General features: G+C 48.8%; 4 protein-coding genes and 1 pseudogene across 6 annotated transcripts; 4 read left to right on the plus strand and 1 right to left on the minus strand.

Annotated features, from left to right (window-relative positions):
* The first annotated feature begins 22,289 nt into the window (after positions 1 to 22,289).
* SLC18A3 (solute carrier family 18 member A3) lies at positions 22,290 to 23,843 on the plus strand. Its single transcript, XM_032432305.1, has one exon. The coding sequence runs from the start codon at positions 22,290 to 22,292 to the stop codon at positions 23,841 to 23,843; it is 1,554 nt and encodes a 517-aa protein (XP_032288196.1).
* A 4,213-nt stretch (positions 23,844 to 28,056) lies between these two features.
* On the plus strand, positions 28,057 to 74,185 carry CHAT (choline O-acetyltransferase). Its single transcript, XM_032432578.1, has 14 exons — positions 28,057 to 28,136; positions 30,400 to 30,592; positions 31,429 to 31,547; positions 32,938 to 32,991; positions 34,354 to 34,534; positions 36,543 to 36,720; positions 56,105 to 56,274; positions 58,684 to 58,784; positions 59,672 to 59,800; positions 62,417 to 62,539; positions 65,394 to 65,535; positions 65,682 to 65,744; positions 71,804 to 71,941; positions 73,916 to 74,185. Exons 1-14 carry the CDS (start codon positions 28,075 to 28,077, stop codon positions 74,183 to 74,185), a joined length of 1,923 nt encoding a protein of 640 aa, XP_032288469.1. The 5' UTR covers positions 28,057 to 28,074.
* Positions 74,186 to 78,591: 4,406 nt separating this feature from the next.
* Positions 78,592 to 80,527, plus strand: LOC116649476 (annotated as a pseudogene).
* A 4,230-nt stretch (positions 80,528 to 84,757) lies between these two features.
* CUNH10orf53 (chromosome unknown C10orf53 homolog) lies at positions 84,758 to 95,177 on the plus strand. Its single transcript, XM_032432379.1, has 3 exons — positions 84,758 to 84,854; positions 94,120 to 94,239; positions 94,928 to 95,177. Exons 1-3 carry the CDS (start codon positions 84,758 to 84,760, stop codon positions 94,990 to 94,992), a joined length of 282 nt encoding a protein of 93 aa, XP_032288270.1. The 3' UTR covers positions 94,993 to 95,177.
* A 19,332-nt stretch (positions 95,178 to 114,509) lies between these two features.
* Positions 114,510 to 141,821, minus strand: OGDHL (oxoglutarate dehydrogenase like). 3 transcript variants are annotated; one of them, XM_032432528.1, is made up of 24 exons: positions 141,780 to 141,821; positions 139,353 to 139,424; positions 137,638 to 137,842; positions 135,548 to 135,706; positions 131,849 to 131,951; positions 131,341 to 131,456; positions 131,052 to 131,206; positions 130,174 to 130,320; positions 128,265 to 128,355; positions 125,708 to 125,887; positions 125,142 to 125,270; positions 123,888 to 124,067; positions 123,436 to 123,588; positions 122,785 to 122,887; positions 122,137 to 122,265; positions 120,929 to 121,079; positions 120,304 to 120,431; positions 119,512 to 119,690; positions 117,970 to 118,041; positions 117,762 to 117,887; positions 117,602 to 117,674; positions 116,053 to 116,216; positions 115,707 to 115,861; positions 114,510 to 115,272 (listed from the first exon to the last, which is right to left on the minus strand). In XM_032432528.1, the coding sequence occupies exons 3-24, from the start codon at positions 137,839 to 137,841 to the stop codon at positions 115,149 to 115,151; spliced, it is 3,021 nt and encodes a 1,006-aa protein (XP_032288419.1). In that variant the 5' UTR covers position 137,842; positions 139,353 to 139,424; positions 141,780 to 141,821; the 3' UTR covers positions 114,510 to 115,148. The 3 variants fall into 3 exon arrangements, with proteins under 3 accessions (XP_032288419.1, XP_032288418.1, XP_032288420.1); XM_032432527.1 differs by lacking the exon at positions 141,780 to 141,821 and adding an exon at positions 141,696 to 141,775; XM_032432529.1 differs by lacking the exons at positions 139,353 to 139,424; positions 141,780 to 141,821 and adding an exon at positions 141,696 to 141,772.
* Positions 141,822 to 142,240: the final 419 nt, after the last annotated feature.

The following is a 142,240-nucleotide window of genomic DNA, read 5'->3' on the forward strand; positions in this document are numbered from 1 at the left end:
ATCTCTATTGTTTCTCCATGTCTTGAACAAACCACAAGAAAAGGCTCACAACAACAACCATGAGCTTTAAGTACTTGACTCGTGTGTGTGTGTGTGTGTGTGTGTGTGTGTGTGTGTGTGTGAGAGAGAGAGAGAGAGAGAGGGAAATGCACAAAAGAGAGTCAAATTAGGGAGTAAATTAATATTTTTTTTAAAAGATTATTTATTTATTTATTTGAGAGAGAGAGAGCAGAGCGTGTGAGAACACGAGTCAGGGAGGCAGAGGGAGAGGGAGAAGCAGGCTTCCCGCTGAGCAGGGAGCCCGACATGGGGCTCAATCCTAAGACCCTGGGATCATGACCTGAGCCGAAGGCAGACACTTAACTGACTGAGCCACCCAGATGCCCCTAACTTAACCTTTTGAAAATCATATTTCTATGTGAAATACTGTGTAAGATGTTTCTCTTTAAATCTTTCTCCTCTCTTTCACCATCTCTCTCTCTCCCTCTCTCTCCTGCTCCTTCTCTCTCTTTCTCAAAGTACTATTGGCTTTTAAAATTTGACATTACAGATACAATTCTGTCTAGCTAAACAAGGTCCTACATTGTATTCCCTGTACTAAGTAAAAAGAAAACACAAATACATTGTGCAGATTATTTTGGATTCTCATAGACCCCCAGATGGCCCCAGTATCTGATCTATTTAAAAGAGCCAAGGCCAGGGATGCCTGGCTGGCTCAGTCAGAGAAGCATGTGACTCTTGATCTCGGGGTGATGAGTTTGAGCTCCACGTTGGTTGTAGAGATTACTAAAAAAAATAAATAAAACTTAAAAAAATAAAATAAATAAAAGAGTCAAGGCCAAAGACGAGAATTCGTAGCTGGTTTCTACCTCTTGCTGATGCTAACCTATCTACCACCCTGGGAGGAAGCACAGAGGTGCCCATAGAGCAGTCCCACCATGTCAGAACTTCACACAGACCTTACACTCTCAGGGCTTTGCTCCTTTGCCTTGCTTCTTTGTTAAATACCACAGAGCTGCCAACTCTCTGACTGGGTCTGGGTCGGCTTTTTCTCTGCCATTACACCAGACTCTAGTGACTGTCCAGTGTCCTCTGGCCTCTCCCCAGTCTTTGATTCTCAGCTTTGTCACCCTGTGCTGGTCCTCAGCTCAGTTAGACCATGTTCTGCTTTTAGTCAACCAATTATTCACTAACCTATACACAACACTGCATCCTTCCACCCCCCTGACCATCCGGTGAGCATTTATTGATCACCTTCTCTGTTTCAGATCCTATACTTGATGCTGAGAAGTCAGATATAATGAAAAAATAATAATACAACAAAACTAGATTTTGAGAGGGAGTAATAAGGACCATATTTACGCCTCCACATGGAACAACCAAAAATCCAGTCAAAATACATGAAACAATGGATTTCAACACATTGGACACCAGGCAATGAAATACAGAGGTGGCAAAAAATCAAGATGAGCCCTAAAATTGCCTCAGCTTTCCACCTTGAGAACAATTCCAGGTTGTAATACAAATAGGAGGAACTGAAACAGGGCCAGAAAACTGATTTGAGAACATGGAGCTGGGAGTCTAGGACAATCAAGGTAGCTAAAGTTTAGAGGGCAGAATACCAGGAAGGAGTGAGGACTACAGAGACTTACAGACTCACAGAGAGTCTCCCTTGAGTATTTAGCAGAGTATTGACCAGCATGTTTATGTAAGGAAATTGCCCAGGTCGGGGAACAATGCCTATGTTCACACAATGACTGGAATATGCCTGTTCCTACCAGACAGACTGGAAAACCTCATAATTCACAACAGAAGTACTCAGGAAAGTCTTGTCTCATAATGCCAAATAATTAACCCGAGACTGGGTACTGCTCCAGACCCACCAAACAAATTATAAATTAAACTTAAAGAATCAAACTGTCTCCAAGTAAATTATACTGCATCCCAGGACAAAGCTCAGGAAGATTTATAATAATAAAACACATTCAGCAACCAGAAAGGCAAACTCATAACATCTGACATTCAAAGATTGCCAGGCATTCAAAGAAGCAGGAAAATATGATCCATAATGAGGATAAGGAACTTATTAAAAAAAACCCAAGTTAAATTCCTGAGATGAAAACTACAATATAAAAAATGAAAAATATAATGGATAAGATTAATGGCAGAATATAAATTGCAGGAAAAAAGATTAGTGAACTTGTAAATGAAAGCTATCCAAAATGAAATAGAGAAAAATGAATTTTAAAAATGAACAGAGCATCAGTGAATTATAGGACAACTTTAAGCAAACTAATCTGTGTGTGACTGGAGTCCCTGAAAGAGGGAGGGAACAGAAAACATTTGAAAAATAATGGCTGAAAAGTTTCCAAACTTGATGAAAACAATGAACCCACAGATCCATGAAGCTTACCAAACCCCAAGCATAAGAAATATGAAGAAAACTACACCAAGTATATCATAATCAAATTGCTCAAAACCAGTGCGAAAGAGAGAATCTTAAAATTGTTCAAAGGGAAAAAAACATGTTATGTACAGAGGAACAAAGATAAAGAAGACTGAAAATTTCTCTTTGGAAACAATGCAGACAGGAGCACAGTAGAGCAATATCTTTAAAGTACTGATAGGAAAAAAGTCCGTCTAGATTTTTATACCCAAAACAAACATCTTTCAAAGACAAAGGTGAAATAAAGACTTTTTCTGACATAGGGAAGCTTAAAGAATATATCATGAGGGCACCTGGGTGGCTCAGTTGGTTAAGCGACTGCCTTCAGCTCAGGTATGATCCTGGAGTCCCGGGATCGAGTCCCACATCAGGCTCCCTGCTCAGCAGGGAGTCTGCTTCTCCCTCTGACCCTCCTCCCTCTCATGCTCTCTTTCTCTCATTCTCTCTCTCACAAATAAATAAAATCTTTAAAAAAAAAATTAAAAAAAAAAAGAATATATCATAAGTAGACCTGCAATATAAGAAATGTTAAAAGAAATCCTTCAAACAGAAATAAAATAATACCAGATAGAAATCTGAATCTATCCGGGAGCCTGGGTGGCTCAGTCAGCTAAGCAGCTGACTCTGGATTTTGGCTCAGGTCATGATCTCAGAGTCATGAAATCAAGCCCTGACTTGGGGGCTCTGTACCAGGCATGAGCCTGCTTGGGATTCTCTCTCTCCCTCTGTTTCTGCCCCTCCCCCCCCCATGCTCTCACTCTCTCTCTAAAATAAATAAATAAATAAATAAATAAATAAATAAATAAATAATTTTTAAAAATTTAAAATTTTTAAAAAAGAAGTCTGGATCTATTCAAAGAAACAATGTCATAAAAGGTAACTATATCGGTAAGTATGTAAGACTTTTTTATTATTTAAGTTGATTTAAAAGATAACACAGTTTAAACAAAAATGATGATAATGTATTATAGTAATTATTTGTAAAATAAAGTATATGACAATAGCACAAAGGCTAGGAGAGAGAGTAAGTACACTGTTATAAAGTTCTTTATCCTATATGTCAGGGCTTCTCAATCACTCCAATAATGACATTTTGGACCAGGTAATTTTTCACTGTGAGGTACTGTCATGTGCACTGAAGGATTTTTAGCAGCATCCCTGTCTTCCACCCACTAAAGGCCCCTATTGTCTAGACATTGCAAACTGTCCTCTCAAGCACAGAATTGCCCCCAGTTTAAAACCCGTGTTCTATCTGTAATGCTTTAATATCACTTGAAGGTAGACCATGATGATTTAAAGACACATACTCTAAACCCTAGAACAACTGCTAAAATCACAAAACAAAGAGTTAGTAGGCCAACAGAGAATATATAATTGAATATTAGAAAACATGAAAATGGAACAAAGATAGGATACACAGAAAACAAATCATAAGATGATAGACTTGAACTTAACCATATAAAAGAATCACATAAAATGTACATGGTTTAAACATCCAATTAGAAAACAGAAATTATCAGACTGGATGAAAAAGCAATACCAAAACTACATGCTAAAAGAAAACCACTTTAAGTATAAAGACAGAAATAGATTAAACATCAAGGTGGAAAAAAACATATGACAAGATAACACTAGTCAAAAGAAAGCTTCAGTGGCTATATCAACATCAGACAAAGGAGACTTCAGAGCAAATAATGTCAGGGATGGAGAAGGTCATTTCCTAAAGATAAAGGGGCCAATTTATCAAGAGACCAAAACAATCATAAACATTCATGACCCTAATAAGAGAGCTTCCAAATATATGGAATAAAACCAATAGAACTTTATTGAGAAATAGATAAATCCACATTATACTCAGAAATTTCAATACTCCTCCTTCAATAATTATAGAACAGGGGCACCTGGATGGCTCAGTTGGTTAAGTGTCTGACTTCGGTTCAGGTCATGATCTTAGGATCCTGTGATGGAGCCTTGCATCAGGTTCCCCACTCAGTAGGGAGTCTGCTTGTCCCTCTCCCTCTGTCCCTTCCCCGACTCATGCTCTCTCTCTCTTTCTCTCAGATAAATAAATAAAATCTTTAAAAAATAATTATACAACAAGCAGACAGAAAACCAGCAATGATACAGTAGACTTAAACATTCTCAACCAACTTGACCTAGTTGATATTTATAGAATGCTCCACAGCAAAGTATTCATTCTTCTCAAGTGCTTACGGAACATTTATCAAGACATTCTCGTCTATAAAATAAGTCTCAATATTTTATTTCATTCCAGCGTAATAATCATATTTCTGAAATCATCCAATTTAAAACTACCTTCTACCTTAGTCCCTACCTGTTCCAGACTGGAAACTTCCAGGAAGCCTGGAAGATGAGGTAAGTATAAAGAACATATCTTCAATATCTCCTAGTTCTGCACCCACTACCACCAATGGCTAGACTGTGTTGAACCAAGAGGGACAGATAATTAACAGAAGGCACAAAAATCTCTGGTCATCTAGTAAATGTGGCCCCTGGATACCAGATGTATAATTGCCAATGTATTCTCTCACTGGGGGATTGTGTAGGATCATTGGTGGTCCCTTTTTGGGGAGAATCACCTCTTAGGAGCCCAACAGGGGTGTGGAGAATAATGGCAAAAAAAAGAAAAGAAAAGAAAAAGACTGGAGCCTTGGATTCAGGGAAGGCATCTCACTTTTACCTTCCTACAGACCGTACTCCAGATGGGACAGGGACCCAGCTTCAATTACGAAACTAGGGCATTCATTCTCAAAGTGGGGTCCCAGACCAGCAGCTTCAGCATCACCTGGGAATTTGTTAGAAATTAAATTTCGGAGTGCAGAACAGACAGAACTAGAAACTCTGAGAGTGGGGCTCAAGTCTGGACTTAGGGAAACCGTCCATGATTCTCTCATACTGCAATAGCTGCCCCTGCCTGGATGCTCAAAGAACAACCCATGCTCCCCGCATCTGAGCACCTACCCCACAGCTTCTGAGTGGCATACCAGATCTGGACCATGGTAGATCCAACATGAGACTAAAGGCTCTTGGTCAATAAGTAACAGTGTTTCCTGTCATACCTCCAAGGACCCACAGAGAGTTGGGGTTAGCACCTCCCACCACAGCCATTCTGCTTACAAACAACCCAGCTCAGCAGCTTACATCAAAAAGCATTTATTTCTTCCTTCAGATGGTGGGCATCTGTGACTTATCTAGGATTGGCTACGATTGGCTCCAGACTAGGATCAACACCACTGGGGCACAATCTTCTCAAGGAAGAAGGCAGAAGCAGAAGATTGTAAGCTACATCACGCAAGCACACGAAAGCCTCTGATCACAGTTCCACTGGCCAAACCTCACCCCAGAGGAGCAGAGAAGTACACTCCTACAGGGAGCCATGTCATGGATGGGGGAAGGGGTGCCTGGGTGGCTCAGTCGTTAGGTGTCTGCCTTCCGCTCAGGTCATGATCCCAGGGTCCTGATGTTGAGCCCCGCATTAGGATCCTTGCTCCGCAGGAAGCTTGCTTCTCCATCCCCCACTCCCCCTGTTTGTGTTCCCTCTCTCAGTGTGTCTCTCTCTGTCAAATAAATAAAATCTTAAAAAAAAAAAAAGAATGGATGGGGAAGATGGTACATAAATATCACCATGTAACACAGAATTCAACAAAGAGTTAGTCTTATTAATCCCACTAAATGGTGGGACTATGTGAAGAGACTGTGTATGACATACTTTAATGGACCTTCACCTCACCCCCAGCACCTAACTCAGTGCTCTGCTCTTGATGTGTTAGTGAAGGTAAAAGATACTTGCAGACAAAGGCAAATGAAATCCTCCTTCCTTATTTGGGACACTCACTTCCTCATGGGCCATCAAGTACATCTGTCCTCTGAAGCCCAACCTCTGACCTTCTCCCATAGCATTAGGCCCTCCTTAGGACCTCATGGTGTGGGCTGGGGATGGCCTATGAATGGTCATGGATCAAAGTGGAAACCTCAGAACACAGAAGGGTCCCAGAACAACAATCCCTAAGTCACTTTTTAAACATATCAACGCTTATCCAACATTTAATCCCTTAAAATGATCGTCAAGAAAAATAGAAGGGCTTAGTAGTCAAATAATTTGAGAAGACAGTAGATTAGCTCATTAAGGTTTCCAAGAAGTTCTGCAATAAAATACAGCACAACAATAATAATAAGACTTTCAAATCCAAACTTGTTTAACGTTGTGTAATGTAGCACAGGACCATGTCCCTCACTCTCGATCTGAAGTATCTTCAGAAAATGATGCACCCACTGCCAGAAATTGAAGAATTTAGGGAATTAGAAATTAGGCAAACCAAAGTCAAATTTCAATCATTAAATAGTTGGGCATTTAGCATCAGCATTTCCCCAAGCCTGAGTAAAATAATGATACTTCTTGCTATGAGAGGCCCTGGGAGAATGCCGTGGGTGGGGCTAAGCACACCTGGGAAGTGATTCTCCCTCTTTTGGAGACAGATGGACAGTAGACTGTCCCTTGTCCCTAAGCAAGGCATGCCAAGACCTCTATCTGTCTTCTGAAAGGGAAGTGGTCTATGAATCTGCTCTGAGGGAGGAGGACATGTATCTTCTGTTTCAAGCAGATGTTTGAAAGCCCCTTTCTTTAACAAACCTACTTGTTTAAAACCCAGTTTGAATGAGTTATATATCATAAAGACATAATTCATTTTTTAAAACCTGCTTGCTTACTCTTTTGATATATATCTTAAATAAACTGGGGAAAAGAACTTGTTTCTTTATGCCCAAATAGAACCAAGGAGATGTTTTATAGCTGTCTCTGTGGACCTATAATTTTGCCCCAGAGACGGTGATGTTGGTCAGAACAATCCCCACCTTTTGTTGAAACAGCTGCCCAATTGTCCTTAGAGGGGATTGACTAGGTGACAGGAAAAGCCAATGAGTCCCTCCACCCTATCCTATTGTCAAGCAAACCCCACCAGCTCCATAGACCAGGGCCATGTGTGTGGATTGTCTCTAAATCCCAGCCATCCCAGCAGATAATGCATGGATGTTACATGGTGCTGTGTACATCTGGGCACATAGGAGTGAAAACCTCAGATGACACTTGGTGTCCAGGTGGTCTGCTGTTTCCAATTTAGGGAGAATGAAGCATCAGAGTATAGCCTAGCCTGGATAGGGACAGACACAGCCCACGTCTTTGCAGATCCTAAAATACCTATTATGTGCCGGGGCTTTACAGACCTTATCTCACTAAATCCTCAGGAAATGGAATATCAGTAACCTGCCCAAGATCACAACAGCAAGTGGCGGATCCTAAGTTCAAATCTAGGTCTTCCAACTCTGATGATTTCAGATTTCTTGGTTCATCTTAGAAAGAGGTCATTTCATAATCCTGAAATAACGCAGACAAAGCAGAACATTTTTGACCCTGCCCATTTAACTTCAGCCACATTTTGACCAAATTTCCTGGGAGGGGCGGATTTGTTAAAAATAGTCAACCCAAAATATAATAGGTAAAAAAGCATAGACAAAAAATTTAATTAAGTAACTGATTAACCCTCTCTTAAAGAAAATTCACGGAGATACAAGTTATATTGGGGAAATTTGATATGGATTATTAAAGCCCAATGGATAAGTCAAATCTTCATTGAGGAATTTACAAGGAGAAGAATTTATCCCCACGAAGATACTTTCAGTGAAACATTAAAACCAAGAGGCAGATGAATGGATGCATGACTGAACATCAGAGGAAGAGCATGTCATTCTCAAGAGTGACCAGACAGTGGCAGCAAAGACCAGTAATGGAATCAAACTGGCTAGTGGTTCTCTAAGTATGGTCTCAGAACCAGCAGCCCATTCAGGAAAGGTGTAAGATAATTTCAGGCAACGACAAACAAAGCCCTGCTGAGAATTTGTTAAAAATACAGATTCTCAGACCCACTGAATCCGAAACTGGTGGGGCCCAGTACCCTGTGTGTTAACAAACCCTCCAGGTAACGCTGATGTCCACTCAGGAAACTGTGCAGCCAAACACGAGGCAGTTTTCCCCTTTTCATGTGACCTCCTGGGGCATCCATTCCAGGGAGGGGAGACAGACAATAAACATAATCTGTAAACTATGTATATGAGGATTCACACTGGAAAAGAAGAAAAGCAGCCGGGGATAAGAAGTGCGGAGAGCAATTTTAGGCAAGGTTGTCTGGAAAAGCTTCATTAATAAATGCAGATCAGAGGGAGATGAGGAAATGAGATATGCAGATGGATTACTTTCCAAGCAGAGGGCCGAACTCATGCAAAGAGTGGAACAGCCATGCAGAGGACCTGCCGAGTGGCAGTGAGGGTGGGATCTAGACCATAGGGCCTGGAGGCCACTGGGAGGACATGGTGCTGATGTCTGATCTTCAGAGGGCAGTAATTAAACAGATGATGTGGTTCCTCTATTAGATTATTGGTTTTCAAAGATAATAACTCTGGTTGCTGTCAGGTTGGAAAGAGGCACCCTATCATGGGAATGGAATCAGGCATCATGCTTTCAGAAAGCCATTTGACTTTATGTATTAGGAGATGCAAAAATGGTCCTACCATTTGGACCAGTCATTCCATATCCGGAAGCGTATCCTTAAAAAAAAAATAGGGATTCTTATTTTGTTCCTGTCAATTAGCCACAGAAAGCGAGTTGGCTCCCAGAGCCTTGACACAGAGCCCCTCCAACCCCAGTGCTTTGCACTCCAGTATGTCACCCCCACACCCAGCCCCCACACAGGACCCCCCACCTGCAGTACCGGCCTCCGGGTGTAGCCTCCGTCTTCTCTTCCCTGGACAGCAATGGTCAGGGTGTGCCTCTCTCCCCTGCCTTCTGGCCTGGGGCAGCCCATTCACACTCCATGCCTTGCTCAGAAAAGAGTTCTCTTCCTCTCTCTTTCCAAAATATCCAGATCCCGATCCTGCAACAGGTGCCTCTCTCCATCCCTCCTACAAGGGTCTGAAGCTGGGCTGGTTGGACAGGGGCAGAGGGGACAACTTGGGCATCTCTCACTCCCACCACAAGTAGAAGGTCTTATCTGGTGGTCCTCCATGTGGGGTACAGCCTGGACCCTTCCTGAGCCCCTTGGGAGTGCTCATTGGGTCCCACGTCTCACTAGGGAGGGCTGAGGAGGGCTATTCAGGGCAATGGCTGGCCCTGCTGTTCTCTCTCTTTCAGGCCACTAGAGGGCGAACAGAGGCTGTCTGAGCCCATCAACCCCGCAGACTAACTCACAAGGGAGGCTGGAATTGGCTCAGCATCTGAGGTCAGACAAGAAGTACATTCAAAAAAAAAGAAAAGAAAAAAAGAAGAAGAAGTACATTCCAGGTCAAGTGATCTGCTATCAGATGGCATCCAAGAAGTTCAAGTGAGGAAATGGCACCTGTCTTCCTGTCACTTGTTCATTTACAAACCCACAGACTGTCCACTCTGTTAGTTTGGCCAGGCCTGGAGCCTGATGATAGTCAAACCCTCTGCTCGGGCCTCATAGCCCATGGGAGACAGGCACAGTCCTTATGAGGGATGCGTGCATGTGTCATCAAGAATTAGTTTGAAATGGGGCGCCTGGGTGGTGCAGTCAGTTGGGCATCTGACTCTTGGTTTTGGCTCAGGTCATGATCTCAGGGTCGTGGGATGGAGCCCCCTGTCGGGCTCCCTGCCCAGCGTGGAGTCTGCTTGGGATTCTCTCTCCCTCTCCCTCTGCCCCTCCCACTAATGCTCTCTCTATCTCTCTCTCACTTAAATAAATAAATCTTTTTTAGAAAAGAATTAGTTTGAAACTAACTTTAAACTAGCATCTTAATTATCTGAGGAAACAATGTTCTGGCTAGTCTTCCTGATACTCGGAGTTTATCATGTTCTCCACCGAGAGTGCCCCCAATGATCTCCCCACTATTGCCAGCCCAGCTGCCCAGTTCCCCACACACCTGTGGAGAGAGGGAAGCCACCTCTACATTCACACCTGCAGCTACAAAGTCTCTGCATCCCTGCCCATGTCACCAGCTGGAGCTGCAGGACTAGTCAGGGGATCCATCTCCTGCTCAGGCAATCCCGAGTCAGACCTCGATGCAGAATTGGACACCTGTAGCCAGTATGGTCAGGGGTGTCCCTGGCCACCTGCCCACGCCCCCATGGGATCGTTTCTTTCCATCAAGATATAGGGTTTTTTTCCTCCAGAACCTCCCATGACCTCACCAGGAGTTTGAGGGTTGAAATACCCAACTTTCCATCCCTGACTTGTTCTCTCACAGAGACCTCCTCTCGGGGCCTTGTCTTGCCACATGGCCACAGAGCAGGCCTCCGAGTTTCTTCAGATGTGTCTTAACATCTTCGTACCTCAACAAGAAGGGGTCACAACTCTGGTCACTTTCCTCCCTGCAAACACCTCCAGAGAAAGCCCCTTTTTATTCATTTTTCCACATGTGCCAGACATGGTGTCAGCTCCTGGGGGCACAGTGGTGACAGAGCTGAGGGAGGTATAGCTCACATTTATGAAGCATTGGCCATCATCAATCTTCCCCAGCATCCCTTCCCTGCTCTACCTGGTCCCAGCCTCTCTCCCTGAGCACGGACCACAGGCGAGGAGAGGATCCCACTACCACCCATTTGGCACAAGCTAACTGTCCTCTTTCACTCCTGGAGGTGCAAGACAGCACTCTGGGCAGCGTCACCTGTAGCTGCAGCTCAACCCAAGGGGGGAGGTGATGCTCCAGCTCTTTTTTTCCTGTTGGCCATTTCCCAAGGGTGTGCAGGGAGCTGGAAGCCACCCTTGCAGTGGGCTCAGTACCAAATCACCCAGCCCCACAAGCCCTGATCCATCAGCAAAGCCACATTTGTGCAAGTTGTGAGCATGGGCTCTGGGGTCACCTGCCTAGGTTCAAACCCCAGTTCTTGGTTCCTAGCTGTGTGATGTGTCTTTTTGTGTCTCTGTTTCATCAAATATAAAATGGAAGAGAATAGTAGCATCAACATGATAAGGTTGTTGCGAGGAATAAGGGAGGCAGTGGAAGCTTTTCAATCCACAGGTCACCAACCATTTGCTAATTATAAACCCAAGTTATTGGGTTGTGACCAGCATCTAACATAACTATAGTAGAAGCAAGAGTATGCCTCACTTGGGATAGGTCAGTATACACATCTATATGTGTATGTGGCAGAAACCATTCCCAGATGTTTTTCTTGCTGTGAGGTCCCACTGTAGGCTTGGGAGATGTTAGATGGATTAAATACAGACCAACGTGGGGAGAAGACATGCAATCAAACCTTAGAATCCTTCCTGGCAGTGCTAGGGTAAAGGTATGTGCATGTGGGCCAGGATGCTCCCCATGGTTAGTAACCCATTCTGTTGGGAAAAAAACATAGCCAACAGTGGGACCGGGCATGGCAGGACCCAGGTGTCCTGGGCAGGCAACCATGTGCATGTGACAGGGAGTGCTAGTAGAAGCAGCATGGGAAGGAGCTAGGGACATACACCAAAGGCCTTGAAAGCCATGAACTTGGCCCTAAGGGCACTGGGATGGCTCAGTCGGTTAAGCATCTGACTCTTGATTTTGGCTCAGGTCATGATCTCAGGGTCATGAGATCAAGCCCCACATCAGGCTCCACGTTCAGTGCAGAGTCTGCTTGAGGTTCTCTCTCTCCTTCTGCCCCTCCCCCCGGCTCATGTTCTCTCTAAAATAAATAAATAAAATATTTTTTTTTAAATAAAATAAAGCTGAGCTTGTGAACTTGACCTTAGACAATGGGGATTTAAAGCAGGAGGATAAACTATTTAATAAATATCTATTCAATGTCTACTGTGGGGAAGATTTATGTTTTAAAAAGTTGACTGTGGGGAGTCAAGAACTGGTGGTAACACCAGAAGCAGGGGGATCTACCAAGAGGCTACTGCGATAGTCCTAGCAAGAGATAATAAGGACAGAGGTCAGAATATCTAAAGAAGGAGGAAACAGGTATAGCCTCTGTGCCTCGGGCTGGATGGTCCCCAACACCTGGAGGAGGATGGCAGCCATGACCCTGCACACAGGTTGTGGGGGAGAGCAGTGCTTTGAAGGCCACAGAGAAATTGCACAGGCCTCCAGGGGACAGTAGCCACATGGCTAAATGGATAAACCCATGGACATGAATCAGACAGCCAGGTGACCTTGACACATTACTCAACCCCCCACACTGCCAATTTACAAAATGAGGCCCAGAAGAGGACTTAGCTCATAGGAATTTTATGAGATTGAAAGCTAATAATGGTAAAAGCCTGTCACGGCATCTGGCCCAGAACCAGGGCTCACACTGGGGCTGCTTGCTGACCTCTCTCTTACATCATAGACATGCCCGGAGAAGGTCCTGGCAGGCAGCCTGGGAAAGGACAAACTTCTGGCCCCTCAGACAAAAATCAGGGGAACTCAGCTGACTTTATAGTGTCCCTGCTCCCTCCAGGCCCATGTTTGAAACTTAGACCCATCCATCCTCAGTGAGGCTCAGGGTGGTAAGCAGTAGGTGGGCCCTGCAGGGCCAGCCTTCTTACCAGATGGGGCCAGCTCCTTGCAACTCCACCATCTACACCTGGGGCCCCTCTGAGAAGGAATCTATTTTCAGAGGCTTCAAGATAGATGATCTTGAACCCATGTCTACACTATCCAAGCACAGAGGATTTCCATAGTTCTCGGTGAAGACGGTCACTACATACCCATTCAGAACAATTCACTCTCAAACAAGCATCTCCCTTGGATTTTCACTGAGCCCTTCTAAGTGCAGAGATTGTGCTAGGTGCTGGGGATGTACCGATACAATCAAGCATGCTCCAGCCCTGTGCAGCACGCATCTATAAAGGACATCCTTCTAGAATAGTCCTCTGCCCTCCCTCTTTGCAGGGCTCTGAGATTTCCCTGCCCCAAACTTACACTTTTCAAGTCTGAAAATGGGATGACTCTGACTGATCAGTGCTTGCTTTTCTGATCAAAACAAGCCTCTAAAAACGAAAAGGGATGGCTGGCAGCCTTCATCTATCTTCTTGATTTTCCTTACCTAGCCAACTCTGACTGTAAAATGTAGAGTTTCCTTTAAATATCTTTTTGCCTACCCAACTAGTCAATCAGGGGAGATTTTTCAGCTACGCTGCGGTGTCAAGGTGCCTTAAGGCAAATCTGTTTTCTGGCTCTCTCCAGGGTACATCTAGGGCTTTTTTTTTTTTTTTTTTTTTTTTCAGGTATACTTTAGCTTTCCTCTAAGTGTCCCTCTGTCTGTTCCAGGTTCAACAAAATTTTGGCAAAATAAGAAAGTCCTATTCTTTTCAAAAGTGACACACAGGCTAATTCTTCCATTGCACTGTCATCTCCTGGGGTGTTGTATACCAGGAGCTAAGTGCAACCCACTCTCCTCAGACCCTACCCTCTGGTAGAGGAAAGAGACACGTGAACACACCTTCATAACACAGTGGGACAAATACAGTGATAGACACATGGTCTTGGCACAAAGGAGAGACAAATCAGTTTTATTTGGGGAGTAGGACAAAGAGACTTGATTTGACCACAAAAGATGTGTAGGAGTCATCTAGGCAGACAGAAGGAGGAATAATTAACAGCAGTAACAATTACTTCACAAGGAATCTCATTCCAAACCGTTGGAGGCATTGTCAATGCACCCATTTTATAGATATATTAGTAAGGTTTGGGAAGGTTAAGTAACTTGTACAAGGTCAGAGAGTTAGAAACTTGCAAAGAAGGGACAGCTGTATGCTTTTTTAAATAACAGAAGCTATATCCAGAGCATTTAAGTAAATGTGCTCAAAGTTAGACAGGTAGAAAGTGATGGAATCAGCAATCAAATCTAGGTATCATATTGAGGCCATAGAGGTAGATGGATTATAGAGACCTTGTTACATCAAGCTAAAGAATTTGGAGTCTCTCCATTGATGATGAAGAGGCTCTGAAGGGTTTTAATTGATGTTGCAACTTCACGTCTACTCCAATCTATCCTGCCCAATATGTATAAACCATAAATTCTAGTACTGAAGAAGTAGCAATGATTTTTAGCCACAATTGACATGCCCAAGGAAAATATATTTGATGAAGTTATTCTATTTAATAATGATAGTCTATATAATAAACATTCCTGCAACTCAGGAAGAAAAGAACAAACAACCTCATAGAAAAATGGGGGAAGAAAGTAACAGGCAATTTATGAAAAAGGAAACACAAATGGCCAATAAACATAAGAAAAGGTACTCAGCCAATTAAAATATCTAATTAAAATAATATTGAATGCCATTTTTCTCCCATCAGATTGACAAAAGGAAAAAAAGCAGAAGAGAACAAATGTTGCTAGGGTGTTGGAAATTGTGTATTCTTATATACTACTTGCAGGGGTATACATTTATGCAGCCACTTTGGAGGGCAATTTGGAAATTTCTTTCAAAATTCAAAATTGCTGGGATCAACCAAGGTGCTGGTGTCTCTTCTGGGAAAGCACCTCCACACAAGCACAAGGAGATCCATTGCAACATCATCATGCCTAAACATTAGAAATAACACCAATGTCTATCATAGGGAACTAACTGTGAACACTGGGGTATGTTCATAACAAAAAATACTATGCAGCAGCTAAGAAAATTGAGCTTTTTATGGATTAAAGTGGATATATCCTTGAGTGGAAAAGGAGAGAACTGCAGAATGATACATATGTAACAAACTTTATGTTAAAATATATATATTTAGGGACACCTGGGTGGCTCGGTCGTTAAGTGTCTGCCTTCGGCTCAGGTCATGATCCCAGGGTCCTGGGATTGAAGCCTGCATCGGGCTCCCTGCTCGGCGGGAAGACTGCTTCTCCCTCTCCCACTCCCCCTGCTTGTGTTCCCTCTCTCGCTGTGTCTCTCTCTGTCAAATAAATTTTTAAAAAATCTCAAAATATATATATATATTTATTTAAACATAAAGGCTGCTTAATGTACATTTTATATGGGTTCATAGATACGTCTGGAAAAGGGTTTAGAAAGAACCTGGGAAATACATGTAAAAAGAGTAGCAGTGGTAGCTGTTGAGAGGGGCAGAGAGGACCAGGGCTGGGGACCATGAACAAATATTCATAATGTTCTAATTTCTATGAGCATCTCTATAAGCAATTTCTATTCATGTATACTTCCATGGTTTTCATTTTAATAAATGTAGAGATAGATTTAAAAACCACTGACATATCCATTCCTATGCAAAGTACTTTGACCGGTGCTCTGAATGCATGACAAGCAAATCTTGTTATTAGACACACTAGGCAGATCTTGCCTTCAAGGGGCTCTCAGGCTGGCAGGGGAGAACAGGTCCAACACAGTGTGAGATAAATTCCTGAAGAGGAATAGAAAAATACAGTAGGAGTCATGGTTAGGTGAAGGGGAGGGCGTTCACAATACTTTAGGAATCAGGGAAGCATTTATGGCAACCAAGGGAAGGCAAAGCCCGGCATGGGCTGAGAGAACTTCAGGTTCAAAAGTGCAGAGGTGGGAGCTCCAGGGGTCTGTTAGGGAAGACAAGGAAGACAGGAAGGGTTGGGGACTTGTTGTGGAAAGCCACAATGCTGGAAGAAGAAGCTGGACAGCAGCAGGGTGCCCTGGGAGCTCTTTAATCACATGGGAACTTGCCTGAAACTTTACAGAAAAGAAGTTTGGCATCCATGCAGAGGTAGATTGGCCAGGTCAGGAGGCAAGGGACAAGTTTGGGAGGTGATTGACTCCCCAGTGTGAGGGAAGATTACGTTTAAGGGATGATTAGGGGTCTGGGTGGGGATGGTCTCAATGGAGGAGGGAGATGAACCTGAGAAACTCATTGAATTGGGATGAGGAGAACGGAGGGAGCATAAACCAAGTGATTTTTGAGGCCCTGCTTCTACTTCATGAGAAGTGTCAGGAGTCAGAAGAAAAGCAGGTAAGAACAGCTTCTTCTCTGAGCTGTAGAGGTGTTCCAAGGCCTGTCCACAGTAGGAACTTCAGTCCCCTTATTCCTCCACTGGAGCCCAGCTATGCAGGGTGCAAGACAGGTCTGAGTCCTAAGGATGCACTAGCCAAGGGCAGGCAGGCAGGCACGTAGTCCTTCTGGCTTCCAGCCACCAGACTTACAGGCTTCCAGGAAAAGCTGACAGGGGCTGCTCTCTTCCTTTGGATCTGAGAATATGTGACTGAGGAAGCCTAAATTAATTAAGTGATTCTGAGGCCCTGAGGCCTTCCTGAGGAAGCACACAGGGTGAGTAGTGAGACCAAGGTAAATGGCACCCCCTCCCCCAGTACTGGAATCCAAAGAGGCTTCTGAGCTTCATTGGAATTAAGCCTGCACTTAAGTGCTTCCAGGGAGACAAAGAAATCATAAATCAGGAGCAGGTGCCCCACCCACACGCTGCCACCATCACTGCTATCAACCTGCTTCTCTACAGAGACATGGTCATTTTGAGTCTCTGAGACCAGATGTCTCAGTGAAGCAACAAATGGCATGGCCCCGGAATTAATGTGGCCCACAACCTTCTAGAAAAGAGTCCATGATGGGCTGATGCCTTCCTCCAAAGCAGCACCCACATACTATACAACTCCCTCCAGATCCACCCTGGCATACAGACACCATACCTCACCCAGGCACAGGCGCAGGAAGGCTATCCTTCCACACCTTCCTCAAGCTCCCATATACTAGGACTCCCCAGGTCCACAGCAAGCAACACTTGACACCAGTCCAAGCTCGAGGAAAGGACTTTGTTCTAGCAGATGGAGGCCACAGCTGTATCCAATGGATAAAATGAGAAAAGTCAGCAGGGAATCACCAAGCTGTCCCTGTCCATACAAAACAATAATAATTAAGCTCCTATTAAGTACCAGGTATTGAGCTAGATACTTTCAAGTAAGTCGACTCATAATCTTCAGCCATCCTGGAGCAGGACTGCATGGTGGTTGAGAGCTGGGTGCTGGGGCTAGATAGTCTGCATTTGAATCCTCTCTCCACCACCTATGAGCTCTCTGACCGTGGATAAATTACTGTCCCTCGGTGTCCTTGCCTGTAAAAAGGTAATATGAAAGTTGGTAAGAGGATTAAATGAGTTAATGTTTGTAAGATACTTAGAACAGTGCCTAGAACATCATAAGCACTTCTATGTGCCTAAAAAATAAATTCCTTCCTTTACCATTTGACTTACCTTGAGTAGCAGATATGTAATCTGTAGCAACAGTTCCTGTATCTAATTGAGAAAGCAGAGAAGAAAATGTTACCATTTTCTCCAACATGGTTGGACTGGAAGTTCTCTTCTTCCTGTAAGTTATGGTCAGATAGAGAAGTCTCTGGAAAGGAATTTACCAAGAGTTCTGTTGAAGAGGAAGCCACAGACACAGGAAACAGGAGCGGCAGGGCTCTTGGGTAAGGCTAGTTAGCCAGCTGCGAAGCTGGGGCCAGCACCCTGGACAGCTCCCAACAGGACAGCGCAGGAACTGGGAATTCTCCAGTTCTGCCAAGGCTCAGTCTCTAGCCTTTTGCTGAGGCAGGGGGTCCTCAATTCCCTGAGACTCCTGCATCTTAGTCCTTGGGGCTGCCGATTGATGGGGCAGAGGATTGCCTTCTGACTTGGAAGTTGGAGGGTGAGGGAGTTTAGTGTCCCAGAAGCTTCCTTAGGGAGGCAGCCAAGAACCTTCCTCCTCCCACCAATCTTCATCTGTCCCTCTCCCTTACACTGCCAAGGTGTGGCCACCTTGTAAATGGAGTAGCAGAGGCACAATGAAGCACAGGGAATAGGGAAGTATCGTGAGAACCACAAAACAGGTTCCGAAGCCTTGGTTTAAATCCAGGCTCTACTGTTGGGATCTCAGGCAAGTGACCCAGCTTCCTCATCAGTAAGATAAGGGAAAGAACACCTACACTGCACCAGGATTGAGTGAGATTAAATGAAACAGCACACATAACACCCTTGGCATAGAGTGCTTAATAAATGAGTCTGTTTCCTGCCATTGGTGAATGGAGGACTGAAGAGTTGAGCATGATCTCAGAGATAACTTGGCTCCATATTCAAGAACAGTCATGAATTATGAAGGCTAACAGGCTGGGAGAGATGTCTGCACCTTGAAGTCCCTGGGAAAGTTTCTTTTCTCTAAGATTCCACTAAGTTCTAAATTCTTCAGCCACTAGACAGAAAAACACCTGCTTTAAATCCCCCCCTCTTTTAAAATCAGACAGGGCAAACAATATATGCATAAATAACAATTGCTCTATAGGCTGGAAGACTGCCTCTCTAAAAGTCTCACAACGGGAGAGTCAGAAGAGGCCAGAGGTCTTCGTTAAGAAGCCTTAGGAAGCTGGAGCTGGTGTACTGAATTAAGAATATGCAGATTATAATGTGCTGAAAGAGGAAGAGAAAACCACCCACATGGGGGGGGGGTGTGCGCGCGTGGCAGTAGTCCCCCGCCCTGAGCATCTGAGCATCTGAGCTCCCATTCTGGGAAAGTGAAACCCATGGGGTCACCTCAATTGAAGATGCAGTTTCAATACAACCATACAAAGGAAGTAGAGTCACAGATTTACTTGTTACAGATCCAAGAAGTGCAGGGAGGGGTGGGACAGTGAGGGGAGGTGTGTGGCTGCAATGAGCAGGGGGAAGGGCAGTCCTCTGTCCAAGGTCACCAGCGAGCAGTAGACAGCAGGGTAGCAAACACTTACAAGGTGGTGGGGATCACTAACATTCTGTGGGCTTAACTCTAAGTGGTTATTTTTAAAGGTGCCCTGGGAAAAGCAAAATGGGAACTTAAGTCAGAAATCCTAAACTCAGGGTACCTGGGTGGCTCAATCGGTTAAGCGTCTGCTTTCGGCTCAGGTCATCATCTCAGGGTCCTGGGATCAAGCCCCCCATTGGGCTCCCAGCTTGGGGGGGAGTCTACTTCTTCTCCCTCTGCCCCTCACCCCCTCATGCTCTCTCTTTCTCTCAAAAAAATAAATAAATAAAATCTTTTTAAAAAATCCTAAACTCAGGTCCTTATCTAAATGTCCAGAGTCTGGGTGTGAGTAGGGCTATCAAACTGCAAAATGCCTAGGCAGCAACTTAGAAAAACAAAAGTTGTTTTTCTCGAAAGTTGTTTTCCTCATCACAAGGTTTAAAACTCAAATGACTGAAAAGCCAGGCAGGTGACATAAATATGCAAAGTCAGTTGGAGGGACACTGTGATAAGCTGAAGAGTGTGTGCTGACTCAAGGCATTTGAATAAAATTTAAAATAATTCTGTCACCCTGAAGAGCCCTTCTCTGGTACCCACTTCCCTGGGGAATGCAGTGAGTGGGCTCCTCCCTCACCCCCTTACTTAACAGAGACAAAGGCTGGAGACCGAGAGAGACTGTGACTTGCCAAAGGTCAGTCAGAGCCAGATCTGTCCCCATACTGGGCTCTTTCCCTCTCTCAGACAGAGGGCAGTTTGGTCAGTGGAGAGCACGTGCTGGGAACTCCTTAAGTGGAAGGGTTTCTCCTCCTCCTCCCTGGGGTGCCTGGGACGGGGTGGTGGGGGGAGATTAAGCAACAGGTACCAAAGCCGCTGTCTCTCACCCTGACACTCTGGTCTCCATCACCTCATCCCACAGCCATCTCAAAGACAGAAGCCAACTTGCCATTGCCCTTGGGCCTCCCACCAGCGAAGACAGAGCCTGGAATCACAATGCCCACCTAACCATAAGGATTAGCCAGGAAGCCAAGATGCCCCTGTACCTTTTACCTGCCCTTCAGAAGACCCACTACTGTGAAAGAAAGATAAAAGAACACACTTTACAGATAGTAACGACAATAGCAAGCACTTATATCACTCTTACTACGTTATGTGTCAGGCACCCTAAGCACTAGGTACTCTTACTACCCTATTTTACAAATAAAGAAATTGGAGGACAAAGAGGTGAAGTAATTCCCTGGCACCCATACTAGTAAGTGGCAGAACTGGGAGCCACCTCAGTCATCTGTCTCTAAAGCCCAAGCTCCATGCATTGCATCACCCCTGTCTCGCTTGAGGTGGGGAGCACAGTAGAGAAAGAAGCTGGATCTAATGCTAGTGTGCTCTTGAGACCAGAAGAATGGGAAAATTCCTCTCTGACTCTGGAAAAGGCAAACTGTAATCTCAACAACACATGTCTCCCAGTCTCAGCTGCCTCAGAGCCTTTCTCCTGCCAGCTTTGGACTGGAACACGGACTCGATGTGCCATCTAGGGTCATGGTTCTTTGGGGGACTCAGGCCCAGCGCGCAGCCAGGGCGGCTCAGCCAGTCTGCAGAGAATGCGGCGTCTGGGCGGTGCGGCCCTCTGAGAAGGTGAGCCTCCCTTGAGCCTCGGATGAGAGCAAAGCTGCTGGGTCCTGCCGTGGGAGTGGGCTCGCCGCCCACTCGGGCTTTCTTACAGCTGCAAGAGAGACCCCCGGCCATGTCACTCCCACCTGGGACTTGGAGGCAGCTTTGGAGATTCGGGGGGAGGGGTATGCAGGGGATGGGGTATGGAAAGGGGCGGGACCTCGCTGAAGAGGCTGGAGGGCTTGTTCTAGTGCTAGGAGCACCTAGGAGGAGTTACAGTGGGGAGGGGGTCAGGAGGAGGGAAAGGAGAAGAGGCGGAGCTGGGGGACCCGGACAGCTAAAGCTGAAAGGGGGAGTACCGGCTGGGAGAAAGTGGCGAAGCAATACCGGAGGGTGGGAGGGGCAGGGCTGATATTCGGGGCCCTTGGTGGAAGCGAGGCGACTTCTCCCCTCTATCCCCAGAAGCTCATAGTTAGGAATTCTCTGCTGTGACATTCTCCCGAAGGGCCGGTCTGTCGGAACCGGGCCCAGCAGTCTCTGCGTCTCCCCCTCCCTTCCCGGGGGTGGAAGGGGCCAGGGGGTGGGGCCAGAGAAAGGGTTGGGGTATCCCAGCCGGTCCCCCACCAATCGCCGCCCCACATTTCAGCTGCGAGAACTGATGGACGCAGCCACCGCTCACCTCGGGGGCTCTTTGCCGGCTATACGCCGAGATCCAGGCTGAGGCGGAGATCTGGAGCCCTCGGCACCCTCCTCTCCAGCGGGGCCGGTGGGGAGCGGCCGCTGCGCGACCCTCTGGGGAGGGGGAAAGAGCGGGCCCAAACCCCGCGGGTCCTAGAACTAGGCGGGGGCGGGGGGGAACAGACAGCCCGCTCCTCGCGCGGCGCATCCATCCTCAGAGGCTTGGCCAGAACTCTTTTCTTACCAAGCCCCCTTTCTAGGGTTTCCAGTCCTGGCGCATCTGGGAAGGGGACCCCTGCCCGGCCGCGCCCCGCCCCCCGGCCCCCGCCCCGCCGACGTCGCATTAGCATGAGCGACGCAAGTGGCCGGGGCACCACTCGGGGGCCGAGACTCGCCGCGTCACAGCCCCGAGTGGAAAGGAAAAAAAGAGGAGGCGGCGGAGGAGGAGGCAAGAGCCGACGCGAGGGGAGGGGAGAGCGGCGGCTGGGCGAGCGAGCGGGTGGGCGGGCGGCAGCAGCATGCCCCTCGGTCCGCGCGGGCGACTTTTCAACGCTTCGGGGACGGCGCCCGGGGAGCCGGAGGCGCAGCGTGCTCAGTCTCTGGCCCTGGCCCCTCGGCGCGCCAGTCTTCCCTGACCGCCCCTGAGCCCAGCAGCGGCGGGTCCGGGCTCGGCTCCGAACAGCCGCGGCGTCTCGAGGGACAGGGTCTTTGCCTTTCCCGGGACACAGGGCCATGAGCCCTGCAGCCACCTGAGACACAGGGGGCGCTGCGCCGCGCGGACCGCGCCCGCGAAGTTCGGTGCCCCGGTCTCTGCACTGCAGGGCGCCCGCGCCCGGCCCCGGCGGAGGCGTCCTCGGAAAAGCGGCGGAGTAGAGGCAATGGAACCCGCGGCGCCCGTGGGTTCGGCCCGGGCGGCAGCCATCAAGCTGTCGGAGGCGATGGGCGCCGTGCTGCAGGATCCCCGGCGGCAGCGGCGCCTGGTGCTGGTCATCGTGTGCGTGGCGCTGTTCCTGGACAACATGCTGTACATGGTCATCGTGCCCATCGTGCCCGACTACATTGCCCACATGCATAAGGCCGGCAGGCCCAGCCCGAACACCGAAGTGACCACCCTGCAGCCGTCCACTCCAGCCACTGGCAGTGCCAACATGGGCAACACTTCGGAATCCCCGAAGACAGCGACGGAGAGTGAGGACGTGAAGATCGGGGTGCTGTTTGCCTCCAAAGCCATCCTGCAGCTGTTGGTGAACCCCCTGAGCGGGCCCTTCATTGACCGCATGAGCTACGACGTGCCGCTGCTTATCGGCCTGGGCGTCTTGTTCGCCTCCACCGTGCTGTTCGCGTTCGCGGAAGACTATGCTACGCTCTTCGCTGCGCGCAGCCTGCAGGGTCTGGGCTCGGCCTTTGCGGACACGTCCGGCATTGCCATGATCGCCGACAAGTATCCGGAGGAGCCCGAGCGCAGTCGCGCGTTGGGCGTGGCGCTGGCCTTCATCAGCTTTGGAAGTCTAGTGGCGCCACCCTTCGGGGGCTTTCTCTACCAGTTCGCGGGCAAGCACGTGCCCTTTTTGGTGCTCGCCGCTGTTTCGCTGCTCGACGCGCTGTTGCTGCTGGTGGTGGCCAAGCCCTTCTCGGCCGTGACGCGGGCGCGGGCCAACCTGCCGGTGGGCACACCCATCCACCGCCTCATGCTGGACCCTTACATCGCCGTGGTGGCTGGGGCGCTCACCACCTGCAACATCCCCCTTGCCTTCCTCGAGCCTACCATCGCCACGTGGATGGAGCACACGATGGCGGCGTCTGAATGGGAGAGGGGCATGGCCTGGCTGCCAGCCTTTGTGCCGCACGTGCTAGGCGTCTACCTCACCGTGCGCCTGGCGGCGCGCTACCCACACCTGCAGTGGCTGTACGGAGCCGTCGGGCTGGCAGTGATCGGAGCCAGCTCCTGCGTGGTGCCTGCCTGCCGCTCCTTCGCACCGCTGGTGGTCTCGCTCTGCGGCCTCTGCTTCGGCATTGCGCTGGTTGACACGGCACTGCTGCCCACGCTCGCCTTTCTCGTGGACGTGCGCCACGTCTCAGTCTACGGCAGCGTCTATGCCATCGCCGACATCTCCTATTCCGTGGCCTATGCGCTCGGGCCCATAGTGGCGGGCCACATAGTGCACTCGCTCGGTTTTGCGCAACTTAGCCTTGGCATGGGCCTGGCCAACCTGCTCTACGCGCCCGTCCTGCTGCTGCTGCGCAACGTGGGCCTCCTGAGGCGCTCCCGCTCGGAACGCGATGTGCTCTTGGATGAGCCACCGCAGGGTCTGTATGATGCTGTGCGTCTGCGTGAGCGCCCGGTGTCTGACCCGGACGGCGCTCCTCGGAGCCCTTCCGGCCCGTTTGACGAGTGCGAGGACGTCTACAACAATTACTACGCCCGCAGCTAGCAGCCCCGCTACTCCTCCAGGCCACCCACCCACTCCCCACCCCCTGGGTCAAGGTGGCTACTTTGTGAGAGCACTGGCCATCTCCGGCGCAGGGCCCGCCCCTTCCGACGAGTATTCCACAGCCTCGCCCGTCTTGACTTCCCTGTCGGGATCCCCTCTCTATGACCCTTTCTGTGCCTCCCTCCCTCTCGTCCAGTGGGGCGTAGAGCACGGAGGCACACGATGCGATACGGTCCTGCAGAGATAAAGAGGTGCGCGAGGCGCCACCTCGGGGCTCCCCTGTGTAGAACCGTGCGTTTGTCTGTCTTTCCTTCCGTTTCTCTCAGTGCCAAGTTGGCCCCCTCCACCGCGGTGCTTCTGGCCCGAATCAATAAACTATATCTGTTCGAGACCGAGTCTCTTTACTGATGAGGGTGGGCGGCCGGGCAGAGGGCCAGGGCAGAGGGGAGGGTGAACGGTGTCTAGCCCTAATCCAGGTCTGAGCCTGGCAAGCACCCGGAAAGCCCGTGGCTCTTTTGCTACCTGGTAGAGGAGATACGAAAAAAAGCAAACCCAGCAAAGGCTCCCACCCTCGGACACCCTGTAGTACACGGCTTCCTTCAGCTCGCGACAGCCCCTCCCTCCCAGCCCCAGCGCAGCGCCCCAGGGCGCCGCCCGGGGGAGCCTGAGGACCCGCTCCCTCCGCGGGCGCTAGGCCCCGCCCCTTGAGAACATTCCGGGTGTCAGCCTCTGAGCTCTGAAGGCCGGGGGTGGGCTTCCCTTCGAGCCCGGCATCCGGGTCTGTCCAGGCTCCGGTGAGGAGTATGGGCCGAGCTGTTCCGGACAGAGGTCCGCCCTCAGTCTCGTCTGTTCGTTGGAGAGCTAGGCTCTGTCCTTCGAGGAGTGGGGTAACAGTTGGTGTGCTTGCTGTGTCCTGGCTGTGCGGGTCTGAGTCGTGACTGAAGACGGTGCCAACCCCCACCCTCTTACCCCCACCCTTACCCCGGCCTTGGTGGATGCAGCTGGCCAAGGCTGTCAGAAGTCTCCCCACCTTGAGTGCGGGTCTCCGGAGCTGCAGACCCCCGTTTGCAGACCACTCCCAGTCCTGGAGCCTGCGGCCTGATGAAGGCCGAAGAGTCCTCCAATTCTGGCATGGAGAGGCAGCAGAGTTGGGGTACGCCTGTGTATTAAACAATGCCTGTGAGAGTCTTCACTGCTGGTGTGTGCACGTCTGTCCTCGGTCTGCGTGTTGGGCTGTTGTGTGTGTTTGTCTGGGCAGGGTCTGTCTTTGTGGGTCTGTCTGTGTGTGTTGGTGTGTAAGGATCTATATGGGGGGGGGGGGGGGGGGGAGGAGTGCTTTGTCTGGGAGGAGTGTCTGCCTCTGGCTGCATTTCTGTAAGCATCCTCAGGTCTGTATCTCCACTCCCCCCCACCCCCACCCCGCCCCATAGTGCCAGCAAGGATGGGGTGGGAATAGAAAAGGAAGGAGAACCTGCAGTGATCAACAAACAGGATGATGATGATGATTATCATTTTGAAAGGAGTTGTATGATTTGAGCCTGGCCTAGACGGCGGGGAGGGCACAGATTTCCCCAGACCCAACCCTCCCCCGGGTTGTGCAGACGCAGCCGGGGCTAGGATAATGGAGTTGGGAGAGCGCCGGGACTGGGGAAAGCTGGGCAGCGGGCAATGGGCCTGGGCGGGGCAATGCTCTGCACCCCCTTCTCGGGCCTGGATTCCGCTGCCCTTACACAAACTCGTCCGGAAAGCTGTCCGAGCCGGAGCAGGGGGCCGGGAGGTGGGATCGCTGCAGGCGGCGGCGGGGGTGGGGGAGAGGACTGAGAGCGAGAGAGACGGGGTGGGGCTGAGGGAGGGAGGAAAAAGGAGAGAGGGGAGGAGGAGGAACAGGAGGAAGGCGATCACAGGCGCGGCCGGTCCGCGGGCAGCCAGTAGGGAGGCCGCGGGGACCCGGCGACGTCGGAGCCGCTACCGCGGACAGAGGCCCCCACCCCCGTACTGCTTACGCGCCCCTGGATCCCTTCCGGCTCACACTCCCGCCCCCAGTCTTGCTCGGTGCGGTGGAGCTGCGGCCAACGCGGCAGAGCCGAGGGCAGGTGAGAGGGGCTGGAGAAGCGCGGCGCGGGGAGCAGAGCGCAGGGAGCCGAGGGCGGTGGAGGAAGGCTCCGTCTAGGGAACGCGCCGGGATCCAGAGGCCCCAGGATCCGCGGGATTTTCCGAGTCCTGAACCGAAGCGGCCGTCGGGGAACCGCCGGGAGACTGTGGGATTCCGCGGCTCTGGCGCTTCCCCACCGAGAGTGGAGGCTGGGGGTCCGGGGGCAGGACGGTGAGAAGTTAGGGGGAAAGGGCTTGGAGAGGCTTGACCATCAGGCTCCGCGACTCCACGTGCGTATCCTTACTTCTCTATTCTCCTGGATCCCCAACTGATCAGTGCCGAGGTCTGCACTTTCTGTGCCCAGTCAGGGCGTTGGCAGGTCTCACCCGGACCCCTTTGAATTGCGGTTGCGCACCCGACTGTCGCGGAGGGCTGGAGGTATGGAGCAGCCTCAGGTGGCAAGTGTGAGCTGGGTCCCAGGGAGTCCCTAGAGAGCAGGGACTGCCAGTGTTGCGGGGGCGGAGCTGGGATTGGGCCTCCAGGGCAGAGCAGAGACCCCTCCTGGCTGCCTTCGGAAGCCAGGCTGGTGGCAGCATGGATCAGAGGGCACCAAACAGAGACAGACAGAAAGATACACTTACCTACAGACATACACCTCCTAATTGCCGGCCCATGGGCCAAAGAGGAAAAGCAAGGGGCTGCCCCACAGGGACCAGTCCCTCGCATTTGGTCCCCAGGGTGTTACCCCTCTCCAATCTCACACCTCTCCAAGATATTGGGGTCTCCAGTCGCACTAGGGCCTTTACCAACTTGACCTTGCCTTCACCAACCTTTCAAAGCTCTGCAGCCCTACCAGGGACCCTAACTTGGATGCCGCTGCTTCCATTTTGCAGGGTGTCGGGGCAGCTACTATGCTGTTCAGCAGCTTGGGGGACCACTTAGTCGGTGGTGGCATCCTGGCACAGAGTTAGTGTGGGTTCTGTATTTTCTGCCTAGTCCTGCCCAGCAGCCCCAGGCTCCTCCATTCCTGATCCTGCTTCATCCATCTTCCTGGATGCTCTGTCCTTGGGTCAACTGTGCCTGGAGCCTAGCCCCCCACCTGGGCTGTGCTTGCCTGGGGTGGGGGGTGGGGGATAAAAATGGGCTAAACATCAGCTTTAGGCTCTTGGGGGTGAATCGGGGATGGGTGAGTGGAAATCACAGGTGTGTGGCTCTTAGGCTCTGCTTAGGGGGTTCGCTGAGGGTAGAGGGTAGCCTTAAAAATAGGCCTTTGCCTTCTTGTCCTAGGTCACTTCTACTGCAAATAAAAAATTAATCCATTTCTGGCCAGGCTGAGTCAGGTGGCCCCCAGGGGCCGGACTGCCCAGCTGCCCTGTACTGTCCCTCAGCATTTCCATGCTACACTAGGAGCCTGCAAACCAGAGATTGCCTAAGTCACAGTCCATCCAGCAGGCCCCAGGGTCCTCCACCACAACCCCTGCCTTGGCCACAGGCCAGGCTCCCAGTCAGCCCAGAGTGTGTCCTGGAGCCCACAGCCTTAGAGGACCTATATGCATTCAGGCATGTGTGCATTCCTTTTATTCAGCTACCCAGCCCTGATCCTACTCCATGCTCATCACCCGGCTAGGTCCCAGAGATGAAGCACTGAACACAACAGGAGAAGCTCACAGTCCTAGTAGGAGAGATTTTAATCAGCAAAACATGTATCTGTTGGGTCCCAGGCAGGAACAAAGCAAGTGCTCTGCCAAGGACCCCTCATGATTTGGAGTGAGCCAGCTCAACTCTCTCTTTCCCACTCTGGCCTGGGGCGGTCAATTGAGCCTGGGTGACAATCTTACGGAACAGGTGTCAGCTAAAGGCTTGCTTCAGACCCCACTCTATCCTATTTGGGAATTCAGAAAGGACACTGTGGTCAGGGGCCTGGTCTGGGGGTTGGGAGATTGGGGAGCAGGTCTAAAATGAAGCCCTGTGTAATTGGGGCCCATATGCAGCTCTGGCTTCCTCACGGTGTAGGGGTGGAGTGTCAGGCTCTGGGAGGTGAAGGGTCCGTGGCAGTTCTATGTGGCTATTGTACTGATGCCTCTCTGCTTCTCGGCCCCCAGGTCTGCACCTCTGCTTCCCCAGCCAGGAGTCACCAAGATGCCCATACTGGAAAAAGCTCCCCAAAAGATGGCAGCAAAAACTCCCAGCAGTGAGGAGGAGCCTGTGAGTGACTTTTGGAGTCCTGTTTCTTATCCCTGCTCTCCCCACTCACCTACCCTTGCTTCCAGAATAGTCCTGTATAGGACTGGCCCCCAGCACTTGCCTGTCCACCAGCCCTGCCCTCGGCTGGGTATGAAGTCCAGGCTGCAGTCCTGCCCTGAGCTAGCTGAGGAGTCTGGGAGAGCCTGGAGGGGCGGGGAGTGGCTTCAGGGGATGTTGAAGAATTGCTGACTACCATGCTTCCTAACTCCCAAGGCCAGGAACAGTCCTTGACCTGGGCCAGGTACTCTTCTTCCAAGGCTTTTCCGTCTCCCCAAGTTTCACTTCCAAAGGCTTTGAGCCCAGTGGAGTTGCCTTAGGGTAAGACTGAACTCTCTAAGCCTTGTCATATCCCAGCTCCAGCTGCTGTCCCTAGTTCAGTCTTGGGGCCTTAGGCACCATCTTCCCCACTGGCTTAAGACAATGCCACCCCTCCTTAGGCAGGCGTCCTCCCTCCCCATCTTCCTAAGTGATGGAGCAGCACATCTGATCTCCAGGTTGTCGAAGTGTTGGCCCCTCTGCTATGTTTGTCTTCTTGCCACCTCTACCCAGGGCTTCATTTGAAACCCTAATCAGAACTTTTGGGCTTCTCCCCATGAAATTGCTCACCACATTGTCCTGACTATTACAGCTGACAGACATTTCTGTTGTTGAGTCTGGTCTATGGCATGTCCCTCCCATTGGACTGGGGCTTCCTTGAGAGCAGGCCTTCTTTCTCCATTGTCCCTGAGTCTAGTCCAGGGCCTGGCTCACATGAACTGCCCATGAAATGTGTACTGACCTGAGACCTTAGTGTCCAAAGACCCTTATTAGTACATGTCCCTGTCTCCAGCCCCAGGCATGGACCAGCAGCCCAGGAGAGTCTGGGGAGGAGCCCCAGGGGGCTGAGACATGTGAGCCGAGATTTCCTGCCTCATTCCATTTTACCCATCACAGATTCCCCATCACTGAGTCCCAGCACACTGTCAGAGCCCTGAGGAAGGGTGGCCTGTTTCTAGCAGGGGCTCCAACCAGGCCTGCTGACACTCTTGGCAAAGCCACCAGCTGGGCTGGGCTTTCTGCAGGTGCTTGCCCACTTGCCCTCCACACAGACCCCCAGACCACAAGAGAAGGAAGAGGGAACCAGAGCGGCTGGGTGGGGGGCCTGGACCTGGCTCTCTTGAAGTGGGCTGAGCACCCTAGAATGCTGCCCAGACCACCCTCATCCTTGAGCATTCCTTGGGGCATGAGCAGCTTATAGCTGGCACGGACACCCTCTTCCCTCCCCCTAGGGCAGTGAGCTCTAAACACAGGACCAGGCAGGCAAGGACTCCCATTCCCTCCCCCTAGGGCAGTGAGCTCTAAACACAGGACCAGGCAGGCAAGGACTCCCATTCATTCATCAGCACAGGCTCCCAAGCTTGGTCCCTGTCTGCCCAGGGTGCCAGTGGGGAGGGCTCCAGCCCATGCAGCAGCAGGAACAGAGCAGAGGCAAGCTTTCAATGGGTCCCTTTACTCCACAGCCTACCCCCACCACCCCAAAGGGAAAAAACCCCTGAAAGAAGGTGGCCCCCTACCACCAACTTTGTAAACTTGAATCAGTACTATGAAAAGTCGTGGTTTCTGACTGAGACTAGCTCAGTGAGGAAGAAGGAAAAGGAGGGGATGGAAGAAGGAGCCAATCTCTCCATCAGTGTTACACCCTTTGGGTCCAGAGATAAACTAGCTTCTGAAGCCCCAGCTGGGAACAACTCCTAAATTAAGAGTGACCAGCTGCCAATATCAATAACAGATCTCTTTCACCTTAGACCCATTCTTTGTGGTTTAAAAGCACTTTCACAAAGGATCTGTTTGATCCTATGAGAGGTAGAGGCTATTACCCCCATTTTACAGGGGAGGACACTGAGGTACAGAGGTGAGGTGGTTTGCTTAAGATCACATGGCTTGTCAGCATCATGGTCAGTGCATGAACCCAGGTCTGTCTGGTGCCAATATCAAGGTCTTTTCCTCTACACTTTATCCCCTCCTGGGGGCAGGCCTGGGGTATCAGAAAAAAACAAACAGAAGCTTCCTCAGGTCATAATTCTGCTGAGCCAAGTCCTGGAATTAGGCAAGACCCAAGACGGGGAACAAGGATAAAGACAAATGGAGACATACTCTGGAGACCAACTTGGGGACCGGCATAGTCTTATGGACCCCACATAAGAACAGGCATAGCAAGTGCCTGTGAACTCTCTCTTCTAGGAGTTGCCCAAACTTCCAGTGCCCCCCCCTGCAGCAGACCCTGGCCACTTATCTGCGATGCATGCAGCACCTAGTACCTGAGGAACAGTTCAGGAGGAGCCGGGCCATTGTGCAGCGGTTTGGGGCCCCCGGTGGCCTTGGTGAGACCCTGCAGCAGAAGCTCCTGGAACGACAGGAGAAAACAGCCAATTGGGTAAGAGTTGTTGAGAGGGGGCAGACCGCCAAGAGGGGGCAGTGCAGACAAGGGACCCACAGGGTGGGGGCGGGGAGCAGACATGGAGACAGGGATTTGGATGAGGGGCAGGTAGGTAACAAAGATGGGACAGATGGGGGGATAGGGAAGAGAGGAGAAACAAGGGGATAGCAAGGGGCAAAAATGTGGGATAGACAGGATGTGGGATGGGAGATAGGAATGGGGACCAAGAGGGGACAGATGGGAATAGAGATGAGGTGATGGGGAGAGACAGGGTATAGAGATGGAAAACAGTGGTGGTCAGGGAAGGGGGACAGACAGGGACAAGGATGGAGGACAGATGGGGACAGATGGGGGACAGATGGGGGGCACAGGAGATAGAAACTGGGCAATAAGGAAAGACAGGGTACAGAGATGGAGACAGATGAGGGACAGGGATGGCAGACAGGGATGGGGCAGCAGAAGGTAGGGATAAGTTCAGGGAAGCAAAAAAAGGGGGAAAAGCAGGAACAGGACACACATAAGGATGGGTAGGGGACAGGGATGAAGTACCAAACACCTAGAATAGGAAACCTGGATGGAAGAGAGGGATGGCATGGGGCAAAGATGAAGGTCAGTCACGGTGGACTGGATGGCCCACAGGTCCTAGCACGTAAGTGGGGCTCAGTGTGTATTTGTGGAATGAATGAATGAAGTGCATGATCCAACAAAGTGTCCCAATCGTCCCTTGGGGCTGCCAGGATGGGACTGGTGCTCTCCACAGGCAAGGTGACCCTGTTCAGAGGGGTGTGTATGGCCACCGGGGGTAATGGCACCCCTCCCGTGCTCCCCAACAGGTGTCTGAGTACTGGCTGAATGACATGTATCTCAATAACCGCCTGGCCCTGCCTGTTAACTCCAGCCCGGCTGTGATCTTTGCCCGGCAGCACTTCCAAGATACAAACGACCAGCTGAGGTGAGGCCACCATGCTCCTGGGTTCACAGCTTGAGAGTCTGCCTGGAGCCTGGTCCCAGGACCTGGAAGGAAAGGTCAAGGCTTGTGCCTTGGCTGAGCTTTCTGAGGACAAACGCCCCCCGAGACAGAGGCCGTCCAGGCCATGGGTCCGGGAAGTAGGTTAGATGAGGTTGCTATGTGAGTGACAAACACAAGGTCTTCCTCAGAACATATTTATTCGGGGTGGGGTGGGCAGTAGTGGAGGCCACGGGCCCCGGCTCTTCCCATGGCATTCTTGACCTGGCTGAGGCCCCTGAAGGAGGTGTGTACCCTCTGACCCCACAGGACCTGAGGCTTGGACTTGTCACTGGGACACACTGCCCCAGGCTGTCTGAGAGGACCTCCGCCGAGCCCCCACTAGCCCCTGGCTCTAAACAGAGGCTCCAAGGGAGTGGAAACGGTTCCTTGCCGCAGCTGCTGCCACCAGAGCCTCTGCCATCTGCTGTAATTTCAGGGCTCACTGAGCCACTGGAACGGCCTCTGGGCCCACTGATGTTGATGGGGGGGTGCAGTGGGTGAGCATTTATGCAGGGATGTGGCAGGGAGGAAGGGTCTCCCTACAGGAGTCTTTTAGAGCCACACCCAATGTGCCACAGCATGGGGACAGTTCAGAGAGGAAAAACAAAAACAAACAAAAGAAGCAGGGCCTACCTGGGCCTATGGGCAGGGCTCAGCGATGCTGGGAAGACCCCCATCCTCTCTTTCCTCACTGGGACTAGCCCAGTGGAGCTGCTGGGCAGCCTGCAGTCCCGACCTCCCATGGGCAGAAGGAAGTGTGCAGATAGACGGATGAACAGCCTCTGAAAACAGTTCTCAAACTGCATCCAAGGGGGCATTTTCCTTCTGATGCAATTAAGCCAGGGTCATCATCCGTGGACAGTTAAGATGACACAGTCCTGTGGTACGGTTCTCTGGTAACTTCCCCCCGCCCCCCAGCACCCACTTCCATTTTCATTAGCACTAAGGGGACCAAATTATTGACTTTTCCCAGGAGACCGGATTTCCCCAAACCTGAGTTCCTGGCCCAGTCCAGCCCCAGCACAGTCCTTCCCTAGGGAGAACCCCACCCCTGACCGTCCAGCCTTCTCCTGCCTGCTCTTCGGCCTCTCCCAACTTCCTCTCCCTCCTCCTCCTCATTCACCTTCCAGTGTCCTCTCCTCCCAGGTATCTCCACAGGACCATTTTAATCCAAGGCTTGTGAAGTTCCCAGCAGCATGATGGCAGCAGTGGGGGGAGGGGTGGTTGTTGGGCTTGGGAGGGGTGGTGTGGAGTGGAGGGAGAGGAAGGTTGGAGAGAGGGAAGGAGCCTGGGCCCCTAAGAGGAGAACCTCAGGCCTGATCTCTCTCTGCAGGTTTGCAGCCAACCTTATTTCTGGTGTGCTCCATTACAAGACCCTGCTGGACAGGTAGGATGGGGCCAGCCTGGGGAGGGTAGTGCCCTGATTTGGCACAGCCTGTGGACTCATCTGTCTCCCTGCCACACTAGCCAAGGAGCTTCAGAGGGCAGAGACCTGGTCTTTTTCCAGCTCTGTGCTCCCGGCTCCTGTCATAGAGAAGGTGGACTACCGCCCCCCCCGCACCCCCCACCCTGTCCCAACTCCTCCAGCATCAGGATAACTTTTACCCCAGCTGACCTGACCGTTAATGGGTCCTTTTCCTAGGGTGAGCACTGTCCTTCCATGATCTCTTTAAAATGCACCCCCCCACACACACACATATACACACTGTTATGTGCATCAGGAATTTAGGGAATGCACAGGAAGGCAGAGAAGGAGTCATGGGAGTGAGGTGATGGTGGGTTCAGCCTTGCTAGTTGCCAACTGAGGGGAATGGTCTCCCCACGCTGAGCCTGTGTACCTGGCTGCAACCTCACTGGTTCCCTCTCCAGCTTGGACAGGTACTCCTCAAATGACCTGTGCTGAAGGACCAATGTATTTTTTAATTTCATAAAATGTAAAACACTACAAAAACGAATTCTCAGAAAAATGGTACAAAGGTACAAAATACACAGGCACATATTTTGTTTTTATTTTAGACTCAACATCCATAAAATTCCGCTGTCAAATTGCTATACAATTTTCTGAGAGCTCCCTCTGATTCCCACAGGTCAGTGCGGCACCCGCTGTTTGAGCAGCAGAGCCATGGGACACCCTACCCTCCCTCTGCCCCAGTTAATCTCAGGGCTGCCTCTTACCCTCCGGGCTCAGCTCACACGGCCTGTCCTTGTCACCCTGTCTCATTACCCGAAACCTTCCCATTTCTCAGCTTGCTGCTTGTTGTCTCTGCTCTACCTACACATCCCAGGACCTGTGCCCCATTAGAACAGGACACTCGTGTTTTGTTTGCTACTATCACCCCAGATCCCAGAAAGGTGCCTGGCACGGAGGAGTGCTCCATAACATTTGTTGCCTGAAAGGGAGGAGGGAAGGAGAGGGAGAGGGAGAAGGAGGAGGAGGAGAGGGAGAGAGGGATGGACAAAGGACAAAGGAAAGAGATAGAGGGAGAGAGAAAGAAGAGGAGGATGGGAAGGAAGTGGAGGAGGGAGGAAGGAAGGAAAGATAGAAGAGAAGGAAGGAAAGACAGAGAAAGAAGGGGGAGAGGGGAGAGAAGAATGGAGGAAGGAAGGAGAGAGATGGGGGGAGGAAGTGGTGGAGGAGAGGTGTGGGGAATCCAGCCATCCTAATGCAGTTCTGGGTTTTGTGCCCCGCTTTGCCGAATCAAGTCAAGTAGAACCAATTCCCATCCCTGCCTCCCTCCCCGCTCTCCAGCCACTCCATCCCTACCGACTGGGCCAAGGGCCAGTTGTCAGGGCAGCCGCTCTGTATGAAGCAGTACTATGGGCTCTTCTCCTCCTACCGGCTCCCCGGCCACACCCAGGACACACTGGTGGCCCAGAAGAACAGTGTCATGCCAGAGCCAGAGCACGTCATCGTGGCCTGCTGCAACCAGGTAAGCGGCCCCTCTCTGCGGCAGCCTCTGTGGCTTGGGGAGGGCGCATGAGTACGTATCCGTCCTGATTTCACCAAAGATGCTCAACCTCCTCTTGGAGATACACAGTGAGCTAGGACAGAGTGGGGTCTCTCGACTCCTAGTCAGTCCCATTTCTCTCCCATGAGTTGGATTTTAAGAACGAGGAGAGCCATCAATTGAGAATGACTTCCATGGGCTCCCATTTTGGCCCTGACCCGCCAGGTCAGCTGGTCTGGATGGATGGTGGGCCGTTCATGAGACCCAGCATGGCCTCAGCGACTCCTCATGAATCACCCAGACAGTGGTCTTCCTGGAGACCACACACAGACAGATGGACAGCTTTACGGACTGACTGTCTGGACCTCCATGTCCAGGCCGTAGGCTCGGCACTTCCATGTGTTCATCCCGCCTGATTCTACAGTGACTTGCAGAGGAGCTTGGAATCCCATCTGACAGAAGAGGAAACAAGGAAGTTGAGCGGCCTGGCCAAGGCTGAGGAGGCCTAGCAGACCTGGCCAGTGCCCCCTGCTCACACCCCACCCCCTGCAGCTCAGGACTTCACACTGACTTCCAGGAGCCCACCAGGGCCCATGCGGACCAAGGGGACAGGTTGAGCATAAGGCCTCCTGACCACATACCAGTCCCACAGGCTACAGACTCTATATTGAGCCTCCACCTAATTATTTCATCTGACAAAAAGCTGTTTTAGGGCTTTTGTTTGTTTGTTTGTTTTTTGTTTGTTTGTTTGGTTTGGTTTGCTTTTTGGGTTTTGGTGGGTTTTTTGTTTGGTGTTGTTGGTTTTTTGGGGTTTTGGATTTTGCTTGTTTGTTTTTGTTTTTGCTAAAACCCAGGTTTGACACCTACCCCAGAGAGTCTCCTGCTATTTGTGCTACAATGTTTTCTTCTTGAGCTCACCTGACATTTGCAGTCTAAGATAGGAGCTCAGTGAAAGTCTGCCATCCTAGGTTGGCTGTTCCCACCAGAAGCCCATCTGACAGTTTGGCCACAAACAAGAATTTTTCTCTATCTTCATTAAAAAGTCAAACTCAACATTTCCCAGCCCCCACATGCGGCAGTATTCATCCATTCCAGAAATGCTCTCAGGGCTCCTGCTCTGGACCAGGCCACGAGTATGCTGCTCAGGACATGAGACAAGGTACTCATATCAACCGGCAGAAAAGGGAGCTTGACTTGGGGCTAGAAATAAGACCTTTCACGAAGCCCATGACTTTGGCTTCAATGCTACTGACTGATAGCTCACAGACCTCACTTTGAACACACTCGTACACATGTATATGTGCACACATAGGGATAGAACATTTTGCATGTTGTTTTCAATTTTAATCTTCTTCTGCATATTATTGGCTGACTTGCTTTATTTTCTCCACTCACTATTACGTTTGAGATTTATCCCTGTACTGTATCTAGAGCGAGTTCATTCCTATTAACTGCTGAGTGGATGTGCACTAGATGAATACACTACATTTAACTTAGCTGTTCCCCTACTGAAAAACACTTAGGCTCTCTCTACCATGTTGCTATTGCAAATACAGCTTATCTGCACACTCCTTCACATATCTTCTGGGCACAAGAGTATATGTTTCTCCAAGCCTTAGGCTAAAGTATGCATTTAGAAGAGTAATTGCTGAATCATAAGGAATGCACATTTTTAGTTTGGATGGACACTGCCCTCTAACAGCAGTTGTACCAATTTATACTTAATTCTCCACATGAACTAAGAACCACAGAAGCTAGTTTTATTTTAGCTAAGTTTAATCTGGCCTTCTTTGATTTGGGGAAGCTTGGAGTCCAGCACAGTTGACAGCATTGGTAGGTCCCCAACTAGTGACTGTTCAGAGCCATCTCATACCTTGAGATCCCTGGGCCTGAGTATCCCCCATCTGCGCTCACATGTGAAGGTTCAGTGAAGGCCCTTTGCCTTGGGCTGGCTGCCATGAGTGATGTGTTTGACCTGTTTCCCCCACAGTTCTTTGTCTTGGATGTTGTCATTAATTTCCGCCGTCTCAGTGAGGGGGATCTGTTCACTCAGTTGAGAAAGATAGTCAAAATGGCTTCCAACGAGGATGAACGCTTGCCTCCAATCGGCCTGCTGACGTCAGAAGGGAGGAGCGAGTGGGCTGAGGCCAGGACGGTCCTCGTGAAAGGTTAGCAGCAGTGCCCAGCACGTCTCCACGCTCATCTCATCCTCATGCCCATTGGCTTTCCTTCCTCCAGGGTCGGGCACCATGCCTCATCCCCATTTGCCATAGCATGGGGAGCTCAGGCCTCCCTCCAACTCAGGACCCGACAGCAAGTCGGCTGAGGCACCTGGAAACTGACAGCACCTTTTGTACCCTCATATTTCATCCGGCAATATTCTAGCTTCCTGGATGAGGCTGACTAGCACTGGAATCCTGGAATGCCTGGGAATATTGCGGGAGAGAAGGTTTTGAGCTGGAGGAAGGCTGGCTGCAATTAAGCAGTTGTGCTTTACTGGTGGGCAAGGGCGGTACCCATTTGGAGGGTTTGAGTCATTGGGAGGGCTGTCACATGGAGATACGGGATAGAGCCCAGCTCTGGGAGGGTGGTTCCCTGCTTCCTTCACGTGATTTCTCGGTCCCAGCACTTTTCATCTTCAGGTTGACTATCCTTCTGGCTGGCTACTGCTCTTACGAAAGTTTCTAAGCATTCCCATAAGAAAGCTGGTGATAGTCTTAACATTTTTAAATCATCCTTCTGGAAACTCATTTTCAAATCCAAAGCCAGTCCTGGTCCCAGGAATTGGATGGAGTGCTTTCCTTTCTTGCATACATTAGAGATTCGAGGATAAGAGACGAGGCTTCCATGCACCTCCATCTGCGTCTCAGGCTCTCATTTGGCCAGGTGTCCATCCAGACTCCCCCGAGTGTCTGTCAGCTGAGGACCTGGGTGAGGCTTGGGAAATGTAGGAGGCAGAGGCAGAGAGGATGAAGACACTGCCCCTGAGCAGCCCACTGGACAGGGGAAGGGAAAGCATGGGGGGGGGGGGGCAGATTCAAGTACACAGTAATGCAGCATCCACCATGTAAAGCAATAGAGATGGCAGGTACCAAATACGTGCTCCAGGACTTCAGCAAGAGAGGGAGCCCTTCCACTTGGGAGGCTTTGGAAAGGCTTCATTGGAAGAGGTGGGAACTGAGCAAAGCTCTGGGACATGAGTGAGAGGGGCAGGAGGGAGGGATAGCATCCAGGCAGGCAGGCAGTCTGTGGGCAAAGCCAGCTGCCCAGCAGGAACACGCCTGCCCGGCCTGGTTCCACAAGGAGAGCAACCAGCAGGCGAAAATGGCCACGCTGGAGGTATTGAGAGAATGAAAATGTGGTGGAGCCCAGTTCTCTGGCAACAGGCACTTGCATTTTCTGATCCCTCTCCCTAGAAAGTTATTTGGCCAGGGTTAACCAGCTCCTTGCACTATCCAGAGCTCAGCTTAAGTGTCACTGCCTCAGGCCCCCTAGAGCATCCCCCACTCAACACCCTCTGTCACCTTGTCCTGTTGTCTTATACTAATTGCATTTGTCACTCTCTGAAGTCAGCCTCTCATTTGTTTATGCATGCTGATTATCTGCCTCCCTTCCCTAGTATCTAAGTTCTAGGAGAACAGAGGCCTTATCTGTTTGGACTAACTTTTTAATCTGCTGTGCCAAACACAGTGGGGCCCCAGTTATATTTGTTAAATAAAAGAATGGAGGGTTACTAATGATAGTGGGCCCCAGACTTATTGCCTGCCTACCAGTTAATTATTTTTCATTTGATCATGGGGCACCTGCAGAATGCTCAGTCCTAAATTGGGGGTTGCCCGGGCCACAGGAGGGTGTGAGAGCTGATCCTGTCCTCATAGACCTAACCACCAAGTTGGGGAATTAATAACTTATCATTGGAAAGTGAGTTAATTCCCTCAGGAGACCATGGTGTAATCAAATCCCACTCCTCTCCCCTCCAGGGACAGAGACAAGGCATCACACAGTTGCCTCTGCTTCCAATACAGTTTCCACTTTATTAGCAGGCCAAGCTATCTCCCTGCAGGACTGGACGGGATTGCCTTGAGGTTTAAGTGCTTGGGCTGTGCTAATCGGAATTAATTTGTTAATGGCACTTGATCTGGCTTTCTGAATGGGAGTGCTGTTTCAGAGGGAAGCGTGACAGAGAAGAGGGGCCCACGCGCCTTCCTTCAGAGATCTGATTATTCTGGTTGGCACTGACTGTGTCATCTGCACAGCAGGAAACCAATCCTTCACAGACCCCTCCTCCCTGGAGCAGCCCCTGCCCGCAGAAGGGAAACCATTTAGGAAAAGATTTCAGTATAGATGTGAAAGATAATGGCAACTTGGACTAGGGTGGAGAGTAAAGATGAAAGACATGTGTGGGCTCCAGATATATTGCAAAGGAGAAGTGACAAGGAGGAAAAGAAAAGTGAGAAAGATTCCTAGATTTTTGATTCGAGCAACCTAGATGGCGGTAGCATTCACTGTGATGGGAACCAGGTTGGTGAAGTGGCTGCAGGATGAAGTCCTTTCTAAGTATGTCAGGTTTGAGATGCCTTGAGTCATCTAAGTAGAGATGTCAAATTAGATCTATGTGTCTGGAGCTCAAGAGACAGGTCAGTACGGAGACATAAATTTGAGAGCCATCAGCACATAAGTGATATTTAAAGTCATGGACCTGGGTGAGATCATCTAGAAACAGCAGAATGGGTCCTTGGAGGTCAGGTAGAGAAAGATGCAAAGAGGATTGAGAAAGAGCAGCCTGTGAAGTCAAAAGCAAACCAGGAGATGAGTCATGGAGATCCAAAGGGAAAGAGGAAGTGGCCAACCACTTGGAATGCTGCTGAGAGCTCAAGGAAGAGCTGGACAGAGAGGAGACTCAGAGCTTGGCAACCCTAAGTCATCAGTGACCTTCGCCAAGATCAGACTGGGGAGTAGGAAGAATGAATGATTGTATGCTAATGAGTGTGATCCAACAGCAGGAAGAAATTGTTGATGACACAGTCAATGAGTAGAATCAGTTAAGCGTAGATGACTCTTTTCAGGTATTTTGGTATTAAAAGAGCAGAAAAATGGGGCAGTTGCTGGGAGAAGATGGGAGTCAAGGGAATACCAATACCTAAGAATAGGACTGTACTCGGAGATGGGGTCTTTGTTGAGGTAATTAAGATAAAATGAGGTCCTAATCCAACATAACTGGTGTCCTTGTAAGAAGAGATTAGGACAATACCATGCACAGAGGGGAGACCATGGGAAGACACAGGGAGAAGACAGCCATCTACAAGCCAGGGGGAGAAGCCTCAGAAGAAGCCAACCATGTCCACACCTTGATCTCAGACTTCTAGCCTTCAGAACTGTGAGAAAATAAATGTCTGCTGTTTAAGCCACTCAGTCTGTGGTACTTTGTTATGGTGGCCCAAGCAGACTACTACACCTCCTTACTCATTTCAGATTCCCACATTATAACCATTCCCTTGCCATACCTTCCCCGTGTCTCCCTCGGTTTTATTCTCCAACCAAGGTTGAACGTGGTGACCCACCTTGAGGGTCACCTGAACCTGAGGCAAAAAATTGCAAAACAATGCTAATTAATTTCTCCTAAAATGTATGACCCCCAAGCCCTTAAATATGAGCTCAACAGAGTCCATAAATCTCATCAAGTTTTCCAAGAGGCTATTTCATGTGTTCCCTTTTGTCTTCAGAATCCCACCGCCACCTCTCTCAGCTCATGGCCATGGCTCTCCTGATCTGAGACCAGAAGCCACCAGTCAGGAACCTCCTCACGTTCCCACTAGCACGGCCACAGGCCCAGGTTTCAGTTTTCCCTGTACCAACCAAAGGCCTCTTATTCTCTGGGTTCCATTTCCATTTCCATTTCCTTTGCCTTTGCAAGAATCTCATGCCTCTAATGTCCTCATTAATAATTTTTCTTACTGGAGTACTTCCATATACTTGTCTATATACAACCCCACACTTGCCTCTCCTACTAAAGACACTTCCCTTGACTCCCAACCTCTCCCAGCAACTGCCCCATTTTTCTGCTCTTTTAATACCAAAATACCTGAAAAGAGGTTAGGACTTCAACTTGGGGACTTTGAGAGGACACAATTCAGCCCATAACAGGAGGGAGGTAAAGAACAGAAGTGGATGATGGATAGGAGAAATAGGTAGTGGGGTTGATGGTTTTGAGGTGTCAGTGAGATGAGACATGTTGCAGAGGAGGGATAACAGAGTGTGTGAATCAGAAAGTCAAGAGTGAGCTCAGAATATGGGATGCTTGAATCTGAGACTTCAAAGGGGGTCAGTTCCTGGTAGTGATGAGTTCTGATAGTGATGACTGTGGGAGTGAGGTTAGACTGTCAAAGGTGGGAGATCAAGGGGCTGAGAGAGGAGGGTGGTGTGGGCTGGGTTCTCCACACAGTCGTTCAGGCTGCAGGAGTGATGACTGGAGTGGTGATGGGGAGGAGGAAGGTGAACTGGGAGCCCAGATCTGCATGATGGGGAGTTGTGAGGACATCAGGGGAATGCAGCAACAGGGGGGACAATGATGATGGGGGTGGGAAGGTAGAAGTCTAATAGCTGCAGCTCCAAAGGGAAAGCTGGGAGGAGCTGCACAGGTGCAGGAACAGGGAGGAGAATACCACCTACGCCTCCTGGCCCTGGGGTGCATGAGTGTGAAGGAAAATAGTCTCCTGGAGAGAGCACAGGGAAGTGTGTCCCTCAGGGGGTGCCACCCTCCTGTTGAGGCAGAAGGTGTACAGAACACTCTCAGAAGAGATCAACAGTGCAAGGGGACCTGCCATCCCTACTCAGATGTCATGAAGGGTTCGCGGAAGGGGAAAGGTGGGGGGTGAGGGATAAGTCCATGCAGGGGACACTAGAGCAGCAGGGCATGGGAGTGCCAGCCAGAGACCCAAGGATGGTGGTCATCATTGCAAACAATGCTCCCAAATCCTCAGCCTCTGGGAAGGTACTCTCCTGGCTCCAGGTGTGGTTGTGGGGGCTAGGGTAGGGGTCTGACTGGCCCCGGCAGGTGTTGTCCAGCAGGAGGCTTTGACCAAGCTGAGCTCCTATTGTCCTGGCGGAGGTCTGGACCGAGGCACCTGAGCTCAGACAAAATCTGAACTCTCATAGGGTCCACTGAGAACCAGCAGGGCAATTGATTTTATCAACCCTATCTCCTTAGAGAGACCGTCCCTGATCCTTCACTCTGCTCCCCAACCCAACAGCTCCCTCAGTCGGCCCACAGGCTCCCCAGCCTGACCCTCTGCTGTGGCATTGAGAGGGTGGAGCTCACCGGACAGTGGGCCGGCTGTCTGCCATAAAGCCCAGGCTCCCCCTCTGCCCCCGGTGTTCCCCACACACCCTAGAGCCCCTCACACAGCACTGCTCACACGGAGCTTTCTGAGAATGTGGTGCAGGACAGGTGAGTGTATCGTCATCTCTATCTGCAGCCTAATCATCCACAGCCAACACAGAATAGACTCCTGGGGGTCCAAGGGCTGAGAGACCCAGCAGGACCATCACTGCCCCCCAGAAGCCTGTGGTCCTACTGGGGAGACCAGAATAAGCAAGATTGTTAGGACAAGAGTGGACAGGATAAAACCAAAGGAGTGTTTCCCACAGGCGTCCTGAGGAAATTTGGGGACCTTACTCCTGAGTAGCTTAGGAGGGCTTCCTGTGCCCAGTGCAACATGAGGCTAAGCCCAGGTGGGTTGAGGTGGTGGGTGTGACTGGGGCTGGCTGACAACATCAGGATCATCTAGAGAGCCCCTTAAAATAAAGATTCTGGGGTCCCAGGGATTTTCCAGTGGGACAGGAATAAGGCCAAGAAATCTGTATTTTTAAAGCACCTTCACGTGCAGCCCAGGTTGGGACCAACTTAAGCAGGTATTAGCAGCTACTGTGCATGGAGGTCCCCCTGATGCTGGCCTTATCCTGGGCCTTTCTGTGCCTTGTTGCTTTGAGTCCTCAGTAGAGCCTGTGAGGTAGGGATTTCATCCCCACAGAACAGAGGAGGCTGTGTCTCCAACAGGTTGAGCTAGTCTTCCCCCTTGGAAGTGGGCAGTGGTGGAATCAGGGCATCTGTCTCCCAAGCCTGAGATCCTCAGGGCCCGGCAGGCAGGGTGGGATTTGAGGCCCCAGGAAGGGCACCTGTAACCTCGCAGGACCTCCTTCCCTGCAGAGCCTTGAAGCTGTGGCTTTCCTGAACCCAGGAGGGCCAACACTCTTATCCTGGTCTGGAAATTTAATTAGATATTCGGCCCTGAGTCTGGAAGACTACAGCGCTTGTCAATTTGTAGGAAAAGGATAGCCAGCTCAGAGAGCCCGCACCCCCACCCTGGAGCCCGCTGGCTTTCCTGGGTGCTGCGTGGAGAATCCTGCGAGCAGACTTGGGGCAGATGCTTCTGTTTACACAGCACCGTAAATATTTATCCCCAGCAGCCAATTAGAGCTGAGCCACTACTTTCAAGGAGGGAACTGACAGAAGGCGGCTGCGTCTGGAGGAGGCCTCGGTCATGGTTTACAAGAACCGCTCGGGATGGGCATTTTGCTACTTAAATATCGTCATCCAGAGATAGGCAGGCCTGCTGATTTTAAAACCAATTACACATTAGCAAGAACAGCCTCTCTGATTTAATTGGCCTAGAAATACCTCCCGGGCTCCCTAGGCTGAAGGCTGTTTTCTTTCCTCGGGGGTGGGAGGATGGGAGGCATTGCTGGGGCCTCCCACAGTGGAAGCATGAAGGCTTCTGCGCATGAGGGCATCCAGACAGGGAGTGGTGTGGGGCCTGGGCAAGAGACCCGGGCTTGACCTGGCCCTCCTTGCTGGCCTGGAGCTGGCTTCTAGGCTAGGACATGGAGGTGGCGGCCCTCTCTTGTAGCTAGGTCAAGGGGGTGCGGAGGGGCTGCAAAGCAGGTGGGCTGGTGCCTGGGGCACAGAGGCTGTTCGCTAAATGATAACTCTTAATTAGATTTGGGGAAACACTGTGGGGATGGTTTGTCCAAGGCTCATGGCGTCTCTAGAAAAATCTGGTGAACTGCAAATGGGCACCTGTTGAATGTCTGTTCCGTCAGTGATGGTGATCTGTGGCTCAGACTGAATGGCCTGTACTCCTTGCCTTGGAACCCTAACCCTTATTAACTCTGAGCTGCTCCTTTGCTTCCCCTGGTCTCCCTCCATACCGCATGCTCCGAGTGTATACACTCTTTTCTTTCATTTCTCCCCAGTGGCCCTCTCTCTGGCCCTCACTTTCCACTTTATATTTGGGGTACAAAATGAGTGGGAGGTGGTGTATTTTTTTTTAATTTCCTGCCCTTCTCCACTTACCACCCCTCCCCTAATTCTGGAAGTATGAGAGCTCTTTAAATTTGCCTTTGTGGGCAGGGTGTTTCAAACCCAGAAGAAAGAGCAATGCTTGGTTCTTGAAGGTTGTTTTTTTTTTTAAATTAACTTAAACTGATTTGGGGATAATTGTAGATGCACATGCACTTATAAGATGTAATCTCACCTGTACCCTTTTCCTCTGAGTGCTAACATCTTATAAAACTCTAGGACAATATCGCAACAATATTGACATTGGTACAGTCAAGATACAGAACATTCCCATCCTCCCAAGGATCCCTCCTGTTGCCTTGTATAGCCACACCCACTTCCCTTCCAATCCCATCCCCCTTAACCCCTGGCAACCAAGAATCTGTCTTCATTTCTATAATGTTATTGCTTCAAGAATGCTGTATAAATAGAATCATACAGTATGTAACCTTCTGAGACTGGCTTTCTTTTTTTTTCACTTGACATAATTCTCTGGAGATTCATCCACATTGTCCCATGTGTCAATAGTTCATTTCTTTTTATTTATTCCTTGGTATGAGTGTATTACAATGGGTGGTATCATTCATCCATTGAAGGACACCTGAGTTGTTCCTACTTTTCGGCTATTACAAATAAAGCTACTATAAACATTATCTATATTTTTTGCTTTTGTGTGATCGTAAGTTTTCATTTTAGGAAAAATTCCAGGAATAAAATTGATATCTCCATGTTCAGTTTTTAAAGAAACTGCAAAAATGTTTTCCAGATTGGCTGTACAACTTTACATTCCCATCAGCAATGTATGAGTGATCCAGTTTCTCTGCATCCTTGCCAGCATTTGGTGTTGTCACTATTTCTTATTTTAGCCTTTCTAATCAGTGTGTAGTGGTATCTTACTGTAGTTTTAATTTACATTTTTTTTTTAGTGACTAATGATGTTGAGTATCTTTTCATATGCTAATTTCCATCTTTATATCCTCTTTGATGAAATGTCATTTCCTATCTTTTGCTCATTTTGTAATTAGATTGTTTGGGTTTGGGTTTTTTTGTTTGTGTGTGTGCATGTGTTTTTTTTACTGTGAATTCTGAGGGTTGTTTATATATTCTTTCCTAGCCCTTTCTTGGCTGTGTGGTTCTATATTTTCTCCCTATCTGTAACTTATGGTTTCATCTTCTTAACATGGTGTTTCACTGAGTAAATGTTTTCAGTTTTGGTGAAGTCCAATTTGTCAATTTTTCCGTTAATGGACCATGCATTTGATGTCAAGTCTAAGAATTCTTTGCCTAGCCCTAGATCCCAAAGATTTTCTCCTATATTTTTTCTAGAAGTTGATTATTACATTGGTACATTTAAGTTTATGATCCATTTTGAATTAAAATTTTTGTAAGGTGTGAGGATTTATAGCGAGGTTTTCTTTTTTATTTATTTTTAATTTTAATTTTAATTTTAATTTTATTTATTTATTTATTTATTTTGCCTATAGGTGTCCAATTGCTCCAGCAACATTTGTTGAAAAGGCCATCCTTTCTCCACTGAATTACTTTCATGCCTTTGTCAAAATCAGGCATTTTTATGTGAGTCCATTTTGGGGTTTTCGATTCTCTTCCACTGATCTCTGTGCTCATCTCTCTGCCAATACCACATATTCTTGGTTATGTAGCTATATTATAAGTCTTGGAATTGGATGTACTGGTTCCTTCAATTTTATTCCTTTTCAAAATTATTTTAGCTATCCTAGTTCCTTTGCCTTTCATATAAATTAGAATAATCTTGTCTATATCTACAAAGTCTTGCTGGGATTTTGATGGTAAACCTGTATATCAGTTTGGGGAGAATTGACATCTGCACCATGTTGAGTCTTCCTATGCATGAACACAGCACGTCTCTCCATTTACTTAGATCTTCTTTGATTTCTTTTATTAGTGTTCTGTAGTTTCAGCATACAAGTCCTGTACATTTTTGTTAGATACACTGAAGTGTTTCAGTGTTTTGCATCATTGTAAGTGGCATTATATTTTTAATTTTAGTGTTCATGTGCTTGTCACTGGTGTACAGAAATACAATTGATTTTTGTATGTTTATCTTGTATCTTGCAAACTTGATGAACTCATTTATTAGTTCTAAGATGTTTGGGGTGGGGTTGTTTTTTTGTTTTTGTTTTTGTTTGTTTGGTGTTTTTTTTTGGTATATTCCTCAGAATTTCTACACACACAATCATGTCATGTGAAAATATGGATTTTTTTTTCCTTCTGATCTGTATCCTTTTTACTCCCTTTTATTGCCTTATTGCACTGGGCAGAACTTCTGGTACTGAATAACAGTGGTAAGAGTGGGTATCCTTTCTTTTTCCTGATCGTAGGGGAAAGGCATGCAATCTTTCACCTTTAAAATGATGTTAACTATAAACTTTTTTGTAGATATTCTTTATGAAGTTGAGGAAGTTCCCCTCTGTTTTTATTTTTCTGAGATTTTATTGTGAATAGATATTGAATTTTAAAAGTATTGTCAAATATTTTTACTGCATCAATTGATATAATCATGATTTTTCTATAACCTGTTAATATGGTGGATTACATAGATTGATTTTCAGATATTTAACCAGCCTTGCGTTCCTGTAATAAGCCCTACTTCGTATATAATTCTTTTTATATGTTGCTTAATTCTATTTGATTATATATTGTTCAATATTTTTGTATCCATATTCGTGAGGATTATTGGTCTGTAGTTGGCTGGGTGTTGTGGCTTCTTTTCTTCTTTGTGTACTATTTTCATCTTGTTTTGGTATAAGGATAACACTGGATTCATAAAATGAATTGGGAAGTGTTCTTTCCTCTTACATTATCTGGAAGAAATTGTATAGATGATTTTTAATTCTTCCTTAAATATTTGTTACAATTCTCCAGTGAAAACTTCTGGGCCTAGAGATTTCTTTTTCTGGAGTTTAAAACTTATAAATTCAATTTTCTTAATAGTTATAGGGCTATCCAAATTATTTCTTTCATATATGGTGCATTGTGGGTAGTTTATACTCCTCAAGAGATCGCTCCATTTCGTCTAAGTTGTCAAATTTATGTCAGTAGAGTTGTTCATAGTATTTCTTTACAATCTTTTTGATGTCTGCAGGGTCTGTAAGTGCTATCCCTATTTCATCCCTGATAGTGTTCTCTCTCTCTCTCTCTCTCTCTCTCTCTCTCTCCCTCTCTCTCGCAAGCCTTGCTAGAGATTTGATTGATCTTCTAAAGGAACTAGATTTCTTTTCATTGTTTTTGTTGTTTTGTTTTCAATTCTGTTGGTTTCTGATTCTTGTTATTTCCTACCTCCTGATTGCTTTTGGTTTATTTTACTCTTCTTTTTCTAGGTTCTTCAGGTAAGAGCTTATAGAATTCTTTTAAGACTTTTCTTCTTATCTATGTCAGCATTTGTGCTATACATTTCCTTCTCAACAGTGCTTTAGCTGTGACTCACAAATCTGGATAAGGTATATTTTTATTTTCACTCATTGCAATGTTTTTTTCTTAATTTCCCTTGAGACTTTCCCTTTCACTCATGACTTATTTGGAAGAGTATTATTTGGTTTCCAAATGTTTGGAACTTTTCTTGTTTTTTATTTTTCTTTGATTTCATACATCAGAAAATACATTTTGTATGATTTCAGTTATTTTCAATTCATTTGAGGGTGTTTTATAGCCTAGAATATGGTCTACTTTGGCATATATATTCCATGGGCACTTGAAAAGAATGTGCATTCTGCTGTTGTTGGGTGGAGTGTTCTATAAATGTCAATTAGATTGATTGATGGTGTTGTTGAGTTTTTCTATATGCTTGCTGACTTTCTAGTTGTTCTACCAATTATCGAGAAAGGGGTGTTTAAGTCCCCAAGTATAATTGTGGATTTGTCTATTCTCCCTTCAGTTCTGTCAGTTTTTCCTTCACAAATTTTGTGGTATGTTTGTTACATACACATATAGGATGGCTATGTCTTCCTGGTAGACTGACCATTTTATTTTATGTAATGCCTTCAATGTCTCTGGTAATTTTCTTTGCTCTGAAGCTTACTTAATCTGATATTAACAAGGCAACCCCTGCTTTCTTTTGATTAATGTTTGCTTTATATATTTTTTCTTTTTTTTACTTTCAACCAATCTATATCATTATATTTGATGTGAGTTTCTTATAGACAGAATATAACTAGGATGTGTTTTTTTAATCTACTTTGTCAATTTCTATCGCTGAAATTATTGATATGCTGGGATTTAATGCTGCCATTTTGTTTTTTGTCACCTCTGTTTTTCAATTCTTGCTTTCTTTTTCTTGCCTTCCTATGGGTTACTTGAACATTTTTTAGAATTCCATTTTGATTTATCGTAATGTTTTTAGTGTATCTGTTTGTATAGCTTCTCTAGTGGTTTCTATAGGTATTACTCTATATATACATCAATCATGGATGTATACACCATAATTTGAATTGTTTTTTCCTCTATAGATAAAACATCATTTCTCTCTCTCTGCTTTCAAGATTTTTTTCTTTGTCTTTAGTTGTCAGAAGTTTGACTATGAAAATGTCTTGATGTGGATTTCTTTGAATTTATCCTATGTGGAATTAACTGAATCTTGAATCTTTAGGTTTATGCTTTTTGCCAAATTTAGGAAGTTTTTGGCCATTATTTCTCTGAGTACTTTCCTGCTCTGCTCTTTTTCCTCTCCTTCTGGGACTTCAATGGCACGCTTGTTAGATCTTTTGTCCCACAGATTTTTCAGTTTTATGATGATTAATTTCAAAATATTTGTCACATAATTCTAACATTCCTGTCATATCAGTGTTGGGCATCTACTGATTGTCTTTTTTTCATTCAAGTTGAGATTTCTCTGGTTTTTGATGTGATAAGTGATTTTCTATTGAAACCTGGATGTGTTATATTATGAGACTCTGGATGTTATTTATTTTTTTTTTTAAAGATTTTATTTATTTATTTGACAGAGAGAGAGACAGCGAGAGAGGGAACACATGCAGGGGGAATGGGAGAGGGAGAAGCAGGCTTCCCGCGGAGCAGGGAGCCCGATGTGGGGCTCGATCCCAGGACCTTGGGATCATGACCTGAGCCGAAGGCAGACACTTAATGACTGAGCCACCCAGGCGCCCCTGGATGTTATTTAAACCTTCTGTTTTAGCTGGCTCTCTGACACCACTCCAGCAGGAGCAGGGGATGGGTGCTACCTTGCCATAGCCAGGTGGAAGTAGAAGTCCAGGTTTCTCGTGAGGCCTATATTGACACCCCGGAGGAGGACGATCCTTATTACTGCTAATGGGAGTGGGAATTCAAGGTCCCCACATGTTCTCTACTGATGCTGTCTACGGAGCAATTGAGGTGGTGGTTACTACCCAGTGGAGATGGATGTCCCAGCTTCTGTCTGAGACTGTGCCTTCTCTGACACCACCAGAGGCTGAGATGCTTCATTACAGACTGGTTATGGTAGAAGTCTGGGCTCCCCACTCTGCCTTTGCTGGCATGGAGGAAGGTTATTATCTAAAAGTTTCCTGCCTTGCTAGTCTTTGTCTTCCCTGGTCCTTTGGCTAAAGAAAGCAGGCTTTTGCTGGATTTTTTTGTTTGTTCGTTTACATTTACTTGTGTTTTATGTTACTGGTTATTTGAACTCCATGTCTGGGAGATTTTACAGAAAACAGAAAACCCAGTGTATTCATTTCTTAGGGCTACCATAACAAAATACCACAGACTGAGTGGCTTAAACAACAGAAATTTATTTCTCACCATTCTGGCAGCTAGAAGTCCAAGGTCAAGGTGTTGGCAGGGTTAGTTTCTCCTGAGGCCTTTCTCTGTGGCTTGCAGATGACCACCATCTTACTGCATCCTCCCATGGTCTTTTCTCTGGGCACACACATCCTTGGTGTCTCGCCGTCTTCTTATAAGGATAATGGTCATATTGGTTTAGAGCCCCACCCTTATCACCTCATTTAACCTTAATTACCTCTTTAAATGCCTCATTTTTAAATACAGTCATATTGAGGGTTAAAGCTTCAACATATGAATTTCAGAGTGGAGGGGATACAATTCAGTCCAGAACACCACGGAATTCCTGAGGTCTCTTTCCATCTTTCAGAGTCTCTTGGTGTTTGCTTTAAATATATGTCAAAGATTTTTAGTGGAAGGAACAGGGAAAAGTCCACTTGATGTTCCTGGAAGCAGAAGTCCCTCCCTCTTGAGCTTTTTAAAGAGGATTTTGTAACTCAAGTAAACACAGTTCTGATTTGCAAGAGGCAGGTTTCACTGGGCAAGAAATACTTCTGTTGAAATTTCCATAGCCTCTGGGGACTGGGAGCATAAAGATTATTCCATAAGCCATAGAGTAGAGAAGAACATGGGATGTGTGATGGCAGATTTCCATCCCCAAAGGAGATACAATCCCTTCATCTGGGCAAGAAAAATCCTCAGATGGAATTGACAAAGGTTTAAAAGCTCTTAGCCTCGGAAAAGGAGCCTAGTGCCTCCACTTCCCTAGACCATGTGAGGCAGGACAGTAGGAATCTGAGTGAGCCAACTTCCCAGCTAGACCAGAGAAGGCAAGTGTCCAAGATAGAGCTCTGAGCGTGTGCATGTGTGCGCGCTCACACACACGTGCAGCACACATGTGCACCCACACACACGCAGGTAGAGGTGTTGGGGAGCAGCACCTGATTTCTACAACCCTCCGAAGACAGAGGTACTGTGTTCCTTTCATCTTTGCTCACCTTAGTCACAGTCTGTAAGCTTTCAGTCTCTAACAGAAGCTCCAGGGTCCTCCAAGGCTTTGTGGCCTCTGGAATTTCCACATCACCGAGGCTGTTGACTCCCCAGGCGTGGGCAGCAGAGCAAGCTCCTCCTATTACTCAGCTCCGACTTCTCACTATTAAGCAGGGGCTCCTTGAGGAAGATTGATTGACCACATTAAACGAGCCTCCATGTGCTCGATGAGAAAGTCACAAGACAAACGGCTCCTGCTGCATGCCTCCAGCCCACCACCCCCTGTTTCTGTTACATTTGGGCCAGAGTCATGGTGGATGAGTTTGGGTGTAGTTCATTTTCTGCCTTACATGATAAACTTGTCAGCCTTTGACCGATCAGCTACCCGTATGCAGGGAGTTCATTTGCAAGGCCACCCGGCATCCCAGCTCTGCTGTCCTGCTCCCATTTCACCCTGTCTAATGAGCCAGGACCTGGTTACTGTTGGTTGGCACTGAGCTCTGGGGCCCTGCACAACCTGCCCGTGATGGTGATGGCTCAGTCCCTCCTCAGGGGTCCCTCGCTCCTGCCTGGAGGTGGCTGGGGCACTGATGCCTGGGGAGCTGTCCTTGTTTGCTGTCAGCTTTGAGTTGTCCAGCTGGGAAGGAGTGTGCCAAGCCTCCACTCTCCTGCCCAGATTATGTGTTAGCTCCCCAGCATCCTGGCTAGACAGGCCTGCCCACTCCACATTGGCCTTGGGGCTATTTCTAAGGAAATTTTGGTATAGGCAGCTACCCAGCCTGGGCTCTCAGAGCTCACTGAGACATGGCCAATAGGGCCTAGATGAGAAGCATTGGAGCTGCCCACAGTCCCTTAACTGGCCTCCAGGCCCACACCCTCCCCAGGCTGCTAGGCCTCCTAGACTCTGCTTTGACCACATCAACCCCGGCCCAAGATCCTTTGGTGGCTCCTCATTGTTACTACATGGAGCCCATATTCCCGATTCTGCCATTCACAGCCCTTGATGATCTGTTTGCAGCCTGGGCATTGGGGTTGTTTGCCTGGGATCAAGTCTAGCTCCCTCAATTTACTGGGTGACTTTAGGCAAGACATTTAGCTTCTCTGTGAATGGGGATGATAAAAATGCCTATCTCATGTTCATCAATATGAAGACTTAGATTTATGCCTGGCACATATTAGGTGCTCAACAAAGACTAGCTAATAGCATCACTTCACTGCATTCTTCAACCTCACCTAAATCCGGCATGCCTTCACCTACAATCTGGGGGTGAACTGCAGCCTGGGGTGGTCTGCTCACCCACACGTTCCACCCACAAGCTTGGTTGTCTACAGCCCAGCGCTCAGAACCTTTTCTAGCACTGTTATCTCCCTCCTGACATGCTTCTCCCTTCCTCTCTGCCTATTTGAATCTGACCCCAGCCTGGCCAAGACCTTCCTATGCTCTGAAGTCTCCAGCCAGCCTGGAATCCCAAAGGAAACACCAGAAGAGCACACAGGGCAGGGCCAGGCACCAGGGCCATTGGCAGGGACTTCTATTAGAGCAGAGAAGGGCAGGGCTAGGAGCCTTGCAAAGGGTAAGGAATCCCTTCCATATCTCCATCCCCTCCCAACCTCTCACTATCCCCCCCCATCCCACAAGGCTCCATGCCCCAAAGGTAGTGGTTTTCTGACCCTCAAACCAGCTGGGCTTCTCCAGGTTCCCTCTCTGACCTGCATACACAGATCTCAGCCTCACCTGTCCGTGTACACTACGCTTGAGTCCACTGCCAGCCATGGACACTTTCCTGTACTCATCTGGGCTGGGGACCCACCCCCACCCTCTGCAAGCTCACAGACATGGGGGAGGATGTCAGGGCTTCTGGGGCTGGACTGGCAGTGACTTCTTGAAGCATGGGGAGGTCTGAGGTCAGCAGCAGGGTCACGTGCTGTAGGGGCATGCACAGTGTGGTAAGAGACAAGGGGTATAGAGGGGACTAGTCCAGCCCTGGACCCAGGTGCTATACGAGGCCAGCCTGGTGGACAGAGCAGAGGTTCTTTGTCTGTACTGAGCAAGCAGCCAGTGTGTTCTGGGTGTGAGGAGTTCTAGAGGGCAGGAGCTCTGTCTGGGCTGCTCCTACCCACGCCAAGCATAGGGCCAGCCCCATTAAAGGATCAGGGAGCTTGGGAAGAATTTATGAGTGAAACTGTGATAGGCAGAGTAGGAGAAGGACCCCTATCTAGGAGACATCCTGTGCTATGGTGAAGAGATGAATGAGCCCAAGTGTCCAGAGAGAGGCAGGAGACAAGAGGTCCGTGCCAGGATTCGGGGGAGGTGACCCAGAGGGGCAGCATGGTGAGCCATGGAGCCCAAAGGGCCATGTTTAGACTCAACCTCATGGGCAATAGAAGTCATTTCAGGTTGAAGACGGCAACACAGTGAATGCACCATCCTTGAAGAGCAGAGGGAAGGGGAATTTCCGCAGAGCTTCAACTGGGTTGCCTTTACCTTTAGATTCTCAGGGCATGGCGTAAAGCCTTGGAGTTGATCAGACTCCAGGAAAGCCCAAGAGACCATGTAGAAGATGAGGAGTCATCCTGGCTCCATCGGGATCAAGAGGGGTCCTGAAAGTATGGTGTTCTCCAAACCCTCATTCTATACAGGAAGTGGGGAAAAGATGACCCAAGGATGGGCTGGCTTGCTTGTCATTCTCTTTCCCAGAGGGGAAAGCTTGCTGTGAGAGGGATTTGCAAGAGTAGGGAGGAAGGGGATGGGTGGAGACTGGAGACTCTCTTCCATGAGATTATATATGGACACCTCTCATGAACTGGAGAAATCACGTGGGCAGAGCAAGGAACAGCACAGGTGGCCTTAGCATCTGTGTGCCTAGCACATGTTGAAGAGGCCCAGGGGAGAGTCTTAGGGACTGCCCTACTCAAGGCTGACTGCACTGGGAGGGGGAAGTCGCCACATGCCCCAGTGAGGGTCCGGGTGAGGCCAAGAGCAGGGAGGAACAGACAGGACTTCATCGAGGGCCCCCTGAGTCCCTAGCTGGACAAAAGGAAGGACAAGCCCCCATTGGCGACGTCGGACTGTGTATGGACTCAGCTTCCCACTGACTAGGGAAGATACTGTTGTACCTGGCTCCAGCCCATAGGCAGGACCTGGCTGGTGAACAGAGACCCTGAGCCTGAGGGTGTGGAAGTCACACCTGCTCCCACACATTCCCCGGACTTCAGGAAAGCAGATTTCGGATGGCTGTGAGAGATGATAGGCATAATTTTTGACTTGAGGCTCCGGAAGAAGAGAAGCCTTCAGAACCAGGGACTTCGAAAGAGGGAATTCTGACTCAGCAGTAAGTGGGATCCCAGTAGGGAGGGGAAGGGCAGGAACAGAGAGGTATGTGTGCCTGGGCTTGGGCTGACTACAGGAAATAGGAGGGCCAGCACTCAGGACCAGGGCCTGCCCAAGTGCCTGCCTTGATGGGACAAGAGAGAGCAGGGAGGGTCCTGACTGTCATCTTGGAGGGCTTCTCAGCCTGCAGAAGGTTTCTCTCTGACAGCCTCCTGGACAGGAACCTTGGATTTCAATACCTACAGCTAACAAGGGGGTTGAATGAATGAGAGAGGACTATGATAAACCAAGGGTGCAGCTTCTCAGCTCCAGCTAATTCTTGCAGTGTGAGAATGTGAACCCAACATCACCAGATGGTATAAGTTAGGATTAGATTTGGCCACATATGACAGAAAACCCAAAATAATAGTGGTTTAAAGAAAACAGAGGTTTCTCTCTCTGTCGTATACCAGAAGTAAGCCATCAGAGCTGATACATGGTGGCTAGGATTCTTCCATCACTGCAAGGCTGTGGCCCACATCCATATCATCCAAAATGGAGGCTAGAGGTCCAACCATCACACCAGTGTTCCAAGCAGTAGCTAGAGGAAGGTGGGAAGAGGGGCAAAGAGCACATGCTAGTTATCTTTAAGGAAGTCTCTTGGAAGCTGTCATATAGTGTTTCTAAATTTTGTTGGCAGAATTTTGATTCCTAATTTCCTAATTGTAACAGAGGCTGGGCAATGCAGCTTTAGTTCTGGTTCTCCCCGTGCCAAGCTAAAACCAGAAACTCTGTGACTAAAGGGAGAATGGATATTGCCATATGCAGCTAGTTGTCTCTGCCCCATAGTGCCCCCCTTGCCTCCAAATACTTTGCACCCCATCCTCTATGCATAGAATACTCTGGGGCTTGGGGGAGGAGAGGTAACCCTCCACCTCATCCTGTTACAACATCTAGCCCAAAAGTCTGGATAGAGGAGGTGGTGGAGGTGGAGAAGGCCCCCTGGGGAACAGCCCATCCGGCTGGCCCAGCTCTATTTGGGGAAGAAGCCTATGCCCAATGTCCCCCATGGAGAAATCAAGCTGCCTTGGTGACACGTCTCCTGCACAACTCAGTGGCTCCTAGCCTCTTTGTCCTGATGAGTTCCCCAAGCCTGAAATGGCCCCAATGGGCTCAGCTGGATATGGTTTTGGGGCAGGCAGCCTGGCCCTTCCATCTGCGCTCTGCATTGGAATAACCGCTGAGGTGGCAGGGGGCAGGGAGAGCAGTACCTTGACTCCCTTACTTCAGCTTTTCATGTGCAATTGACTGATTTTTAGATTTCAGCCTCTAATGTTTCAGAATTTTAGTTCGGGAGAGGCCAAACACAAGCATGGAGTGATAAGGGCTAAGGGCTAAGGGCTAAGGGAGACCTGACAGGGACCGTTCTAACTCATCCACCGAGTTATGGGCCCAGCAAGCACACTCCTCTAAAGCAACATTAACAGTTTATTGATTGTTGGGGCACCTGGGTGGCTCAGTCGTTAAGCATGTGCCTTCGGCTCAGGTCATGATCCCAGGGTCCTGGGATCGAGCCCCGCATCGGGCTCCCTGCTCCACGGGAAGCCCGCTTCTCCCTCTCCCGCTCCCCCTGCTTGTGCTCCCTCTCTCGCTGTGTCTCTCTCTGTCAAATAAATAAATACAATCTTAAAAAAAAAAAGAATTTTAGTTTGGGACAAACAAACATGCCTATGTGCCCGATGTGGCTCTCAAGGGCCACCGTGGGGGCGGTGTACACCGCTGGACGGAGGAGTTGGAGCTCCTCCCTTGGCAAAGGCCGGCCTGAGGGTCTGATGTCCATGGAGAAGGCCCCGCGTGAGCCCCCTTCATCCTGACAGGCAGGCCCAGTGACCGCCCATCTGGGGGCAGATCTGGCCACAGCTAAAGAGGGAGTGGGACTCTTGCAGAGACCCTGAGAGTGAGCTGGCTGCTGGGATTAGCACGGAAGCTCAGGAGAGTCTAGCTGACTCCACGGCCCACCCACCAGAGTTGGGAGAGGAGTCAAGACCGGCTCAAGGGCTGGGTGTCCATGTATGTGTCTGCCTGCGGCGTGTGGGGCTCTGCGGAGAAGACCTCAGGCCTGGGGTTTGGAGGGTAGGGGTTAAGGCCTTGTTTGCCTGGCCTGCAGACTCCACCAACCGGGACGCGCTGGATATGATTGAACGCTGCATCTGCCTCGTGTGCCTGGATGCCCCGGGAGGCGTGGAGCTCAGCGACACCAACAGGGCGCTTCAGCTCCTTCACGGCGGAGGCTGCAGCAAGAATGGGGCGAACCGCTGGTATGACAAATCCCTGCAGGTAAGCCTCCCCAGTGGCATGGCCAGCAGCCGGAGCCAGCAGGTGCTCACGCCTGGCAGGCTCACTTGCTGGCCTGTGCTGCCCAGGATGCTGCATCCGGGACAAAAGGAGCCGAAGGCACTGGAAATGTGCCACTGGTGACAGCCCTTGGGCTGGCCAGAACTCTTCTTGGGAGCAAGTGACCAAACCCAGCCCAAACTCCCAACCTTCCTGCAGCCTGTGCTAGGCGTGTGGGATCTCCGGGTCAGACCTGGATCTCACTCCCCCTCTCCTAGCACACACTGTAAGGTGGGGGCATCCCCGGGGCCCCACTGAACCCATCGCCAATGCATTCAGCAAGAGTCGTGTCTGATGTCCAGGGATGCCAGCTTTTCTGAATCTCCATCACTCTCGCCCGGCCATTTTAACACACCTCCCTCCATCCCTGAGAAGTAGGACAGCCCAGCATCTTCACAGAAGGAAAGTCATACAATGAAATAAAGCAATTCCTATATTTTTCATGCACATGACATCAACTCAGTAACAAGACATTCATTTTGGCCTGGAGAGAAATACTCATGCAGGTGCGGATGAAGTTAGAGGTTGGACCCATTCATTCCTGTTCCTCCAGCCTTTTTTCTCCAGTGTGTCAATCCTGAATCGAACCTTGTTTATTTTTAAAGCTTTCCCCCCTTTCACAATGACCATATTAAATAGCCAACGATCGCTATGCTTTGGGCTAGCATCGCTCCCACTGATAAGCATTTCTGGGCAACATTTCATTTTTCTCTTTCTCTGGCCCCTATATTCTGCAGGTTATCCTTTTTATTGGTTTGCATATTGATTCTGCTATTTCTGATGGGTTCACTTGCTGCTGCGCTGGCTGTTTTAGCCCCCACCAGTGGTGCTAATGGCTTGTAATCTTTCATGGAGCAGCTGTGGGAATGAAATGATATAATGGATGTAGAGTACCAGAAACATAGGAAGCCTCGGTAGTGGTTTTAAAAAGGCACTGTTTTCCTCCCTTTTGTTTTAGTGGCAAGGACAGAAAAGCACAGGGCACAGTCTTCCCCTCCTGCCCCACGGGGGTGATTGTGCCCACCCCCAGGCTCTTTTCACAGGCAGGACAGACGATCGGATGAGCTGGAGAAGCCAAACAAGCTCCAGGGACCTGAGCTGAACGATCAAGAGCTAGTCTCAGGACAGAGAAGCAGGGGACATTGGGGAAAAGAGAAAAGACTGCAAGGGATGAGTTTTGAGAAAGACTATGTGGGAAGGTTGTTTGGAGAATGGGAGTAGAGATTCGGGCCACTGACACTATGTGAGGGACGGGGGTGGGGAGGACAGGAGGAGAGTCAGCTCACGTGTGTATCAAGCCCCGGAAGAGCATCAGAAAACTGTCAATAGCTTGTTTGTTTTCTGGCTTGTTTATGGATGGTGGACTAGACTCTCTTGAGTGTGATGCTGTGCCGAGCCGGGCTATGGGCAGCCCCACTTTATCTGGGTTACACTTTAACAATCAAATCTCATTCTGCTCATTCTTTTCTCCCAGGACTTCTGTACATGCTGAGTATGTCCCTTTTCCAAGTCAGCTAAGTACACCTTTTACAAACTCCTCACAGTCCCTGTGGACCTTTCCTATACCTTCTCTCTAATCCTCATAGCAATCTTGTGAACTGGGCTTTATTGGATCCATTTTAAATGGGAGCAGACTGAAGCCAGAGAGCTGAAATGTCCTGTCGACGGTTTCGCTGAGGGCATGTGGCCATGGCAGACCCGGAATCCGGGTCCCTGACTCGAAGCCCAGGCAGAAGTTCGTGGAGCATCCTCAGAGACACCTTTCCTTCACTCCCATCAAGAGACAACTTCTTTCTCCCTAGGAATCTGTACACCATCCAAATCGGATCGTTATCTTTCATTCACTCATTTAACAAAAGTATTGAGCACCTACTATGCGGTAGACACAGGTCTAGATCCTGGGAATAAAATCACTGGGGGCCAAACACACAGGGTCCATTTAGATACATACTCACACAAAGCTGTACAGGGTTGTGGCCCTGTGGCACACTGTGGGGGGGGCACAGGCTTAAGAGAAGCCAACGGAACTTGCCCATGACCTAAGGAAACTGTGCACAGCTTCAGTGTGAACTCTTAGGAATCACCGAGCTACTTTAGCCAGGAAACCTTGGGCTCCGCTCTCACTGCCGGGAACATTTCTGGGAAGGAGGTCACATTATAGAGCTGTCCTGAGGCCCCCATGTTCTCAGGCCGTGGCGATTTCATATAGCATTCTTTTTGGGACATAATGTGCTTTGGTGTCCTTGGAGGAGAGGTCCCCCCGAGAGGCCAGGGAGACCTGGCCTGGAGCCAAGGGGCCAGTTTGAAATACAGGCCCTATGTGACGTCCACTCACCTCTCTCCTTATTACAGTTTGTGGTGGGCCGAGATGGTACTTGTGGTGTGGTGTGCGAACACTCCCCGTTTGACGGCATCGTCCTGGTGCAGTGCACGGAGCATCTGCTCAAGCACATGTGAGTCTGGGCACAGGGCCCCTCTGCAGCAGCCATGGGAGCCAAAGCCAGACTGCCAAGGGGCTGCCAAGCTAGGCCAAGAAAAATTTGGGTGGCCACCGGGGGGCTGCATTAGTCCGGAAAGTGTCTTAGCAAAAGATGGATTCGAAAATCAGCTTGACATCATCAGACACTTTATCTGCCACGGACAGAGGGGGCAGACAGGACATCAGGTTTAGGGCGGTTAGGGAGAAGCTTGGCCAAGAATTCCTAGCCAAAAAGGAACATCTGCTTTGGCCCAGGGAAGTCCAGACCCATACCTAGTGCTTGTTCCGAGTCAGGGCTGGACCGACTGTTGACCCAGCAGAGAGGAGGGGAGGTCTCTGAGCTGCACCTCCTTCCATCCCCTTGGGCTGGATCTCTCTCCCTAGCTTCCAAGTTGGCTGGACTGAGGGCTTTGCTATCCCTTAAACACACTGAGTTCCTTCTTCCGTTCATGGCTTGCTCATTCTCTCTTTCCAGAATCTTCTCCCTGAATCTAAGTTCTAAATCTCTTCCATGATTTAGGAGCTCTTTAGAATCCCTAAAAGCCCATGCCAACCCTCATAGACAAACAACACAGTTTGTTTCTTCAGTTTCTCTCCAAGTGTATGTGGAGCGGGAAAACGTGAAAAGAAATAGCAGGCTCTGGAGTCCGGCGGAACTGGTTGGAATCCCGGCTCTGCTACATGCTTATTTGGGTGGCCTCTCTGATTGAGCGTCAGTCTATTTATCTGTGCCGTGGATCCAGGGGCAGGCAGCTCACACCCCCTGAGGCTCCAACAGCTAGGATGACCGCACAGGACAGGGACTGATGTCGCAGCCTTCAGCTCCCAGGGCCGCAGGCTCTCACCTCTTTGTGCCTGCAGGGTGAAGAGCAGCAAGAAGCTGGTCCGGGCCGACTCAGTCAGCGAGCTCCCGGCCCCCAGGAGGCTGCGTTGGAAATGCTCCCCGGAAATTCAAGGCCTCTTAGCCTCCTCGGCGGAAAAACTTCAACGGTAGAAAGTCCAAGCCTCTTTAAGGGCAATGCTCTGGGGTCACCCCGTGCCCACCTTCACCCCAACCCCCTCCACCCGGGACAATGAGGCCCCCTGGAAGTTTCCAAAGACCCCAGCTCTCTGCCTCCATTCACCCACCTCTGCCCCCTGCCCACCTCCTCATGGAAATGTAGTCAAACTAAAGGAGAGTTATAACTCTCGGGGGAAATAACCTTGCTGAAATCTCCATCATTTCCATAAAATGCAAACATGGGGCTATTTTTTCAAGGGTTTCACCTGACTGAGCCGAATCAAGGAGGGGAAATCATCCCCCTGCTTTCGGGGGGAGTAATAAACAACTGGTTTGAATAGGTCATTTGAATCCAAGCTATTTCAATTTGCTTGAATTTACACTACAATGTGACAAAGGGGCCTTTCTCCCCAAGGGGAGAGAGGCAGTTCAGTCCCTAATGGGACCCATGCAGAAGGGCCAGGATGGGCGTGGGCCTCTCTGGGGGGGGGGGGGGGGGGGGGGGGCGGGGGGGGGGCCTGTCGCAGGGGGGGGGGGGGGGGCGCACTGGCACAGTGCCAAGTTGTGGAGGGAGCAGCAGGCTGACAACTAGATCTGGCCCTTGGTTGTTCATTCCCTCATTCGGGAAGCGAGCATCATTCAGTCATTCATTCATTCATCAAACAAGTGAATGCGCTAGGACTGTGGAAAGGCTAGGGACACAGAAATGAATATGCCACGGAGCCTGCTGTCCACACTTCAGTGGAGGAGGTAGACCCCCAGACCAAAACATGTGTGACACAGGTGCCCAAACTAGAGAAAGGCATACAGGCCTGAACCCACAGAAGACACAGCAGTGGAATTCTACCAGGACATTGTGGGAGGGCTTTGCAAAACGGGCCTTGAAGGATGGATAGGAGTTTGTGGTGCAGGCAGCTAGAGAAGAGGCAGAAAGGCAGCTTGTTCAAGCTTGTACATAGAAGGTTCATACAAGATGCAGGGTGGTTTGGAAACCAGCAAGTGAGAGAATGGCCAGAACTGAAGCACTAAAGGGAAATTGAGGCCACATTGTGAAGAGCTTTGCTGTTCTTGTGTTATGGGGGCCTGGATGCTGTCTTGCAGTGGGGAGAAGCCCCTGGAGGGTTTGGTGCAGGGGTGCAGGGGTTTTCAAGGAGCCAGTGAGGAGACTGTGGGAAGAGCGTGGTGAGCAGGACAGATCATGGCCAGGCTTAGAGGGTAGGGAGGACCAGTCCACAGCAAGCTGCTGTGGGGGCTGACTGGCTGATGTGGGAGAGTAGGAGAGGCCTCGGGTATTCATCTACAAATGGTGCTGATATCTCAACCGTACGGGGCTGTTCTTGGGATGAGCAGGCCTCTAGGAGAGTGAGTTGGTGGGCTGGCATCTTTGGGTGGAGAAAGGTGCCCACTCATTTTCAGAGATCGGAGTGGGGTCCCCGAGGTTCTCTTCCCAGAGGTGGGGAGCCAGGAGAGGCCTGAGGGTGGGAAAACAGGAAAAGCCTCGGGGGTCCAGAGCTGCCTGTGGAAGGAAGCAGGGTCTGAGTGGGCAGGGCTCGAGTGAGAGGTTTCCGGGTGGCCGTGTGACCATGAGCTCAGCCTGTCCAGAGACAGTTGGTGAACAGGCTGGACTGAGGGGTGAGTCTCCCTGGGTCCCAAGAACCTGGCACGGCCCCACCAAGAGCTGAGCAGGCAGAGAGCATCTGAGTCCTCTGGAAGTGTGTGAGTGGAGGGTTGAGGTTGCCGACCCAGGGCTCTGCATTCACATACAGCCAGTGGACAGACAATGTGGACCCTGCCAAACTTTGCTCCAGTGGACAATCAGCCCAGACCCCAAACTCATTATGAAGGAGGAGACTGGCCAATACTGGGAGGGGGAGACAAGTGCTCAAGGGTCTCAGTATAGACTCAGGGTATCTACCTGTTACTCTGACAGTGACTCATGGGCTTAACAGTTGTTTCTGGGTAAAATGGGTTTACAGTCACCAGCAAAGCCCAGACGAGCAGCCCTCGCCGTGGTGACCATGACCACCAGGGAGGCCCCAGGCATTTCTTCTCATAGTAAAACAGGGAGGAGTCTCTGTGAAGAGATAATGGCTTACAGCCATCTGAGAAATGGGCCTTTCCTTGGGCAAAGGCTGTGTGCCAGGTCTGGCAGAATGGCCAGGATGCCAGAAGAGTCTGAGGATGTGGGACACACATTCCCAAACAGGTCAGATGAATGGCCTCTTTCAGGCCCACTTCTGTGGGCAACAGGATTCTGGGATTTTGTTTGTGGGCAGTGTTCTCCCTGCACATGCAAATGTCTCTCAGGCCCCATGCCCCTATGCCCCTCCCTGCAGCTGGGCCCCCTCCCCCACCACCAGAATGGGGCCACCGCCCTGCCCGGCCAAGCCTCCTCTTCAGCTCAGAGGAGCTGATCTGGCATGCCCTCTGCCATTTCCATATGTCAAGGCCTGTCTCTGACACCCAATATGTTCCCAGTGGGTAAGGACCATGTCCTCCCCTTCCAGAGCACTGGGTCGTAGACCAAGCTGGAGCAACTTGGTTAGATCTTGTGGTGCGTGCATTCTATTTTGCATGCAATAACACCTCTTCTTTTTCTTCCACAGAATAGTGAAGAATCTCGACTTCACTGTTTATAAGTTTGACCTCTTTGGGAAAACATTCATTAAGAAGCAGAAATGCAGTCCTGACGCCTTCATCCAGGTGGCCCTCCAGCTGGCCTTCTACAGGTAAGCCAAGCCTGCCAGCCGAACGACTCTGCCCAGGTGGGCTGCCGGACAAGCTGCTCTAGACTCCAGAGTCTAGAAGCATCTTGGAGGGAGGAATGATTTTCTGTGGACTTAAAAGATGGGAAGAGCAGTGTAGGCTGCGTGGAAAGAGGTGCTGCCTGAACTGGGATTCAAAGTGTGAATCCAATCTCATAAAAGAGAGGGAAGGACATCACAGTCAAGAAGTTGCCCGAGAGAAGGCCCAAGTGCTGCTTCTCTTCCTGCCCTCAGCCAGCCCACATACGCCCCTGTAGCCGTGCTCTGTTCCTTGATAAGGACGTGGAACCAGCATGCCCGCCTCCATGGGTCAAGTCAGAGAATGTGAACTCATCTTTCATTCATCCCTGTCTCTCCTCTCCCACCTGTGACACCCCCATGTCCGTCCTCCAGATGTCTCTCAGACCTACCCTCTGTCTTCCATCTCCATGGCCACTGGCCCCTCCTCGGTCATCTCGGGCTTGCTTAGCCACAGCATGCTCCCCAGGGGCTCTGCTCCCACTCCCATCTTCATGAATCGTAAACCTTGAAATATGCAAATCAGCTTCTATCACTTACTACCTTGAACCCTCCCAATGGCTTCCCACCATGTTTAGAACAAAGTCCAGGCATAGAAAGGCTCCTTGTGAACTAGCCTCTGCTGGGGCCCTCCTCCCAAGCTCTCTCCCGCCTCCAGCCCTTTACTCGGGCTGTGTCTCGGCCCCCCTCCCCACCCCCCCTGCTGCCACCACCACTCTTCACACACCAGCTCCTCCGGCCCAGGTGTCAGCCCTCATAGGCCTTCCCCGCCCCCTTACCTAAAGCAGCCACCCCAGGCCCCCTCGCCACCCAGCCTTCCAACCTGTCACATTGTGTTCTCTTTTTCTTTCATGGCAGTCGTTGTTCACATGAGCTACCTTGTTCATTGATTTGTCGATTTTGTCTTCGAGACTGTCTCTCCCAAGCCTGACACTCTGGGTATCTCACACGCCCAGCACAGAGTAGGCATCAGGGATTGAGTCACAGACATGAGAAGACACTACGGGAGTATTGTCTGGGGGTGGCACAGTCAGGTCTGTGTATAGAAAAATATCGTGGTAGCTCTGTGTTGGGCGAGGAGAGAAAGTAGAGAGTAAGGGTTGAAGACAGGGCAGGGAGGCCAACTGGTCTTTTACAGGAGGCTAAAACTAAAATGCAAAGTAAATCATCCTCAAGACAAGGCTGGCTCCTGTTGGTTCCAGTGTTCCCGAGTCAACTGGCACAGGACCCCACCAGGACCTGTTTTCACTTTGCAATATATGGGGGGAGCATAAAGTGACCTTGCAATAAGGCCAGGGGAAGGAGGTCTCACTAACGAGCAGACAGCACCCGTGTGGACACGGCATCCCAGATCCCAGTGTCCTCCCGAGGGGCCATAACTCACAGGGAAAGGAAGTGGCTTCGGCCACTCAGAGCACTGGGACTCCTTGGGGGAGGCTGACGTCACCCCACGTGAGGTCTGTGCTCATTGTGGGGCCACAGAGACCTTGCCGACATTGAGCCGTGGCAGGACCTGGTGTCTGGAACCGCTGTCGCCATTCTGATACTGGCATGTGGCGGAGATGGGCCATGAGGTCAGGGTCCTCCAGGGCTACTTCAGAGAGCATTTCAGTCCGAGAGCTGGGAGGGGCTAGCGGACCCTGCACAGAGCACAGCCTTCTCTACCCTCAAGTAATCTTTGTGGCACTGGACATGACCGGCAGTGGACATGGCCAGAGGCTCCCAGGCTCAGCAAACAGCCAAAATTGGATCTGCCTCTAGCTTTAGCAGAAGCCTGGAAGCTGCCTAGATTGGGGCTGATCAGTGACTAGCCAGTGATGGCATCTACTTTTGTACTGGGCACGGCGTTTGCCTCCAGGGGCCATAGCGATGACAGGAAACGAGCTCCCTGCCAGAGTCCTTCCTCCCTGGGGAAATGAGACAGAAGTGTCCAGAAAGTTTATTCACCTTCTCGCCGAGTTACAGGGCCAAGCACTGTGCTGACTCCGACCCGGACTTCCTCCTCCTAGCGCTCCCCCAGCACAGGAGATACGTGCCCTGACAAGGCCAACATGCACGACCGTGACTTGTGTGTGATGTGCTGTCACGGCCCCTCTGTGATTCTGTGTCTTCCTCCTCCCCACCCCCAACACCAAAGACTTTGCTGATGGGTGAGAAAGATGTGTGCCAGCCAGGTGTGTAAGCCTTGGAGGGCTCACTTGGTTCGCGTGCCTAAGGAAAGGACTTTCCCTGGCCGGGGTCGGAGCGGCTCCTGTCACAGACCTCAGGGAGGAGAGGCACAGCCATGGGGCCCACGGGTCTGTTGGAAGCTCAGCTGCCCCCGGACAGGCGGGCCTGTGCCGCAGCTTCCACTCATGACCAGAAAGCCCCCTCCCTGCCTCGATCCATAGGTCGCGCTTGAATTGTTCTAAATAAAACAGGATTCCCTCAAGGGTATGAATGATTATTTACACCATTATTCCATTCTGTGCTATTAATCAAACACTCCCATCAGGTCTCGAAGAAAATTCTAGGTTTCCCACCAGACTGGGATTTTTTGAAAAGTTACCCGTCACTTCATTATTTTATATCCACACAGTGTCACCAGCGGATGAACGTGTACACAGCTCTTCCTATTAGCGACTCCCCGACACTCATCTTTGGGAAATCTCCTCTAGAATTCTATTAACATTAAAATGAAATACTAACCAAGTCGAGCCAGGACTGTAAAAATAAAGCCCGCAGAGGCTATTTTTCTTTCAATGTTTCTGGTTTCCTGAGACTGCGACGCCATTTGCCATTCATCTTCCGTCTTCTGCAGGCTCCACGGGACACTCGTGCCCACCTACGAGAGCGCGTCCATTCGCCGGTTCCAGGAGGGCCGCGTGGACAACATTCGATCGGCGACTCCAGAGGCACTGAGTTTTGTAAAAGCCGTCACTGACCACGAGGCTGCTGTGCCAGTAAGTCCTGCTCCGCCTGAGGAGTCTCCAGGAGGCCAGCGAGGCAGCTCTGGGCTGCCTGTCAGCTGGGCTCTGGGACAGCCAGCTCCTTTAGCTTGTTTGTCACTGAGTAGCCCTTTAGAGCCCCATCTCTGGTCTGTTGACAGGAGTCAGAGAAGTTGCTGCTCCTGAAGGATGCCGTCCGAGCCCAGACTGAGTACACAGTCATGGTGAGTGATGTGGTGCCTCTTCTCAGGTGAACTCATGACGGTGGGCTCTGCCCAAAGCTGGGCCTGCCGGCACGGGGCCACATCCAAGACCTGGGTGAGAGCTGGGCCACCGAGCACCCAGCAACTTGGCAAAAGCCATGCCTCTCAGAGCCTTTTTCTTATTTTTAGAACCTGGGTAACACAGCACTCATTTTCACGTGGATTTTTACAAGAATACCATGAATGGTCTTTGAAAAAACAGTAATGATAATAATAACACCACACATGTATAGCACTTTACAGTTTATACAACAAGAAAGTCCAATGTGAGGGATGGCGGCCAAGCCTGGCAAACTGTGCTGGCTCACACATCTTGCATGACTGCAGATGAGGCAGAATTTATTCCCACCTACGGCTGGGTTTGCTTTCTTATTTTCTGTCTATTTATGTTGCCTATGAATAAAAAAAGGTCTCTGCTGAAAATTAATAGTGAAATCAAAATTTTATTTATTTTTACCTTTTTTTTTTTTTTTTAGAGAGAGAGAGAGCAGGGGAGGAGGGGCAGAGGGAGAAGGAGAGAGAGAATCTTAAGCAGCCTCCATGCCCAGCGTGGAGCCCGGCGCAGGGCTCGACCTCACGACCCTGAGATTATGACCAAAGCTGAAATCAAGAGTCAGGCGCTTAACCCACTGAGCAACCCAGGTGCCCCAAAATCAAAATTTTAAAGGAAATGTTCTCTTAGTTTAGGGAAATAGTTTATTTTCTAGCATGACAGAGCCATCATTTGCATACAAATAACAGAGAATAAACTACTACTTGGACCGGTGATCAATATATCAATTGAAAATGATTCTGATACAGTCTTTGAAGGAGCATATAACCTGTGAAGAGGGGTTGACCATTTTTCACTCTATATACTTGAAAGCAAGTATAATGCATATCTGCGTTTTAGAACTAGCCAATGTAGACTTCTATCCAATTCAGTTGCCAGGTCCTGAATTCATCTGAAGAGTTAAGTGTTCATTCTGTTTGGGGAAAGTCAAGCTCACTCTCACATATTGAGTGGGTATTTTTGGTTTTCCTGCTTAATGCCAGACAAGGTGCTGGGTGGTAGGTAATAAAAGATAAAGTCCATAAGCCCTGTCCTTCGGGAGTTTACTGAGTAGCTGGGAGGAAAAGCCCTTAAATGGTAAATCTCATCCCATGTGAAAAGAGTCCTCAGGAAGTAGGAGAAAGCATGGAGGGGCAAGCTAGTTCCTCTGCTTGGGAAAGCCAGGAAGACTTCCCAGAAGAAGTGGTGCTTGATATGAGACTTGAAGGATGAAGAGGTGCTTATCAGGTGGACATAGAAGGGAAGAATGGTCCCAGAAGGGAAGAGTATGTGCAAAGGCAGATAATCTTGAGAGAATAAGACACACTGGAGGAAAAGCAAGTAGTTCAGTGTGTGCAACTTGCAAAGGACAGAGGAGCAGGGGAGCTTATGAGATGGGATTTTTCACTCACAAAGTTTACTCTGGTGACCAGGAAGAAGAAGGACTGGTTGGAGCAAGGGTGGTCTGCCAACACTCAGTGACACTAATTAGGAATCTATATAATATTTAGGTAGAGCTGAGATAAGGACTGAAATAGAGCAGGGGCAGGGGATTGAAGAGGTAGACACCAACTTCTGTTTAAACATGGTGGACACCAGGGTTTACTATTACTTCCTCTGAAATCCTCAAAAATATCAGCAAAGGGGTTTTTTTAAGCCATGAATACACTAGGCAAAGAGAGTGGGAAAGGAAGGGACAGCAAAGTTTTCAAGTTGGAAAATAGAACAGATGGCCAGTGACTTAGCAAACCAGAGGAAGCTGAAACCCAAGCAAAGAGTAAGGGAGACCCAGGAGCCCAATGAATTGTTCTGCAGAACCTCAGAATGGCTCAGGCATTGGAGGCACCCACCAAAAGTACAGGTGTGTGCAGGGCTGAAAAGAAGAGGATTGTTTGATGATCTCTATAAGAAGCAGTCAGACCCTCAGTTCCTTTCCACTACCCCGTGCAGCTAGGCAACTACCCTCCCCTTTCTCAATGGTAGGCTAGAAGCTTCTCCTCTGGAGAAGTTGAAGACGGGGGACTCTAGATTTGGGGACACCAGGTTAATATGATTAACCCAGGGAGGGTTAATCAAATTAAACAGGGTGATTAATCAAAGTCTACCTACTCAGCTCCAGGTATATTGGGAAGTACTTTTATTACCACCTCTCTCCAAGCATGAGATTAGAGGATTTCTCTGTGGTGAGACTGACCAGGCCAAGAGAACAAAATCACAGACACTGATAGCTGGGGTGCCCAATGAAATACCCAGCCAGTTCACCTCCCAGTGAGGTCTAGCAGATGGTAAGCACAGGCTTACACGTGTATCTTCTAATCATTTTTTTCAGTGCTTTATTCTGAAATATAAACAGGTAGCCATTAATCATCAGACATTGAGGAAAGCTGCTAACATAAGACACAAAAGCCAGTACAAATGTTTTTGTGTAGTTTTTAAATTTTTGCTTAATTTTTAAAAATAATTTAAGAGAAACTTCAAGGAAATGAAAACAATGCAGGAAGCAGGAGAACATTTTTTAAAACTGTAATTGAGATCCTCTGAATGATAATGAACTTATTAATAAGAACATGAAGCTAAAAAAAATCTTTTTGGGGGGCAATAAAAATAATTCTGGGGGGAAATATGGTAGAAAAAATGCAATGGGGGGATTGGGAGATAAAGCTGAAATAATCTTCCCAAAATGTCAACAAAACAAAGAAATGAAATATTGGACAGAAAAAAGGGTGCAGTACGGGAGAACCAAAATCCCAAGTAATACATGTCCAGAAAGAGAAAAGGGGGGTGGAGGGGAACAACAACAAAATAATTGAGGAAAATTTCTCAGAGTTGAAGGACATGAGCTTCCACATTGAGAGAGCCCACCATGTACCTTATAGATGTAATAGATGAAAACATTCATACCAAGGAAATTTCACAACACAAAGGTCAAAGAGAAGATCCTAAAATATCTCAGAGAGAGGGAAAAAAAACAAGTACAAAGATCAGGAATAAAAGTGTAATTGGACTTCTCAACAACATCACTGGAAGGTGGAAGATAATGGAAAAATGCTTTCAAATTCTGAGGGAAAATAATTTGTGATGTATATTCCATACCCAGCTAAACAATCATCAACTTTGAAGACAGAAGAAAGACATTTTCAGACAGACAAGTTCTCAAAAGTTTTACTTATTAAGCTCTCTTTCTTGTCAAACTATTGGAGGATATAGACTACTAAAGTAACAGCTAAAACATAAAAGACGTCGTAGGCTCCAAAAATCAGAAGATTCAACACAAGAAAGAGAGAAAGAGGGTGACAGTAAAAGGAGATCCCAAGTTGACAACTGTTCAGCAGACACAGGAACAATCAGTCCACAGAGAAGCAAGAAGAGGGGGCACCTGGGTGGCTCAGGCAGTAAAGGGTCTGCCTTTGGCTCAGGTCATGATCCCAAAGTCCTGGGATCGAGTCCCACATCGGGGTCCTTGCTCAGCAGGGAGCCTGCTTCTCCCTCTGCCTGCCACTCCCCCTGCTTGTGTGTGCTCTCTCTCTCTCTCTGTCAAATAAATAAATAAAATCTTAAAAAAAAAAGGAGAAGCAAGAAGTGAGAGGTGGAACGAAATTGACAAATTATCTGATTTATTTGAGTGTATTAAGAAAAGTTTTACACTTTTGGCTGAAAGTTTAAGAATCAATTAGTTATAGATACATAGAAAGCTAAGCAAGTGGGGAAAATCATAATTTAGTCATTTAAAAATCATCCCAATTCCAAGGAAAACAAAAGGTGAACAAGAAAGGAAATCTCAAGATACAGCCCGAGACTCAGCTGTGAATACTTACATAATTATAATCATGTCAACACTGAATAGTGATCAAACAATGAGGAGTTAAACGTAACTCTAATGAGAGGATGGGAGAATGGAAGAATATTTGGGGAGCAGGAGTATGAAAGAGCCAAAGTTTCATCTTCTATAGCAAGAAGATATAGATAGAGCTGAAAAATGTAGTGAACGCGGTCTAAGACTGTTATTTAGAACTAAGACAATTAAATAGCTAAATTGGTTGCCTCTGTGGTGTGGGAATCAGACCTGGCAGAGTGACAGACGTCTTTAGCTTCTTCGGGATTTTAAGCTATATAAATATATGACTTTGGTAATAATTTAAATGTTTATGAAAGATTTAGAAAAATATCCTCTAAAGCATTGCCTTAGGGTTCAGCTGTGTTAACTATTTTAAGTTGATGAGAACAGCTAAATAAAAGAGATGGGGGTGAGAAGGAGAGAGCTATAAAAATGCTCTGAGGCAAATCCGGTGCCTGGTTGGCTGTGCGGGGTCAGGGCCAGGGGAAAGGAGCAAGGAGAGCTCCAGCCTCTGGCAGCTGTATTTGGTCGCGGTAGTGGAGAAAGGACATCCCAGGGAAGGAGCAAGCGTGGTCCAGACACTCCCGCCCAGATTCTCACAACATCTTAGGCTTTTCCTTCACAGCACGCATGCCCCCAGCGCCCTGCAGCACTGGGCACACAGTGAGCGCTCAAGTAAGCTTCCCTGAATGAATGAAAGACTGAACAATGAATCATTTTGCTCATGACTACTCGTGGCCTTAATCCAAACAATCTGTTAAATCAACCCCAGTTGCTACAGTGAGCTGGAGGTGGTGAAGACGGGTGGGTAGCTGCTGCATAGAGCAGCTAGCCGCTTCTACAGACCTACACAAATCAGAGATTAAACAGAGGTAACCAGAGAACCTAGCAGCCCACCCACTTCATCGATGGGCTCAGAGTCCTTCCCCTCTGTCCTAATGGGACACGTCTAAAGTGAGCTGTGGTTATAGAACATGTCCTTCCAGACTATAATTAGGAGTATCTGAAGAGACTGGGGCCTCCGAATCTTCTTTATGCATTCATTCTCCACTGAAAAAGAACGCTGTCAAATCCCAAAACGTGCCTTGTAAACTTGAACAGAATCCATTGTGATGGAGGTTTCCTCCTATGTGGGGCTTTAACAGCTAAGCGGCCGTCTTACATAAGCGTGAACCTCCCAAGCTTTATAATTACCCTGATGGGGACCCACAGGTTACTCCTATAGGCCGGAGGTGGCCCCCAAGTCTCCACCACTCCCAGAATTGCCCCAAATGAACATGTAATCCAAGCAAAACCAGTGTGTGTGCTATACACGCAGCCTCGAGTGGGGAGGAGATGAAATGGGTACCCTGGCCCCACCGCCCCACTTCCAGCCATACCGCCTCTGAGTTCTGCCTACATAGACATCCTGGAGTCCCCACTGCTCTTATCTTAGCCTTTGATAAGAGTTCAAGTATCTTGTGATAAAAAGAAAAAAATCTTTCTTCATTGAACAAGCTTTCCGCTTGTAAACATCAGCTGAGCCTCTGCTAAGATGTCTAGTTCCTGTCTCAGAATAATTTCTTAGGTTGTAAATCCAGTTTATTTGAAATGATCCTGAGCCCATGAAATAACAACCAAGATTTAGGAACAGACCCTAATGTTCTCTATTGCTCATTCCTTGGACTCCTGCTAGAGGATAAAGTGTTGGTTGTGGTGAGAGTCTGCCCAGTGATAGCCGGGGAAACCCTTCCCCATGCCCTGACAGGGCCCAGCACCTATCCCTGCCCCCCAGACTCCTCATCTACCTAAGAAAGTACTAGGGATGCCCAGCCCACCCCTCCCACTTAGAGGGGTCATACACAGTGTGTCAGCAATGACCATGCTGGGGTTGAGAGGCGGGGGATACTCAGACTCACAGACCTTTAACGTGGGCATGCTCACTTTAGTCCATGCTCTGGACTGGCCCTGTGCACGTAGAAAGGGTCCGTGGAACACAGGCTGAGTGGTAGAGTGGTCAGTCCTGGGCGGCCACCCACGCACGTTGTCCGCAGCAAGCACTGGGTAAGCGCAAGCTGGGGCCCTTGCAGTGGCCATCAGCATTGCGGGCTAGAGAAGGGGGGAGGGCACGGGAGCCCCTGTCTCATTTCCTGTTCTTTGTCCCCAACTACCCAGGCCATAACAGGGATGGCCATTGACAACCACTTGCTGGCGCTGCGGGAGCTGGCCCGGGACACATGCAAGGAGCTGCCCGAGATGTTCACAGATGAAACGTACCTGATGAGCAACCGGTTCGTCCTCTCAACCAGCCAGGTACAATGTGGCTGTCACCCAAGGGGCCACTTAGTGTAACCAGTGGGCTTTCTAAAAGGCCACTTAGCGTAGATCAGTGACTACAGCCCACTGGCTGGAGTCAGGCAAGTCCCAGTGGTGCTCCTTACCAGCTGCATGTCCTTTGGCAAAATGACCTGAATGCTCAGAGTGCTGGTTTCCCCACCATCTAAATGGGTGTACTCGTGAACGCCACCCTAGCGGAGGAGGACTGGATGGGAACTGGTGCTCTAGCCACTATGCTTACCACCTTTCAATCTGTTATCTGCGGGGCGGCGTTCCACCGTGCCGGCCACAGGCTCTGAAGCCCGACAGGTCTAGAGTGAAGTCCTGGCTCAGCGAGAAGGGACGATTTGGGTAGAAAGCCTAGCTCAGTGCCTGGCACGGACCAGGCCCTCCAAACAGGTCACGGCCAATATTGCGAAGGGCTGCGCGACCAACAGCAGGCGATCAGTGGCCAGCCCAGCATCCCCTAAGCCCGTTCTGTTGGAGGACCTCTGTGATAAAGACAGAATGAAATCCACTTGAGGGGCGCCTGGGTGGCTCAGTCGTTAAACGTCTGCCTTCGGCTCAGGTCATGATCCCAGGGTCCTGGGATCGAGCCCTGCATCGGGCTCCCTGCTCGGCGGGAAGCCTGCTTCTCCCTCTCCCACTCCCCCTGCTTGTGTTCCCTCTCTCGCTGTGCCTGTCTCTGTCAAATAAGTAAATAAAATCTTCAAAAAAAAAGAAAAGAAACGAAATCCACTCGAGAAGGGCAGCAGTTTAGGAAAGAAAAGAACCCCCCAAACGTCAGTTGACTAAAACTCCGCCTCTTCTGCTAAGAGCTGGACGTGGGCAATGAGAGGGGCTGATCAAGCTGTGTTTGAGGCTAAAAGCCCACTCAGTAATTTGATGTTGTCATTACGGCAGTGAGTGCACACACGGGAGTAAACGAGGGCAGGGCACAACAACATAAATTCTTCAGGAAACCATCCATGGGCAAAAAGTGCTCTGGAACGGTTTTACGGCCTTCAGCTGTTGCACGGCAAATTTATCTGACAATGAGGTGACTCTATTAACAAGACTAATGGTTTGTTCTGCCCCATTAAAACGGCCAGTGTCATTTCTGAAGGCCCGACTACACAGCGCCCGAAACCTTGGGTTTAAAAACAAACCCCACCCTGCAACTACCCAAGAATGTGTTCTGTTTTTCCCCTGAAGACCAGCTAAGAAAGTGAATTTGGGGTGTGGTGGTTTGGTGTTTTTTCTTTCTCCCAACTGGAAATGAACATTTATGGCTTGAATGCCTTCAGAGACACATTCTCCTGATTTGTGACCCTGGTTACAAAATCTCAGCGCTCTGAATTCAAAATGCATTAGGTGCATAAGGAAGACTCCAGTTGATGGCAATCTTTGAAATGCCCAATGCTGGGTAATTGTGCATGGCCGGGTTGTGGGGAGAAAATCAGACCAGCCAGGCAATCCTGACAGTAATTAAGGATGTGGGGAAAATTGACAGAGAAGACAGGCCAGATTTCCTTCTGTTCATAAATTACTCCCTCTGGGAAGCCATCGAACTGTGGGGTGCCACCAGGGTAGCATTCAGTAAATTACCGTGATTGCCTCAGTGCCTCAAACAGCCCCCAGCTGAAGGAGACACTCAGCCTGAGACCCAGCACAGGTCACTCTGGGGGATTTTGACTCCACAAGTAGAGCAGATTTCCCACCAGGGAGTGGCTTATGGACCCTCTTCTTTGGATATCGTTGCAGTTAGATGGGTTTGTCTTGATGACTCTGGCTGTGGCCATCCATGCTGAAGCTACTGGTTCATTTGGTTAATTCAGTCAGACACCCAGGTGGAAAACAGAGAAGTAAATATCCTCTCGAGGCCTCGGGGTTGTTGAAACGCCCCGTATTCTAGCAAGTCCACAGGTTACTTTTCAGAATCAGCAGCTTCTGACCTGTCCTCTCCTCCAGGTGCCCACAACCATGGAGATGTTTTGCTGCTATGGTCCTGTGGTACCCGACGGGTACGGGGCCTGCTACAACCCCCAGCCAGAGAGCGTTCTTTTCTGCATCTCCAGCTTTCATGGCTGCAAAGAAACCTCTTCTACCAAGTTTGCGAAAGCAGTGGAAGAAAGCCTCACTGAAATGAGGGGCCTCTGCAGTCCGCCACAGTCTACAGTGGGCAGGCCACTGGCAGCAAAAGAAAAAGCAACAAGGCCCATCGAGGGACACCAACCTTGACTCCTGCCACTAGGTTCCACCTCCCCAAACCCAGCATTCTGCTGCCGCCAGACCCTGCCAAACCCCTACTCCCAACCCTCTCCCTAGCTTTCGGTAGCTCCCGTCCTCAGGGCCCAACCCAGAGACCACACGGAGGCATCATGCAAAGCAGGAGCATGAGGAGGAAAGTGTCCCTCATTAGGCATGGGGATTGTCCTTATTTGCCAAGCTGCCCTCTGGCCTGTGTACTGGGAAGTAAGCCCGGCCTGGCTCTGAGGTAGCCTTGGGGAGGTGGGCAAGTCTACACCACCTTCCCTCCACGGCCTCAGAAGCTTAATGGGGGTGTTTGCTTCTCTAGCGGGACCTAGTGTGTCCAGGTGATGTTTTGCCCAACAAAAGAATGAGTCACCCTATTACACGCAGTGTACCTACATGAATCACAAAGAAAGAGGCTAACCCCAGGTCAATACCTCTTGTCTTTGGGGGAGGAGTAGGGGGCATTGCTTTCAGATCTGAAGCAGTGTGATCATGACATTCAGGATGGCCTGCACCGAGCCGTACAGGGCTGCAAACACCCCGTCCCCTCCACATACACACACACACACACACACACACACACACACACACAGTTAATTTAAAATACAGTGACCAGGCCCCAAAACACATTTCTCCTTTCATCTCCCAGGAGCAGGCTTCCATTGAGTTCAGGAAAATCTGGTCCTGCTCTTCTGAGAGGGTGGAAAAAGAATCATCTACCATTGCGCGGGCATCGTGTTGCCTGGCCTCCCAGGGGGCATCAGCGACAGTCCAGGATGAGTAAACAGCACAATGCCCGCCAAGCAGCAGGGATGGAGGGAGGACCAGTCCACTTCCCCAAGAATCCTGCCACTCGCATTTCTTCTGGTTGTTTCCCCACTCCCCTTCACGGGAATCATACCCCTTATAGGTGATCTGCCTTCTAGAGGAGAAGAGAGAGGGTTGCTTTGGGGATTTTCTGTCGTTGTTGCTTATTTGTTTTGTTTTATTCATTCTTAAGAGAGGCTTCTAAGAAAGCCACTGTGACATTAATTTCAGAAAATGATCTCAGTGGCCCAAGCAGGACACCTGTGGATAGCAGGTGGAGGATGTTATCTAGGGATTCTAACTAAACCCCATGTGGACAAGCGCAGAGCAGGGCTCTCCCTGGCCTGGCAGAGGGGAGGGGGAGCAGGTTTGTGGAGATGGCTGGTGGGGAGCAGGGCCAGGAGGAGGGAATAGCTATGTCCAGGGTCAGCCCTGTTGGAGGGGCAGGCCGTGCACAGAGCCAAAGTTAAGTTTGTCCTGAGAGGTTGTGATCATCAAAGAGATATGAAAAGCACTTCCCATTGGGGAATATTTTTATGGTAAATCTAAAAAGGCAAAGGAGTGGGAAAGCAACCAGAAAATCAAAACTGCAAATAGCTGAGACAGCCTGTCTCTGTCCAGAGGAGGTACAGAACTTGACTCTCGCCACTGAGTTCTGCTGTGCAACCTGCAGGGGAGTCCTGACAAAGCCCCCTCGCCCCACTTGCACTGCACTCTGGCCCGGGGACCCTGCACAGGTCCCTCTGGGCCACTGTGCAAGCTTTCTGCACTTTGACCTCTACTGAAGGAAGGGCTGAGATGGGGGCAGCTGGCGTTATGAACTTTGCTCAGTTCTTTGAAAACACAAACAGGCCCAAGCAGTAAATTCCTTGAGCCCTGGTTTTAGATTGAGGGTTTCTGTTGGATGATCTGGGAGATCCTGGCACTGCCCTTCAAAATCATTGGTCTCTAGGTCCATACTCCTTCCACAGATGTCCTCCTTCCGGCCCCCTTGGGAAGTTGCAGCCCAGGAGTCTTGGGAATATCTGGGGGACTGCTGTCCCCCTGCTGTAAGTTGACCCAAAGCCACTTGTCTCTTCAAATGACCACAGTACAGATCTGAGTTCTCTTCTGGTTTCCTTCATGGATTTCTGGGCAGACAGAGAGCTCTGGTTTGGAGGTCAGGTAACCCCATGGACCTTAACCAAGAGACTTAAATGCCAGAGACTCAATTCCCTCCATCATCAAATGGGGACAAGAATGTCCTGACCTTGCAAGGCTGTGAGGATTGTAGAGCACATGTGTAAAGGGCCCTGCACAAGCAGGTGGGGACACTGGTGTCCACCATCAGGATGATGTTACCCCAGCGGGCCCTGTTCAAGTGAATTTGTTTTGAAATTTTTACACTGATTTGAAAGAACCAAACTCACATGTATCATTCTCTGAGCATAGGGGAAAGGAAACTGACTCTGTATATTCAGATATCAACCATACACTGTGAGGGCTTCAAGAAGTGTAGGATTGTGTGCATTTGGCAGGAGGGAACACCTCCTCTTTCTGAGGAAGAATCTGGAAGCTGGTCTTCCCCCTCCAAGAACAGGTGGATGCACTGAGTCTTTATGCAAAGGCAATGCTGAGCCATGGCCATGAGCATCTCGGGGGGGGATCCTGGTAATGGAGACTGTTCCAAGTGTTCCCAAAGAGATGGAAAATGAAACCTGGAGACAGTCACTTTGGGGCAGTGATGCATAATAAACATGCTTTTGGCCACCTTACAATACTGCTAAGTTGCCAAAATATATAAAGTTGACATTTGAGTTCTATTTTTATAAAATTGTTCTAGATTTATGGCAATATATACATGTGTATTTATAGCCTTCCAATTTTAAGTTATAGTTTTGTGCTTTAAAGAAATATATGTATGACTAAAGAACTGTATATCGAAAGCACTATATTCAAAATATCTAAAGACCGTAAGTCCGTATTCAATAAAAAGTAATGCCAAGAAAGATGGTGGTAGCCATTGTTTCTAAATAGAAATGGTATACAGATTTTGTTATAAGTTCTGTGAACCGGGCCAACGATTCGTTTGGCATTGTCTGAGGTCTGTCGGCAGCAATGGTGGATGTCTGAAAGATACAGGGGACAGGAGGGAAAGGGAGGAAGGAATTAAGTCTCTCCTCGTGTGTGGCATGGGGAAAGGGTGAGGGGCAGAGAGGCTTCACAGGCTGTTTGTGATCAGGTCGGCCTGCACAAACATGCATAGAGGGAATGGAGCGGAGGGAAAAGCACCAGGCTCAGAGATGGGCTGTCTGGACAATAAATCCAGTTCTGTCTCTAACTTTGGGGATCTCTAACTTCACCTCTCTAGCCCTATTTCTTCATCTGTAAAATGAGGATGTTGATATCAGCACCACCCACTTCCAGGGTTGTGGTGAGCTGACATAGATGATCCTTGTTTGAAAACTTAGAAAGTGATGTCAAAGCGTCTTACTGCAGACTCAGGTCCCTGCACACAGGCTGCTTCACTCCACACAGTCCAAAGATACATTCCAGCTGCAAGACTCCCTCTGCAGCCATAAAAATCCATAGAACCGGAACCGAGGTTCCTCCAAATGGAAGCCCAAATGCTTTCCAATCAGAGCCTAAAAGGAACCTTAAAGTGTATGAATTTGTGTCACTGGGATGCAGAAGAGGCATTATCCAAAAAGATAATGGCTAAGAATATTCCAGGAGGAATGGTGGAGTTAGGAAGGAACAAGATCCAAGTAATGCGGGTTTACTCTTATTTATCACGTATATCACACGTGGCCCTAAAATAACAAAATGAAGACAATAGACAGAGAAGGGTACAAACAGGTAAGCCAGCCCCCAACATACAAAATAATGCAACCCCTCCTAGTTGTCTCTGGAAGTCCTGTGGGGTGGATGTTGGCACATTTAGCCAAAAAGGTGGAGAAGAGTCCCTCCCAGAGAAGAGTCCCTCCCACACAAACATCCAGAAGTTCCCAAATTAATCCTAAGCAGTTCTCCTTGGTAGTGGGGGAGAACCAGTGCCTTGCATTCCCTTTATAAATTCAGCCGATCTCCCTCCTTTTATATTTCTCTGAGTTTTCCTTCCAAAGAGGCCTCTCGAGTCTGCAGGATGAACAATAAGCCATCCCTGGGAAAAGCTGGCCTCACATCACACAAGAGGACCTTTCTAAAAGCTGTTCTCCCTGTTTCCTAAAGACCAGCTCTCTCCTTGTTCTATTCCTACTGTTTCTTCCATCTCCTTGTGGGATTTCACTTCCTATTTCTGTCCCTCATATGTCATTGGACACCCAGAGTTCTGTCCTTGATCTCTATTTCTTATATTAAGGAGCAGCAAAATGGGAGACTGAACGGATGCAGAAGGGTCCCCTCCACCTATAAAAACATATGCACAAAGAGAAAATTTTTTTAACTATATAATCAAGTTCAAAAGAAAGAAAATAAATCTTCACATTACAGAAAAAAGAAGAATGTCCAAAACAGAGCAGTGAGCAGGAGCTAAAGTTGTGTCAGACCAGACACAACTCCAGTGGCTGACAGCAGGATTTACCACCCCTGCAAGTTGAGAGAACATGACCTCAGCCCCTGCAAGGTGGGAGATAGAGCTAAACTCTGCACAAAACCAGAACCTCATAGAGGTGTCCCAATCCTTAAAAAAAAAAAAAAAAAAAAAAAAAAAAAACTAGAAAAACTCTTCCCATCAGCCCAGGGGAGCATTGAGGAACAAATTTATAAATTTGTGCCATTTGTATAATACATTATATGTTAAAAAAAAAAGAAGAAGAAGAAGAAGAAGAAGATAGCAGGAAGGAAAGAATGAAGGGGGGGATTGGAGGGGAGATGAACCGTGAGAGACTATGGACACTGAGAAACAAACTGAGGGTTCTAGAGGGGAGGGGGGAGGGGGGATGGGTTAGCCTTGATGGGTATTAAAGAGGGCACGTTCTGCATGGAGCACTGGGTGTTATGCACAAACAATGAATCATGGAACACTACCTCAAAAACTAAAGATGTAATGTATGGTGATTAACATAACATAATAAAAAAAAAACCAAATCAAGAGAAAAAAAATTTGTGCCATTTGTAGATGTGCAGTCTGAGTTTATACAACTTATTTGTAAAGCAAGAATTCTAAGCCAATAATTTTTTTTTTTTTTTATTTCCTGGGTCAGTAAGATCCAAAGGGCCACAGCAGAATCAAATCCCAAACCACCACTTTCCACAACCCTGGAAACACCAAACATCCAGACAGAGAAAACACTCTATTAAAGATGAGCTCACAGTCAGAAAATACAAATGGCTCACTGGAGCACAGGAGGGAAAGCAGCAGATAAAACAAACAGGAGAATCAGTAACACAAAGACCGGAGAGAATAGATGAGTCAGAGAGAAGCTGTAAAATCGGTCTGTTTAACATTATAAAGAAATAAAAATACAGGGAAGATACATGTAGAAGTTCAGGAAGAAGAGATTAGAGAGAATGGGGGAAAGCACTATTCAAAGAGGAAATCATTAGGAATATTCCAGAATCAAAGAAATATGTTATTCTAAAATTCTTGGGTCAAAGAAGAAATAATAATGGAAATTTAGAAATACTTCGATCAAAATGATAATAAAGATACCGTATATCAAAACCTCCGGAATACAGCAAAACTGATGCTTTGAGGAAAATTTTTACCTTAAAATACTTACATCAGAAAAGAAGCAAGACTGAAAATTGATGAGCTAAGTGTAAATTACAAAGTAAGAAAAAGAGTCAGACAGTAAACTCAAGGAAAATAGAAGGAACAGTAAACTCAAAGAAAGTAACAAAGGTAAGACAACTATTAATGAAGGAGAAAACAAAAAGTAACTGAGAAGCTAACCAAAGGAAAAGTGGGTTCTTTGACCACACACTCGGTGGAGGCTGGGGAGCCGAGCCAGAGTCAGGGCCAGTACAGTGGTAACCGTTGGAATGACCATTGCTGCTGTAGGATTTGAGACCATTATGTCTGGCAAGCCGTGAAACATATGGAGCCTCAAGTAAAACTAGTTTTTCAAAATCTACCCAAATCTGCCTCCAGTGGTGGCTATAATAGAGATGTGTTTGAACCCAAAATGACAAAATGAGAAGGAGCATTAATACTAGGCGTAAGCTAGTTATGCCTGGGTGACCAGTCGGGTAAGGGTCTGCCTTCGGCTCAGGTCATGATCCCAGGGTCCTAGAATCGAGTCCCACATCGGGCTCCTTGCTCAGTGGGGAACCTGCTTCTCCTTCTGCCTCTGCCTGCCACTCTGCCTTCTTGTGATCTCTCTCTCTATCTCTCTGTCTGTCAAATAAATAAATAAAATCTTTAAAAAAAATTAAAAAAAAATACTAGGCGTAAGTCCTACTGCCAATAAAGGAAAAATAGGAGATGTTCACTGATGAATTATGCTTTTAAATCACCCAGACAAGGGAGGATCTCCTTATATAGCAGCCCAAATCAATGAAGCTAAAGATTTACAAGAAGGTCAAGCTAAAAATTGAAGTAAGTGTGTGATGAATTTTAAGTTCTTCTTAGTTTAGGTATACGAGTGCCAGCTTTTTATAATAGACTGCCTCAAAGCTACAAATGTTAAAGATGATTTAACACAGGCTAAAACAAAGCTTTGGTATAAGTTTCTTCTTTGAATTTGAGTATTTTATTTATTTATTTATTTTTAGAACATCGTTTGTTGTTTTTTTTTTTAAAGATTTTATTTATTTGACAGAAAGAGACACAGGGAGAGAAGGAACACAAGCAAGGAGGAGGGTCAGAGGGAGAGGGAGAAGCAGGTTTCCTGCAGAGCAGGGAACCTGAGGCGGGCTCGATCCCAGGACTCCAGGATCATGACCTGAGCCGAAGGCAGACGCTTAAAGACTGAGCCACCCAGGCGCCCGAATTTGAGTATTTTTTTTTTAAAGTTTTATTTATTTATTTGACAGAGAGAGACAGCGAGAGAGAGGGAACACAAGCAGGGAGAGTAGGAGAGGGAGAAGCAGGCCTCCCGCCGAGCAGGGAGCCCAATGCAGGGCTCCATCCCAGGACACCAGGATCACAACCCGAGCCGAAGGCAGACGCTTAACGAGTGAGCCACCCAGGCGCCCCTCGAATTTAAGTATTTTAAATCAGCTTATAGAATATTTGGAGATTTAACACTCAGAAATTATGGATAAATACATACGATTTGAATAGAAATATTGTTCATTATTCTTTTAGCAAATAATTTGTTACATACTTCACGGCAAAATGAATGCAACAGTCTCTGGCTTTCAAGGAGCCCCCAATCTAATGGGATACTGATAAACTCATAATTAAAATATAATGTGATAAATATTTTTTAAAGTTGGTTCTTTGAAAAGAATAACAAAATAGACAAGTCTCTGGTAAAACCAATAAAAAAAAAAGAGAAATTCAGAAATAAATAATATAATGAATAAAAGGTTGCTACGGCTACAGTAGATACCATAACGATAACCAGAAAATACATCAACTACTTTATGCCAGTAAAGTTGAAAACTTAGATAAAAATTCTAGGAAAATATAACTTTCTAAAACTAATGAAAGAATAAATAAAATTTCTGGACAACCTTATAAATCTTAAATGAACTGAGACAGTAATTTAAAATCTTCCCACTTAGAAAAGAAAGTAGGGAGGAGGACGTAAAATACTGGAGACATGTCCTAGCAAACATTCAAAGTGGTCTTTCAATTGTATATAAAATCAATAAGGGGATATTCCCTCTTTTTATATACTCCCTTATTTATTATTCTTTGAAGGTAGTATAACTTTAATATCCAAACCAGACTTGGATATCCAATAACGAAAAACTAAAGGTCCATTTTCTTCATGCATAAATATCTAGAAATCCTAAATGAAACAGTAGCAAACAAATTCTAACAGTATATAAAAAAGATAATACACCCATGACCCACTCAGGTTTATCCAAGAATGCAAGGTAGTTTAATATTAGATGATGAACACCGGGTGATGTATGGAAGTGTTGAACCACTATATTGTATACCTGAAACTAATATGACACTGTATGTTAAGCAACTGAAATTAAAATAAAAACTTAAAAAAAAAAGAAAATAGCTAAATGTTATTTACTCATGAACAGCTTAAAGAATAAAAATATAGGACCACTCTAATAGATCATTAAAATGCATTCAGTAAAATTCAACAGGCATTCATAATTTTTTTAAAACCCATTGTAAAAGGAAGTAGAAAAGAAATTAGCTTGACATAGAACATCTACATAAAACATACAATATACATCATCCTAAAAAGGGAAATGTAGAATAAAGAGAGGATATGCACTATTTCCACTTCTATTCATCATTGCACTAGAGGTTCTAGTTTGTGCAATAAAATAAGAAGAAAAAGAAAGAAAGGCTTAATAAAAGAAAAAAGCTATCATCATTTGCAGATGATCACAATCAATTGCTTGTGATTGTCCATATAGAAAATCCAAAAGAATCTGTAAATAAATTAACAAATCAATTAAAAAGATCAAGGTTGCTTATATAAAATCAAAATATAAAAGTCAATTTTATTTTATACACCAGTAACAAACAATAAAATCACAATACAAAATATGTGATTTATAATAGAACCTAGCAATAAATCTAACAAAAGACATAAGATCTATATACAGATAATTACATTATAATTATAATACAGATATCAATGTATTGAAAGAAGATCTAAATAAAGGAGAGGTATTTCAAGCTAATGAATATGAAGGCCTTAGAAAGATGTTAATTTTCCCCAAATTGATCTCTAGATTCAATGTAACTCCAGCAAAACTCTCAACAGGGAATCTTCTGCCTCTGATAATAGTAGACTAGTTAATTCAGACAAAGCTTCCTACAGAAGGCTTTAAAAATCTGGCATATATGTATATTTTTTAAAGATTTATTTGTTTATTTATTTATTTATTTGAGAGAGAGAGAGGGAGCAGGGGAAGAGGCAGATGGAGAGGGAAGGAGAGAATCTCAAGCAGACTCCTCACTGAGCATGGAGCCCAACATGAGGCTCAATGCCACGACCCTGAGATCATGACCTGAGCTGAAACCAAGAAGCAGATGCTCAACCAACTGAGCCACCCCGGTGCCCCTGGCATATATATATTTTTAAATCTTCTTAAAATCATAAAAGAGCTTACTAGATCAAGATCAGCATAGCACTGGAGATGCTTTTACTCTGGGGCTATTTAGTGATCTTGACTAGGCAACCTAGAAGATGAGATGCAATTTTTGAGTCTTTGCAGTTAGGCATACAAAAGTTGGAGTCCAACACTGCCCAGGGGGAATCCTGGCAAGCTACCACCCTCTTTGGGGCAGGAATGAGGATAAAATATAAATGAACCAACCTCCACATGGCCTGCAGCCCAGTTTCAAGCCATCTGGATGGCTCAGATAATCTCAAGCCTGAAATTGTATGAAGATGATCTTGGGTTGCTGGTGTTACCAGGAACCGGCAAGCAGTGAAAAAACAAAAAAACAAAAAATAACTGACTACCACCTCTATAGAGGAAGATAACTTCACCCTTGGCCTCAAATTTTTCCTACAAATAATTTTTCTAAAAAATATCCAGTACACAATTAAAGTAAACCAAGAACTCTAGACAAAATAAGCAGACACCAGCAGAAATTACAACAGAAACAGACACGCGGGGTCTCCAGATAGTGGAATTCTCAAACACAGACTACAAAATAAGTATCTTTACTATGATCAAGAAGATAACCTCAAACCTAAAAAACTTGGCAAGAAACTGAGAACTGTAAAAAGTGGCACAGCAGATTTGAAAAAGGATCAAACTAAAATTCTAGAATTAAAGAAATAAATAACTGAAAAAAACCAACCATATTGATGACTTTAATAGCAGTTAAGACATGGCTACAGAGAAAATTAGCAAACTGGATTATCAGTAAAAATGAATGATGTATGAACACATATATACATATAATCCAAAAGAAGAATGAAAAGAGAAAAACACAGAAGAAAAGAGATGTAAAGAATACGATCAGAAGGTATAACATATATTTAACTGAAGTCCCTGAAAGGTGAGAAAGTGGAACCAGAAGCAATATGAGAAGAGATAATGACCCACATTTTTCCAAAAACAGATGAAGGACTTAAATTCAGTTTCAAGTATCTCAACAAATCCCAGGCAAGATAAATAAAAAGAAACCTATAGACAGGCACCTTACAAGGGTTTCCAGCCTCCTCCACCCCTGGCTTGCCTGGGAAGGTTACTTGGCCCCTTCTGAACCTCAGTTTTGTAAATACAAAATTAGAAAATACAACCTACTTCATAAGGATGGTAAAATGATTAAATGAGATAATATATGGAAAGTGCTTAGCAAGTCACCTGACACATACTTTCTGTAACCGGCTATAAATATTGGCTACTGTTATTTATCATTAACACTTGCCACACCAGCAGAAATCCCCCGTTCACCTGGCAGGGTGAGAAGGCAAGTCGCCTCTGACTACCACCACACCTTTCTTATACCCCAGAGGTGGTGGTGCAGATATCCAGAAAGGGACGTTCCTCATCCCGGGCTCCCACGCAGGTACCCAGCATGGGACATGGGGCAAGGACCCTCAGGTCCCACCCCTACCCGCCCTGGCCCCGCCCACCCCCACGTGGCCACACCCACTCCCAAGGGCCTGCAGAGCTGTTGCCTAGCAGCGTGTGTTGCGCTTTAGCCCGTGCTAGCGGCCGGCCATGCCGAAGGACGCGGTGGTCATCGTTCGCTACGGGCCATACAGTGCAGTCGGCCTGTCTGTGGAGTACCGCACCTTCCGCCTAGAGGGCCTGCAAGGTGGGCAGCCGAGCGTCGGAGGCCACTCAACTCCATGTGCCCAGGTGCACCCCAGCCTCTGAACACCAGTGCAGGCTGTGCTCTCTGCCTCTACCTCCTTCCTTCCTCAGACCCTGACCAAGTCCGTAACCTCCAGAAAATCTTCCCACGGGGGACCAGGCAATTTACACAAGTTATTTGGATAGGAGGGATTACATACCCTGCTTTAGGCATTGGAAAACTGAAGATCAAGAACATTAAGTGACTTTTCCAAGGTCATATGGCTGGAAAATGGTGGAGAGTCTATACCTTCAGCATTCAATCAGGCAACAAACTTTTCCTGAGCACCTAATGTGTGTTGGACACTCTTCCAGGTACTGGAGACACGCTGGGGAACAAAGATAGGTGTCCTTCAAGTGACCTTCTCATTGCTGACTACTAGTTGACAGTTGTGCCTGGGCCTCCAACAGAGGAACATAAGCATAGTGGGACCCGCCACTGGCCATAATTGGAGGGGAGAGCGGGAGATCTGGAAAGGTTTATTCACTAGAATTTTACTTGAGTTGAGTTTTAAAGAGCAAGGAGAAAATAACTAGGTAAAGAGAAGAAAATCATGCCAGACAGAGGGACCGGAATTTGGAGGACCATGTTCCTTTTCGGCCATCTTAAACTCCATGTGTTTTTGGCTACATAGATGGAGGTACTGAGTTAGCTCGGCAGTTCTGGAGTTCAGAGAAAAAGTCTGAGCTAGAGATAGAAAGGTCTGAGTCATGGACTTGGGGACGACATACAGAAAGAGAAGAGAGCCCAGGACTGAGTCTTCAGTGCTTTAAAATGCTCTAATGTCCCAACGAAACCTTCTCGCCAGCTTTCTCTCTCAGGCTTCATGAGGTTCGTTGTATGTCTCAACAGTCTTTTGCCCAGACAGCTATGTATTTTTCATTTGCCCGCGTGCTGCCCACGGCTTTTCCACCCTGTGTGCATTCTGCATCAGGTGAAACAGAGACAAGGGCCTCGTGCCAGTCCTTGAGGTAGCCCCCAGACAGGGCAGCAGAGACAAACACAGGAATTTGCAAACAAGGTGTGCTCTGCTCCCTCTAGACTCAGGAACCAGGGCCCACACAGGGGACAGGGGCTGCCATCTTCAAGGCTGCCAGCAAGCCGGGGAGGAGGTGGGGCAAGGGCAAGTTAAGAGGTCACAAAGCTTTCTTACCACTTTCAAGTTGCCTTTGTCTTGACTCAGCATTTACTCTTTTGCCAACTTTGACTATTTTCCAGAGTTCTGACAAAGTGGGTTCTCACAGTTTCTGGTGGTTTTTTTTAACTTCTCTGTGGAGAAACGGGAGTTTGGAGTGCCTACTCCACCATTTTGCCGCTGTCTGCAGACCCTTTTTAATTATGTTTCTTGCTGCTGCCATAATCTGCATGACTGTATAGAGTTCAACTAGATCATTTCCATACCAAGAATTATAGTAAAGGAGAATGCATAAATAAGCATTTGTTATAGCGCACAATTTACAAGTATTGAGGTGGGGGGAGGGGGACTTCCCATATAGTTTGCACACAAATCCCATTGACTCAACTGATCACCTCTGGTCACTTGTCTCCTACTTGCTTTCTTGGCACTGCTGGTAAGCAGAGATTAAGCACAAGGACTCTGAAGTCCAACCAATCTCCTTTTGAATTCGTCTTCACCATTTAGTAGCTGTGTGGCTAAAGTCAAGATCAAGTTATTTTACCTTTCTGAGCCTCAGTTTACCTACTGGTAAAATGGGAGCAGATTCCTACCTCACTGATGTGAGATTCCAATGGGAAAATGCACACAGTCACGAATATCATTCCTGCACATAGTAAATGCTCAACAAGCATTAGTCTTACTACTTCAGGGCAGGGGGGTTACTAGGAAGGGGAGGAGGGAGCAGCGTGGGGCATGCTGGGGAGCAGCAAGCAGCTGGGTCAGGCTGGAGGATGTTATGCAACGAGAGAGTCAGGCCTGTTTTACCCTTGACAACAGGGAGCCAGCAACATTTCTTGAGCTAAAGAATGAGATTAAGGATGTGCCTTAAGAGGTCAATTCTGAAAGAAGAGATTTGGGGAGGGGAAGTGAGAGAAAACAAATTATTAAGAAATATTAAGAGCTTAGAAATTAAGTTCTGAAGTTCAGGGGAAAGACAAAGAAAACTACCTGACTACTAAAGACTACTTGAGTCAGAAGTAGTTGTGACTTTATTTTTTTTTTAAGATTTTATTTATTTATTTATTTATTTGACAGAGAGTGAGACAGCACAAACAGGGGGAGTGGGTGAGGGAGAAGCGGCTCCCTGCTTAGAGCCCGACTCGGGGCTCGATGCCAGGACCCCGGGATCACAACCCAAGCCGAAGGCAGATGCTCAACCAACCGAGCCACCCAAGTGCCCCAGTAGTTGTGACTTTAAATAACAATATCTGCTAATGACTCCCAAACTTATCTCTCCACTCAGGACCTCTCATTGTCACTGGGATGGTTGGTAGGCATCTCAGGCTAATATGTCCAAAGTCTCTAAACTGACCTCTTAATACCCAGCCCCCCCCAACCCCTCCTGCATTCTCCTCACCTCAGTGCACACAGCTCCAGTCTTTCAGTTACTCAGGCCAAAAAGCTCACAGGCATCTTTCTTTTTTTATTTTTTATTTAAATTCAATTTAGTTAACATATAGTGTATTATTAGTTTCAGAGGTAGAATTTAGTGATTCATCAGTTGCATATAACATCCAGTGCTCAGTACATCACGTGCCCTCCTTAATGCCCATCACCAAGTTACCCCATCCCCCCACCCACCTCCCTTCCAGCGACCCTCAGTTTGTTTCCTAGAATTAAGAGTCTTATGGTTTGTCTTCCTGTCTGTTTTCATCTTATTTTATTTTTCCTTCCCTTCCCCTATGTTCATCTGTTTTGTTTTTTAAATTCCACATATGAGTGAAATCATATGGTGTTTGTCTTTCCTGACTGACTTATTTCACTTAGCATAATCCCCTCTAGTTCCATCCAGGTTGTTGCAAATGACAAGAGTTCATTCTTTTTGATGGCTGAGTAATATTCTATTGTATATATACACCACATCTTCTTTATCCATTCATCTGTCAATGGACATCTGGGCTCTTTCTGGGTTTGGCTATTGTGGACATTGCTGCTATAAACATTGGGATGCATATGCCCCTTCGGATCACTATGTTTGTATCCTTTGGATAAATACCTAGTAGTGCAGTTGCTAGGTCATAGGGTAGCTCTATTTTTAACTTTTTGAGGAACCTCCATACTGTTTTCTAGAGTAGCTGCACCAGCTTGCATTCCGACCAACAGTGTAGGAGGGCTCCCTTTTCTCCGCATCCTCACCAACATCTGTCATTCCCTGACTTGTTAGTTTTAGCCATTCTGACTGGTGTGAGGTGGTATCTCATTGAGGTTTTGATTTGTATTTCCCTGATGCCGAGTGATGTGGAGCAGTTTTTCATGTGTCTGTTGGCCATTTGTATGTCGTCTTTGCAGAAATGTCTGTTCATGTCACAGGCATCTTTCTGTCCTCTCTTTGCCTCACACTCATCACAGCCACCACCATCATTCCCTGCCTGGACTAGTGCCCTGACCTCTTCCCTGAGCTCCCCGTGGCCACCCTCGTCCCCTGCAGTCCGTTCTCAGCACCAAAGCCAGGTGATGTCTTTAAACTTGAGTCAGAGCACACCCTGTGCCTCCAAGAACATCCTGGGGGCTCCCAGCTCACCCAAGGGAGAAGCCAAAGGCTTACAGTGGCCTTCCAGGCTCCTAGTGTCCTCCCTGACCTCATTTCCCCCACCACTACCCATCCCTTCCCCTCACTCACTCCACTGCAGCCACACTGGCCCCCTCACTGGCCTTTGAACACCCCTGGTGCACTTTGGCCTTGGGGCTTGGCCATTGCTCCACCTGGAATGCTCTTTCTCCAGATCCCTGCCTGGTCCTCACTCTTCGCTCTCTCACAGCCCCTGGGTGTTTCTCAAAAGTCACCTTCATCCACAGGCACTCCTTGACCTTCCCCATCGAAAATGTCAACACCTCCCTCTGCCCCTCTTCCCTATCTCCATTCCTTCCTTTTTTTTTTTTTTAAGATTTTATTTATTTATTTGACAGAGAGAGAGAGGGAGAGCACAAGCAGGGGGAGTGGGAAAAGGAGAGGGAGAGGGAGAAGCAGACTCCCCACTGAGCAGGGAGCCGGATGTGGGGCTCAAACCCAGGACCCTGAGATCATGACCTGAGCTGAAACCAAGAGCCAGACGCTCAACCAAATGAGCCATCCAGGCGTCCCTGTGCTAGGTACATCTAAAGGGTCAATAAACATGAGTTAAAATAAACGTGAATGGAGCTGAACACTGGATCCACAGGAGGTGAGACTTGGGGAGAAAGCAAGGAAAGGTGTGAACAGCAGTGGCCCCTCTGACGGGCGCAGAGGTAGGAAAGAACCCAGAGCAAAGGAGGCCAGTGAGATGAGGATTTCAAGAAGAAAATGGCTAATGGGCACCAAACTGTTAAGTAGGAGTCATTTCTAGAAAAAGATGAATTCATGGCTGATGAACGACATAGAAAAAAGTGTTCTTAAAGACTTGCAATGAGAAGGCAAGATGGCACAGAAACTTCAGAGGGCAACTTGACCGTGTCTTAAAATTTAACCATGTACTGTAGAACCCAGCTACTCCATTGTTCAGTCTCTTTCATATCTTTCATATATATACTCGCACATGTACACAGAGGCATGCCCAGGAATGTTTTCTGCAATGTTGTTGCTGATAGTGAAGAATTGAGAACAACCAGAGAAAGGACTGGCTTAAATAAATTGTAGTCCATCCATCCCATGAAATGCAGTGCAGCAGATCCACGTATATTGATAGGGCAGGATCACCACAACACAGCCGTGAGGGAATAAGGTGTGTTCCTGAATTCCACCTACACTGTGATCCCATTTCCATTGAAAATGACAAAGAGAAGGGGAGAGGGATGAATATGGTGATTTAACAGTTTTTGTCCTATAATTTCAAGGTTTTTAAAAAATCGTGGGCCTGCATTACATTTATAATCTGATAAAATTTTAGAGTTCAAAATAGTTTGGGGTTTTTTTTTAACCAGCAAAAGTATTTTCTTTTCTTTCTTTCTTTATCTATTTAAGATTTTATTTATTTTTGAGAGAGAGAGAGAGGGAGAGAGAGTGAGCACGAAGGGAGGGGGGAGCAGCAGAGGGAGAAGCAGGCTTCCCGCCGAGCAGGGAGCCCGATGCAGAACTTGATCCCAAGACCCTGAGATCATGACCTGAGCTGAAGGCAGACGCTTAACAGACGGAGCCACCCAGGTGCCCCAGAAAGTATTTTAAAGAAGTAAGAAAGGAGATAAGTCCGAGTGTCGATCTGCTAAGAGGGGCGGGGAGAACTGAGTGAGCCACTGAGTGTGCTAATGGTTCCCCACCTCTGAGAGCACAGGGTCAAGAGAAGGTGGGCTGAAGCCTCCATCTGCAGGAGGTGGAAAAGCAGGGAGAGATGAGGAAGCCAAGAGCATAAGCAGCTCTTCCCACAGTAGGGGAGGGGAAGGAGTATCTTGAGAAGATCAAGGGGAGAATTTTTATGGTTGAAGGAGAAGAGCATTGCAAGCTACCAGCAGGTGGTTGATTTTTAAAGTTAGTTTGTGTATCCCTGAATGATAATTCATATAATGTCAGCAGCCAGCATTTCCTGAGGGCTGCTGACAAATGCCAGGATGCTAACAAAAGCAAGGATCTGCGCCTCTCCCTGTCCCCCACTCCCTCCACCACTTTAGAGTCCATCACACCAAGCACAGAGTGGTGTATTTGCAGGTCCTCCTCTGTAAAATCCGCATCTCAGTTCTGTACGTTTCTTTGAAAATCATAGCCCTTTAGCACGTCCCGAAGCCCTGCTGACTTTGGAAATATGCCTGATCTTTCCTGAACTTACCGTGCCTTAAGGAATCTGAAAATGTTTGTTCATTCCTTATTACCCACAAATTATAATAGTTCAGCAAAAATGTCTCTACTATGGCCTCAATATTGATGAAATTAAACTATCTAATGCTTAACAGCAAGTCCAAAGTAATTCCCTGGCCATCGTAGCTCCTTGTCTGCTGTCCCGAATGAAGTCTGCCAAATGACCTGCTAAAAGGAACGAAAAGGAATTGAAACCAACCCAGAAAGATAGGATCCGCCCTTATTTAGCTTAGATGCTCTCGGTGCCGTTCTCCCGTCCCTAGCTCCGCATTAGCTGCACATGTTAATGGTCATCAGCTCTGCAACTGGGCCGAGCAGAGGAGGGGGAGATGCCTGCCTGTCTGTTTGCTGTGACTTCCGAGCTAGCTGTGTTTAAATCACTCCCAGATGGTGCCTGTGCTGAGAAGAGGGAGGCTTTTCCGTGTCCCTTCATTTTACCCAGATCCCCCTTGAAGAATGAGGTGCCACTTCAAAGAGGCAGGCATTCTGTGGGTGGCCTTACAGCTTCTGGTTGATTTATGCTGGAGTTTAGCCACTGCCTTTGGAAAGACTTTGTTGCATGGAGTCTATTTATCTGACCTTTCTTTGACTAGACAACCCCATAGCAGCTCGTAGGAAAAAATGGGGCCTCCATGTAGAGAGGTGGCATTTGGATGAGCCGCAGGAATTCTGGTGCTTCTCCAAGTTTGATCCCTTAAGCCCGCGCTGACCACCCTGTAGCTGGGCTCAGCACAGCCTGGACAGATGAGAAGGGGACAGGCGTCCTGAGGATGAATATAGGATGTGGACTCTGACTTAGTTCGCTCAGTGTCCAAAAGAGTCATTGGAGGTAGCCAGCACCATTACATTGAGCTCATTTATTTAACAAGCTGTTTTAACACCGGGCACTGGGTTTGGGGGTGGGGTGGTTTATGGTCAGTGAGGGAGACATGTGCCCTTAAAGGCCCCGAGAGCCCATGCTTTGCGAACCATACAGAAGGTGAAGTGAAGGGTGATATAATCTCTTAAGAGGATTTCTTCCGGTCGGGCTTCGTTGGCTCAGGTATGAGGCAGACTCACATTATTTGGCACCACCGACTTCCATAGGGTAGGTTATTTGGTGCATCGAGTCCTGTTTCTTAGATACACTTGACCATGAAGGAGGACTGCTGTTGTCATAAAGCAAACCCCAAACCCAGGTGCCCCATGAGACTCAGTCAGACGGGGCCCTGCCCTGTGCGAAAGGAAAGCGCCGTGGCGGGCCGCGCGGTGCACAGCTTCTCCGGGGCCCCCCCTGCAGAGCCCATCCTCACTCACACTGCAGTCACGGGGGGCCAAACAGAACCCGTGCCTCCTCCTCTCCAGAACCCCCAGGCCTTACAGAGTGGGTGTTGTGTGTGAGTAGGATAGAGGCAACACCTCGTCTCCAGAGATGGGGTGGGAATGGAGAAGCTGGTTTGTTCCTGATTTCTTCCTATCAAATTGAAGTCCATTTCCCAGGAGCATCTTCTGACAAAGCAAAGCCAAGGTCCTGGAGGCCAAATTGCCTCCCACCCACTCACCTGCAGCTTTTCCCTCTCGGGCGACACGTCCCCACTCCTGAGGGGTGCTGCTGGGAGAGTGTCTGATCCCCAGATCCACTGGCCATCCCAAACTGCATGGACCGCTTCATTTAAACAAGGCATTGGTCCAAGCTGAGTGCCTTCCTCCAAAGATGTTTAAGACAGGACACTTAAACAGGATACAATAACATAAATATGCCAGAGAAGAAGAGGTGGGTGTTCCGTAGAGAGAGGCGTTAGCTGATGCAGGGTCAATTAGGGCCACCACTGGGTGCCTGAGGAGCGCTATCTTGTTAATGGAGATCCTCACTGAGTTACTCTCTGAAGTTCCTTTCCAGAAGTGAAATTAAAATCACGCAATTAAAATGTTCACAGTTGGGGCTGGATGTTCTTGAACTGATTGAAAGATGAAGAAGTGGACACGCCAACATTTTAAAACAGCAATTGTCTCTGTAATTAAATGCAATTAACCGACATAGCTGTCTGCTTTTCTGCACATAAGACTGATTGAAATTCTAAGACTTTAAAAAAACAAAACAAAACATGACCTTCCTCTGATTCCTCTTCCCATCTTAACCAAAATTCTCACCAATGTATGAAGACCATCCAAGACGGTGGTTTAGCACACTGATTCTACCACCAATGTTACGTGGTGGACACATTAAGAAAACTGAGGAGAGATGTGTTAGAGAACACAGAACCCCAAGATGGTCAATGCACATCATTTCACCTAAATGCATATATTTTTGGATTTCCACAATAGAGGATAGATCTAAAACTTTTCCATGGCTGATCTCTAGAGAACCAAAAAGCAGCTTCCAAAGTTTAGCTCATTAGCTTTAAAAAAAAAAAGGCATTTTGTTTCTTATTATTATAGAAAATCTGGAAAATGCTGAAAGAATAAAGAGGAAGAGGTTTCACATACTATTACCACAGAGATATACCCACTGAGTGTTTCCTTTTCTTTTCCTATTACATATACATATTTTAATTAGTATTAAAGATATATTTTCATAGATACTATATATATACACCCTGATTGCTTGCTTATGTTACAAATATTTTTCTTGCTATTTAAAAAATTCATAAACATCTTTTGAAGTGTTTGAATAAAACCTCATCATATGGACCCACCATCATTTGCTTGACCATCCTCTTCTGATTAGGACAGTAGGTTATTCAAAGTATTTTCTATTGTAATACTGCAGAAAGGAACATCTTGTTACAAAAGTCTGCCTGAATTTCTTATTTTTCCTGAGGAGGCTTTCTTATAAGTGCGATTTCCTGGGCCAGAGTTTAGTTCATTTTGTAATTCTACATTTTCTGGAGGCTTTCGAGGCTTTCGGTCTGTACCGCCGAATTACCTCCAGAAAGGTGACCCATTTCTTTTTCCACCCGCGGGATAAGAAGTCACCGGATTCCCCACATGCCTTCCAACATTGAGTATCATCTCTATGATAAAAGTTCAAAAACTCTTCCTAGAGACATTTCATATTTTTCACACATCCTATGGGTCTGAGGCAAATTGTAACCAAAACCTGAATTGCTCAGGTCCCTGGCTGCACTTGCCAGCAAAGATGAGGGCACATCTGGGCCAGCGCCAGGTAGGTACCCACCAGCGCAGCTGAGTTAAGCCAGGGGCGACCGGAGAACAAGTCAGCTGCCACCATCCATGAAGACATCTGCACATCAGGTTAATCTAGAGCCTGTCCCCATGTTACCCACATCCGTCTCCATCTTTTGCAGCTGTGTTGACCAGAGATGGACACAAGGTCATCCTAGTGAAGATAGAAGACTGGAATGTGGTAGAACTCATGGTGAACGAAGAAATTGTCTTCCACTGTAACATCAAAGACTTGGAGTTTGGTAAGTCCTTCAGCACTGCTCCCAACCAGCACTTTGCCTTCTCGGAAGCACGCTCGATTTCAAGTGGAAGTGGCCAGTGGGCTACGCCCACATTCAAGTTGGGTTTTTTTCTGTGTCTTAAATTCTTACTCAAAACCCTGTTCTCTGTGTTACATGCATGAGCACATCCTAAATCACACAGAGTTAAGGTGCTTGATGCTCTGGACTTCTTCCCAGGACACTGGAAACAAGAGGGACAGAAAGAAAAATGAAGTTTTAGCCCTAGATTTCAAATGATATCATGGGAATTTAGGGGTAAGAGGTTTGGGGTTTTTCTTTTTCTTTCTTTTTCTTTTCACATGTGTTTTATTACGGTTTGCCTCCAAAACAGTTTTTGTTCCATTTGACTATTCTACGTAGGCTCGCTAAGACAATGAGAGTCGCTACACTGGCAGTGCGTGGAATTATTAGTGAGGGTCTAGGGATCTCTCGGCCCTGGAGAGCTTCCCGCCGGGCAGGCTGGCATCACGCCTCCCACACTCTGCTCAGAAATAAAAGCTTGTGCAATCCACTCATACTCTGTTAAAGGCTAGTTAACAATTGAGGTGCCAGTGTACTTTGAGACTTGACCTCTAGTGGAAGCCGTGTCTTCTATGACATGACATTGTATAGAAAACTGGCCAAAAGAAAATCATACCTATTTCCCCAGGAGGTGATGGTAAACTAGACCCGCTGTGTGAAGAGGCCAGGATAGCCGTCCTAAATGCCTACTGATCTCCTCGTCCAAACAGGCATCTGAAGTCAACAGAACAGCAGCTGCTTCTGGCCCTTCTATGCAGCAAACAAAAGCAGCTCTAGGTTTTGAAGGCTCTAGCAGGTAACGCCAGCCTGTCCTTCAGCCTGCCCTTCAGCCTGCCCGGCACAGTGTCTCTCACCTGGCTGCACGGAAGCAGGGCCCACACAAATAATAAACATCATTTGCAGCATCTTTCAATCTCAACCCACAGGGAGAGCCCTCCAATATCAATCAGGTACACGTTGAGCTGAAGGAAATAATAAAATGCAATCTAATAACAAAGCGTCATCCCATCCTAATAACACAGAGTTTGCCAGAAGCATCTGAGAGTCCATTCTATAGTAAGTAAAGAGCTAGGAACAGGTGAAATTAAAGACTGGGCGGAAAGGGGAGCAGGGAGGGAGAATAGGGGGCCCTTGAAAATCTGAACCAAAAGTTAATGTCAGTATTTGGAAACCCGGCTATCTCTACAGGTTGGTTTCTTGCTCCCAGTGCAATCGTATTTTAAATGTTCATATACACGTACCTAAAGTCAAATCATCAGTTATTCTTTAGAACAAGAAAATTATCTGCCTTGTTTTGCATTCGCCAGTCCAACGAGCCGCTCTGAAGAGGGCCCAGAAGAACGCAGGGCAGAAGGGTCATGCGGCTCCGTATTCGTCTGGGGGAAAACACAGCCTTGCGGAGTTAAGGAAGGATTTCAGTTATGGTCAGTGTAAAAATCAGCCATGTCAATATGATGTTCTTTGTACTTTCAGGTCCGAGACACCCAACTGTAGCACACGTTCTTCTATAGAGAAATGCAGATATTGATCTGATGACGTTAAATGTGAGGTCATGGTAAAAAGGCATCACACCTTGGAGGAGAAATAGGAGAAAGAGGGTTCCTTCACAGAAGACTCTGGGCGCCCTGGTGAAAGAGAAGAGCTTTCAGGGCTCGGAGCACACACCCCCCCAGGGAGGCAGCCACCCTGCTCCCTGTGGTTTCCGTGTACCTGGGGAGCCACCCTTTCCATCCCTCCTGGTGGCCTCAAGCCCCCTGCACCCCAGAACTTCAAAGGCCATCTGGGAGGCGATGAAACCACTGTACAAGTTCTCTCTCGTATGTGAGGAGAAGGGGGATGTAATTTTAATTTTCAGCCCAGGTTTCATTCAGAGATTACCATCACTTAGGACTCTGGAAATATTTAATCATCCTCACTGAGAACCTGAGGCTAAAAAACTTTCCTCCTGGTGTCTGGTGCCGGTTTTCACACGTCTTTAGTAACCCTCGATTTAGTCCCTCTTTCTCAAAAACCAGTTTAAGTTATTATAGAGGTAGCATTCTGCTTTCGTATGAACATTTTACTCCAAGAGAAATACATTTTCATTACAGTAAAATGGAAAAATATAGGTGAGGATAAAGTACAAATTTGATAATGTTTTGGTATATTTCAATTTGGTTTTCTTTGATTTCTGTCTGATTATTCATTAAGAGATAGATAAACAGAGAAATTGATTTCACTCATTCAGGATCACATTGTATGTACCCAATTATGTATCTATTTTTTAATTTCACATTTTATGTTGATCCTCTTCCTGTGTGATTAAAACATTTGTCTAAGCATTCTTTTTTTTTTAAGATTTTATTTATTTATTTGTCAGAGAAAGAGAGAGAGCACAAGCAGTGGGAGTGGCAGGAGAGGGAGAAGCAGGCTCCTCGCTGAGCAAGGAGACCAATGTGGGGCTCAATCCCAGGACCCTGGGATCATGACCTGAGCTAAAGGCAGACGCTTAACCAACTGAGCCACCCAGGTGTCCCTTGTCTAAGCATTCTGTCATGAATCAGGAAATTTCCTCCTCCTTGAACAATGATTCCTACTTTCACTGCCATAACTTTTTCTACTAAGAAATAAAATTGCAAGATTTCCTATCTGCATTCAGTGCAGTAATTTCGGCTCCAAGGACTTTGCCCCCGCCTTGGGCTCTGCAGCCCCCGTGTTGAACAAAAGCTCCAGCAGGCAGCCTCCTTACCCTCCCCTGACACGCTCCATCCCAGCCTGTATTTGTGGCCTCAGAGCTGCAACCCCACCAACCTGCTCTCCTTCCCTCCCTGACCAGAGCAGAAGGGCAGGTAAGGCAAGATTGCACACGATTCTAAGACAAACTCGAGTGCACAAAGCTTCTGGGAGATGCCTGTGCCCAGGATGCTGTGCTCCAGTTTCAATCAGAGTTAAATGAGTTATGAATCAGCATTACCAGAAAAAGTCACAGGGTTACCTCTGGGTGGTAGGCTTGGGGGGAGGGGGGAGGGGGCGGCAGGACTTTTATTTCTTGCATATTGTAAATGTTTTCAGTGGTGGAATTTTTACTTTGTGTGTTGAGTGTGTGTGTGTTGGGCTTGAGGGTGCTTTTCAAATACACATTTAAAATAAAATCCGACCCCTGGGTGGCTCAGTCGGTTAAGCGTCTGCCTTGGGCTCAGGTCATGATCTCTGGGGCCTGGGATCGAGCCCCGCATCGGGCTCCCTGCTCGGCAGGGAGTCTGCTCCTCTCTCTCCCTCTGCTCCTCCTCCCTGCTTCTTCTCACTCTCTCTCAAATAAATAAATTAATTAAAAATCTTTTTTAAAAACCAAGAATTTGACATAGAGGACATCTGTCTATATAACCTAGCCGTTCTCTGTCATTGATTAAGCAGAGCTTTCTCTTTGGAAATGTAATCAATTTTTCAGTCTAAAGAAATGTGCCCAAATCCTCCTTCATCTTCCTCTGTCTTATGTCTTTTTGAACATCTGTCTCCCTGCAAAGAAACAGGAAACATGGCTCGCTCCTGATTGAAGGCAAAAGCCCTTCTGTGCTTCAACAGGCTAGACATTCAGGTGCCTCTTAATGCTTTTAAAATGCCACTTAATTAACTCATATTTTAAGTTTATTAAGATGCCAAATCAATTTCAGTGTGTGACATGAAAACGTGTAAAGAAAGTGTCTCTTTAGTAGAAGACGTCTTTACTGTCTTTTAATAAAATTAGAAACATAGCTCTAACTTATGGGCTATTTTAAGTGAAATTTGGAATCTCTAAGCCTGTTTATTCTATTTTAAAATGTAAAAAGAATGAAGTTTTTAGGAGTCTCCCTGGGCTTGCTGCCTGGGGCCTCACTGGCTGTACCTGCTCTTTTGGTGGTTTCACCCTTAAAACCTTCACAAACAATATGTGGTAAGTCCATATCTAAGAGAACTGTGTGAAAAATCAGTTCCCAAGGTGAGCTGCCGGGACATTTGAGCAGTGGGTGTATGGAGGGGGGCCCCAAAGGACTCTGCGTACCCTTGCTAGCAAAGGCTCCTCCCATGGACACCTATCCCAAAGTAATACTGGGATTTGATGCACAAAGCCCCCTGCTCTTTGGGGGAGAAAATCTCGGGGGACATGTGTACACCCTGTGGGTGCCATGCTTCCAGAAGAAATACACAGGTGACCAAATCCAGGTGAAAGACAAGCAAATGCTGGCCCAGGTGGCTGGCATAAAGCAAAAGCAAATGTTCTTCCCAGATAGTTTGAACATTTCAAGGGGAAAAGTCGATTGTGGTTATTTGGAGAGCAGTGTGACCAGGCGCTCCAGTCCTGGCGGTAAGCTCATGTTCTGAAAGGAAGAGAGTCCTGAATTCTCCTTCGTGGGGGTCACAGCTCACCCCCCAGCCCGGAGGCCACAGTCGGGGCAGCAAAGGCTGAGTGGCACTAAGCAGGTGAAAAGAAACAAGAGGGCTAACAGCACAAGGACGACCTTGGGCACCGGCGGCATGAGGGACGCTGTGGGGGGAGTAGGGGCTGGGATGGCCGCATGGGCCAAACTGCTGCCGTGGTGGGAGCCGGCAGGCCCGAGGGTTATCGACGCTCTGAGTTTTCCTAGAAGAGTGAAAATCTAGATTTTTATTTGAAAGTTTTGGTTTTAAAGTGTGGGCTCAATTTTTTGAAAAACACAGTGCCAACCAAAACACAAGAAGCAAAACTGAAAATACCATATCTGGCCCACCAACAGGATTATCATCTGTTCCTGGTTGCCTGAAACCCCTCCTGGTTACACCTTCAGCCTGGCTGTAATTATCCCCATAAGTGACGAGGTCACCCTTCCCATGAGGCCCACGGCCGGCCCTCCCATCCTAGTGAAACCACTTGACCCTACTATTTGATTACGCAAATGAAAAGCAAAGACTGTTTGCAGATCTCTGAAATGAAGACATTTGAGAAGCTGAGTGCCTAAAGAGCCTTATTGTTCTCTGTGATCAGGTACAAGGGGGCCCAGCTGTAGGCAGAGCTGAATCCCTGGATCCCATTTCCTGATGGGAAATGCTCCTTCTCTTAGTGAGGTAGGTATTGGACTATAGGTGCCTGCATCATCATGGGCCTTTTTGAAAGTACGTGTTCCTGTTTGAGTGGCTGTTCAGAAGAGGTCAAGAGTGGAGACCCAGAAGCCTAAGAGGAATGGTAAGTCCCAGCCTCTGCTCCGCACGGGAGTATCGAGTCCAGGCTGTATTACTCATGCCCCCAGTATATAATATTTAGGACCAAAACCGCCTGACTCCTTAAAGGAATGCACTGATGTTACAGTGTCGGATGTTCTCCTATGCTCTGATTTAATGAGTCTGGGATGGGTCCCAGGAATCTGCATTTTAACATGTGAGTCTATTGATTCCAGTGCACATAAGCCAACTGCCAAACATGGGACTGGGGTGTTAGGGAGAGACCACATCCCAACAGGGAGAGGTGGGGTTCCCTGTGAAGGGAATGGAATTGCCCTCCCTCAGTAATGCTGGGCAGGAATAGGAAGACAGGTGAGATGGAATGTTTCTTCCCTCTGGGCCTCCCAGATTCCAAAGAGATGAGGAGGGCTTGGAAATCCCCCTGGGGTGTGAGAGAAGCTGGTCTCTGGAGCACGGAGGCAGGCTGGGGGTTGGGCTGGGAAGCCACGTGTGGCCGGTACTCCGTGAATGTGACCAGTGATCCCAGAGCCTCCAGCAAGCTCTTGACATCTGAGCTGTGATGTAGGGAGAGGAATCTATTCTTCTTCTCAGTCTGTGTCTACCATTGGGCTGCAGGCAGGCTTAAGGGGGGAGGGCGTATACCCCTCAGGTGTGTACAGCCGCGCCTTAGAAGGCGGTGGCCCTGGAACGTGCTGGAAGTGACTCCCTACGGAAAAAGCCTGTCAGAGGCCCAGAGCAGGGTGGGAGACCATTGGGGTGCATCTCCCCATCACTCCTGTCCAGAGAAGGGGGCACAATGAAGGGCACTTGTCCTTTAGCCAGGCAGGAAGACACTGTTGAGCAAACTTGGCCTTTTGTTGCTAATCGTTTAATTGTACCCATGAACCAAGAAGAGTCGGGCAGCATTTGGGTTATGCATACAAAAATAAAATTAAAAATAAAAATTACTTGCCCTTCTCTATGTATATCTGTTTATGAAAAACCCGTACTTCTATTAGTAGGTCTTTTACCCTGGATGAAAACCAACCCAGGTACTCCTCACTTGGCAGAAGAGGCAGACTCCAGCCCAGGGCGGCCGTCAGCAGCACCTGAGGACAGAGGAGGAGGGCTGAGGGAAAGGCCGCACCTGCCTAAGGCTGTGTCAGATTTCAGCCTTGTTCAAACTGCAGACACCTTCTGCGGAGACGAAGATGCTACCCTGGCCGTCCCCAGTGGGGTGAGCCTGCTGCCAAGTGAGCCTCTGTCACTGACGTGAGCATGTCCTACATGGAGACAACCAGGTGGCGAGAACCCCAGCTAGAAATGTTTTACCAAGTGCTTCTTTCTCCATTAACTTTCTTTTTAAACCTAAAAGTGTGTTTCTGAGCTACAATCATTATCGTACTGCAAGTTGCACCCCAAATTCATTATGGTTTCTCACACCTTTTAAGCCCTGCCGCGGACCTAGACCTTAGCCGATGCACACCCAATCTGGTTACCCCACATTACTCACAGTTCCTGAACATACACCACGCCTTTCTTGTTTCTGCCTTTCTCGTGCTTCTTGCTGCTCCTGAAATGCCCAGGCTGTGTTCTCTGGCTGAAAAACTGTTGCCTAAGCTTCAGGTCCCACTTACCCATCCAGCCCTGCGTGAAGCCTTCCTTGCTTCCTCCCCTCTCTGGCCTGAGGCACCGGGTACAACCTCACGGGCGGTCGGCTCCTACGGTGCGGCGCTCTATGCTGAGGATGCTTGCTGGTCTCCCCACGCCTCTGCCCGAGGAGCTCCTCAGTCAAGACTCTCTCTTTTCTTGCCTGTGTGCTCTAGATGAGTGGAATCAAGTTCAGCAGCACGTGGAAGAAAAACCCAAAGTAACAGTGGTTGAAACCAGTGAGAAGCAGGAAAAAGTTGTGGTGGTTCATTTTATGAGTCAACTTGGGTGGGATACAGGGTGCCCAGATATTTGCTTAAATGTTATTTTGGGTGTGTCTGTGAGGGTGTTTCTGGTTGAGATTAACATTTGAATCTGTTGACTGAGTAAACTAGACTGCCCTCCCCAATGTAGGTGGGCCTCATCCCATCTCTTGAGGGCCTGACTAGAACAAAAGGCAGCGTAAAGGAGAATTCACTCTCTCTGCCTAACTCTTTGACCTGGGACATCAGTCTTCTGCTGCAGTTCAGTTAGAACTTACACCACTGGTTCTCCTGGTTCTCAGGCCCCCACACTGGAACTGTAACTATACAACTGGCTCTCCCGGGTCTCCAGCTTGCGGATGGCAGACTGTGGGACTTCTCGGCCTCCGTAATCACGTGAGCCAATTCCTTATAATACATTTCTCTCTCTCTCTCTCTAATATACATATATATGGATAATGTGTATACATGTATTACATATATATATACACATGCCCCTATACACAAATATTATAGATATATAATGTATTTATATATAAATACACAAATGCATATATATCTCCTCTTGGTCCTGTGTCTCTGGAGAAGCCTGACTAATACAGTAGGCCAGGCTGTGGTTGCTGCTCCAGAGACCCTGACTCCATCAACCTCACCACTCCAACATCTTAGCATCAAGCCTCCAGGTCCATGATAGCTACTGAATTGCAGCCATCAGGTTGTGTTGCAGGCAGCCAGAAAGAGGAAGGGGCAAGAAGAAGGGTTTCCCTTCCTGAGCATGAGCACAAGCAGGGGGAAGGGACAGAGGGGGAGGGAGAAGCAGACTCCCCGCTGAGCACGGTGCCCAACCACACGGGGCTCCATCCCAGGACCCTGGGATCGTGACCTGAGCTGAAGGCAGACTCGCTTAACTGACTGAGCCACCCAGGCACCCCTCTCCTTCCTTTTAAGAAGAATTCTCAAAAGCCCCACACGATCATCCATTCACATGGCCAAACCTTGCTGCAAAAGGAACAGGGAAAAAGGGATGTTCAGCCAAGCAGTAGTGTGCCCTAAAACATCTTATTATTAAGACGGAAAGAACAGCTAATGTGAGGCCTCAGCCACATGTGGGCACAAAGCCACACACTCACAGGATGTCTGCTATATGCATTAAAGGGGGCTCAGTCATCATGGGAGGCTTATCACGCCTAGTCTTGTGACAAGCTGAGTGTCGTAGGTCTGGGAATATTTCTAGGCAGTTCAAAAGCCCTTCTCCTCATACCTCCTACCTCCTCCTAGACACTACCGGCAGGCTCATCATAAAACATCAACTCTCCCTAAATTAATCTATAAATGTCATGTTAAATTAAATTAAAATGCCAACAGGCCTTTTTAGAAACAAGAAAAACTGATTATAAAGTTTATATTGAAATATAAAAAAAGCAGTAGTGAAAAATAGAATAGAAATCTGAAATTGACCAACAGGAATGTAGGGTATGAGAAAGGGCTTTTCCAGTCAGTGGAGAAGAGTGTTTCTTCTAGAATTGTTGTAGACAACTGGGTAGCCATCTGGACAAAAGCTGGATTCCTATCGAACTTTACTGAGAATAAATTCCAGATGGATCAAATATTTAAATGTAGTAAATAAAACCACAAACTTGAAATATTTTTTAAACTTGGAATCAAGAAGACCTTTTTAAGTGTGACTCAAAACCCAAAGACAGAGAAGAACACATAAGATAAATTCAATTCCATAGGAGTAAAAACAATTTTGTGGTTTTTAAAAAATGCAAATAACATTGAAGTTAAAATACAGATAGTGAAAAGTATTTTCAACTTGTATCTTCAATCTAAACAGAGCTCCCACAAATCAATGAGAAAAAGACCAGAAACCCAACAGAAAAAAGGCAAAGGACATGAAGAGACAATTGACAGAAAAGGAAATATGAAGGGTCCTTAAACAGGAAAAGATGTTTAACCTCACTTAATAGATTCTTCAGATCCTAAAGATACACATTTACACATATGAGTTTCTACATGTACAAAAATTCTTTACAGGATGGCTTATAATAAAAAGCTGCCCCATGTCCACTCACAAGGGACTGATTGAATAAACCCCAGTTCATTCATACAATGGAGTCTTGCGTGTCCTAGAAGAAAACAGATCTTTGGAGTACTGTTATGGAAGGATCTCCAACGTATATTGTTTAAGTCAGAAAATCATAAAAAGCATGACTCAGAAGAGTATATGTACTATACTACACTTTGTGAAAAAAAGAGAAAGAACATATGTATAAACATATATATACATATGTATATAAATACGTGCATAAAACACCAAGAAGCAGGAAGTAGCTACATCTAGGTTGGAAGGCCTGGTGTAGTAGAGGGACAGCAGTGAAAGGGAGACCTTTCCATCATACAGCCTTTTTATCTAGTAAATTTGTATTTAAATTTAAATTTGTATATATTATCTATTCAAAAATAGCATTTTTTTCAAAAATAATGTTTTATAAAATAAAGCACTTGGGTTTAGATCAACAGAGAAACCAGATCCTAGCATAGAAGAGGGTCATTGGAGACATGAAAAATAAGAATTAACTGGAAAAAAAAATCAACTGAAAGACTGTTTGCACTAAAGAGAGAATTCAGTATGTGGAGAAAGATCCAAAAGTCTGTTTCCCTTAAGAAATGGTGCTGGGACAACTGGACAGCCACATGCAAAAGAATGAGATTTGATCCTAACCTCATACCAAATACAAAAATTAACTCAAAATGAATGCAAGACCTGCATGTTAGAACCCAAACTATGAAACTCTTAGAAGAAAACGTAGGGGTGAATCTTCATGACCCTGGATATGGCAATGATTTCTTAGATATTACACCAAAAGCACAAGCAGCTAAAGAAAAAAATAAATTGGACTTCATCAAAATTAAAAACTTTTGTCTTTCGAAGGATACCATCAAGAAAGTAAAAAGACAACCTACAGACTGGGAGAACATTTTTTAAATCATAAATCTGTTAAAGGATTTGTATCTGGAATACATAAAGAATTCTTACAACTCAATAATAAAAAGACAACCCAATTTTTAAATGGGCAGAGAATCTGAGTAGACAGTTCTTCAAAGAAGATATACAAATGGCTGACAGCACATGAAAAGATGCTCATCGTTAGTAATCAAGGAAATGCAAATCAAAACCACAGTGAGATATCATTCACACCCATTAGGACAGCTATTATCAAAAAGTCAAGGGGTGCCTGGGCAGCTCAGTCGGTTAAGTGTCTGCCTTGGGCTTGGGTCATGATCCCGGGATCCTGAGATGGAGAAATGAAAACATATGTTGACACAAAAAGTTGTACATGAATGTTCATAGCATATTTATGAGTAATAGCCAAAGTTAGAAATAACCCAAATGTCCATCAGCTGATAAGTGGATAAACAAAATGTGGTGTATCCATACAATGGAGTATTGTTCAGCCAAAAAAGAATGAATTGCTGATACATGTTACAACATGGATAAACTTTGAAAACATTATGCTAGGGGTGCCTGGGTGGCTCAGTTGTTAAGCGTTTGCCTTCGGCTCAGGTCATGATCCCAGCGTCCTGGGATCTAGCCCCGCATGGGGTTCCCTGCTCAGCGGGAAGCCTGCTTCTCCCTCTCTAACTCCCCCTGCTTGTGTTCCCTCTCTCTCTCTCTCTATCAAAATAAATAAATAAATTCTTAAAAAAAAAGAAAACATTATGCTAAGTGAAGTAAGCCAATTATAAAAGACCACATCTTATATGATTCCATTCCTATGAAATGCCCAAGAAGGCAAATAGACAAATAGAAAGTAGATCAGTGGCTGCATAGGGCTGCAGGATGGAGGATTAAGGATGTGATAGCATATGGAGTTTCTTTGACATAATGAAAATATTCTGTAATTGATTGTTCTACAAGTCAGTGAATATACTGAAAACCATTGAACTGGACACCTTAAATGGGTGAATTGTATGACATGTGAATCATACATCCATAAAACTGTTACCAAAAGAAAAAAGTCAATTGCCTCTTTTCTCCAAACTATTTGAACAATTGTAAAAAGGACAAGATACTGTGTATATCTACCTATAGGGGCTGGTTTTGCAAAGATGTGCATATTGTATGGACTCATGTGAACTCATGTGAACAATTTTGCCATGTGTATATAGTGTGTATACACACATTTCCACAAGTAAAAATATGTCAGGACCCTTGACCAGGTTTATCTGAGAAAGGTAAGTAGGTAGGAGGAAAAGTTTCCTTTTTACTTTATATACTTCTATATTGTTTGAATTTTTTACAATGAGCACTTGCTATTTTGTTTATTAAACAATAAAAATAAGAAAAGGCAAAAAAGGGAGCTCCTTTACAGCCCTACACAGTTAAGTATTCTCTCTTACTGGGCGGGAAGACTGAGTTCCAGCAGAGGTGAGGGATGCTGCCAGGCTCTCTTGTACAGCCGAGAGGTGGCCGCGCCTGGGGGCAGAGAGCTCACCCACAGGACCCCAAGCCTAAGCATTCCATCTCCAACCCCCTCTTTGCTGGAATGGGACTCAGGCTATTTTTGTAATTTTCCCAAAATGGACCTCCTGGGAGTCTACTTCAAGAACAGTGGATGACAACAATAACCCAGTTAAAGGGCACATATGAAATTAACCAGGTTTGTGCAACACATTTCAAAATTCACCAAAATAAAGTGAGAGCCTAAATAAGACCAAAGGAGCCTCAGAGCAGCTGATGATCAGGCTCCAAGGCTTGACTGATTCTTGTCTTTAAAATGTTCCAGTCATTTAAATATTCATTAGGAAATCGGCATCACTGGGGAAATGTATTAAATGAGTTAAATGAGCTAAATACCACAATTCACAGTGGAAAAATATCCAAACTACTTGTTGATTGCTGTAATTTCTGAAGCCAGCTGTGGAGTGGCACTAAAGCTCGGCAGCCCCCTGGCTTTTAAATAGTGTGGCCTTCTTGGAAAGTGTCCTTGGAGAGACCACTATTTTCCCTTGTTCTGAAAAATGCTTTCCAAAGCATCTAATCTCAGTGGTTTTCTGTAGAAATTTAAAAAACAAACAAACACTTGCCTTGGTGAAAAGTGCTTGTTAGGATGTATGAATGGTTGCTGACAATTTCTTAGCATCTCCCTTTGGGGATCAGTTGACCTGCTGGAGAAAACTATCTCCCTAGGTTCTTGGTACCTGGAAAATCTCTAGAACTGTGGAGCTCTTGGCTCTCTCCTTTCTGGTGAACAGCTTTTCACTTCTGCTGCCTCGATGCCACCTTCGTCCAGTTAACAGTCCTGTTGTTTGCGGAACCCACCTCTCCCCTACTCTTAGTCTATGGGGTCCACCTGGGATGCCCCTCTTTGCCCTGTGGCAGCTGAATCTCATGGCCAGCTAATCAGAGCACAACACCCCCCAGGCCACAGGGATTGGCTTTTCTTAGGTCAGCGTGAGTTGGGTTTCCTACCACTTGGAACCAAAATGGTGTTCACTGGATCAGCCACCAAACACAACAGTGGGTGCTCAGAAAAAGAGCCATTGCTACAGCAGCTAAGAGCAGCCGGGGGGCCTGGGTCATCTCCCCCCACAGCTCCCTGCAGCTCCCGGCACACACCACTCCAGCGTGGGACTTGACCTTCCCACCTCTCCAACAGCTGACTTGTCACTCACTTTATCTTCCTCTTAGGGCACCCCCAAATACACCCACTACCCAGAGGTGACCATGCACAAAGTAGAATTTATGGAAGCTTCCCTAGGAGAGAGGGGAGGGCTTCAATCACATACCCCACAGCAATGACTTTAGAAGTCTTCATCATGTGTCTGCACTCCCAAGGCTCTTCTCTGTCCCCGCTGCCTGGCACATCCTCCTCCTCCCCCCCCCCACCCCCCCCAGGGGCTCTGCAACCTCCCCCCTACAGAAGCAAACACTTTCCTATTTTCTCAGACAGCAAACTCCTCCCTTGTCTCAATTCCAGGCAAACGTGGACCGCAGGCCAGGAGGCTTCGCTGCAGTACCGGTTTTAAGTGAGGAAACCATACCATGCTCATCGTGTATGTTAATGAGCTCTCAGCAACCTGGGAGCTAATGAGACTTGCTATCCAGATTTTTTAAAACTGTTTCACAGAGTGAAGCAACTTGCTCCTGGCCACAAGGCTGGCAGGGGGCAGAGTCAGGACTCAAACCTACTCTGCCTGTGCAATCCAGATGAAGCCAAACAACTGGTGTGGACAAGCCGTGTGCTGATGGACAAGGGAGAGAGGCAGCAGAGGTGGCCGAGAACACTCGGACCTGCTTCGTTAGATGTGAAGGTGTCCAAACATGTTAGAGCTTTGGGCAAAGGTACAGAAATATATGTGGTGGCGTTTTTCCTGAGAAAAATTATTGTAACGTTGATATGTTTGGGAAAATTGCACATTTCCCAATTTGTTGTTCAGTTTGTCACAGTGATGGTTGCTATTTTCCAGACAGCTTGACGTGCTCAGAACCTGAGTTATACCCGCCCTGGCATGCAGACTCACAGTATGGACAGCCCCTTTGTTGTTTAAAGCACACATTTCAACAGGCTGTAAGATTTCAGCAAAATGTGCCCCCCAGTCCTCATGTGGACAACCATTTCCAGGTCATGGACTTCCCACAACTTCGGGGACAACCTTATTTCCACACCTTCTTTTGACTGGAGCATCCTCTGCACAACCCAGGGAGCCCCATCTAAGTGTCTGTCAGAACTGGCCTTCAAGGGAAGGGGTGGGGGGTGCCCCCTGGTTATAGATCCCCCCACTGTCCCAGCTCTGACTGGGCCCCAAGTAGCTGCTATGTAAATTAAATCTCCCCCTGCAGCAACAAAAAAAGGTGCCCCCCCCCAATCCCCTTCCTGAACAAGACAACCTTGGGCACACATGTTTGAGAAAATGCTTTGAAGGTTGGTCAAATAGAAGCATATGTATCATTTTACAGACTTGGGGCACAGAGAAAAGAAAAGATGGCTATTTTCTTTGTCAGCAACACCATAGGCAGAGTTCGGGGTGGAGATTCGGAGCCTGGGTGTGAAAGTTAGCCCCCTCTTAGGATCTGTATGGACGAAAAATTACTCATCCTCACAATGCTCGGTTTTTTTCATTGATAAAATGGAAGAGGTAATAACACCTTCCTGATTGGACTATTATAAGGATAAAAATGAAAGACTATACGGAGCAGAGCTGGGATCCTGGCACACTGTTAAGCCATCAATAAATGTTAGGGCTTATTATTCCTTATTATTATCCTGAGTGTCCATTTTTGCTCAAAGGACATATATTCTTTTCCCATCGGGTAAAAGATGAAGTCTGGTTTTTAAGATCCTCCGTAACAAAGCAGCAGCATCTGTTTTCTTTGGCCTTTCTTTTGGGCCCAGTGATTCTGAGAAGGAAGTGACTGCAGGGTATTTTCATTTTGCACTTCAGCTGGAAATAAAGGTGACAAACAGCATGGAAGGCAGACAATTTGTAACACAGTTCAACTCTGGCCTCCATTGTTTGAGAATTCCCTCTTATGACAAAATTTTCCTGGGGTATTCAAAACAAAAATAGCTCACATTATCTCCTCTCACTCCCCACATATGTAGGAAACCTAGTGAGTTCCATTAGCCCCACATTGACCAACCTGGTCAGACAATGAACAAGCACCATGGACTGAGCACTGTTAGGTGCTCTCCCTGCACTGTCTTAATGTTCAATCAAGTGTACGAAGATGCACTTGAGTCCGGAGGCAGTGTGACTCAGTGGCTCAGGATAAGAACACTAGATCCCAACCAATTGGATATGAATTCCAGCTATGTGACCTTAGGAAAGTTGCTCAACCTCTCTGAGCCTCAACATCTTCATCAGTAGCATCAAAGTAGTACATGTCTCACGGGGTGTAGTGAGGATTTAGAGGCGTTATTAGACGGAAAAGACCAACAACAATGACCGGCACATAGTAAGTACTTGAAAGTACTTGATAAATATTAGCTGTTATTGTTCTCACCCTATGTAGTGGCAAAGTAAGTAGAATGGGCATCTATAGTTTGTTTTGTCCAACATCTATGTTCCTGTCTTCTGGAAACCACACCCCAATTTTATTTTGAGTTTCCTCCTACATTCATTGTACATAGTCTTGGATAGGCTGTCAATTAAATTACTCCAAGAAAAATATGGATGGCCCAAGAAATGCCAGTCAGATATTCTTTCCTGGAATTTGGCTCAAGGATAGTGACAAAATGACTGAACATGATTAGAAATCTAGGAATTCATCTTAGGGACAACATGGACCAGGGTCCCCATTAGTTTCTGCTGCCCAAATCTGCATTTCTATTCTGGTCATGTCCCTCTACCCCATAAGCTACCTCTCAGGCTTCCTATGTGCAAATTCCAGAGGTAATTTCTGTGGCTTGCAATGAAAGAACTCTAAGACATCCTTCAAGATTCTTTCTATTTCAGCACAGCCCATGTTCCAATACATAACAATGACAGATAAAACTTTAAAAGAGAAGCACTCTAGGATAAATGTTTGGGGCCAGAAATAAGACAGGAATGCAACGTTGTAGATGATACAGAAGGAACAGCCTGCTGAGCGCTGGAGCCCTAAGCAGGCAAGGTACCTGGGAGCTTGGCTTTTTTTTTTACAGGTAAGGGGACTAAAAATATTTCATGTGAGATGGAGAACTGGCTCCAATCCCTCTGCTTAAAGTCAGGTGTTGAGATGTAGATCCCCTGGTGGGGAAATAAGGATGAAATGAACTCTGACCTACTCCCTGGAGCACTGATTTATTTGGGGTTCTGGATCTCAAGAGGAGGCTGGACAAAGAATATAGAATCAATCAAGGTTGCTGCTGGCTTTTGTCTGAGCCTAGGATTTCTCTAGCATTACCAAAGAATAGAATCTGTAGAAAATAGATACCTTTCAAACACAAAGAAAAAAAAGCTAGAATAGTTATATTAATATTACACAAGGTAGAATTCAGAAGAAGGAATATTAGCAAGAAAAAAGAAAGATATGATGATAAAGGAATCAATTCATTAAAGAAGAAATCCAGGGGCACCTGGGTGGCTCAGTCAGTTAAGCATCTGACTCTTGATCTCAGCTCAGGTCTTGATCTCAGGATCATGAGTTCAAGCCCCATGTTGGGCTCCACTCTGGGCATGGAAGCCTACTTTAAAAAAAAAGAAAGAAAGGAAAGAAAGAAAGAAAGAAAGAAGAAATCCAAATATGTATGCATCTAATAACAGAGCTCTAAAACGTATAAGAAAAACTGATAGAGTTAAAAGGAAAAATAGACTAAACCACAATTATATTTGGACATTTTGACACCCATTCATTAACTGATAGACAAAAAAAATCAGTAAGGATATAAAACTCTTAACACTATCAACCAACCTGTCCTAATTGGTATTTCTGAAAGAGTCTACCCAACAACAGAATAAACATTTTTGAGTTTATATGGAACATTACCAAAATATACTGTATTCTGGTCGTAAAACAAGTCTCAATAAATTTGAAAAGGATTGAAATAATACAGATATGTTCTCTGACCAAAACAGAACTCATCTAGAAATCAAGAACAGAAAATTATGAAAAAAAATCCAAATATTTGGAAATTAAACCATATATTCCTAATTTACCAATGGGTCAAATAAAAAAATCACAAGGGAATTAGAAAATATTTGCACTGAATCAAAATGAAAATACAATATTTTAAAATTTGTGGAATGCAACTAAAGCATTGCTTAGAGAGAAGTGTATACCATTAGCTATTTATATTAGGAAACAATAAAGGTCTAAAATCAGTGATCTAAATGTGTACCTAAAGGAACTAAAAAGAGGAGCAAATCAATCTTAATAACAAGTAAAAATGAAAGCAGAAACATCAATGACATAGAAAGTGGAAAAAAATAAAATCAACAGGAGCACCTGGGTGGCTCAGTCAGTTGAGTGACTGACTCTTCATTTTGGCCTGGGTCATGATCCCCAGGTCGTGGGACTGAGCCCTGTGTCAGGCTCTGTGCTTGGCAGGGATTCTGCTTGGGATTCTCTCTCTTCCTCTCCCTCTGCCCCTCCCCCCCACTCATGTGCCCTCTCTCTCTCTCAAATAAATCTTTTAAAAAATAAAATCAATAAAACCCAAAGTAGATTCTTTGAAGTGTTTTTTTAATTGAACAACTCTAGACAAACTTGCCAGAAAAAAGAAAAAAGACACAAATTGCCAAAATCAGGAATGAAAGAAGAGACATCACTACAGAGCCTACAGACAAAGAAAGAATATTAAAATACTGTGACCAATTCCTTCCAACTTTTTACCACATTGTGGTAAAATACATGAAATTTACTATCTTAATCATTTGTGAGTCTACAGCTCAGTCATATTTGACTATATTTATAATATTGTACAACCATCACCATCATTCATCTACAGAACTCTTCTCATCTTTTTTTAAAGATTTTTTTTTTTTAATTTTTAAATAATCTCTACACCCAGCATGGGGCTGGAACTCACAACCCCGAGATCAAGAGTCACACTCTCCAACTGAGCCAGCCAGGCACCCCTCTTTTCATCTTATAAAACTGAAACTCTATATGCATTAAATGATAACTCCCCATTTCCCATCCCTTACCCTCTAGCAAACACCCTTTTACTTCTGTCTCTATGATTTTGGCTACTCTAACTACCTCATATAAGTGAAATCATACATTTGCTTTTTGTGACTTGCTTATTTCATCTAGCATAATGTCCTCAAGGTTCATCCATGTTGTAGCGTATGTCAAAATTTCCTTCCTTTTTAAGGCTGAATATTCCATTGCACATATATACCACATTTTACCTTTTTTTTTTAAGTTTCTTTTTTAATTACAGTTAACAGTGTTATATTAATTTCAGGTATACAATATAGTGATTTGGCAATTCCATACATGACCAGTGCTCATCACAAGTGCACTCCTTAATCCCCACCACCTATTTAAGCCATCCCCCCAATACACCACATTTTTCTTATTAATCCATCCACCAATGGACATCTGGGGTCCTGTCACATTTTTAGATACTGTGAACAATGCTCCTATGAAAATGGGTGTATAAATATCTCTTTGAGACCCTGATTTCATTCTTTTGAGTATACACCCAGAAATGAAATTACTGGATCATATGGCAATTCTATTTTAAATTTTTTGAGGAACTGCTATCCTGTTTTCACAATGGCTGTACCATTTTACATTCCTACCAAAAATGCACAAGTGTTTTAATTTCCTCACATCCCTGCCAACACTTAATTTCTTTTTTCTTTTAAAGATTTATTTATTTGAGGGGGGCACAGAGGGAAAGGGAGAGTGAGTCTTAAGCAGACTCCATACTGAGCACAGAGCCCAACATGGGGCTTGACCTCACGACCCTGAGATCGCAACCTGAGCTGAAACCAAGAGTCAGACACTTAACCAGCTGTGCCACCCAGGCGCCCCTTTCTTAATAGCCATTCTAATGAATGTGAGGTGGTATCTGTTGTATTTTGCTTTGCATTTTATCAACAATTTTATGCTAATAAATTCAACAACTTGGTGAAATGGACAAATTCCTTGAGACCTTGTATTACTCTGCTAGGACTGCCATAACAAAGTACCAAGACTGGATGTCTTAAACAATATAAGTTTTATTTTTTCATAATTCTGGAGACTAGAAGTTCAAGATCAAGGTGTCAACAGGGTTGGTTTTTTCTGAGGCCTCTCTCCTTGGCTTGTAGATGGCTACCTTCTCCCTGTGTCTTCAAAAGGTCTTCATCTATACCTGTGTCTTGATCTTTTTTTTTTTTTTTAAGATTTGTTTGAGAGAGAGAGAGCATGCACAAGGGAGAGGGAATCCCAAGCAGACTCCCAGCTGAGCTTGAGCCCAACACGGAGCTTGATCCCAGGACCCCTAGATCACGACCTGAGCTGAAACCAAGAGTGGGTCTTTCAACTGACTGTGCCACCCAGGCACCCCCTAATCTCCTCTTCTTATAAGGACACCAGTCATATTTGATTAGGGCCCAACCTAATGTCTTATTTTAACTTAATTACCTCATCAAAGGCCAGATCTCTAAATATAGTCACATTCTGAAGTACTGAGGGTTAGGACTTCCACATTTTAATTTGGGGGGGAACACAATTCAGCCCATAACAAACTACCAAAACTCACTCAAGAGAAAACAGATAATGTGAGTAGCCCTAAATTTATTAAAGAAATTGAATTCATGGGGCACCTGGGTGGCTCAGTTAAGCGCCCAACTCTTGGTTTCTGCTCAGGTCATTATCTCAGGATCTTGAGATGGAGCCCCTCATCAGGCTCTGTGCTCAGTGTGGTGTCTGCTTTGGGATTCTCTCTCTCCTTCTCCCTCTGCCCCTCCCCCTATCCTCACTCTCTCTCAAATAAATGAAATCTTTAAAAAACAAAAAAGAAATTGAATTCATAACTTAAAACCTTTCCACAGAAACAAAAACAAAAAAAAAAACTTCAAGCCCAATTGTCTTCACTGATTAATTCTACCAAATATTTAAAGAAGAATTAATGCCATTCCTGTGGTGTGATTCAAAGCATACCCCAACAAGCTGTTTTTGAGGCTAATGGAACTTAACACACTGTTCTCCAACTTCAGGCTGATGGTTCCTTTAAGGTGCCCCACCCCAACCCTGTGGCCTGTATTTCTAGGTCTGCTCCATGGAAGGTTCACCTCTCCCAGTTCTCCTATAGGACTCTTCTTCCTTTGAATACCACCTCTTCCAGGAAGCCTTCCTTGACTCCCACAACCCTCTGCACTTACCTCCAACATAACTCTTTTACCCAGGCCCCAGTGTCCAGCACAAAGAAAGTACTCTAAGAAGCGATAAATGAATAAACGCTTTGCAGAAAGCAAAACATCCTTCCTCTGCTGCAGCTTCCCCAGCATCTTTGTGGGGAAGCAAAACCAACAAAAGGCTAAATAGTGGACATGCCAACAGATTTTGCAAACATTGCCTAGTGCTCAAAAGAAAATCTGTCCAATGGAGGCAGATATTTTACCCTCTACATGCTTAGCTTTTTTCTTCCTCCCCATTCCCTATCCTCTCTAAACCAGATGCCTCTTCCCCAATTTTACAACATGAAATGAAAACAGAAAAACCTCTCTTAAGCATTTTTTTATTTCTCTGTTATTTGGTTTTCTACTTTGGTACACATGAGCTGCGGCTATATTTCACACAGAAGCTGACATATCTCATTATGACACGCCCCATAAAACAGAGCACATATAAATCACCTGGCAGGGTTTTGCTTCACCTGGTTGTTATTGCTAAAATCTTTATTTCTAAGAGCACAAAAGGGAACATTCCTTGAATCTACAGATGAACAAGGACAGGGTAAGCAGCAGCCAGATCTGCCAGGATGGGAGAGAGGGACCAAAGACATGGGCTCCCTTGTGGTTGTCCACAGAGACATGAACAGCACAGATGAAGAAGCCCAACAAAAATTTCAGAAAGACCAGGGCCAGTGGGGAAACACTCCCAGATGACAGCCCATCTAACATACACCTCTGGCTTGCTCAGTCCTAATAGACTGTGACATAAACACGATTGCCCAAGGTGGCCTAATACCGAAGCCAGCAGTGCCTATTCTTTGGCCTTAATTCCTTTTGTGAGTATTGTTTTATCCTGGAGCTCTAGACAGCCCCTCTCCTGGGCAGGAGCACTATCCATCCCTCCCCTTGCCAGCCCGCATGTCCCCAGCCAGTCCCACATCAAGACCCAGCCAGGCCTTGCCAGCTCTAAAATGTCTTGCCCTCAAAGGCCTGGAGATTAAAGGCAGAATCCAGAAACTTCTTCAGAGAAACCAGGTGTGTGTTCCTGTTTCCTGTGGCTGGTGCAGCCGCTGGGTCACGGCCAACGTACCTGGGGGAGAAGAGACAAGTTAAGGGGAGGTCTGGGCCTGGCCTAGCCACTACCCCAGGACTGCATCGGGTCTAATCCTGATCATCATCCTGCCGTATAGATGAAGAGCCTGAGGCTCCAAGAGGCTAAGTGGCCTAAGATCAAAGGAGGTTCTCTCATTCAGTTCTGGCTTCAGAACAAAAACAAAGGTTTACTCTCCATAAGGCGCAACTGACGGGGTCCCTGATCTGTCATCAACAGTCACAAAGCCAGCAAGGACTATGGGACCCATCCCCTCAATTTCCAGTGTGGTCCAGAGAAGGGCGGTAGCCAGTTCTGGCTCACACAGCCAATGGGGCAGGCAGAGCCAGGATGGGGCTTCACGCCCCCAGAGTCCCTTGAGCCCAGAGGAAGTAAGGGGTAGGTGGCAGATACCCCCCCACCCAGCCCTGTACCATATGGGCCGCGCCCGGCTCAGGATGGTCATGAAGCGTGGGCTGATGTAGTCATAGTAGCCCATGTTCTTGTGCTCTTCCTGACACCACACCAGCTCTGCGCCTGGGTACTTCTCTGCCTCTTGCTTGATCAAGTCGAAGGGGAATGGAGAGATCTGGGGCAGGCAGGGAGAGAGCCGAGTACAGCCAGGGGAAGGGGGCGTGCCCACGGCCAGCGCCCTAAGACAGTAGTGTCAGCATCCCTTGTGAGGCCCAGTCCTGCCCCGATGGGCATGCTGCCCAAAGCCAGGGGGCTGCCAGTTGGACCCCGTCCATTACCCTGACTGGGCAAGGGGCTAGGGTGCACCTGTTCCAGGCGGGTGATGGCCACTTGCTCCTCCAGGCCCTGGCTGCTCCGCTCCTTCACCAGGTCATAGTACACCTTTCCAGTGCAGAAGATTAGCCGCCGTACCCGCTCAGGAGCCTGCGTCGCAGCCCCATCCTCAGGAATCACCCGCTGGAAGCTGGTCCCTGGAGGTCCCACAGGACATTGGCAGGGGCACCAGCTCCCAGAGGCACAATAACTTGGCCAGAACAGCTTGAGAACCAGGCCTACATCCCTGGGCCCCCAGGCTCTCCCTGGCCACTGAGACTAACCCCAGGTTTGGATCTGTGGCTGCAGGGGGCACCTCTTGAGACAAACCATGGAGCAGGGGACAGCTGACACCCTCAGACATCACACGGAGAGGGGAAGAGACAGGCTGGAGCCAAGGGCACGGCCCCAGGAACATGAACATTTAAGGTGACAGGCTGGGGGGGGGGGGCACGTATGCTGGGGAGAGCCCTTGGAGGGGACAGAGAAGGTGGCATCAAGTCCCCATCTGATGGCATCGATGTCTATCCCAAATCTGCTCCCCATCCAGTCACACTCACCTCCCACATGCGCTCCCCAGCCACCGGATCACCAAGCTAGAAGGTGAGTCTGGAGGGTTGCTGCACATTCGTCCCTCCCTCCCTCAGCCCTGCTGTTGTCTGGGGGGCTGCTGCACATTCATCCCTCCCCAAGTCCCCATCTCCCTGTACATTTTTCCTTCCTGGGCACACACCACGTGCCAGGCACCAAGCCAACCATGCTGCAGAGAACCTTTGAGTCAAGCCACTCTAGTGTCCCCCAATCTCTGGTGAGGACTGAAGGACGGAGGGTAACTGGCTGCCAGTCCCCAGCAGAGGAAAGCAAGCACCGGGTGCTCAGGCCAGGCGGTCCACAACGTCAATGCCAGGGCTCTGAACCGCCGGCTCGGTCATCTGCCCACACCCGAGGGCACACCCACACATATACAAGTGAAAAACACCTGTCCACGCTGCCAAGTCCCTTCCTGGCCAGCACCTGCCACTCTCCCTACTACCCAGGACTGTGTTCCCACACAGCTCTGCTCTGGCGAGCCTCAGGGCCCCACCTCAGCCCCTCCCTGATCCTCCCTGGATCACAGCTCAATTCGAACACCTGGTCCTTCAGATACTTTATCTGACCCTCAACTCCTAGGTAAAGGAGTCTGAAAGCTCTTGGAGGGGCAGTGGGTCCCCAGGGCCAGCAATGTCTATTTGGTTCAGGAGTAAAAAAAAAAACCTAAATAAGTAAATGAATCATACTCAGTGCCCTGCCATCCTAGGCAGGCCTGCACCAGGCCTCCCTCCTCTCAGCTCCCCCAGCACAGCCAGGTGGGCCCGGCTGCTTGGCCCAAGTGAGCCAAGCCGGACCTCGTCAGGTGGCTACCATGCTAACCTCCCAACCTGGCCGCTGGTGGGGACAGAGCCCGGAGCTGCGACAGAGGTGAGGACAAGAGTCCGAGGAGCAGAGGGCCATGGGCCACCAGGCCCCCCCATCAGCCACCTCCCCGGCACACTTAGGCACTTACCAGATACCATTTGGTCGAAGCTGGACTTGGCCTCTGGGTGCCTCAGCAGAGATTTGGGTGTGAAGATGATCAGCTGGAAGGGAAACATGTGCCCATCTGGCCCGAGCCCCCACCCCTGGGCCTGGCACTGCCGAGGCAGTGAGCAGGGCGGGCAGCTCACCGGCTTCCGGAAGGGCAGCAGGACCTGGCGGCGCAGCACGTGGAAATAGCTGGCTGGTGTGGAGCAGTTGACGACAATCCAGTTGCAGTCGTAGAGCTGGCTCACTTCAAAGTCCTCCGTGAACACCTGGGGGGCCGGGGTATGGCTGGGAGGCGGCCCACCTATGGCACCCGTGCCCCGGCCCGGCCCCAGGGGAGGGAGCACTTACGGGGTATGCATCGGAGTCATCATTGCTCATCTGCAGGAACCTCTCAGGCCTGGCTGAGGAGTGCTCTGGGCCCTGAAAGCAAGTGCCAGATGGCATGGCCTGGCCTAAGTGCAGGGACCCAGGGCACAGGGGAAAGTCTGGGTGGCTTCTTAGAGGAGGTGCCCTCTCTCTCTGGAGCCTGAACCACAGTAAAGAACCAAGAATGTGGGAGAAGAGGAGAGGGAGGATGTCTTCAGAGGAGGGTCTGGTCAGAGCCAGCACATGTGAACGTGTGGGACAGGAAGAACAGGTAAAAAGGCCAAGGTGAGGTGCTTCTTCCAGAATGTTCTGGAATTGGCAGTTGCCATTTACTGAGTACGTGCTGTGTGTCAGGCACAGTTCTATGGACCCCATACACATTATTCACTAACCTTGAAAGCAGCCCCATGGTGTAGACATGTTTTCTCACTTTACAGACGAAGGTGAGTTGCAAAGAGATTAGGAACAACCCCATGGTCACTCAGCCACAAGGGGCAGATTCGAACCCATGACTGACTCCTACTCCTGTTCTCACCCACATGGGCGGCTCTGCTCAATGACAGCAGCAGGACAACACCACAATGACCTCCAAGGTGGCCCCCCATGGGACGAAGGTGATCTGTCCCATAGCCCACAGGCACCAGTCAGGCTGCCCCCCCCCCCCCCCCCAGCCTGGCTCAAGCTCCACCCTGTGCCTTTCCAGCTACCTGCCCTTGGGCAGGTCCCTCCACCTCTTTCCTCATGTGTGAAGTGGGAAACAGGACTGGCCACCCAGTCTGGTTGTGAGCATTCCACAGATGACACAGGCTACGCTGCTCAGCGCCGTGCATCCTGGCTCCGACAGCAGAGTGATCAGTCCCTGACTGGATGACCAGTCCAAGCGGCACAGGCCCTCAGGGACATGCACGGCAGCCCAATCATCCGGGGGGGGGGGGCCCTGCCCCCCAGTCACAGAACCGGGCTGGAGGCCGCACGCACCCTGCTCCTGGCTGCCCCCGCAGCCTGCACAGCCCCACGCGTCCCCTACCTGGGCGGGCTGCACACCCACCGGGGGGTCTCGAGGGCCCTGCTCCTGCCCTCCCGCCCCCACTGGCCTGCGCACCCTCCATGCTCCCTCTGTGCCGCCGCTCGGGAGAAGACCAGAGGACAGGCCGTACTACACAGCATTACCAGCTTCTAGCCGTGTGACTTCGGGCAAGCCCCTCTACTTCTCTGCCTCAGTTTCCCTCATCTGGAAAGTGGGAACAAGAGCTACTTCATTAATTTGCTGTCAGGACTGGAAGAGCTCACAGGGAGGGTGTGACACAGAGCAAACCCTCAGACGTGCCGGCTGCTTCCATCGCTCGTGACAGCCGTGCCACCCGGCAGCGGCACACGTACGCGGGCCCCACCCTGCACAGACCCGTGTGCTCCGGGGGCCTGGAGGGAAAACACTGCCCAACCCTGCAAGCAGCCAAGGGCCCACCCACCCTCTCCCAGGCGTGCCAGGGCCTTCCGAGCCCCCGGGCACCACGTGGCCCTCACCATGCCCTCCATGCCGTGGGGCAGCAGCAGGACGATGCCGTTGTGCCGCACCCACTTGGCCTGGCCGGTGCTGATGAACTGGTCGATGATGCACTGGGCCATGTTGTGGAAGTCACCAAACTGAGCCTCCCAGAGGACCAGGGCATTGGGGCTGGCCATGGCATAGCCCAACTCAAAGCCTAAACAGAAGACACAGAGACAGAGCCCGCCGCACATTGTCACCAAGTGGCAGCGGCCCCAGTCAAACCCAGCCCTTGTTCATACACTCTCCGTGTCCCCACCCATCCTTCCCAGCAGGCCAGCAAGAGCCAGGGGACTCCTTGTGGCCCAAAGGCCAGAATCTCCCTTCCTGGAAGCTCACAACATGCTCAGAGATGCCACCCTCAGCCCTAACCTCACACATGGCCAGCTTCAGCCTTATCTAGACCACAAGCCAAGTCCAAAGATACCCTGGGGAGGCAGCAGGCATCATCTGCCAAGAGGAACACCCCAAAATATGTGCAGTGCTGCTAAGCGGAAGGGACGGGGTAGGGGGCTGCTCGCTGCAGGGTTCCTGCTTCTTGGAGGAGGCAGTAAGGGAGGAAGCAGGCCAGCTAAAGGTCAAGCCAAGGAAGAAAGAGTACAGAGGACACAGTCCTGGGAGCCCAGAGCCTCGGGAGGGGTTCTTGAGATAAGAGCGGCTGGGTGGTCATGGTCAAAACAATAAAGATAGGACAGCTTGGGATGCAAGACCCTCTCTGGTCCCCAGGTATTGCAGGGTCTGCCTGACCTGCAGGCAGAGTTCTGACCCACCCAGGACTCCATACTCTGAGAGGGAGCTGTTGCACACAGTGTAGGGGGCCTGGTCAGGCCAAAGGTGGTTCATGGGGACACACGTCCTCCGGTCAACTTCCTGGTCATGGAGAACATGGTGCCGGTGACTGGAGAGAGACAGATGGGGAAGGGATGGAGGGCAGGTGGATTACCACCTGTTCACCCAGAGCAGGTGGGCCAGGTAGCAGGAGACAGGCAAGCCTCTGTCACGGTGCCAGGAAACCTGACTGAATTCCAGAGGATGGTGACACCAAGAAGGCCCTGGGAAGCCAGAGCAATCTGGTGTCTCTTCCAGGTAGCCTCCCTTCCCATCCCAGTGGTAATCCCACAGGGTCAGAGAGGTGGCCAAGCAGTCTTCTGATGGCTTGACCCAAGAGCAGGGGCTGGAGATGCTGAGGGGGCTACCTGTGACAACCTCAGCCAGCTAAGGGCTCCCCAGACACGGGCCAGGAAAAGGAGGAAGAGCTGGCTCCACCCCAGAGCTCTTGGGCTGATTGTGGGAGACCCAACACACATAAAGCTCTCAGCAATCCCGTGGGGTCTACGAGGACAAGGCTAATGCCCATGGGGCCCCAGGGCCCAGAGACCACTCTCCCATCCTCACCTGAACGTGCCCCTCTCCACATCCTGCCCACTAAGCCGCACGTGGATGCCCTCCTTGAGCAAGGAGCCAAAGGCCATGTACTCCGCCAGTGCCCAGTCCACCGTCCGTGTCTTGGTCATGTCCGCACGGCCCCGCAGGATTCGAGAGAGGCCTGTAGGAATGAACAGCCAGCCTGAGGGATGCAGGGGCTTGGCCACCCCAGAGGGGACAGCCATCGCACCAGGGCCCTAACCCAGGTGTGTATGTACTCAGTGTACACCGCTCCCACAGAGCAGGGCCTTAGCAGGCCACAGGAGACCCAGTGCCGGGCAGCCCTCCTCCGGCACCCCCACTCCATGAGCAGGCCTGAGCCCACCATCGCCCCGCCACCAACTTCCCTCCCTTCGGGAAGAAGGAGCAGGCGTCACTAAGTGAGCATCTGCCACATGCAGACACTGTGTGCACTGAGTCAGGAACATTCCTCACGGGTCACCTGCCAGAGTGGTGCTGACTGTCCCCACTGTCCACATGAGGAGACTGAGGCTCAGAAGAGGGAACGGATTTACGCACGACCACACCACTATAACGACGTTCGGATCTGAGCCCAGGCACCCAGCCCAAGCAGGGCTCCTGCTGGCCCTACACCTGTGCAGGCCCCATGTGACGAGCACACGGAGCAGGCAGGCCAAGACGCCCGGGCCACCGTGCACACTGTGGAGGAATCCCACAGGCTGGTCGGAGCGTGGCAGGCATCCACACCACCGTGGGGGCCCTCCAGGCTGCCCAGCCAAGACGTATAGCCAGAAGCCACCTACTAGCCTAGGTTCACCCAGGAGCGGCAGGCTCGCCCTCTCTCATCCATCCAGACCACCAGGAGGCCCAGCACTCCTGCCCCTTCCCAACATTCCAGACCCAACCAGCCCCTCCACGGAAGCCCTTGCTTCCCTGCTCTCCTTCCGTTTGACCCACACGCAACCCCAGCAAAGGCACTGCGAAAATCCAAGGTGCCCAACGTAAGCCTTGGCCACTGGCACCCGGAAGGGGGCATGGCTTCCCAACCTGCCCGCCCTGAGAGGAACTATTATCACGGGCACCTCACAAGAGCGCCAAAGAGGCTCCAAGAGCTCAGCTGACCTGCCAAGCACCAAGTGGGGACGCAAACGCGGCTCCGCGGCCCCTGAGCACCATCTCCCACAGGGCACGTGCTAGAGCCTGCACAGCAACCTTACCACTGTGGATCTTAAAGTCCTCCACGGGCACGGAGCTAGCCACTTCGCCAATGTGGGTCAGCACGTCCTCGGGAATGCCTGTGGCTGGGCATGTCATGCTCTTGGGCTCCCCGTCCACATTGAAGAAGCCTGAGAGGGCAGAGACTCTGTGTGCTTCTGGGTGGCGGTCAGGCCTCAGATCCCCTGGTCAGCCTACCTTCCCAGAACTCAGGGGCCCACCTCTTCCTTAACCCCACCTGCACTCAAACCCTGACCCACCCTCAGGACCTGTGACAGCTGACAGCCACATCTTCCCCTGGGCCCCTGTGGGGGCTGCTCCCTGGGCCCAGGGTCACAGCCATCTAGCTCCATCCCACAGAGGCCCTCTGAGCACCCCTCCCCTAGGCTCTCTCCACTCTGGCGTGCACCTGCTTTGGCTCAGCTCTCCCTTTCCAGAGAACAGCTGGTTGCATATGCGCCCAGGGCAATGCCATCTGTCCTGTACCCCGGCCCATCCCCACCTGCAGGAATTAGCGCCCCCAGCCTCAGGAGTCTCAGGGATGGAGCCCGCAGCCTCTGGGCTGGGCCACGACTGCCCTCACCCAGGACCACTGCAGTCCTGGTCCCAGGCCCAGGTCAATCACTCTCAGCCACACACCACTTACTCACCAGGCCAGGGGGAGTCCAGCCAGTGCTTTATATGCAGGATCTTTTTATCCTTGGACCTGCCATATGCCTCCTCACAGATCCGGTCATATTTGGCGATTTCTTCCTGAAATCAGGGTGAATACAAGAATTGAGGCAGTGATGGCCTGGATAACCAAAAGCTGGATCAACATGGACTCATAAGCCCTGGTCCCCTTCACTACACTACATTCTAGAACTGTCTGTCTACTGGCCCGCAGGGACCCTGTGCCCAGGGGCCAAAGTCTCAGAGTGAAGGGGGATCCCTCCTGCTCAGCAAGGGACTTGCTGGAGGCTCAGAAAAGACTCACAGTGCTTGCTCTCAGAGCTCCCTCAAAGCAGGAGGACCAATGCATCCATAGATAACTGTGGGGACAAACCCAGTTCAGGGCTGCCTCCTGCAGGAAGCCTTCCTGGACTCCTGCCTGAGGCTGAGCTTCCCCCACATGGCAGCATTCACTGTCCCACCAGGCTGTAAATGTCTTTGGCTCTCTGTCCCCCTTGACAACGAGGGGCTGCTGGGGACAAAGACCATATTGGCTATTTCTTGAAATCACTGCCAACATCAGCAACTACCCCAGGATCCCGGCTCTGCCAGAGGCTTATCTCAGGCATCCATGCAGCCCGCCTGCCCACCTCGAACTCTTGCAGGGTGACTGTGCCCTCAGCAATGAGCTTGTCTGCGTACTTCTTCAGCACAGGCACCTGTCTGTGGATCTGCTTGTACATGAGCGGCTGCGTGAACATGGGCTCGTCCATCTCATTGTGGCCACGCCGGCGGTAACAGACCTGCAAGGACAGTGTGGGGAGGGGCTCAGTCCCTGCCCCGAGGCTGTGCAGGCCTAGTCCTTGCACAACGGGGCGCGGGGGCGGGGGGGAGGCCGGCAGGACATGCCCTTCCAGGCCCCTGAGAGCCCCCCACTACCACGTATCACTGAAAGCCCCACCTCCAAGCCTTTGCAGAGCCTCTCTCAGTGGCACTAAACCTTCCCGCCAGAAAGCACTCCCAGCCCTCAGTGCCGAAGACACTGCAGACCTAGCCCACTCAGTCACAGCCACCTCCACCCTGGTCTCAGCCCCAAACCCACCAAGTCCACCACCACATCTTTATTGAATGTGTTCCTCCACTCGGCTGCCACACTGCACACGTATATCACGGCCTCTGGGTCATCGGCGTTCACGTGGAAGATAGGTGCATTGACCACACGGGCCACATCGGTGGGGTACGGTGAGGAGCGGGCCATGCGGGGGTCTGTGGTGAAGCCAATCTGCAGAAACAGGGGGAATGGACAGCGCCTCTGGAGAGCTCGACAGGCACCGCCTGCCTGGGAGACTGGTGGGTCCAGGAAATCCGGGGGATCTTTGCCTTGAGGTCCGTTAGGTGTGACCAGGAGGGACATGGCACAGGAAGGGAAAAGAGTAAATGATCCCTCAATCGGGGCCTACAGCAGGTCCTACAGCGATGGCAGCAACACCAAGGTAGCCTGCCTGCTTTTTTCCCATTTCATGCGGTGGCAGGTGGAGCGCAGGCCTGGCTAACCGCCAGCCCCGTCAGCTGCTATGTGTGCAATGCTAAGCCAGGTACTCTAATCCCCAAAGCCTCAGTTTCCTCATCTGTCCAAAGGGCTCATTAAATACTACTTCACAGGGTTATTCTGTGAAAATTAAATGACTTCATGCAAATAAGGCAATTAACCCAGGGCTTTATAGGCTCAGAAGAGCTATTAGTAAGCACAGCTGCCTGAGGAGCAAAGGCCTATGACCATTGTGTTCTCAGACTGGTTCCTAGAGAGCTAAAAGGAGCATCTGGTTTCATGCCCAGCCTCTGTGCTAGTTACATCTGTATGCCTTTGTCCTTACAACGTTCTCCATAGTGTGTGTGTGTGTGTGTGTGTATTTACATGTACACGTATACATAGAGACACAAACCAATTTCATAGAGCAGGCTGGGGAGAGCAGGGATCCTGCCTGAAGTCACACTGGGGAGTGGCAGAGCAGTGGGATTAAAACCAGGATCATCTCGGGGCACGTGGGTGGCTCAGTCGGTTAAGTGTCCGACTCTTAGTCTCGGCTCAGGTCATGATCGCAGGGTCCTGAGATCAAGCCCCACACTGCGCTCCATGCTCAGCACAGAGTCTGCTTGTCCCTCTCCCTCTGCTCCTCCCCCCACTTGCTCTCGTGCGCTCTCTCTCAAATAAATAAAATCTTAAAAAAAAACAAAACAGGATCATCTCAAAAAAAAAAAAAAACTAGGATCATCTCACACTTCCCCCCAAAAGTGCTACCTAGAATTCAGGAATGGGGGACACCGACGAGGCCCGCCAGGCAGCCCAGGTCCTCACCTGGTTGTTGACAACCACATGCACAGTACCATTGGTGGTGTAAGAGGGCAGGTCACTCAGGTGGAAGGTCTCATACACCACACCTTGGCCAGCGAAGGCAGCATCCCCATGAACCAGGATGGACATGACCTGCAGGGCCGGATGTCAGGAGTCAGGAGGAGTCTGAGCCTGTGCAGCCCAGCACTGTGTCCTACAGTACTAAGATCCAAGCCCTATTCCTCCGAGCCCACCCCTCAGAACCCAGCCCTCAGAGCCCAGTCCTCAGAGTCCACCCCTCAAGCCCAGTCCTCACAGTCCACCCCTCACAGCCCAGTCCTCAGCGTCCAGTCCTCACAGTCCACCCCTCAGAACCCACTCCTCACAGCCCAGTCCTGCCAGCCCACCTCTCAGAGCCCAGTCCTCACAGCCTACCCCTCAGAGCCCAGTCCTGCCAGCCCACCTCTCAGAGCCCAGTCCTCACAGCCCACCCCTCAGAGCCCAGTCCCTCAGAGATCATTACTCTCTCAGAGTTCAGCACTCGGAGCCCAGCCCTCAGGGCACACCCCTTAGGAACCAGGTGTGTTCACCTTCTTGCCCTGGGCATCCCCTCGGTAGAACTGTTCTGCCTTCGTCTTTCCCTGCACCACAGGGTCCACGGCTTCCAGGTGGGAGGGGTTGGCCACGAGGGACAAAGTGATATTTCTGTTGGTGACCCGGTTGATCCTCTCATGGTACATGCCGAGGTGATATTTGACGTCTCCAGAGCCCTGAAGGTTAAGGCAGGCTGTGAGGAACCCAGCCCTCTCACCGCAGACAGGAAGACAAGTAGACATGCAAGCCCACAGTGGGGCTGGGACATTTCCTGGATTCTGCTCCCTGGAAAGGCTGTGCTATTCCTGACCCACACCCTACCCCTCCTTGAGAGAGGCAGGCAGGTTCCCCTAGGCCTGGGCTCAGGGGCCAGACAAGCTCCCTCATCAGAGCCCCCCCGCACTGTCAACTACCATCCTCAGCATTAATGACAGTGCAAGCAGAGAAATGAAGGTGCTGGTAAGAACAGTGGCGTGGCCTCTGGGCAAATACTGGAGCTGAACCCCTACCTAATTCCTTACACCAAATAACCAATAATGTATACATGACAGATGAAGCCATAGCATAGCAGAGAAAAACATCATATTTTATATGATCTTGGAGTAAGGAAGGCCCTTCCAAACAATGTACAGAGCTCAGAAGCCATAAAAGATAAGGCAGCTAAAATTTAATAAATCTGCCGAGGGCGGGGTAGCAAATCCATGCACAGTGTTAGGGGGGAAAGAATCAAGCTGAGAAAAATATTTATAAGACAACTGCAGGCAAAGGGCTAACACCCTCAATATATAAGACACTCTTACAAATCAGTAAGACAAAGCCCCAAATCCCATAGAAAAATGAGCAAAAACCATGAAAAGGAATTTACAGAAAAAAAAATATACATGGCTTAAAAACATGTGAAAAGATACTCAACTTCATAACAAAGCAATATGTTAAAATGCAATCATTTTTGCACCTATCATATTGACACAGACAGGAAGATTTGACAGAGTAAGGGAGGACAAAGCCTGGGACCTTCGCACATGCTGGGGGTGGGCCCACTGGTGTCTTCAAGCTCTCTGGGGGGACGTTAGTCTGGCTACTGCATCTCTCAGACACCATCTAACAATGTCCTCACACACGTGTGCAAAGAAACTCATTCAGCAACTTAACACCCATCAACTGGTGAGGCGCAACCCAGGGGCCTGCTCGAAGCTCAGGGAGCTCCCGTGTGCTGCACGAAGCCGCGACAGCTCGTTAAGTGAAAACAGCAAGGTGCCACGTGCTGTCACAAGCTGCCCCCCATCTCCCGGCCTTGTACAAACAGGTCTGTCCCGGACGGATCTGTGGGTTGGGACCTGTGTGGAACGTTTCTGGAGGTACACACCTTAACACAAACACTGGCCACAGAGGAGCCTCTGAAGAGCAGGCGAGGGGTCTCAAGAAGGAAACTTAATCTCATCGCATACGCTTTTTTTTTTAACAATACTCATATTTTTTAATTAAAAAAATAGTAAATACTTTTTTAAAAAATATCCTTTAACCAGACTTTACACAGTTTACACACATTATCTCTTTGATTCCTCACAACCATCCTGGGGGGCAGGAGTTTTCATCCCCACTTTACAGAAGAACAAACTGAGCCTGGGAGAGATGAAGGTGACATTAGAGCGAGTGCTCTGATCTCTGATAAGCAAAATGAACGGCATCTTGGGGAGAGTCTGGGCTGGAAGCCAGCAGATGTGGATTCTAGTTCCTGTTTTGCCTAATGCACTGGATGACCTTGGAGCAGCCATTTAATGTGGTTCATTTTAACAAACCAGGCACCCGTCCTGGGTGCTGGAGCTTCGGGGATGAGGTCCCTGCCCTCATCCTGCTACCAGCCTAGAGAGGAAAACAGATACACACACATGTGCACAGGCTGGAGAAGGTCAGAAGAGAGATGGTACGGAGGGGAAAAGGGGTACAGGGGAGGAAGGGATGGGCTTGCTGCCTTGAGGACCAGGAGAGCCACCCAAAGAGGAGCCAGGCAGGGCTGTGAAAAAGGCAGAGAGCAGAGAGCAAGGCCATCTGTGTTCAGGCCCAGTGTGGGTGACGGCATCAGGGTGTGAGGTGTGCTTAACATACGTGCAGACCAGGAACGGGCGAGTGAGCAGAGAAATGTTTCCTCTGCTCCTCACTGGGCGCAGGAAGCTGTCCTGGCCTCCCAAGGCTGTCCTGGGCAAACAAATGAGTGAAGAGACCCTTCTGGGCTGGCAGAGAGGACCCTGAGTACAGAGTCAGGCCACACAGCTAAAGTAAATGCCTTTAGGCCCTTCCCTGCACCTCTCCAGGCCTCAGCTTCCCTAGCTGAACATAAGGAGGCTGATCCAGATTGCCTGAGGGCTCTCCCAGCTGTCAGAGATCAGAGCACTCACTCTAAAACACCTTAGTGACCTCACACAAACATACCCATTTTCTTCCCACTTTTCTGCATATCCATCCATCTCCAGGTCTGTTTGAGCCTAGATGCTTCTGGTCCAGTCCCTCCCTAGTGCACCTCCCAAATATCTGGGACCAGGGTTTGGCACCTACCTCGTCTGCCGCCTCCAGCTTGGGGTCAAACTGGCAGAATATCTGCTCCAGGTCCTTGCGGATCACGTTGGCCAGCACATTCAGCCTGCCCCTGGAGCCACAGGTGGTAGGACTTTCATCTGGCACAGAGGCCACCTCCCCCCAGAGCCCCAGCATCCCCACACTCCTGCCCACCTGGGCCTATCAGATTAGCATGGGGGTCAGGGAAACCCTCCCCGGCAGGGGAACCCTCCCCGTACAGTCCGAGGGAGGCCCGGTCCTCTCATTCTGTCTCAATCTACAAGGCATGTGAGTGGTTCTAGCTGGCCAACTCCCCCAGAAACCCCTGTACATCCCACTCAGATTCTGGAGGCCCTCATAAGCAGAAGTCACCCAGCCTCATGGCAGGATGCACACATCCCCACTCCCCCCAGCCACCCCTACATCCCTGCCCCACCCCATCTCCCTCCCCACCCCCAGAAGCTGAGCCTAACCCAGTACCTCAATCCCAATCTGCTAATGCATCAGAGCTGCTCAAACATGACTCCCAGCCCAGCCAGCAGGTCAGATCCTGACCTGATCCTAAGGTCAGGAGTTACCAGGGGACCTGTCCAGGGGAGCTGAGGTCTAAGGGTGGGGGTAGGAAAGCAGCCAGAGACCAGGGACTCTCTAGTCCGCCCTGGACTTCCCATCAGGATGCAGTTTATTCAGGGGTGGGCACCAGGCTGATCAGGGCACAGGGGAGGACTCAGAACTCACCCCCCCCCCCCCCCACCCCCCCCCAGGACCCCGCCCCCCCCCCCCCCCCCCCCCGCCGCCGCCGGCCCCCCCCCCCCGGGGGCCCCCCCCTTGTTGGGGGGGGGGGGGGGGGGGGGGCAGAGCTATGAGGCCAAAGGAGCTAAATGAACAACCCTCAGCTCCTTTGGGCAAAGCCTTAAACCCTCCCCTTACCCCCAACTATGGAGGTCTGGCCTGGAACAGCCCTTACTCAGGCCAGAAGCCTGCCCAGCACCACCACATAGTCCCAGAACTGCCCCTGACTGCACAGTGCCATCTTCCCCGAGAGATCCACTGAAGCCATGTGTGTGGGATCTCACACCACTGGGCCAGCTCTGCCTGACCCTCTGACGAGACACTGGGCATTTCTGGCCCCTGAGAGCAAGGAGCTGTGACAGACAAACCCCAGGCTCCTGGCAGGCTAGCCCACCAGATGGGGACCCTCTCACACTGCATCTGGACACCTAGACACCCCTCATGTTAATGCAGTCCAGGACTGGCTCACCTGTGAGCAGATGGAAACGGTCACAGGAAATGCTGGGGCTCTGCCTCTGAGACTGCTCAGCATGTCCTCTTACACCCCGTTCCACAGGACCTCTGGCCACCCTGACTCTGTCCCCAGGCTGTAGTCCTCACTAGGGCATAGGCTCCAGCTCAGAGGCTAGCACCCAGCTGCTAGGCCAGCCTTCCAAGTCTATCAAGGTCTCAGGGAAACATGCAGTCAGCTGTGGCCAGGGGAAAAAACCCTCAGCTCACCTCCAGAGATCCCCCTCCGGGGGATGCCAACCCAAGGCCACCTGCCCAGGCCCTGCCCTCACTTCCCTGGGACATGCTCCTCCACAGGAACCTCAAGAGGCACGATACACCCCTTTTCTGAAATTTTGACTCTCCTGGGGACAGTGGCAACATGGGGAGAGAGAAACTAAGTCTGAGCAAACACGGTTAGTCCCTGCCTCCATGTGCTTTTGGCCAAGTGCCTAACTCTGTGATGAGCAGGCCCTAGGGCCCAGGGACTGAGAACTTTCTAGGCTATCCTACCTCTATCCCCAGATTCCATCAAAACCCCTGCTCTGATTTTCATCCCCTCCCTTCCACCTCATTCTGCTGGGCCTAGAGAAGAGACAGGCTGTGGAGGAGCAAAAAGGGGGCCCACCTGTGTGGCATCCCCAGGATGACATTCTCGATCCCCATCTCACTGGATTTGTCGATTATGGTCTTGAGGGCGGGAATCATGACCTCACAGCCCTCCAGGCCAAATCGCTTCTCAGAGGACCACTTCCGGGCCAGGAAGTCTTCAAATCTGCTTGGGGAGAGGAGAAGGGAAAGGATGGAGAGGCTGGGGCTCACAGGGGGCCATTCATGAGGGCCAGAGCTGGATGCCCAGGACAGAGGAAGCAGCAAAGTCACCTCCCTCTGCATAATCAGGACCTGCTACCAATATCCACCAACAAGGAGCGTAGGTCAGAGGGAGGCTGGGCATCCTCCCAGCCTAACCAAAGACTTCTGCCTGCACCCAAACCCAGCTATCACCCTCACTTCCCCTACCCCTGCTCCCAGCCCACCATCCTGCACACACACACTACACAGGGCTCCCTCTCCACGCCCCAAAGACCCCCTCACCACTCAACTCACATTCCAGCCTGCACCTCACCACCAGGGATCCATTCTGCACCCAGCAGCTGAGCCCCATGCTCTTCCTGGCCACTGCAGCCCTGGTCTACCCAGTTTCAGATGACCAGTGGGCAGAGCCAGGTGGCACCCCACCTGCAGGGAGGCGCTGCTACACTCGCTCCATGTAGGGACATCTTCCTGTCCAAACATTCCCACAGCCACTTTCCATCACTTCTGCCCCTGCTGTCATGTTCTCCTGGAGGCCATGCCTGCCCACCTGCCCCCGTGCTGCTCCTACGGGCTTCCCGAGGCCAGGGGATGAGGCCCATCCAGTCTGCCAGTGATCCTGGCTTCTTAGCCAGGGCCTGGAGCAGCCCCTCCAACCACGCCCGCCACCCAGGGTGGTGCTGAGGACCTGACCTCATGGAGCGCACCAGCCGGGCCAGCAGGGTCCGCTTCTCCTCACTGGAGAACTGCATCACGCCAGGTGTCTCGAACTTCTGCCGGACCCACTGGCACTGCTCCACGTCATTGATGAACATGAACTCCAGGCCGATGTGCTGGCAGTAGGTGCTCTGAGGGAACAGACAGGGACTCCACAAGGAGCCAGGAGGAGGGACAACTGTCCTGAAAAGGCAGCACCCTCCTTCCCTCTAGCACGCTCCAGAGAGTGCCAGCAGGGCTGCCTGACACACCCGCCCGTGCTCACCTCCAGGCGCCGAATGATCTCCCGCAGAGAGAGGGTATGTTCAGACCCCCCGATGAAGGTGGTCGTGGGCAGCTGGAACTCCTTATCTAGGTCAGCCTCCCTCAGGTCATAGAAGGCTGACGAGGCACACACAGCCCAGGCAGTAGAGGGGAGGGGAAAGGGGTGAGGGGTCAGGCCCTGGTGGGGCCCAGCAGTACCCCCGGACCTCCCACCAGTTCCAGCTAAAAGTCAAGGACTCTGTCCGCAGGGTGCAGGGAGGCTGAAAGTCAGAGCCCAGCCTGTACCACAAGGTGGGGCTTGGGCAAGTCTCTCTAGCTTGCTGAGCATGGTGCGCCAGCTAGGGAAGATGGGGAGACAGCACAGTGAGGTAGATGGGCAAAGGTCAGAAGAAAGCCTCTAGGGCTGACTGCTGGGCCCCAGGCCCCAGAGGCCAGTCAGTCCCAGAGCCCCTCCCTGGGCCCCAGGCACCAGCTGGCTCTGGGACTGCCAGAGCATCAGGAACTCTCACCCAATTTATCGATGGTTGTGATTAAGTCTGAGGGCACAAAGGAGTCCAGGTCTGCATCCAGAATGCCCAGGGGGTCCAGCTGGGCCACATGGTGGCCCCGGATCTGGGAGAAAGGGAAAAAGGTTGGGGCCAGGCTGGGACACAGATGGACAGACCCTCACCAAAAGCCACGTTCTGGGCCCCGGCCCCTCATCCCCCACTTCAGAATCTCAACTCTCCACACGTCTCCAGCACCCAGCCACTGCACAGTTGCCGAGGCCATGAGCACTAACGTGGCAGGAGCTCAACTCTGTTTAAAAGCACAACACGCAGCTTTCAAAAATAAGGATGCATACACAAAAGGATTAACTGCAGTAGTACTGGCAGTCACAAAATTCTAGAAACTTCCCAAATGTCCATCAATAGAAGACTGGCATATGGTTATGGGAAACCCACACACGGGAGTACTATAGAGCTGTAAATAAAAAGTCTCTATTGCTGCAATGAGGTAGTCTCCACAAAATACTGTTAAGCAAAAAAGCAAACTGCAGAAAAGTATGTGTGGCAAACTCTCCATTATCTAAGAAAGAGAAGAGTCAAGTAAATATACACATTTGCACGTATTTGTATATACACAAATAAATATATGCATTAGAAGAATACATCATAAAACAAGAAAAACTATTATCTGTGGAAAAAGGACAAAATAGGGTAGAATGCCAGGGCTAGAAGCTATACTTTTAAGAAAACATTTTGCTTTGAAGATTTGATTTTGGAATCTTGTAAATATTTTATACCACTATAAAACAAAATTAAGTTTTAAAAATTAAAATAAAACAAAAACAAGTGAATTCATGTATCCATTTGGTCACATAACTACACAATCAACTAACAGAATATCCCCAAAAGGCAAATAGAACTCCAGGAAAATAATATTATAAATTCATTTTTATTAGTGGTAGTGGTAGTATTCGAGTTATACTGTAAAACTGTACTGTGTAGACTGTGGGAAAATCAAGTATGTCATTGTACTGATGTCTTTGGGACCTCTACTTTTGGCATCTTTAAAAGAAGAGTGACATAAGATTAATGAGGACAAGAACAAACCCTAAGTCCTGCGTCTGAAGTATGTGGAAGCAGCATATAAACCCATAAATGTGTTATCTTTAAAAAAACAGTACATATTTCCTGGCTCTAACCACTAAAAGGGCCCAGAAGGCACGACCAGACCATAGCAGCGACACTCCCAGCACTCCCTGAAGAATTGGCGGGTCCAGGGCCAGGCAGAAATGCACAAGATGAACTCGGAGCATCCTGTCATACCAGAAAGCAAAGGGGCGCTCAAACTGCTGGGCAGGGAGTAAGGACACATTCGGACAATGGGAAGGATGGTATCTGTAACAGATGAAAACTCATCAAATAGGTTTAAATTCATACATTCGTATCAGACCATCTTTGGAGGATACCTCACACTTTTGAAAATCAGCCAATAAAAAGAAAAATCAAGCACTGATCCTGCCTTTCCTAAGCCATCTGCACCTCAGGATAAATGGGGTTAACAAAGTAAGTTTTTCCTGATGGAAGCATTTCAGGTAATAAACAAAGGTAGAAATAGACTATTATCACCCTTTTTACCACTCCTAATGAATTAATGTGTCCAGGAAATAATCATCCAGAGCTGCTAACTGATGAAGTACCCATCACCACCAGGAAGCTGATTTTAAAACAAAAAAAATCAAATCTGTATTGGATAAAGCTTCTAGATGTAATTACCAATTTACAGAAATTACACGGGACAAAGGGACAGATGAAATGACACCATGGGGATGCAATCAGCAAAATCCAGACTCAGGAAAACTTTACAGCACAAACCACACACACACAACACACACACACACACACACACACACACACACACACACACACACACACTAAATGAATGAATGAATGAATGAATGAATGAATGAATGACAAGGAATACACACAAAACCAGAGAGGAATCCGTAGAGCACAAGAGACTCAAGAACCACATCAGCTTATCACAACCTATGGCTTTATTTGGATCCTGATTCATTCAAGCAGTAAAATCATGAGAGAAGCAGGCAACCGTGAATACCAACTGGGTATCTGATGACCTTAAGGATTACTGTTAACATTTTTAGGTGCAACGGTGGTATTGTGGCACATTTTTAAAGAGTCTTTATCTACAGAAATACATGCTGAAATGTTTGATGTGAATGAAATGGTATGTCCAGGATTTGCTTCAAAATAATCAGCGGCCAACAGGTGAGGGCCCGGGGTGGTAACAAATGAATCAAGACTGGCCCTGTATTAACGGGGGTGGGATTTGCTACACAATTCTTCTACCTCTTCTGTGTTTGAGAATGTCCATAACAGTAAGTGTGAGGATTTTTCAGTACTGTGTGCTGATGAGTCAAACGAGAGCTCTCGCTCCTACAGACCTGCAAGGAGTGACAGCCCGCCTGGTGGGAACTCCCTCACGTCAGGCACAGCCTTTGGCAGATTTCTACCCTAGAAAAACACAGTAACACACCTGATTTCAGACACTACCCTGCTTGAAGGACTCTCCAGTGCTTCATCTTGGCTAAAGAACAAAGAGCAGCTGAAGAGCTGGGAACTGTGCTGAGAGGACAAGGCCCTCGGGCAGCACCATGAATGTTACCTTGTATTTAGCATGGAGCTTTGTGTTCTTTGTTCTTGATTTTCAAAGTAAATGGTTAGCTCATTTTCTGACTCTTTCAGCCAGCCAAGAACAATTACTACTTTTTTTGCTTTGCAGGTGGCCCACAATCCACAGGTCCTCAGGCAAGCAGGGAGGCCCAGCCCTGCAGCGTCTGTCTTCCATCCCAGGTCACTGGTGCATAGGCAGTGAGGCTGCCACCCCAGGGTGCCTCACTTGGAGGCAAGGCACCACCGCCACTGGTTAAGTCCTCCCCCTCCCCTGGCTCCTGCGGTGGCTTGCTGCTCCTTCCCATGGAGTCTGCCAAGAGCCCCAGAATGCCCTTGCCCTTCCTTCTGCATGCCCGCCTGACAAGTTGCTCTTATGAAATACTTTCTGCCACTGATTCCCAGAGAGATCCCAAACGATTACACTTGTTATGGAGGGAACACCCAGAGCAGCCCTCCAATTAGTCCTGTTCAGTCAACACCAAGAATATGGAACCTCATCAAGATGCTTCGTCAGAGCAGGGGCCCAGCCTGGGGACCGAGCAGGGGAGAGCCGAAGTCTCCAGAACAGAGCAGCTGGTAGAGAAGGAGCTGTTTACTGAACTATCCGTTCGTTCATTCATTCCGTAAACCCTAATTAAACGCCTGCTGTATATCAGTCCCAGTCCTCTTGGAATGCTCAGTCAAGAAGAGAAAACAGACATTAAACAAGGGTCGATCTACTCAATTTTTATTCAACCTTTACCGAAATTGATTACTAAGTACCACTCTAGGTGCTTGGGGCATAGTGGTGTGTGAGACAGATAGCACTCCATGAGAAAGACCAAACAAAATACCAGGGAGTAGTTAGTGATGTGAACAGTTACATGACGACGAGTAACGGGAAGAGAGAGAGCGACCCGATAGAGGGCTCAAAGAAGGGCTCTCTGGAGGAGTTGACGCTGGAGCTGAGCCAGCCCCCTTCCCATCAGCACCTGGCCACACGCCAGAAGCCAGTCCCGCCTCCAAGCCTGGGCCCTCCCAGCCACTCACCTGGTAGGCCCGGATCAGGGACTGCACAGCCAGGTGGTCCTCTACCAGCTTGCTGGTGTCGGTCCGACTTGAGACTGCTGGCCTGCTCTCAGGGAACCGTGGCTGAGCTGGGTCACAGGCACCTTCCTCACTGGCTTTTCGGAAGAAGCTGTCCCAGGACTGGGCAGAGGCAGAGGTAAGAAAACAGTCAGTCAAGTCAGGGCCTGGGAGGAGTCGGGGGTGGCCCTGCCTGGGGGCCCCAGGGGGTGTTGGGTGTTCCTTCACCACTATAGCTCTTAGGACCTTCCCAGGACCCTGCCGAGACCTCTTATAACCAGCCCAGGGCCTCCCAACCCAAAGCCCAGATCTCTTCAGTCCCCAGCTTGGAAGGGTGTTGAGGGAAGGCTCTAACTTGTGACCCAGGGGCCTCAGGTGTGAAAGAGGCTTCTACCCTGGGGAAACATGCCCTCACACACTGTGGGTTGGCAAGAGGGCAATTTGGCAGGCAGGGCCTCAACATCTTCAATGAATGTAACTTTTTTTTTTTTTTAAGATTTTTAATGAATGTAATTTTTGAAGCAGCAATTCCATTTTAGTAATTTATTCTACAGATGTACTTATATAGGTGTGCCTGGAGGTACATACAAAGATGTTCCTTACAGGACTGTTTACAAAAATGACAACATAAAAAAAAATCTAGGGGCACCTGGCTGGCTCAGTCGGTAGAGCATGCAACTCTTGATCCTGGGGTTGTAGGTTTGAGCCCCACGTTGGGTATATAGATTACTTAAAAATAAAAATAAATGAAAAATAAAATCTCAAAAAAAAAAATCTAAGTGGTGACCAGTAGGAAACAGGTTAAATAAATGATGGTACATTTAGATTCTGGAAGATTATGCAGTCTTTAAAAAAAGAAGGTGCATTTATTACTATGGATATAGAATATCACTAAGATATGCGACTGCAAAGTGAACCAAGCAGAAGAGGACATGACTGCTACTGTTCGTGTGGAAGCCAAAAGCAGATGTGCATATGCACAAGCACCTCCGTGTTCCAGTGTTTTCTTCTCCACACCCTCATTCGAGAGAACCAGGTGGCACAAGCCCTCTGGAAAGCAGTTTGGCGATGCCCATGAAAATGTTATACACAGAGCCTCTGTGACCCAACAATTCCACTTTGGGGAACTGATCCTGCAGATAGCTGTGCACGTACAAGATGACAAATGGACTAAGTGACGCCCTGTGGCAGTGGTCGTGACAGCCAGGGCTTGGAAATGAGCGAGAGGTCTGGCGGTGGGGACAGGTGTGGCACATCCACACCACGGATCACTACGCAGCTGGAAAAAAGAACAATGAGGCTCCTGATGCACTGACATGGAAAATCTTGGAGATGTATACTAAGAAAAAAAAGCCTGGAGACGTTGTTTTTGTGTACAGCGGGGAATTGAGTTGTTTGCAATAAATTTACCTAATGGATACAGAAGAAGGATAAAGGATAAAGAAATTTACTGAAAGGATACAGAAGCAACTAAGAATAAACTGGGGGACAGATAGGTGGTCGCTGAGCAGACAAGGGATGGACTGGGAGGGAGACTTTTTACTATGTAACCCCACACTTTCTGGTTTTGAGTCATGTTATCACTTTCCTCTGAGAGTGAGTGAAGAGGAGGGAGAACAGCTTTACTTCTCACTCCTCGCAGTCATCTGAGGGTTGTTTTTTTTTTTTTTTACCATCAGCAGATATTTATTCAGCTCAGTACACATATAAACACTTCTGGCCCTAACTACGCAACAAAGAGCCCCCTGGCCACAGCACAGCACGACAGAGGGGGCAGGGGCGGGTCTCAGACCAGGTGTGGCTGAGCAGGACAGGATCAGGGCTTCTCAGGCCAGACCACCACCTACTGGCTGGTTCAGCAACAGGACAGCCACGGACTCTCCTCACCCAACAGGAGAACAAGGCTTCTATGAACAGGGACGCTGGAGGAGCTGAGAGGCAAAGAAACCTGCCCAAGCTCACACAGCGGGCAAGCCGCTTCTCCCCATGGCCCCCTCCACAGCCCGGCTCCAGGAGCTTCCCTCCTGCGCAGCAGGCAAGGAGGGGGTGCCAACCTTGTGGACGCTCTGGGGATTTTCCAACCAGGCGAAGTACATCTCCTCCATGTAACTGGAGCTGCCTCCACGTTTGCCGCTTGGGAAGGTGGCCGGTGGCCCAGAGGACCTGCTGCGCCAGTTGAACATGTGGACATCGTGGGGGGCCAGGAGCCTTGAGGCCTGTGCCCCAAGCCGGGAGGGCAGTAGTCTCAGCTGACTCATTCTGGACACAGGCAATGAGGGAGAGGCATAAACCACAGACCAGAACAAAGGCTCCAGCAGCCACTATTCCCTCAACCAGCATTTGTTGGTTCTACTGGGCAGGTGGCCCCGGGCTCGGCATGGATGGGACAGAGGAGAATGGGACGGTCGGCCAGCCCTCCCGGGGTCACTGCCTAGTGGGAGATCCCAGCTCAGTCAACTTCACCAACAGCTACTCAGCATCCCTGAGCCCCAATCCCGCCGTGCCCCACGCACCCCAGCCCACACTCCCTCTCTGCTGTCCCCCTAAGCCTGATAGAGAGACAAGTACCACCCAGGCCCTGCCCCAGGGAGCATTGAGCCTAGGTCCCGAGCCCACTCAGAGGGTCACAGGGCATGTGCAGGCAGTACACCCAAGAAAGAGTGGGCCACAGAGCTGGCCACCCTGGAACTCGAGCAAGGGAGTCCTCCAGGGGCTGGCGTGTGCTATGCCTGGCCAGGAAAGAGCCTGAAGAAAGGGGTCTGGCCGGGCTGCACTATCTCGGGAGGCCTATGGCACTGCTGGGTCTCTGGTCACTGTCACCAAAAATGACTGGTGTCTTCCTCTGACTGCAAAACCAGCCCACAGCACTCTCCCAGGCCAGAAAGCCAATCACACAGGCCTCAATGACCCCACTTCACAGTGGGAGAAACACAGCCTCAGAGAAGGGAAGGGCACTGGGGCACAGTGAAAGGCAGATCAGAAGCCTGGCCCCATGCCCAGCCCACCGCGGCTCTCAGCTGGAGCCACCCTCTCTGGCTCCACTACCCTGCCCAGAGTTTACACTCAGAACCAACAGCACTCAGGACAACCCACAGCTCAGGGGGTACATACAGGCTGGAGAGGACCTAGAACGAGAACCTGTAGCTCATCTCGTCCCCATTATGTCAACTGCCCTTTGCCCAGGAAAATTCCTGAATAACCAGTTTTAAATACTGCTTCCTCCACCCCCTCCCCGGCCAGACAACAGTTCTGAGAGCCTGAGAGCCTCCTCCAATCCTGGCAAGCCCTGGGGCTCCCTATCCAGGCCAGATGGCGGTTGACAGGGCCCACTAAGGCCACCTCCTCCTACACAGGATTTGTAAAGTAGGACCTCTGTTTCCCTACCCCCACCCCCACAACGGTGAGCAGAGCTCCGTCCTCTGCTCCAGCCCAGCACTGCCTGTACACAGAACAGCATCCCCTGAATCCTCATTAACACCCTTCTTCCCAGAGAATCCCAGCCTGTAAGTATGGTCCAGCACCAGAGCCACCCCACCAGAGGTCACGTAGACAGGAGGAGCCTGCTTCCCCTTACGCAACTCAGTCCCAGAAAACATGCCTTCTGGGGCATAACTGGCTCCCAGGTCCTACCTGGCCGTGAGCCAATACCCTAGACAGGGCTTCCCCACCCTACCCCTGCCCTTTAGCTCAACCAAGTCACCAGAACTATCTGACTGGCCTTCTACAAGCCCTTCCAGCCTGCTTCCTCCCCCTCTCCCTCCAAACTCACATGAGGCAAAGAGAAGGGGGTGGTCTTCTCAAGTGAGGGAAAGTAGGCTCCTCCGGGAAACCAGCAGGAAATCTAAATAGAGTAAAATTAAAAAGCAAAAATTTAGTCCCGTGAAGGGAGGAAGAGGGTGGGTTCAGCTAGTACCTAAGCCCACAGTGCCCCAAGCTTTCCACATGCTCAACCCCTGAAGCTTCAGGCTGCAAGCCCAGCCCCACCAGCCGATGAGTCCAGGCTCCACAGCAAGGGTCGCCAGGGGCTGGATCTCCCTGAAAGAAGGCCTGGGCTCTGGGATCGAGTGCTAGGGTCCCAACCCCCTGCTCTACTTCTGACCGTCCCTAGGCAAATACAAGTATAGGGCTGACCCAGCCCATATGGCCATAGGCAATGAGGGAGAGACATAGGACATACTGGCCTAGAAGATCAGAAGAATGTAAACAAGCCAGGAAGCTCTAAAGCAAAGGAAACCAGACACCAACAACATCCACTGCAGGAATAAAAATAAGAGCACACAGTCTGTGAGCACGGATTCTGGGGCAGATTCTGTTCACTTAACCCTCTCAACAATCTCATGTGGTGGGCACTTAGAGTAGCCCCATGTTATGAAAGGGAAACTGAGGCACAGAGAGACTAAGCTGGCGAGCGATGGGGCTCTGTGTGCCCTCCTCACTGCAGAGTCAAGATGTAAACCCAGATTTCCCTTAACCACATGCACTCTCCAAGAGCCTCAGCCAGAAGTGCACGCTCTACCAGCACACACCCCCACTCCCACAGGAGAACAGGATGGCTAGGGTGGCAGTGACAAAGCCTGGCTGTGTCCAGAGTGGCCTAGTGCAGAACACTGTTTTACAAACACTGAATGATCTGGAATGGCTGCTGGGCACTGCTATGGCCTTCACCCAGCCTGGTAGGAGGGCAGCCAGCTGGCCACCCCTACCCCCGTTCCCACAGGGCTAGAAGACCCAGGAGCCCTGAAGGGGTGGAAACAGAACCAACCTCAGCCAGAGCCCCTGCCAGCCCTGCCAGGTCCAGTCCACACAGGCCAAGACAGCAGCAAAGAGTTAGAGTCAGGCATTCTGTGAACCACCTGCCCAGCCCAGTCCCCAGTGGACTAGTAGGTAGGTTGCTCTGGGCAGCTCTTGGGGGTCTCCTCTCTAGGGACAAGGTCAGTACCAATCCCCACCCCCACCCCCACAACCATAACAACTGCAGGCATGCTGTCCAGGAAGCCTCCCACACACAAGGCCCTGCCTGGGCTGCCCTGGTGAGGACTGCACTGCAGTATGTCCATTGTAGAGATCAGTTAACAGAGATCCAAAGAGAGGAAAGGCCCTCCCCAAGACCTTGAAGCCACGCAGCAATGGAGGCTGGACTCACACTGCTGCAGGCCGACTCTGGTCCCACATTCTGAGAACTGGGTGGGCTTTTCTCAGAAATAAATCCAACTCTAGTTTGCTGAACCCAAGAGAAGGCAGACTCCAAGGTAAGGAGCAGGGCAGGGAGGAGTGTGCTTATTTCACTGGCAGAGACGGAGGGCCTGAGCTAAAGCCCAGAGGTTGTAAAAGTACAAAGGTAGTCGGGATCTGTTCCAAGAGCCTAGGGCATGTGTGGCGAGGAGTTGCAGGGGAGGGGCTGCAAGGGCGGGCTTGGGCCTCTAGGTGGAGGGGGAGGGGCTCAGAGTAGGACCCTTAGAGTCCGGTTTATGCCCACTGCACCTTCCCCTCTCCCCCCAACATCTCCCTGGGAATGAGAGAAGCACTTCCCAAGCTGGCTGCGACCTCTGGCCCATCCTGTCTCTCTCACGGCCTCAGTTTCCTCATCTGTAAGCAGAGGCCCTAGTTAAAGCTGTCTACGAGGCCCCGCCCCCAAGAGGTCCTGAGACTTGGAAAACTGCCTGTGTGTCCCGCCAGGTAGGTAACGCCGGACCCTCCCCATCCCCAGCTCCGCTGCCTTCCGCAGGCCGGCCCCTTGAGAGGGTGAGGAGAAGCAGCCCACACCCCCCTCCCCCAAGGCCACAAAAGGCAGCCTGGTCAGTCTGTAGTCTTCGGGCTGGAGAACCCACGCTGAAGCCTGAAACCCCACCGTTCACAAGGCTCTCCTTCACGCAAAACACTGCATTCACAGGGTCGAACATGCGCTAAGGGCTGAGGGTCCTTGGAGAGGCCGCGGCCAAATAAGGGCGGAGCCAAGGTCACGCTCACCCCCCCACCCCCGCCTCCCCCGACGGGGCCCCATTCAGGACCCCGGGTAGCGGCTCCCCAGGACCCGAGAGCAGAGGGGCCGCCCCCGAGACGGCAGGAGAAGAGGAGGTGCATGGACCCGGAGTGGCGGGGCCGCCGCGCTCACCGGGCCGGCGGGTCCGCGCAGCAGCGCAGTCCTGGAAGCCGCGTCAGGGGCTGGGCGCAGTGGGTGCGCGACTTGCCCAATTACCTGGATCACGTGACGCGGCAGCGCCGGCCGCCCGAGAGCGCGCGCCCGGGAGACTCCGCGCGTCGTGACGTCTCTGTGTATGCCCCGCCCCTTCACCCGCCGGCGCTGTCCGGGGTGCTGACGGCCCAGGCACGCCTGAAGCCTCCCCGGCCCGGGAAGAGTGAAGATCCCAAAGACCTCAGGGCGGGACAACTCCGTATGGCTGGGACACCTGCTATGCTGCTGAGCCCCTGGATCCCAGTGTCCTCAAACGAACACTAAGGAAAATGTACCAGAAAATAACCAGCCATTTGTGTGCATGGGAGGATAGTTTCCGTTTTATTTCCTGTAAAACTGCATGCTACTAAAAGTATCATTGTCGGGGCGCCTGGGTGGCTCAGTCGTTAAGCATCTGCCTTCGGCTCAAGTCATGATCCCAGAGTCCTGGAATCGAGCCCCGCATAGAGCCCAGCATCGGGGTC

Source organism: Phoca vitulina, unplaced genomic scaffold, assembly GCF_004348235.1.
Source record: "Phoca vitulina isolate PV1807 unplaced genomic scaffold, GSC_HSeal_1.0 scaffold48, whole genome shotgun sequence".
Taxonomy (NCBI): domain Eukaryota; kingdom Metazoa; phylum Chordata; class Mammalia; order Carnivora; family Phocidae; genus Phoca; species Phoca vitulina.

Bases quoted from the DNA above. Each gene is read 5' to 3' on its own strand.
- CHAT (XM_032432578.1), top strand. From the start codon at position 28,075: ATGCCCATACTGGAAAAAGCTCCCCAAAAGATGGCAGCAAAAACTCCC. The intron at 28,137-30,399 runs GCCTGTGAGTGA...TCTCTCTTCTAG, and splicing joins ACTCCCAGCAGTGAGGAGGA to GAGTTGCCCAAACTTCCAGT. The intron at 58,785-59,671 runs GTGAGTCTGGGC...TTGTGCCTGCAG, and splicing joins GAGCATCTGCTCAAGCACAT to GGTGAAGAGCAGCAAGAAGC.
- CUNH10orf53 (XM_032432379.1), top strand. From the start codon at position 84,758: ATGCCGAAGGACGCGGTGGTCATCGTTCGCTACGGGCCATACAGTGCA. The intron at 84,855-94,119 runs GTGGGCAGCCGA...CATCTTTTGCAG, and splicing joins CCGCCTAGAGGGCCTGCAAG to CTGTGTTGACCAGAGATGGA. The intron at 94,240-94,927 runs GTAAGTCCTTCA...CTATTTCCCCAG, and splicing joins CATCAAAGACTTGGAGTTTG to GAGGTGATGGTAAACTAGAC.
- SLC18A3 (XM_032432305.1), top strand. From the start codon at position 22,290: ATGGAACCCGCGGCGCCCGTGGGTTCGGCCCGGGCGGCAGCCATCAAG.
- OGDHL (XM_032432528.1), bottom strand. From the start codon at position 137,841: ATGAGTCAGCTGAGACTACTGCCCTCCCGGCTTGGGGCACAGGCCTCA. The intron at 131,457-131,848 runs GTGAGAGTTCCT...GTGCCTCGTCAG, and splicing joins CACAACCATCGATAAATTGG to CCTTCTATGACCTGAGGGAG. The intron at 122,888-123,435 runs GTGGGCAGGCGG...CCCTGATTTCAG, and splicing joins TCACCCTGCAAGAGTTCGAG to GAAGAAATCGCCAAATATGA.